Below are 122,598 nucleotides of genomic sequence, written 5' to 3' on the forward strand. Positions count from 1 at the left end.
GGGGCCCTTTCATGGCAGGTTCCAGGCTCAACACTGAGCTGGGGAGAGAAGAGTTGATATGGGGCTATCTGCTCTCCTGTGACTTTACCTGATGGCCCTGAGTTGAGGTTGCCCACTTGGAAAAGGGGAGGCAAGAGTTCCTTGTTATGGGAGGTATTCAGGCAGTAGCCTGGATGCATAGAGGAGATTCTAGTAGGAAGTGGATTGGCTCAGATGACCTCTGAGGGCTCTTCTAGTCCTGACATACATTGCATGGGGTTAGGAAGGGAGGCGGATGGTGGTGGAGGATTGGCTGGGCAGAATTTGGGGAGAGATGAGCATGGGTGGGTGAGTGAGTCTGCCTCTGTTTCTGGTTCCTTAGGAAATACCCCATGCTTCAGTTAGGCCCCAGTATCCACATCATACCCAGATGAGTGGGCACTGTTCTGCCCCATCTCTTTCCCGTTACACTCTGGTCTAGCTGGTGTCTGGTGCCCAATGACCTTGAGGAGCCTGGCTGCAGGCTCTGGCCTGTCACTCAGACCTCGGTGGTCCTCATTCCAATCCCCAGGAGGGACATGGGAGGAATGTGGCTAAATTCTGTGGTTTCCAGAGTTGGCTGGTGGTGCCCTCTAGAGGTTCAGAATATCAGCTTCAGGATACTAAGTGCAGAAGAGGGTGGGGTGGGGCGCGGGCATCGGCTGAGGATTAGAGATGTAGGAGAAAGGATACCAAGGATGTTGCTAACAGTGAGGGACCGAGTGTGATTTGAGCTGACTCACCCATCAGGTGATGTTAGACCTGGAACCCCTAAGTAAGGCTAGGGAAAGCTGGGGTTAGGGTGGGAGAGAATCAGTGGGGGTCTTTGGAATTAAGGAGTGATCCCAGAGGGTGCCTAGGGCCTAAGGATGGGGAACACAGGCCCTGACAGTGGGAAAATAAGAGAGTGTTCCTGCTTGGTCGATGATGAGTTGACCACATTTACTGAAGTCCTCACCTGCTTCAGGGTTCCTTGTTAGCATGGAAGACTGGGGCTAAGGGCCGCTTTCACAGAAGAGATGCTATTAGGCCACTGGTTGATGCTGTAGCCTAGAAAATCCACTTCTGCCTGCATTTCCCCCAAAGAGCCAGCAGGAGACAGCCCTGGAAAGCTGCAGTTCTGCCTGGCTGCTCTCCCTGTCACGGCTTTCTCCCCCCATCCTCTCCTCTAGCCCACTAGACCCTGCCTGTGTTCTGTCTCTTGCCTCCTGTAGAATTCATCTCTGGCCCTCAATAAATGCTTCCTGCATCCTTCCGCCTCCTGTGTCATTTTCAGCTGCGTCTAAAGCTCCTCCCTTCTCCCCATGGAACAGTCCGAGGGGTTCCGCGGGGCTTGAGAAGGTTTGACACAGTTGGGATGGGAGCTTGGGGCATAGCAACCATGGAGGGGCACAGAACATGGAACCATGTTCCATGGGGAACAACGGAGCAACTCCAGGCATAGATGAGGCCCCAGGATTGAAGCCCCGACACTGCCTTCTACTAGCTGGGTGGCCCTGAGCGAGCCCACTGCGTATCCAGCCTCAGCTTCCCAATCTGTGCAGAGTGAGTTGGGCTAGGGAATGTTTCAAGGCGGTTTGCCCTGGTCCTCACCACAAGCCACTGTCGCCGGAGCAGGCAGGGCCAAGCTGGGACAGGGCCCAGTGCTGTGGGGCGGTTTCCTCGTGGCAGGTGGGGGCTCCATGCAGGAGGAGAAGCCCGTACAAGGGGTCCTATCTGAGTCCAGGTAACCCTAGTGAGCTCGGGACCCAGACTATCAGGTGAGGACACCCCCTCATCTGATGGCCTTGTCCTTTGTCCAGAGAAGGGGATTGTGGCCCTACTCCCAGGTGAGGCCAAGCCTGCCCTGGAAACATCCCTCACCTTCCTCTCTAAAAGCTCAGGCCCAGCAGAGGCTGGGCACAGGAACCTAAGGGGCAGAACGTGGAGCTCCTGGGGTCCTCGGAGCGCAGGCTTCTTCCTAAGGGCATGTCGGAAACACGCCCTGGGACAGTCTGTCCCGACATACGGGTGCAGGTTCTGTCCGCCCTGGACCCAGCACCTTCCTGCCAGCCCCACCCTTCCCTGCAAGTGAGCCAGACTTGATCTTCAGCCAGAACCCCCCCCCCCCCAGCACACATCCCCCCGCCTGCTGGTGATTCCATCCCTGACACCTCACATCACGTTCATCCCAAACTGAGCTCAGTAGCCGCCCCCACCCCAATCTGTTCCTCCTTTACCTTCCTCAGTCACTCAAGCCAGAGCGGCCTTTCCTGCACCCCCACATCTAATCTCTGAGCAGCACCTCGTGATTCCCCAGCCACCCCTCAGGTCCTTCTCCTCCTCTCCATGGCCTCTGCCCCTGGTCCGTACAGCCTCCCCATCTCTCACCCGACCACAGCCAAATCTTCCTGCCTCCCGTCTGGCCCCCTCCAACTCATTTTTCACCTGGCAGCCCAGAGATATATTTGGAAAATGCCAATCTGACCACTCCGTTCCACCCCTTTAAACTCTTCAACAGCCCTTTATAAAGCACACTTCCCTCTCGAAAAGCCTGCTGTGATCTGGCCCACCTGTCCGGCCTCCTCTCTCAGCCCCACCCTGCCCATCTCCGCTCTGTGGGCAAGTTCTGGCTCTGCTCGCAGAGCCCCTACCATCGCTACACACAGCGCGGCCTCTGCCCGCAACGCCTGTGCCCCTCTGCCCGGTGAGCTCCCACTAGCCTTCCAGGCCCAGATGAAATGTCTCCTCTGAGAACCACCTTCCCCCTCCCCCCATCCGCAGACAGAGCTGGTGGCACCCTCCCCTGGGTACTCCCAGAGCATTTCCCATCATGCACCGCAAAGGCTTATTTACGGGTCTGACTTAGGCCTGGCTGAACTCCTTGAGGACAGAGCCCTGCCTTATTTATCTTCTGTCCGTAGAGACTCAGTGTGAGAAGGTGGAGGGCGGGGGCAGGGGCGGAAGCAGAAGGAAGAAAGAGAGGCAGGAAAAAAAGAGGAAAGAAGAAATGAACAAGTCAAGCAAGGATATCAGGGAAAAATTCATTGATTCATGCATCCGTCCATCCATTCATTCATTCAACAAATACCTATTGAATTCCTATCAGGCCCCGTTCTAGGCACTAAGGATACAATTAGCAAGCTCAAGTGACTGGCAACTGACCCTCAGCGTTTCCAGGTGACTCTGCTGTGTGTGTGTGTGTGTGTGTGTGTGTGTGTGTGTGTGTGTGTGTGTCCATGTGTGTGCGGGCCCTTCTGTCTGCAAGGGCCTGCTGCCGGGGCACCTGTCTTCCCCGGGGCCTGGTGCTTTTAGCATCTGTCCCAGGATCCTGTTGCAGCCCGAAATAAGGCTGTGAGCCACGACAAGGCAGGAACGATTCTTGATTCCCGTCAGCTGAGGCCGGAGCTGGCTGCAAGGGCGCCCCCCGCTCAGACTCGACCGAGGACCGCTAGCACCTACGTGACTACTCCGCTCTCAGCTTCCCGACAGCAGTGTTAATCTTGGGGGTCTGACATTCCCTCCTGCCCACTGTGGTCCCTCCACTCAGGTACCAGGATGCTAGGGGAGCTTGAGGAGCTATGGGGTGTGGGCAGAGGAGATGAGCCAGCTGCCAAAGCCCTAGTCCCCAAGCAGAGGAAGGGCCCTGCCAAGGGTCGGGGGAGCCTGGGGCCTCAAGGAAGCCTGTGCCTGATTTGGGACGGGAGGGAGCTGAGCTCTAGGTCACTCTAGGTTAACTGCGGAGGGGTGGCTGGGATTCAAGGTGGAAAGAAGCAATGGCTCTGCGTAGGACTTCAAGGTCTTTAGGCTGCAGAGGGAAGCAGGGCCCCTGATGGTAAGACGAGGGCCCGTCCCAATGTCTGTGCATGTCTGTAAGGTCAGTGTTTCTCAAGAAACAGACCCGTGCACTGTGGACTCCTGAGCGGTCGCGGTTGGAACATTCTCTGTCAACTCAGGGTCCTCACCCCAAATGCAAGCAGACATGCTCAGATCTGGTACGGTTTGCGGGGTGGGGGACTGTGGAGCTAGCCCGACCTCCTTATGTTCCAGAGGCACGAGAGGAACTTAGGCACCAAGCTGGAGAGCTACTTGTTCACATTACGGGGGAAGAGGGACATGGATTAGACTCCTGTTTGCCCAACTCAGTGCCCACTGACCAGGGGCCATGTGTGGATGTGGGGTATAAACGTTTTTTCTAAAGGAAAGTGTGTAGAAAAATCTGGAAGCAAAGCACAGGGGTAGTCTGTCAGGAGGCTCAAAGGCTCTGCCTTCTCTCCTGAGGGCAAGTTGGGGAATCCGGACTTGGAACCTACAGGGTTCTCTAGGGCTCTGGACCTCATTTCATTTGTAAATCTCCTCCAAGATCGCTGGAAAGGGCCATGAGGTGCAAATAGAGAAGTAGGTAGAGAAGGGGTGAGGGAGAGCACCCTGTAAGTCGGCTGAGGGATGGGGCTTAGGGAAGGGGGTGATGGGTCTCTCAGCTTCCTTGGACCAGCCTGTGCCCTCAAGCCTCAGAGCCAAGTACTGGGGACAGAAGGACAGGACCAGCCTTGTAGATCCCAGTGTGGCCCCAGCCTAACAGCGCATCCGTACCCCCCTCTCCGTGACTTAAACCTCTTTCAGCCTCTGATTAGAGCTCATCTACGCCAGTGGATGAGTCATCTGAGACCCCCACCTCCCCAACCCCTCGTGGCCCAGGGATTGCCCCCCGAAGAAAGAGTGCCTCCCTGGCTACATGGGAAGCAGATTTGTGTGGCCTCTAACACCTCCCTTGCCTTCCGGACCTCATTCTCCTCCTCTGCAACCAGAGACCCCAGAGCCCTGTCCAGCTCAGACTGCCCTTCCCTGAGACTAGGGGGCGCCAAGGCAGTTCAGTGCTGAGGCTGGGTGGATGAGGGACTGGGAGGGTGTCTGGCAAGGGATGGAGGGGGGCTGGCCCATTTGCAGGCATCTCTCTTCCACAGGATGATCCCTAAGGAGCAGAAGGGGCCAGCGATGGCTGCCGTGGGGGACCTCAGTGGACCAGGTAAGGTGGACTCAGCCCTTGTGCGTTCCTCAGACTCCATCCTTTCCTGGTACCCAAGTGTAGATAGGGCCTGTTGGCCTGAGGCCTGGGCAAACAGGTGTGAGGTCCAGGCCAGCCCCGAGGGAGCATTGTGGAATCTGCCACTTGGGTTGGGAAGCTTCCCGAAGTATTGGGGGGGGCCTTGCCCTGATGCCCACATGCCCAGAGGCTGAGACTGAATGCCTTACACTGCGCCCTGGGCCTGACTAAGTCCTTACCTCAGCCCCAGATTGAGCACTGACGGCTCTCATCCCAGTTCCTGCCCTAACTGTGGCCCCAAGCTCCCCCAGCACTTGCCCTTGCTTCCTGTCACCGTGGGCCTCCCGGAGACCCCGTGGCAGGAGACAATTGTCGGGGGAGGGTGGGGACAGGCTGGCCAGAGCAGGCTCCCCTGTGTGACTCAGACCATTTCACTTAAAAGTTGGCTCGCCCAATGAAGAAATCAGCTAAAATGCATGTTTATCACCAATAAAATACCCCTCCGGAACTCTCGGCATAATTGTGGAGTCTGTTAATTTGGCCCTACTTCAGAGCATTGCAAGTATTTTATTTTTTTTTAATTTAAAAGATTTATTTATTTATTTATTTATTTATTTGAGAGGGTGATAGAGAGAGTGTGCACACAGAGGCAGAGGGAGAAGCAGACTCCCCAGTGAGTGTGGAGCCTGACGTGGGGCTCGATCCCAGGACCCCAAGAACATGACTTGAGCTGAAGGCAGATGCTTAACTGACTGAGCCACCCAGGCTTGAAATGGGGATTTCAAGTATTTTAAGACAAATTCGACTAGGTCAGGGCTCTCGTCCCACAGTGTGAATGATAGTGAGCGGTGCCGTTGGCTGGGAAATGCAGATTCCCAGCAGACACCCCCAGGATCCCGATTCGGTGGACCAGGGGACGAGGCCAGACATGCGCCTTTGAGACAAGTGCCCGGGCTTCCAGAGCACGTGGACAGAGACCCGCGTTCCGACAAACCGCACTGTAAGGACACCGCTGCGGTTTTGCCCCATGCAACTTCTAAGTGTTTCGTCCTCTTGTATGACTGTGTGCCGGAGCGGTCCTAACCTATTTTGTGCGTCCTTGCCTCCTTTGGTGGCGTCAAGTTTCTTTCTTTCTTTTTTTTTTTTTAATTTCGTGATTTCGGGTGCTCACATCCGCCACCTCGTGAGGTATTGGGGCTCTAACTAGAAGAAGCAGGCAATGCGCTCTCTCTCCCTTGGCTAAGTCATTAATTAACTACAGTCGTCCAGATGTGGGCACATATCATTTATGCCAGACCGGAAACACATGAACGGTTGGCCGTTGCTAGGGTATTAAGATAATTCTGAAACTAAAGAAAAATAGAAAGAAAAAGCCTCTCATGGTCTTACGTGAAAAGACAGCCACTGTGAGGTAATAATAACACCAACGCCGTTATTATGTACTTACTGTGTGTCAGAGCCTGTGCTAAGAGCGTCAGTGCTTCAGGTTACAAAACCCTCGCAGCTCTGTCAGTTAGATATTGTCGCCCCGTTTTGCTGTCGAGAAAGCCGAGGTTCAGAGGAGCTAGGTGGCCACGTATCTAATAGCTGGTGGAGCTGAGACTGGACTCCAGATCTCTCTGTCTCCAGATCTGTTTCTTTACGACGGTTGCACAAATAATACATCCCGTTTTAAGATATTCAGACAAAACAGACATGAATGACTTTGAAAGTGAAAGTTCCTCATATTGGGACCATCTGGAGATAACCACTGTTAACATATTTGTGTAAACCCATCTTCTGTTCATATATAAACATATTTATACAAACGCATATACATGTGGGCTAAGTACTCTACGCTGTGTTCTTCAGCTTCCTTTTTTTTTTTTTTTCACTTAGCAGCCTACCACAGACTTCTTTCCATCCCGGTACGATCTATCTCGCTGCCCCCTCTTGCTCCCCCAGCATGTAATGCATTAAGTATATTGATACATGCACACTTTACTGGTGGTCACGCCGGTTCACCTCAGGCGGGACCCTTAGGAGCAGAGCTCGGATTCTCAGACAAGTGACTTATTGAGGTCACGCCCCCAAGAACAGGGAAAGGACGGAAGCAGGATAGGGCAGGGGGAATTGCTAGGCAAGGATGTGGGCTCAGCTGTCAGCCCAGGTTCAGTCTGATCCCGTGGGGACTTCAGCAAGGGGGCCGTGAGCACTTCCGCTCTGCGGGGCAGCGCTCTGCAGAAGGGGGCAGTGGTGACCTGAGCCACTGACGAAGGGCATCTGGGCAGCACCCCCCAACAATGATGCGTGGGTTTCACAATCTGAAACCTCGGTGTGATCAACAGCCTTCTATCTCTATCTTCAGGCATGTTTATTCAACTTTTCTCCCGAAGAATGAATGCCTAGAAATAGAACTGTTTCATCCAATAGATTTTACCTATAACTTTTTTTTTTTTTTAAATATTGAGCTCAATTCATCTTGTCGTATTTGACAATATGATGCCAGGGGACTTTTGATTATGTATTGAGATATAAATAGTCTTTCATGCTCTTAGTATGCAATACCTTTTTCTTGTTAAAAAAAAATAGTGCAATTTCCAGCCCTTCTCTTCCTACATCCTATACATAGTCACAACTGATATTCGGCATGTCTCCAGGCAGATTTTTCAATGTATGCATAAACATATAGTACTTACTTTTTTTTAAATAAATGAGTGGGATCTTAGAATACAATTCTTCTGAAACCTACTTCCCCCCTCTTAACCTGCAATGGAATCTCTTTCTGTTCCTAACATGTAGGAGGTCCTCTCTCTATATTTGCTGAAAGAATTAAAAAACCCATCAGCCTCCTTTTTTAAAAGCCTGTTTTGGATTCCATTGAATGGAATAAATCACGGCACCTGCAAGGCCCCCCACCCCATGCTGCCTGGCAGCCCCGTCCATCTCCCTGTCCCCTATGACTCACTTAGACCCTAGTGGCAACCTCTGTCCCCAAACTCCCAATGCCTCCTCCCCCATCCTCCTTCTCAGCTGATGACCTTGCTTCCTATTGCACTGAGAAGAGTGAAGGAACCAAAAGAACAGCTCTGCAAGCTCCCTCCTCCACATCGGGCCCTGTGCTCACATTCTCGGTTTTCCTTCCCCCTGTGAAGGATGACCTCTCCCGGTCACCCCCCACACCCCCGCCCAAGGACATTCTTCCAGTCGGTCTGCCCTGTCTCTATTGCATTGTCAAAATGTCCCATCAGCTAGAAAACATGCTTTTATTTCTCCCTCTTAAAAACAAACCTTCATCTCTTCATTCTACCACTGCCTCGGTCCTCAGAGCACAACCCCTCAAAGCTGTTGTTTGTATTTTCTCGCCTCCTCTCTCTTGCTAACATTTTATTAAGCTCATTTCCAAACACACAAAAATAGAGAGTGCAAATCCCCATGGCCCTGCTTTCGTTCCCAGAGTCCAGAGCAAACCCCGAAGAGCCTGTCATTTCATTCCCTCCATACTCCAGGATGCACCAAAAATAATAAAGAGGACATTTCCTTACACGTCACAAAGATGTTAGCACCCTGAACAAAATGAGCGACTTTGATTTAATACCAGCTAATAACCAGTCCCACAGTTACCTTTCTCCGATTTTCTAGTTCAGGCTAATGAGGCTCCAAGGACCGCTGTTTATTTGGTGGCCACGTCTCTCCAACCTCCTTGAATCTGCAAGCCCCACTCCTGCCCCACCCTTTTTTTTTTTTTCCAGGTCATTCACTCCTATAAAGAACCCAGGCCAGCTGCCCTATAAAAGATCTCACATTCTAGATTTGGTTCACTGCTTCCTCGAGGTGTGGATAGAATGTTCCTCTGTCCATTTTCTCTTTAACACTTTCCAATCAGGTTTTCACACCCAAACACTCCACAGAAACTACTTTCGTGAAGACGGCCAGCAACAACGCCCCGACCCGAAGGAGGGTGGTCAGTGTTCGGCTCCGTGAGCACTCCGTCTTCCCGAAACGCTCTTCTCACTCGGTTTCCAGGGCACCACCCTCCGGCTTTCCTCCTGCCTCACTGGGCGCCCCTTCCCAGGCTCCGTGGCTGCTTCCTCACCTCCTGGGTCTGGATGCCGGCGGCCCGGGCTCAGGCTTCGGATCTCTTTCCCCTCACACCCCCGGTGATCTCATCCAGCCTCCCGGCGCTAAACCCCATTTATAGAGCTGGAACACGAACCTCCGGGTAGCCGATGTTGGAGGTGGACGGCTCTGGCCATGCTGTCCACACATATTCTTTTCCTACCGGTGTCCTCACCCCTCTGTCACCCCTTTCCCCCCAAAGCCTCCCCTTGCTGTGGGTATTTTGCCGGCAAGGGAAACACAAAGGATAGGGATGGGTCCCCAAACTATTAAGGACAGCCGTCAGCCCTGGAAACCCTCTACATGGCTATCGCGATGAGTCCTAACTCTGAGAAACGAGGTAAAGGTAATCGTCTTCATCAAACAACAAACAGTAAATACCATATGTAAGTTCACGATGCCCCAGTTTTTAGCTCACGTGAGTTTCTCCTGTGAGTGCTAGGCTCCCATATCTGGCCCCCTCCTCCTTGGATTCTCCGCTCGGACCTCTGCAAGCCTCTTCAAACCTTATAAGCCCAATTCTGTAGGCAATTAGGGGAATCTGAATGTGGATTAAACATTATATAAAACAAACCAAAAAAATGTGTCCACTTGCACAAGTGGAGATCTTTAACTGATAAAAGCAAGTTACAAAGCACGTGTAACTATGACTTCGTTTTGGCTGAAAACTCATACATGCGTATATAGGCTTTTTCTTATAGGATTTATTTTATTTTAGGGAGAGAGAGAGAGCACGTGAGCAGGGGGAACTGGGGTGGGCAGGGACTCGTTCAGCACACATCTAGCTGTGCGTGGATCCCAGGTGGGGCTTGACCCCAGGACCCTGAGATCATGGCCTGAGCTGAAATCAAAAGTCAGACACTTAACTGAGCCACCCCGGCGCCCCTCATACATGAATATATAGTCTTTGAAAAAGATATGAATGGATATACACTAAGGTGTTAAAAGTGGCAACCTCTGGGTGATAGAAATGGTATTTTTCTCTTTTCCCCTTAAATCTGTATTTTCTAACTTCCTTCAGTGTATATGTATGTATATATATATATATATATATATATATGCTATTTATATAATAATAAAAGTTTATTTTAAAATTGAAAGAACACATGTCTAACACTGAGCTCCTGCTCTTTCCCCATCTCATCCTCCCTCTGCCCTCCCCATCTCAGTGAGTGGCTGCTCCCAGGACGAGGACGGAGTGGCTCGGGCCAGAAACCTCCCCTCCTCCCCTGGCAGAGCTCACACCCGTGGCTTACTGTTAGAAGATTAATCTAGAATCTGACCATTTCTCACGACTCCCACCACTATGGGCAAAGAACTGCAGAGGAAATTCATGGAATAAATACAAATGGCCAAAGACATCTGAAATGGAGCTCAGTTTCACTGAGTGTCAAACACATGCAAATTAAACTCTGAGGTCTCATTTCTGGCCCCCAGGGAGGCAAAGATGCCACAGGATGGTGACACCCAGCGTCAGCAAACGCAGGGAGAAAGCGGCATCCTCATGCACCCTGGAGAGTGCTCGGAGGAGGTCGCCCTTAGAGGCCGGCAGCCCCAAGTGTCCTGGGGGTTTGGTGGTAAGAGCTCACTCTGGCCTCTCCGGGCAGAACCCTTGCTGGACCTGGGCAAGAAGCTGAGCGTGCCCCAGGACTTGATGATGGAGGAGCTGTCGCTGCGCAACAACAGAGGGTCCCTCCTCTTCCAGAAGAGGCAGCGCCGCGTGCAGAGGTTCACCTTTGAGTTTGCAGCCAGCCCGCGGGTGGTGAGTTAGCCCCTGTTGTGCTTACAGGGGAACTGAGGCCCGGAGAGGGCCAGGGGCTAGCCTAAAGTTGAACAGCGAGCCAGATGAGGACGTCTGGCCCCTGGGGAATCCCTCCAGCTCCAGCTGGAAAGGCTGTGATGTTCCCATCAGATGGAGGCCCTGACTTGCCCTGTGATCCTAGAGAAGTGGTATCTCTCGAGGCATGTCTCCCCAGAGACAAAACTTACAGTGGAATGGGCCGGGCGAGCTGTGGGGGAAGGGGTTCTGGCTCCTACAGAAAGTGCTCTGGGCTGAATTTGCAGTGAGCAGGATTTAGGTTAGACTTGAGCTTTACCTAAGACAGAAAACACAGAACTCTTTCTCTTCTTGCCCCTAGAAGAAGGAAAAGGCCAGAAAAACGGTCTGCTGGTAGAGACAGGAATGGCTTATCCTCAGGCTTCAAAATATCAGCAGGTGGTTGCAGTGACTTGGAATGAACTTGGGGCCACTCCACTCGTACTCCAATTTCTGGACTAAACGGGGTGGCTGAGAGGGGACGATGTGGCAGAGTGGAGAAGAGTAAAGACAACGAAACACCTACCCTTGCTAGCCAAGCACTTCACATGTGTCATCTCGTTTAACGCTCATAGAGCCTTATAAGCTAGACGTTATCAACACTACTCCCATTTTATAGATAAGGAAACTGAGACTTAGGACGGTTATCTGCCCAAGGTCAGTATTAGAATAGCACCTAACATACAGAGAGCATTTCTCTGTCCCAGGCACTGCGATTAGCACCCTGTGCTATTAATTCAACCCCTCAACGTCCCTGGGATGTGGGCACTAAGATTATGCACCCCCCTTTTTGGTGGAGGGAAAACCCTGGCCCCTGGCTGTACTGAGCCTCCCTGCGGTCTGTTTGTCCCCACAGATCGTGGATGGAAGCACCAAGGGGAAGGTGACAGGATCGAAGGTGACAGGAACAGCAGAGCTGGGGACGGTAAGCGTTCTGGGAGCCCCTGCAAGAGGGGAAGCTGGGGGGAGGGGGCAGGCCGCTCTGTGCGGTAGTCCATGGCCTCTGAGCACCCGCCCCTGTGCCCAGGTTGCCAACGGCCTCGAGGTGCAGAACTGCCGCTCTGAGCTCCACACCTTCCCAGCCTCATCCGGGGGCCCCGAGGACGCCCAGTCTGCAGCCTTCCCCGCAGAGCGCGCCCGCAGCCCCAGCGCCCTGGCACCTGGTGAGTGCCTCCCAGGTCCTGGGACCGGGGCTGGGGGACCAGAGCCCCGGAGTGCTCCACCATGGGGCAGGAACCAGCACCCAGAGAGCAGCTAGTCTACCTCCCCCACCCCCCTGCACCCCACCACAGACCTAACACAAGCCCAGAGAGGTGCAGCGATGCCCCCAAGATCACACACTGAGCCAGAGCGTACGCCCCAACTCTCAATTCCCCTGTCCCAGCCCTCTTTGCTTCCAGGGGTGGGGAAGGATCGGTCCCTTTGCTGCAGCAACTCTGGCATTATATTCACCCCTCCCCCATCCCAGCTCCAGGCTTCCCTCCCCCAACCCTATCTGTGGGGTGGGCAGGAGTGGGGGCTGAGGGAGAAAAGAACCCAGCCGCCCCCCCACCCGCCGCCTGCCTGCTCCCCCATGAGCCTTGCTCCATCTGCAGGCTATGCCGAGCCACTGAAAGGCGTCCCACCAGAGAAGTTCAACCACACAGCCATCCCCAAGGGCTACCGCTGCCCTTGGCAGGAGTTCATCAGCTACCGGGACTACCAGAGCCATGGCAGAAGTCACACCCCCAGCCTTTTCCAGTATCGAAATTTCAACAAGTAAGGTGGTGGGGGGGCAGCTTGGGGAGACATTGCTAGGGTGTGCAGGTGCCTGTCCCAACACAGCAGTGGCTGCATTTCCTGAGCCCGTTCACGTGCCAAGCTCTATCGAACACTTACACGTCGACTGAGCTCTTGTTAGGACTGAATAGAACTCTTGCCCCGGCACATAGTAGGTGCTCAGGAAGTGTATGGGGAATGAATGGGTGACTGTGCCACACATCTTGTTGGTTTCTCCGCACAACGGGGCGGGGAGGCGCCGCAGCTTTTCCTATTCTGCCGGGGAAGGCACCCGCCCAGGAACATCGACCACCTGCCCACAGTCTCGAAGCAAGGAAGCGGCGGGTGTGGGATCCACATCTGTGCCTGTCCGACTCCAGAGCCCGGTTTCTTGCTTCCTCCCTGTTGTGTGCCGTCTCTTTGACGTGTGTTCCTCCCTGGGTGGGGCCCCGATCTCACTAGTCCTAGATCGGCTCAGCCTTTTTCTCACTTTCCTCAAAGGTCTGGAAGAGGCCTAGAGATGGCTTTGAGGAGCACTGAAGTAGGGATTTGCAGTGAAACACTGGACGCCAGGCGTGAGAGCTGCAGAGGAGCGACCTGTACCATTTAGAGCATGGGGCCTCAATGTGGCCTCACATGCAGACTCCTTGCCAGACCTTGGGCAGGTGATTGACCTCTCTGAGCCTCTATTTCCCCATCTGTAAGATGAGACTATTACAGTATCTACTTTGTAAGATTGTTGTGAGGTTGGCATGAGAAGCAGTAGGCAAAGTTTCTAGCAAGTAATAAGCTCTCAAAAAGCAGTAGCCGTTAGTATTAGTCTTGGTAGTAGGATTAGTTACAGGCTGAAATAATGGTTGCCAAAGCTAATAGGGAGAACTGGAGACGGATACATTTAGTGTTCTTCCCCAGGGGTCCAAAGACAAATCAGAGGAGTCAAGACAGGAGCCTGGCACAGGAGGAAGGTCTTGGACGGGGGGGTGCATTTCACTGCAGTGGGCTTCCTCAGTCTGATGCTGTTTCTGAAAAATGCTCCTCTGGCTTGGGCTGCGTTAAGTGAGAACAAGGAGGGTCCGCAGGCAGAGGCCATGGTCCAGCTCTTCTGGTACTTGCTCTGACCCCATGCGAGACTGTCTGACAACTGGGGGTGATCAGCCCTGAGAAGAGACTGCTCAGAAGGGAGGGAACTCCCTCAAACAGCTGAGAGTCAGGGAGGGCCCTGACGGGAAGAACCGTGCCCGACAGGAACCCTGGGAGCCACGGGCCATTGGCAGGCATTCTGGGGTCTCTGCCAGGAGAGACTGTGTTCTCTCTCCTCCTGGGGCCCTCAGCCCCTACCTGCCCAGCTGTTTGAAACCCTCAGCAGACATTCCGTCCTGGGGGCCGGCTTCCAGGCTGGCCCCATCCATCTCACCCTGCAGCTAGGACAGGAGGAAGCACATTCCCATCTGCAGAAGGAGGGCCTCAGGGGGCCCTGAGCCCAGGCCCTCCTTTAAGACAGAAGAGCCAACTGAGGCCGAGACGGGGGTGAGCAGCAGTGTTAGCGGCCAAGCTGCGCTAAGGACCCAGGGCTCTGGGCTTGCAGTCAAGGGCTGGACCGTGAGGCCTGTGCCGCTTGGAAACTGCCCAGCCAACTCCCGCTGGGCCTGGCTGTTGCTGCCACAGCCGGGGTGGTCCAGGCAGACCCGCTCTCCTGGCTGGAGCCCAGGCCCTGGCCCGAGGCCTGCCTTTCTACCCCAGGGGCAAGCACTCCCCCATTCCCACCGCTCCCAGGCTTCGAGGAAAACACTACATGAGCAACGCTTTTTAAGGTTTCTTAAGATGAAAAAATAGTTTTAAAATAACATACTTACATTCTCTTACACACACACACACACACACACACACAACTACAAATAAAGAGAGGGCCCTCTGTTCAGCCTCCTCCAATCCCAGTTCCCTTCCCAAATTCCCAAAAGTAACACTGTGGTCCGGCTGGTGTGTATGTTTTCAGATCATTTTCTCCCAGCATGCTCCAGTCCTATAGTGGATGGCATTGTGTTACGTGTATGTGTGCGTTTTAATACTTTGTATCTCATTCTGTAACTTGCTTGCCTTTTTGACCTTTTGAAAGGTCCTACTTAATACACACAGACCTTTCCATTCCCTTTAAGCTGCTGGATGGTACCCCACCATGCGAATACACCACATCTGTCTTGTCTGTGTCTCTGCCAGTGGACATCCGGGCGGTTTCTGGTTTGTCACCACTCACTGCTCATACCCGTGTCTTCGTGCGTGCGTGCGTGCACGTGCTTCCCTAAGCCCTGTGCTTACAGGTGCAATCGCTGGTTCCCACAGTTTGCCCATTTTTAGATTAAGAAGATCCCGCAACTTGTCCAACGTAGCAGTTGTCCAATTTACCCTCCGACCAGCAGTCTTGGAGTGAAACTGCCCCACCATCTCACCGATTCTGTCCCACTGTCAAATTATTTCCTCTCACCAATCTTATGGGTGAGAAGTGGCGTGTCTCTGTTATCATTTGCATTTCCTGATTCTCGGTGCTCTTTCTAACCCTCTCTTTCCTCTCCGGTCTGGGGTATATTGTTCTGAGGGGAGATGAGGAGAGGAAGGAAAAACCTTGTTTCAGCTCTACTGCTTTCTGGCGCTTACTCAAGGGGAACCTAGAGTTTTGCCTCGGAACAGCCAATTCTAGCTTTGAAAATGTCATTCCTATCTCCAAGCACCAAGCTATCCCCACTAGAGGCAGACCGGGGAATGGGCAGAGCTGGAGAAACCTGTTAAAGATAATATAAAGCCTTGCCATATAGGTGGGGAAACAGGCCCAGAGGGAGGCAGGGAGGGGGCCCCACATGGTGACCCGCCTGTCAGTGCTCTGCCATCCCATGCTCTCCCACACAGCCCACCTCTCCTGCTGCTCTTCTCTCCCCAGGACCCCGGTGCCCTTTGGAGGACCCCTGGTGGGGGAGACCGTTCCCAGGGCAGGCACCCCCTTTGTCCCGGAGCTCATCAGTGGCTTGGAACTCCTTCGCCTCAGACCCAGCTTCAACAGAGTGGCGCAGGGCTGGGTCCGCAACCTCCCCGAGTCCGAGGAGCTGTAGCCTCAGCCTGAATATTCAATTCCCCTGTCTTGGTGTTCGGGTAACATCTTGGGAGTCAAGACTTCTAGACAGCACTTCACAGTTCATGAAGGGTCTTCACACACAAAACCTTATTGCAAATGGCCTCAAAGGCCACAAAGTTCAGTAGTCCCCAAATGGGGTGTGTTTCAAAATTTCTGGGGGATGATGTTTTGCATACAGATTTCTGGCCTGCCCCTGACTTGCAGCACTCAAACCCCCTGACTTGGGGAATTTCTATTAGTAGCCAACACTCCCAGGTGATTCCAGTGAAACTTGTTCATGGTTTGAGTCTTTAGGCATCCACGCCACCAGTGAATTCACACCCATGCCTCCACTCTTCCCTGCTCGTGGACTCTAGCTTACACTCCCAACAGGGAGCTTGCTAGCAGCCCATTTACCTGTGGATAACTCTGATAATTAGAAACTTTTTCCTTTCATTGAGATGCAGCTTTAAACATTTGCTAAGTGCGGACTGTGCGCTGGCCGCCCTGCCAGCCCCAGGGACAGCATGCGGCGAGTGGCCCAGGCCCTGGCCTAGGGGAAGACAGGACAGTAGGCAAGACAGATCTGTAAAGCAGTAGATGGCGTTCATTTTCCCCGCAGCACACTGACAGCAGAGGAAGAAAGTGCCGTGAGCAGGATGTGTCCCCTGGGGATGGGGTGGGACTCCGGGAAGCTTCTCAGAGACTTTGAGCAGGACCCCAGAGGAGGAGTGAGAGCCACCGAGGGCAGTGGGAGTGACGGAGGGCGTTCCTGCTGAGTGGACCAGCATGTGCAAAGTGTGGAGTTATGCACAGGAGGAGGTGTTCTAGAGAAAGGGGGGAGGGCTGTGTTAGAGACGTCAGTGAGGGCCAGCACTGTGGGGCTTTACTAAGGAGATGAGGGCAGATTTTAAGCTGGGGAGTGATGGGTCTTGCTATGTGGGGCACAGGTCGGTGAGGACTAAGGCCAGAAGCCAGGAAGCCTTCAGGGAACAAGGCCTAGACTAGGGAAATGGCCATGGGATGGAAAGAAGGGGCACCCTCTGTGCACCTTACAGGTCAGGTGCAATGTGGGGCCCCTGTAAAGTCTCCTTCTTTCTTTTCTTCTTCCACTCACTGTCCTGTGCAAGCCTCAGGGTTAATCTTGTCCTAGACTCCACAGCGCTAGTTCAGGGCTGTATCCAGCTCACTAGGAAAAGGAGAGAAAGGAATGCCTCCTTAGCTCAACTGACAATGAGGACAATGACAATGATGGTGGTGGCGGCTGCTTTTTATTGGGTGCTTCAGTGCTTGGGCTGGTGGCAGATTCTCTACAATCCTATTTCTTATTTTCAGTTCAACCCCAAGGGAAAGGTATTGTCCCATTTTACAGATGTGGATATCCAGGCTCGAAAGATGTGGCTTGTCCAGGGACAGAGCCAAAATGGGAATGTCCAATTCCAGTGGCTGTCCCTTTTCACCTCACTGGGTGCCCAGGCCAATGCCCACTCGCTCTGGAACCATCTAAGCATGGTGTTCTGCCTTAGGGCTTAGAGGTGAAAAGTGTAGGTTGGGAAGTCAGACTGGATGGGATGGGCTCAAACTGCTACTGCTAGCCGTGTGAACTTGAGCAAGTCATTTCTCACCGGTAGCCTCCATCTCTCCACCTGTGAGATGAGGACAAGGCCAGAAGGCCCTGGGTAGGGCTGTTGTGAGCACAGTGATGGACACATACCTAAGAAGACTTCGGTCGTTATTAGACTTCATGCAGCTACTGCTCTTGACTGGAAAAGATGTTCTTGCTCTTGAGAAGCTGGCTGCAAGATGTCATCAGGGTCGGTAAAACTTAAGCTGGAAGGAAAGCCTCTGATTACTGTAGGGCTCCCTGTGGACGTGGACATGGAATTACCTCCCTCTGCCTCCTCCCTGACTCCCTCTCTTGGGGAGATGAGAAGGGGAGAAATCCAGCCAGTTCTCAGGGTGCCTGGGATAGCGGTTACATTTTCCTTTTGTTCTGGACTTTCACTGCACCCCACACCATCTCGAGGGCCAGCAGCGTATTAGACTTGCCTGCCATTGGTGTGTTGTCTTGAATTGAGGGGCTGCTGTTGAAAGCCACGTCTGCATGAGCTGAAAAGCAACCATGAAAGTGTCTGACACATAGAGGAGAGGATCTGGACTACCTCGGATTGGCTCTACTGTGTTCTGGACGGCGATGGCCGCCACGAGCTACAGGAGAGGAGAGCCTGCTGCACCCGAAAGCAAATCCACATTTTTTCTTCTGATAATGTGACTTTCACTGATGTTGTTAAAAAAAAAAAAAAGGAATGCTTATTACCTAAAAAACAAGTAAAATGTGGAAAGATTGGCCCACATAGCTCCTCCCAGGCTCGTAGACTTCCCAGCCCCCTGCACTCTGCCTCATCCCCACGTATGGGAGGTAACCGTGCGTGACCTTCTAGAACTCTAGAATTGTTTGAATAAATATTTGTGTGTATAAATGCATAGGTACAAAAATATGTCTTTGTTTAATGGGCTCCTACTGTATGTGCCATTCTGTATTTTGCATATGTATTCAACAATAAGTGAAATACGGATCCTGAAAATGCAGGCCAGTAACCTTTCACGTAACTTGTGGGCCTAGCGAGCCCTTCATATAAAATCCAATTCTTTGCCTGTTCATAGAAAATTCTATGCTTTTGGCCGTTCTGTTCCTTACCTAAATGAAATCATACAGTGATATGGAAACGAAAAGGACCGAGAGCAGCCAGGACGTTGGGAGAGCAGACATGAGCTATGGCAGCGATGAGCGGAGATGAGCTGGGTTCCACGTAGCGGCGTGGACGCAGCGGACACAATCGGCAGGCAAAGGAAGGCGGACACAAACGTGTGTGTGTGCTGTTGCAGGGAAGGGTTCGTGCAGAAGTCGGGACGGGGTTAGCTGTGGGAGGAAGGAAAGGCTGGTGATTGTGAAGGGATACAATGCTTCTGGGGAAAGCGGGACAATTTCCGTTGCTGGGCTCGGGTGACTGTTACACAGGTGTTCACGCTAGAATATTACCTTCGGTTGTATATCTGTATTTTACACACTTGTTCTGTACATGTGTTATATTTCACCAAACAATCCCTCCTTTTAAAAAGTGGATGGACAAATCAGTAAGGTGAAGAGACAGTATGAGAGAGAAATTAAAAAGACATGGAGAATACAATGAGAGTGTCTGACAGTACTGATAGGAATTCCAGAAGATGCTTTAAAATGACTGGGTTTTCTCCAGATTTGATAAAAGACATAAATTCACACCATCCTCACCCCGTCATGGGAAGGGATATTAATCCACACTCAAGAACCACTGTATTGAGGGGCGCCCGGGTGGCTCAGCCAGTTGAGCCGTTTAGCGTCTGCCCTCAGCTCAGGTCATGATCCCCGGGTCCTGGGACCCAGCCCCACATCGGGCTCCCTGCTCAGGGGGGAGTCTGCCTCTCCCTCTCACCCCTCGCCCTGCCCTTCTTCCCTCCCCCACTCGAGCTAGCACTCACGTTCTCTTTTTCTCTCTCAAATAAAACCTTAAAAAAAAAAAAAAAAGAATCACTGTATTGAAATTGTGGAACTCCAAAGTCACAGAGAAATTTCAAGAAAGTTGAAATCACCTACAAATTACCCAGATGAAAAAGCTAGATTACTTATAAAAGAATGACATTTAAAATGACAGCAATAATAGAAAAATATCTTCAGGGGCAACTGGGTGGCTCAGCCATAGACGTCTGCCTTCGGCTCAGGTCATGATCCCAGGGTCCTGGGATCGAGCCCCGCATCGGGCTCTCTGCTCAGCAGGAAGCCTGCTTCTCCCTCTCACACTCCCCTTGCTTGTGTTCCCTCTCTCGCCATCTCTCTCTGTTAAATAAATAAATAAAATCTTAAAAAAAAAAAAAAGAAAAATATCTTCAAGAAGTGAGAGCAAAATAAACTCATTTTCAGACAAATACGTAGTATGAGAATTTCCCACTAACTTTAGGAAGGATCCAGAAAAAAAGTATAGCCTCTAAGAAGCAATGGTGAGCACAGAGATCAGTTCAATAGCCGGCGGGAAGGGTTAAAAAGAAGCAATTAAAGGGACATGAATTAAAGTTATAAATACGTTTAAATATATCAGTTGTCATAATAAATGTAAATGTATACAACTCACCAACTTAAAGACACAGCTCTATGCTTTTCACAAATAGCACTTCTAAAAATATGACATGGAGGCAAACTAAAGCAATGGAAAAGGATAAAGCAGTTAGACGTTGTCCCAAAGAAATGAGATCTAGTCATAGGAACATCAGACAGGGAGACCTCCTGGCAAAAAGCATTATTGTGATAAAGAGGACCCTTACAGAATGATAAGTCCATAGGCATAGTGGAAGATTCAACACGGTTCTTTCAATTATTGATCAGTCATCAGACCGGGTGAGGATATAGGAAATTTGTGCAATAAAATGAAAATGTGGAATCCGGCACCACCAAATTAGAGAATACTCATTATTTTCAACTGCTATGAAACACTTCACAAAATGAACACACAAAATTTAAAACTTCTGTGCATCAAAGAATCCTTTTTTTTATTATGTTCAGTTGGCCAGCATATAGTACATCATTAGTTTCTGATGTAGTGCTCAACGATTCATTAGTTGCGAATAACACCCAGGCTCATCACCACACGTGCCCTCCTTTATACCCATCACCTGGTTACCCCATCCCCCCTTTATACCCATCACCCGGTTACCCCATCACCCGGTTACCCCAAACCCTCAGTTTGGTTCCCAGAGACCACAGTCTCTCATGGTTTGTCTCCCTGTCTGATTTCTTCTTCAGTTTTCCCTCCTTCCCTTAAGGTCCTCCACACTATTCCTTATGTTCCACATATGAGTGAAACCATGTAATTGTCTTTCTCTTCTTGACTTACTTCACTTAGCATAATCCCCTCCAGCTCCATCCATGTCGATGCAGATGCTGGGTATTCGTCCTTTCTGATGGCTGAGTAATATTCCATTGTATATATGGACCACATCTTCTTTATCCGTTTGTGTGTTGAAGGGCATCTCGGCTTCTTCCACAGTTTGGCTATAGTGGACATTGCTGCTATGAACACTGGGGTGCATGTGGCCCTTCTTTTCACTACATCTGTATCTTTGGGGTAAATACCCAGTAGTGCAATTGCTGGGTCATAGGGTAGCTCTATTTTTAACGTCTTGAGGAAACTCCACACTGTTTTCCAGAGTGGCTGTACCAGCTTGCATTCCCATCAACAGTGTAAGATCAAGACAGTGAAAAGACAATCTACAGAATAAAAGATTATAACTCAGAGAATAAAGTAAATATCCATGAGTTCATAGTGATGTAAACAAATTATTGAATAAACAAATAAATGGGGGAGAAAAGACAAACCTTCTTTCTTCCTCACAAAAGACTTCCGAATAATGTATGTAGAAACTTCCTCTTCAGGAGATGAAATGTAATTCCCATCCTATTGATTATAGACTGGACTTACTGACTTGCTTCCAAAAAATAGAACATAGAAAGGGAAAAACAGTAAATTTATGGAGAGACCTGGAAGACATCACCTTAACCAAGTGATCAAGGTTAATATCATCAATGATATTCAAATGCCTGACATAACATGATAAGAAGGGCACTTCCCCTGGAGATATGTTCCCCAAATCCATAATCCCAGGCTAATCATGAGAAAACATCAGACAAATTCAAGTCGAGAGACAGTCAACAAAATAGCTTACCAGTACTCTTTGGTAATGTGATAGACTGTGTTGGATTCTGGAACAGAAAAGGGCTATTAGTGGGGAAAAAATGGTGAAATTCAAATAAAGACTTTAATTAATAGTATTATATGAATGTTGATTTCCTAGTTTTGACAAAAATACCATGGCTATGTTAGACTTTAATATCAGGGGAAGCTGGGTGAACAGTAACAACTCTCTGGGCATCTTTGCAACTTTTCTGTAAATCTCAAGTTATTCCAAAATAAAGTTTAAAACTAAAGAAAAAAAAAATCCCCACAAAGAAAACTCCAGGCCCAGATGGCTTCACCAGTGAATTGTATCAAATATTTAAGAAACAAATAATAGCAATGTTACACAAACTCTTTCAGAATATAGAGGAAGATGTAACATTTCCAAAGATATTTGATAAGAGCAGAAGAAGTCGGACAAAGGCATTACAGAAAATTCACAATCAATACTTCTCATGAACATAAACACAAAAAACCAAGTGATAGATATATATATAATATATAAATAATTCATAAATATAAAGATATATGATATATAAATACATATATAAAAGACACTGTGTTGGGTCATAGGGCTTCAAATGGCGAAGGCAGTGAAAAGGCACAAATTTCTTGCTGTAGGATAAACCAGTTCTAGGGACGTAACGCACAGCATGGTGATTATAGCTAACAATACCGTACTGCATATTTGAAAGTTGTTAAGAGATAGATCTGAAAAGTTCTCATCACAAGAAAAAAATGTAACTCTGTGAGCTGACGGATGTGAACTAGACTTTTTTTGGTAATTATTTTGCTCTACACACAAGTATCAAATCACGTTGTACAACTTAAGCTAATCCAATGTTATGTGCCAATTACATCTCAGTAAGAGTGGGAAAAAAATAAATTTTTTTAAAAGAAATAAATTATGACTAAGTTAGGCTTATCCCAGAAATGCAAGGTTGCTTTGACGTTTAAAAATCAGTGTATCAGAGAAAGACAAATACCATATAATCTCACTCATATGTGGAATTTAAGAAACAAAACAGATGAACATAGTGGAAGAGGGGAAAAAAAGAGAGAGGGAAGCAAACCGTAAGAGACTCTTAACTATAGACTCTTTTTTTTTTAAATAATTTTTTATTAGGTTATGTTAGTCACCATACAGTACATCCTTAGTTTTTGATGTAGCGTTCCATGATTCATTGTTTGCTTATAACACCCAGTGCTCCATGCAATACGTGCCCTCCTTAATACCCATCAGCGGCCTATCCCAATCCCCCACCCTCCTCCCCTCTGAAGCCCTCAGTTTGTTTCCCAGAGTCCATAGTCTCTCGTGGTTCATTCCCCCTTCTGTTTACCCCCCTTCATTCTTCCCTTCCAACTGAATTTTCTAGCTTTATTTTTTTTTATTTTAATGTTTTTTAATCATATTATGTTAGTCACCGTATAGTACATCCCCGGTTTTTGATGTAAGGCTCGATGCTTCATTACTTGCGTATAACACCCAGTGCACCATGCAATACGTGCCCTCCTTACTACCCATCACCAGTCTATCCCATTCCCCCACCCCCTCCCCTCTGAAGCCCTCAGTTTGTTTCTCATAGTCCATAGTCTCTCATGCTTCATTCCCCCTTCTGATTACCCCCCTTTCTTTATCCCTTTCTTCCCCTACCGATCATTCTAGTTCTTATATTCCATAGATGAGAGAAATCACATGATAATTGTCTTTCTCTGCTTGACTTATTTCACTTAGCATTATCTCCTCAATGCCGTCCATGTTGCAGCAAATGTTGAGAACTCGTTCTTTCTGATAGCTGAGTAATATTCCATTGTATATATGGACCACAACTTCTTAATCCAGTCATCTGTTGAAGGGCATCTCAGTTCCTTCCATGATTTGGCTATTGTGGACATTGCTGCTATGAACATTGGGGTGCATATGGCCCTTCTCTTCACTACGTCTGTATCTTTGGGGTAAATACCCAGTAGTGCAATGGCTGGATCATAGGGTAGCTCAATTTTTAACTTTTTAAGGGACCACCACACTGTTTTCCAGAGTGGCTGTACCAACTTGCATTCCCACCAACAATGTAGGAGGGATCCCCTTTCTCCACATCCTCTCCAGCAATTGTTGTTTCTTGCCTTTTAACTATAGACTCTTAACAAACTGAGGGTTGCTGGTGGGAGGTGGGTGGGGGAGGAGCTAGATGGGGGATGGGTAGTAAGGAGGGCACTTGTGATGAGTGCCGGGTGCTGTATGTAAGTGATAAAGCTCTGAATTCTACTCCAGAAACCAATACTGCACTATGTGTTAACTAACTAGAATTTAAATAAAAACTTAAAAAAAAAAAAACGACCAATGTAATTTGCCATGTTAACATAGTGAAAGAGAAAACCATATGAGGCACAAAAAGTGACAAAGTTCAACACCAGTTTATGGTGAAAATTCTCAGAGAATTCAGAAGGTAGTTTCTTCAGTCTGATAAAAGGCAGCTACAAAAAAAAAAATCTATAGCTAATATCATACTTCATGGTGAAATATGAAGGCATCTCCCCAAGACTGGGAACGAGACAAAGAGTCTCTCACCAGTTCTATTTAATGTATTATTCAAGGTCCCAGCCAGTTCAGGGAGGCAAGACAAAGAAATAAAGGGCATAAAGATTAGGAATAAATAGGGGCACCTGGGTGGCTCAGTCCTTAAGCGTCTGCTTCGGCTCAGGACGTGATCCCGGAGTCCTAGAATCGAGCCTCACATCAGGCTCCTCCACTGGGAGCCTGCTTCTTCCTCTCCCACTCCCCCTGCTTGTGTTCCCTCTCTTGCTGGCTGTCTCTCTCTGTCAAATAAATAAACAAAATCTTAAAAAAAAAAAAAAGATTGGGAATAAATAAGTAAACTAGTCTCTATCTGCAGGTGGTATTATCATTAGAATCTATAAAGCAAGGACTGGAAATACTGAGTGAAGTTAGCAAGGTCACAGGATATGGGGTGGAATACACGAAAGTCAATTATATTTTTATATATCAGCTGCAACAATTAGAAGGTAAATTTTTTAAAAGTTCCGTTTACAATAGGAACAAATCACAGAATTCTCAGTAATAATTAACAAATGTCATGCAAGACCTGTATTCTGAAAGTATAAAATACTTCTGAGAGAAATTACAGAAGACTTGGTGCAATGGAGACATATACCATGTTCATCAATTGGGCGACTCAATAGTGTCAGGGTGTCAGATCTTCTCCAACTGATCTACAGATTCAACACAATTCCAATCCTAGCCTTATGTTTTTGTAGAAATTGACAAACTGATTTTAAAATGTATATGGAAATGTGAAAGACCTAACAAAGGAAAATCTTTTCATCAAACAAGAAATGAAGTCATTGGGATGGGCTTGAATCCAATCTGACTGGTGTCTTGATATAAAAGGGGAAATTTGGAAACCGAGACATATACACAGGGAGAACACCATGTGGAAATGAAGGCAGACATGGGGGTGATATTTCTATAAGTCAAGGAATGCCAAAGCTTTCTGGCAAACACCAGAAGCTAGGAGAGGGACCTGGAACACAGTCTCACAGCCTCAGAAAGAATCAACCCTGCCAATACCTTGATCTTGGATATCTAACCTCTAGAAAGAGGAGACACTAAATTTCTGTTGGTTAAGCCACCCAGTTTATGATACTCTGTTACAGCAACCTTGGCAAACTGATACAAATTTTGGTACGCTGGACAATAAACAGACTTCATTAAATGAGAAATCTCTGCTCATCAAGAAAATTTTGCTCATCATCTGCGCATTAGGAAAGTTAATAGGCAGATTCGAAGGATGTATTTGCAAACATATGCCTGACAGAGGACTAGTATCTAGAATATATATGTATATATTTTAACTCCTATAACTAGTTAATAAAAAGAGAGCCAATAACTACTTGAAAAGGTGCTCAACTTATTTGCCAAAATGGAAATGCAAACGGGAACCACAATGAAATACTACGACACGCCCAGCAGAAAGACTTCTACATCACATTTTGGTGATGCTGTAGAGCAACTGGAACTCTTGGTGGTCGGAAGGTAAAATGGTACCACCACCTCGGGAAAAGGTCTCCCAGTTTCTTTTAAAACTAAACAGGCATCAGCCCTGTGATCCAGGAATTCCACTCTATTCAAGAGAAATAAAAACATATATTCACCAAAAAAAAGGTGTACAAGGATATCCATAGCAGCTTCAATTCATGATAGCAAAAAGTTGATAGGTAAGTGATGGTATAATCATATCATGGAATGCTACTCAACAATCAAAAGGAATTATACACAACATCATGGATGAGCCTTCAAAGCATCGTGTTGTTGGAAAGAAGCCGAGTACAAAGAGTTCACAATGCATGATTCCATGTATATAAAGTTCTAAAAATGAGCAAAACTAATCTATGGTGAAAAAATCAGAACAGCAGTTGCCTCTGGAGATTGGTGAGGGGTGGGTATTGACTGGGGAGAACAGGGGACATTTTTCTGGAATGATGGTAACGTTCTACATCTTGCCCGGGATTGGGGTCACATAGATGGATACGATGTTAAAATTCTTGAATAGCATCCTCAAGATCTGTGCATTTCAATCTATGTAAATTTTACCTGGAAAATTTATAAATATTGAACTCTGGTTAATTATATAAACGCTTAAGTGCTTCAAGGTGAAGTATACTGATGTCTTCAATTTACTCTGAAATGCGTAAAAAATAGACTGATGGATGCGTAAAGGAATACAGATATGTGATGAAGCAAACATGGCCAAATGTTAACTGTGGATCCAGTGAGTGGATATAGGACTGCTCACGGTAAAAATTCATTCAACCTTCCTGTATGTTAGAAAATTTTTATAATAAAATGTTAACGGAGAATACGAAGACTGGAGGATCTCTGGGGAGGATAACTTTTTCTAATCTTAGAAAGCCATTCTGTCCTACACTAGTGTTTCTCAGAGGGTGGTCTTTGCCTCGCCAATGTACTTAGACCCACCGAAGGAACTCCCCTGCTGAAGTTTAGGAACTAATGTTCTGTATCCCTGTCCTGCAGGATTTCACTCCACGCCCAGAACTTCCAATGCTACTTCATCACCAATTCCCAAATCTTGATCTTTCTTAAGCTCCAATTCCCTTTGGGCTGGGAATTGCCACCAGTCTCATAGGTAACTTAAACTTACCAAACCCCACATTGGACTCATTTCCCTACCCCTACTTCCCAATCTCACTCTCTTCCCCTACCCGTCACTCTGTCAGGAAAAGGCACCCTTCTGTCCATTTGAGCAGAACCATAAGCAAACCAGAGACCTGAGGGGTCATTCTCGACTCCTCTTTCACTTCCATTTACTTCAGGTTGACATTACGGTGGCTCACTGACCTGGCTTCTAAAACATCTGTCACACCACTCTTTGCCCCACGAGCTGCCTCAGTTCAGCTGTCATGATGCTGTACCTTCCTGAGCCTTTTCCTTGAGGGCAGGACCTCAAAATACTGCGGGCAGCGAGAAGGGCTAGGAGGTGAGGCATTATGACAAGCAGACAGAGGTTAAGTAACGTGCCCAAGGGCAGACAGCTGGGAGGTGCTGAAGTGAGAATCTGAATGCAGTTACCTGGCTGGAGTCTATTTAAACCATTACCCAGTATAAACAAAAATGGGGTTTTTCTTTTTTTGTGAGAGTCAACTCTCACAACTAGGTCTCTGTTACTAGAGAACACTAGCTGCTGTAACAGATAAATCCCCAGGTCTCAATAGCTTGCTATCACAAAAATTCCTCCCCTCACAATGCTCTCTGTTCAAAGCAGGGATGGAGAACCCAGGCTCCTTCCATTGTGATTCTGCCGTCTTCATCATTCTCTGGTGTGTTTAGCCAAGCGGTGAAAGAGCTCATAGGATTAAGTGAGATGTTTTACAGACCTGGTCTGGGAATGGCAAAGGTTACTTTTCATCAAGTATGCCCCCAGCTGTGTGCCCTAGAGGAAAAGGAAATGGAGTTAAGTACCTAAGAGTTTTTGTCAAAATCTAATTGCTCTTAATTCTGATTTACTCAAGAAAGATTGAGCATCGTTTCTGTACTTCAATTTATGCTGGCATATTATGCTTTTCAAAAACTATATACCCATAGCTGGACAGTGCACAAAATTTAGTATCTCCTCCTTCTCAAAAAGGCAAGACTATATAATTGGAGTCATAGATTTACATATGTATATATATGTACAGATATAAATAAACTTGGCAATTATTAACACTGTATGTAATCCACATCTTATTCACAAATTGGCTAAAACCCTTTTACATGTTCAAAAGTAGACCAAAAACAAACACAAACTGAACCCCACCCAAAATGGTGTCAAAATACTTGGAAGTACCCTCGTTGATTCACATTTGGTATTACTAGAAATTAAATTTTCTAAATCCTTCTGGATTTTTAAAACTTAAAAAAAATCTTAATAAACAAAAAACCAAAACAAAACAAAACAAAATCGAAGAAGAAGCCCTCTAGAGGGGAAAAAAATTCTCCAGAGCAGCTAAAAATGGGTATTTTACGGGTTATGTCCATCCCTTAAGTATACATTTTAGGTAAGTGACACAGAATCGGCTTCCGGAAAACTGGAATTTCAGGTAACTTTTGCTTGTTTCCCCTTAAAATGACTGGTATAATACGGCAGTGACTTTTTAAAGCTACCACGCATCAGCCACCACATGGCAGGTTCTGCATGGAATGCCCTCTGTGCGTAATCTTATTTCAACCTCATACCCGTAAGCACTTACTGAAAAGGCTTGGGCCTTTTTCCCATCATAGAATGGATATACAGATAAAAATCAAAACAGTCTAAAGCCAAAAATTTACTGGTTTCTAACCTCTACTGACCTCAAGGTGAGCTACCAGAGGATAAAGAAAACAAAAATCTAGAAATAAGCCTATGACAACGTTTGGAAAATTGACCCGTTTTAATTTCTTAAAAACAAAAAACACAACACAACATCCGATTATTTTTACCATCTACAATTCAGTTATATCCAAACATTCTAAGACCAAACAGAGGCCCCCCGGCCAGAAGCGGGGGCTGCAGATGAGACGCTGAAGACACACGAAGGTGAATGCTAGAGGTGACAGCCCCAGCGGGTCACAGGCCTTCCAACACGCGCTGGGGCCTTTCGGCTCACAGTTTGTTCACGTGTTTTACAGGAAGCTCTTTGAAGTAATTTCATCCCAGACACCAGATTTCTTCAATGATACACAGCTCCATGACATTCGTGTTTCCATCCAATTGACAAGAATACAGAGCAATTTTTGTATTTGTCTTGTTTTGGTAGCGCAGAGAAGTAAAACTATCCGCCAGATTCCTTTAGTAATAAATGAGGAAAGGAGAGGTAAGAAAAGATCTGGGCTGTGCTGGGTGCTGGTTTCTACTTGTCTCTTCAATGTTGACTTCTGAAGTTAAATCACACTCATGCCACTACAATGATTAGTACTAGTAATCTTTTTGCAGATGATAAAAAGGAAAAATACCCAATGGACATAAAAATGGTCAAAAAGATTTTTCTGCAGGTCAATTTTTCCCCCCCAAAAAAGATACAAAATGAACATATAATTGGGATGGTAACTCCGTTAGACATTCCAATTCACCCAGTTGCTCGTTCGCCATGAAAGTCAGGAGAACAGGCACTAAGTGTGATTAGTAATGTTATAGTAGTAACCAGATGTGTTAATGGCAGCTTATTTGAGGTCCATCAATCCTTGGAATATGTGTAGGGAAGCATGGCTGTCGTTCTCCGACTGCCCACATCTGAACACATTCAGCTACCATGGAAACTACAAAGGAAGGAAAAATATATTTATTCCAAGATTCATGTACTGGGATTTTTAAGCGCCCTTTCTTCTGTAAAGCCCCGGAGTGGCGATAATGTGCTAGGGACTGCTGTGTTTCCCAGCATGAGCGCCCATCCTCTGAGGGTCCTGAGAAGGATAGTGGATTGGTCCTGGAGCCCTCATGAAAGGAGGGGGTGGTCCCATTGGGTGGAACATATGTGGCCCAAAACCTGCAGATGGGAGAGGACAAATTTGTTAGGCTTGCAGTTTCCTTAACAACCTTTCAAACCTCTGAATCTTCCTAAGGTCAAAACCACCTACACAGAAATCAAATTGACAAGGGGCTTCAGAAAATGTCAGTTCACAGACTTGCTGAGGACGTCTACCTGTAGTACTTCCTTGGGTTTAGAAACCTGTTCCCTCACACCAAGTTAAAAGAAAACTCCAGGTTAAAAAGAAAACGGGACCCAAGGTATCTGCTGGTATGTCATCTGAATCTTTGATGTCTATTGAACACGCCACCCGTCGGACAGGATTCAGTCAGGATTTGGGCGGGGAGGAAGAAATCAGGCGGAGGCAAACCCTGTCACCACCATCAATACTTTAGCGTAGAATGGAGGGTGTTCAGAAACCAGGACTTCATTAAAGAGGATGGGGACTCTGCCACAGGAGAACCGGCCACTTGTGATTCACCTATACGCTTCGCGTGGTCACTGACAGCTTCCAGAGCAGCGTGATACAAAGTGCTGGTCCTGTGAACTGTTTATTACAGCCCCCCCACCCCCAAAGATAAAGCCATATGTAACTTGAGCCAAAATTTAACTTAATTACAAGACCAAGCACACTGTTTAGTTCATCTGACACACTTTTTGTAACAAGACTTTCTTAATGAATTTACATCCTGGCACAGCTCTGTATCTTATAGACAGGTAATGAATGCTTTGTACAATGACACACACATCTACTTTACGCAATGACACTCTAGGACATGTTAGGATTTAGTTTGGAACAGGGGACAAATTGATGATAGATCACTACAATCCAGTAATTCCCATTCTGATTATACTCAGATCTTTAGAACACTGGCAACTTTCCTCTCCTTGGCAGGCCAGGAAAAAAAATCAAAGATCAGGGACCCTAACAAATCCGGTTTACTTGCAGACCTCTATAGAGGAAACTCAAAGGATTTAGACATGACAATGAGGTGTGAAGACGGACTCTCACACGGATTTTTCTGAGCTAAGTGAGACCTATTTTCTGAGAACGACGGACGTTACCTGGGGGTGGGGGCGGGGCAATACCAGGGGGTGGTGGCAGTGCGATGTTCACTACAGCGGGAGGACCACTCGGGGGGAGGTTGAAGTAGTTGGCAGAGGCTTCTTCTTCTGCTGCAGGAGGAGGAGGAAGAGCTGGAGAACAGAAAAGAGCCAACAGTCAGAGGGAAGACAACCGCGCAACACTGTTTCCCCTCTTGTAAGTCCTGGGCTCCTGCTGGGAGAAAAGGGCTGCTGCAGGAGCAAGACCCAGCCAGCTGGTCTCTCCTCACAGGGAGGAACGTCAGGACAGTGTGAGCATCTGAAGTCAGCAAGCTACTGGGTGGGCAGGAAGTCTGCATTCACCTCCTGGCAGTCCTGGAACGGGCTCCAGCTTGATCCCAGAGTCTGTGGTTCCGTCCTTCTCTTTTTCTTTTCCTCTGGCTGCTTGGGACCTGGGGGACACACACAATGTCAGCACTTGGTCCCACCCTCTCTCACACCTCTGCTTCTCACATTTCTTAGTCAAGCAGAGATCCTTCGCTCCTTGCCTCCTCTTCAGCAAACACTCCTTCCCCATAAAGGCCACGGGGCAGAGTGGATACAAGCAAATGTTTTAAAGCCAGAAAGACCTGGATCCAAAACCTGCTGGGAATGTTGTACGGACGAGAAGAGGCTACCTCTGCGTGTCTGGCGTAGTGCTGACGTAGCACACCGGAAGCACCCCGTCCCGGGCACTGCTGCTCTTAGTGATCTCCTTCCTGCTTCTAAGCCAGAAACCTGTCCTCCCTTTGAACCTTCAGGGTATTTCACCTGCGTCTCTCTTACACAATCATCACTTTCAAACTTGAATTAGCTTTTCTTCTCCCTTGGACAACCGGCCTCTGGAGGGCGGACAGTCTAGGTCTGATGCATCTATGAACTCTCAAATCCACTTTTCATACCCTGGCATCACTTGGGTCTATAATAGCTGGTCATAAAAAACACGAACCTTCAAAGGAGTAGATTACTACCATCGAAACCTTGAATGAATTTCCAGAGCAGGAGCTTCCCAATGTCCACAAGATTGAAGTGTTAGAAAATGAAAAATTCTTTTCAACAGTCCTACTGATTTAAATCTATTCACCAAAAACATATTAGTCCCCAGATGATGGAACACTTCCTTGAAAATCTCAATAAAGATGTTTGACAAGAGTCGAATTCTCACCTTCCCCATTTCACGTTGAGTCTCCGGCCATTGACGATCAGCTTATTGAAGGACTTCTCCGCAGCCACCTCTGCAGCCTGCCGCGTGGCAAACTGGATGAACGCACACTGCTGTCTTTGCACAACGGTGATCGTCCGGATTTCCCCAAACTGGTAGAAGTGATTTCTGAAGGGATACAAGCAGAGAAACAGGAGAGTTAATGAGAGGCTCCCAGGAGGTTGTGATGGATCACTCACTCTTCCGCTGACTCACGAGGCAGGTGGCCCCATGGTTATCTGTCTAACCACCTGCAGGCAGTCCCCCCCATACCCTGCCCTACTGTGGGTGCTACTTACTGAGAGAAAGAAAAATAAAGAGTAAATAAAGGTTTACAAACGTCTCAGAGGTTTTTCCCACGGAGGAAAAAGGGCTTCAGCAGGTTCCTTAAGGACCTAAGCCCTACATAAGGGTCTGGCAAACTAGAGCCTCCACGGCCCATGAACCAAGATCATCTAAAAAAAATTTTTTAAGATGGTAAAACAACAACGACAACGATGATGATGATGATGATGATGACGATGATGACTAAACAAAAGGGAGAAGAGGAGGAGCAGGGAAACGTCTGCCAACTATGGGGACAGTCCAGCTCCCTTAGAGCAGGTTTAATGGAGAAGGCTACGGAGGGCACGTTATACACTTATGGGAGATTCTTCTTCATTTATCTCTTTGCAAGAGGTAATTTCCATCACTATCTATCCAGATGTCTCATCTAGCCAAGCAAAATACAAGCCAAGGATAATACAAATACATCAAACACAAATCTCTTTAAAAAGCCAACAGTTTAAACCGTAAGAGTTTTATAATTGCTAGCTTCTCCCTCCTTGACGTAATTAATCATAGCTGGCTATGTGCCATATTTTAAAAATTCTTATTGGCTACTAGGTCAAACAGAATCTCACGTAGGGGCTCCTGGGTGGCTCAGTCAGTTAAGCATCCGACTCTTGATTTAGGCTCAGGTCATGATCTCAAGGTTGTGAGACTGAGCCCCGTATCAGTGACATGCTGAGTGTGGAGCCTGCTTAAGATTCTCTCTCTCCCACTCTGCCCCTCAACGCCCTGCTCCCCCCTCACGTGCCCTCAAAAAAGAAAGAAAGAAAAAATCTCACGTAATCATTACTATATGCAAGGATCAAGTAGGCACTGTTGATGAACATTACTACTCTGGCATCAGAAAGGATAATTTTATAAAAATTCCAGTCAGCATGATGCTAACTATAGAGTGGCTAAAGAAAAATGTACTTTGTACAGAATTATCATGCTTGCCTGTGTTTTTGCCAAAAAAGTATTCCAGGGCAGTTAAAAGCAGAAAGAGCTCATAAAATTTTATCTACAAACCTTAGATCAGTCTCAGTAATGGTATCGCCCAGGCCACCAACATACAGCGTGGTGATAGTCTTATCCTCTGGTGGGTCCAGACGAGGCATTGTTGAAGCCCGCTTTAGAAGTTTATCTGCCACAGGGTCATTGATACCATAATATCGGTCTTTGATGTTCTGATCGGCAAGGGGGTCATCTGGATCTGTTGGCTTCTCATGTCTATGGTTCAGGAAAGAACAGTGCATAAAGGTGAAACAAAGGAAAAAAATTTACAGGTATCACCCAACAGTAACTACAGACACATACCCAGAAATGCCTTTTGAACTAGAAACCACAGCCATACCAAAACGTAATTATCATGACAGAGCTAATACCAAAGGATTGACTGTATCACACAAAGACCTGCCAGCCTCCTAAAAGCCATTTAAATGGCCATCTAAGGTAACAGAGTTTCTTTATCAAGAAATGTTTTTGGCACAATCTGCTCCAAAACAAAAAGTAACCAAAATATGGTTACCCTTCTCTAGGTCAATGGTTCTTAATGTATCTGAGGTCTTGCATTCCACTGAGAATCTCATTAAAGCTATGGACCAGCCCCAGAAAAAAGCATACATAATTTTTTTTCTGTGGGTGTGGGGTTAACCAACCCCAAGTCAAGAACTCCTAGTCCAGATGCTTGGCGGTCTTGACTGAAACATACTCACACATCCTTCAGAGACCTGGCCTTCATTGGACTTCAATGATACACTGAGATTCAAGCTAGTTATACCATGACAGTGATGACTTGCTTCTCAGGTGGAAACCTTTAGAGTCAACATCTGTATTATACGGCATAACAACTTGGTTTCCCAAGGCCTGGTTATGAGTAGAAGTCCCATTATAAATAAAAACAATTTCAACAAGCTCTTCTAAATGTAACAGCCCTAAGACATGACATCTATCATACTAGTTGTATAAACTTGTTGATTTTAAATCAGAAATAATTTAAACTAGCACCTCCCATTTCTTAAATAACTAATTATCTGAAAGTCAATAATGCAAGTGTAATTCAGCTCTTGCCTGTATGGACACTCCTCTCCTCTCTTGCATTCTCCTTTTACCCAGAAGGAGCAGATGTGGGGTCGGTTCCTCTTGTAGTACGGTGTGGTCCGGGCCAGCTTCAGCAACATGTCACTGGTGGATGTGGCTTTCCCCAACATGCCAACTGGCCGCGTCCCATCAGAGTTAGAAATCTATAGAGGGATGGCAAGTTCCAAAGATAAACTGTAGAGACTGTGTCAAACCACTAGGATTCTGCCAAATATAAAATTACATCAAGAAAGTGGCAGCGTACTTCTCTCTCCATATTCTGTGTGTAATACTCTTTGTTGACATCTGACTTTGGCATGTCATCTTTAAAAGACAATCCTGCATCACGAACCTGGATGGGCAGGCCTAGTACAAAGGAAAAGAGGAAAAAACCTCAAGACATATCTAAAAACAAATCCATACTGAACCTACACACAAATACAACATCATCATTGCCTTCTCCAGCTTCCTAGGTATCGGAAGCTTTATTTTTATTCAAAAATCTTTACTACCATCAGGCCAAAACTACCACAGAGCATTCTATGAAACTGTCCACATCCCTGAGCTGTCATGAAATTTGAAATCAATGTTTTAGAACATATTTTAGATGAACAACATTTGGTTACAGTCAGACTTGACCTGTAATTAATAAATAAAAGCTTAAATAATAAATAATAGCTTTTACTAGAACAGCGTTTATTTAAAATAAATGTAAAAAATGCCTTTTTAAAAAAGATTTATTTATTTATTTGACACAGAGAGAGAGAGAGGGAAAAGTAGAGCACAGTGGACACTCCAAAGTGGGGTCAGAACCAGAGATGGGGTGAGAAATGGGAAACAAAAAGATTGCTTTGTCGTCTAGGTCACCTGCATGCTTTCAGATCTGTTCGACAGGGCAGACGTACCGTACTCCAGGTCCAAGAGGCAGGTCTGACAGACATTCTTCAATTTACTGCAGGTTTGGCACACTTCAGTTTTCTTAAAACGCATGCGGACCCCGGGGCACCAGCGAAACACTGTGAATGGCCTGGCACAGATCTGGAAAACAAAATAAGAGCCACAGAGTATTAATGGTGCTGATCTGGACACTAAGGCCAGGAGATTTAATAACAACGGGAGATTGAAAGAAAAGATCCTTTGAATCTAGGGTTTAAAAGAGATCTTAGCAATCATGCAGTCTAAATACCATCTGATGTTTCAATTCCCTTTATAACACCCTTCCCTTAGGAGTTAAAAAATTCACATAGTACAGAAATGAAATACTCAAAAGTCGAAGTCCTCCCCACACTAGAAGTAACCACCACTAATAACATCACCATTAATCTTTTTGGGGGGCAATGGGGAGGGCCATATACTCCTTTAAGAATCTTATGACAGCTATGACCTTCCTCCTCTCCTAAAATCCTCATGTTTATTGTCAGATAACACTCAGTATGTCATCTCAGGGGGTTCAAAGCCCATCCATCCACAGACACCAGGTTAAGAACCTCTACATTAAAGGGCTGACTTTCTTACCTCTCACACTAAACAGTTAACAGTCAAAGAGTATATAAATGATATATGAAAGTCTGTGTAGCATTGACTTTTATTGGAGAACCTCAAAGCCCAGCAAATTGAAAAGGAACATAAAATTAAATCATTATTCTTTAAGAGATATACTTACTTTACATTCCTTCCCATACTTTTCTTTGGTCTGAAACAGAAAAAATAGAAAAGAGCAACTTACAAAAAGACAAAAACTAGATGTCTGCCTCTTCCCTAAAGACAACCCAAGAAATGTGTCTGGTGAGCCCCAGCATCCTAATGAAGTAATGGTGGTGGTTGGGGGGGGGGGGACCACCTACTGGAGGTGGGGAAGAGGAGATATATTCTAACCAGCTACTATGAATTATAATCTCTTAAGAATCTTATGGATCTAACTCCAAGTAAATATGTATCTTTCCACTGCCACAATTCTTAGGCTCACTTCTGGCTCCCAAGTTCTCTCCTAAGAATTAAAATTCCTAACAGTTTCCACAGTCCCCAAATCACGGAGGACATAGCTCTGGCCAGCCCATTTTACAAAGGTTAGTCAGGGGTAACTACTGTATACAGAGTATCTGCACAGTCAATCAAGATCTCTGAGATCGATCACAACACAGCCCTATTCTAATTAAATGTTAATTACTGATTATTTTACCCTCATTTATAAGGATGCGGTTACCTTACACTAAAGAGACTACAAGATGCAGTGGCCGAAAGGCATTTGATTAGGACAGCTACTATCTAATCCTGGTTCTCCTCCTACCTTTCTAAGGTTCCTGGAGTCAGCATATCTGAATTTAAATCCAAGCTCCACTCCTTACTTGCCATATTGAAAAGACATAACTGTCTCTGCCTCTGGTTAACAGACCTAACTGCGAGGTAAATAAATGCTCAAGAAATATTAGCTGTTATATTACGACTCCTACATCTCAGGACTGTCCCTGAGTTCCAAAGACAGAATAAGCATGACAGTCCTCTGCAAATCGTCCTATGCTTTGGGTTAGTAAAGGAGCATCAATACTTCGGCTTGGCTAAGAGAAGCATTTCACGGACAGCGTGCAAATACCACAACACTGACAGAACCCGAATAACTCCCGTTTCACACGCGATCACTCACCATTCGGATATATGGGTTTTCTCCAAGACACGTCTGGCACAGAATGGGGAAGTCCTGGTGAAAATGGGAAATCTGGTTGAGAGCCAGTGTCCGAAGACCCTGCCATCTCAGCCACACTCGTGGGGACGGGGGGAGGGGAGGCGAGGAGCGAGGGTGGGGGACAGGGTAGGGCAGGAACCCGAGGTCCAGCACGGGCCCGGTCGCGGGAGGGGGCGCTGTCTGCACTTCCGGCAAGTGGAGGGAGAAAAGACCAGCTCGAAGTGAGTGGAGAAGGCAGGGGTGGGAAGCGGGCTGGTCCGGGACCCTGGCTAAGCCCCCCTCCCTCCAAGCCCGGAGGAGGAGGGCCGCCCTCCAGTCTCCCGCTCTGGCCGAGCTAGGCCGCAGCGCTGGCTCCTGCCCGGAATTCCCTCGGCCGCTCCACAGCCACGGCCCTGCCTGTCCGAAGGAGGCCCGGCTCCGCCGCCTCTCTCTGTCCTCCTCCGGCAGGCGCACTCACCGCATCCTCCCAGTTCTGCCTGTTGTAGGTGTTGGAACCCAGAGAGGTCGCCATCTTGAGAGCGTCTGGAGGCAGCGGTGGCTTCCGAGTTGGGAAAGAAGACCGCCACTATCCCGTCAGGCCCCGAGGCTGGCTCCCGGCCCGTTGACGTCTTATTTATGCGTCTTGGGCGCCCTTGGGGGCGGCCCTTGTGCGTCATGACGTCACCTGGAATTTCTTCGCTTAACAATTGGGAGTGCTAGTGGGTTGTAACCTGGTGCTCTCCGAGAGTTAGTCCCTGCTTGGGAAGAAGAGCCACAAGTACAGTTGATGTATTTTAAAAAGAAGCGAAAAAATAAAGAAACAAGTAAGGAATGAGGGACTGGGATTAAAACGGCGTAAACTCCCATGGAGCGCTTATTATGCCTAACGCTGGGCGAACGTCTTGTACCAGTATCTTAATTCTCCCAATTTCTCTGTAAAGTTGCCAGCTTTAGCAAGCAGAAACACAGAACGTCTAGTTAAAGTTGAAGTTCAGATAAACAACCATATTTTAGTATAAAAATGTCCAAACATATTTATACTAAAAAATGACTCGTTTATCTGAAAGTCAAATGTAGCTGGATGTCCTGTATTTTATCTGGCAGCCACTACCCTCTAGGCAAGTATGATTGTCTTTTTTTTTTTTTTTTTAAATAGAAAAGGAAACAAATTTAGAGAAATTAAGTAACTTGCTTCTTCTGGTTGTGTAACTAATAAATGGTGAAGCCACAAATCCATGTTGTTAACATGTATCAGTAATTTGTTCCTTTCTATTGCTGAGAATTCTAATGTATGGATGTACCAGGGGGATTTCAAAAATCCATATGCCAGGTGATAGACATTTGAGTTGTTCCAGATTTCAGTGAATATAAATAAAGCCATTATAAACATTCACATACATGTTGTATGGACATACGTTTTCATTTGTAAATACAAAGGAGTGGGATTACTTGATCAAATGGTAAGTATATATTTTCCTGTATGAGAAAGTTCTTGGATTTATCTGAGCTTCTTGAATCTATGGTTTGTTATCTTGAAAAAAAGATTTTATTTATTTTATTTTTTCCTAGTGGGGGGAGGGGTGGAGGGAGAGAGAATCTTAAGCAAGCTTCGTGCCCAGCACAGAGCCGGAAGCAGGGCTTGATCTCACAACCCTGAGATCAAGACCTGAGCTGAAGTCAAGAGTCAGAAGCTTAACCAACTGAGCCACTCAGGCACCCCCCTTTTTTTATTTTTAAGTAAACTTTATGCCCAGACTGGGGCTCGAACCTGGGACCCCAGGATCAAGAGTCGCATACTCTACTGACTGAGCCAGCGCGGGGCCCCTATGTTTTTTTTTTTTTTTTAATCTTTTGTTATGTTTTGCAAATCCTTTTTTTTTAAGTTTTTAAAATTGTTTAAGTAATCGTTACACCCTACATGGGGCTCAAAATCACAACCCTGAGATCTAGAGTCACATGCTCTTCCGACTGAGCCAGCCAGGCACCCCTGTTTTGCAAACTCTCAGACATCATTTCTTTAAATATTCTTCTGCCTAGTTTCTTCTCCATCTGGGACTCCAGTTATACATGTTGGATATTGTTCCATAGATCTTGAATACTGTGTGGTTTCACTCTTTTTGCGGGGGGGGGGGGGGTCCGGTTTGGATAATTTCTATTGACCTATCTCTAAGTTTCCTGATTATTTCCTCAGCTATGATGAGTCTACTGATGAGACCATAGAGGATATATATATTACGCATGTTTTCGACTAGATTTTTCAATATATTAATTAGAGTTTAAGTCCCCGGCTGATAGTTCCAACATCTGGGTCATATCTGTATATGGTCTTATTGTTTTGTCTATGAAAAATTAGTTGTTTTTTCTTCTTTGTGTAACTCAAATTTTTTATTGAATGCCAGTCATTGCTTATGTAACAGTAGACTGAGGTAGACAGTATTAATACTTGGAAATGGGCAGATCAGGTCTGTCAGGCTATTTGTGTGGGATTTGGTTCAATCCAGTCAGGAACTGAGCTGGGTTTGGGTTTTGTTGTTGCTATGGTTGCTTTCAGTGCATTACAGATTTCACATCCTCTAGCATTATTTTGTGCTTTAGGATGGGGCTGAAGAACTTTTCTCAAGCATTCATATTTCATCCTTAGCTTTCAGCTGTTCTGCACACCTGAACCATAGTGGTAAGTCTCTATGGCCTTGCCTATCCCCCAGCAGCTGTTATTTGTTATTAGCTCCTTGCTAGGCTGGTAGTTGGGGATGGGTTGGGGCTTCTTTGTTTGGGTTCAGCCTCAGTCTTTAGTAGGTCCTTTGTGGCCAGGCCTTGGAAATGGATTTTTCTCAACATTCTTGCCCCTCCTGTCTGTGGCAGCCAAACCATGACTTGTGTTTGTAGCTGGCCTTGTGGGGGAGAGTTTCCTGTCCTTCTCGCAGTGGTAGAATTCTAATGGTGTTGGTTGGTATGGAATCCTGGGGCTTAGGACTGAATCTTGTCCCCCAACTCCAAGAGTAGAGGTTTTTTCTTACCAGATCCCAGCAGCAATGGGTCTTTACCTGTGCCCTGGGGAGACACGATTTTCTGTTCCTCCCTGAGTGGCTTAGGCCTTTTTTGCTCCTTATGAGGGAAGAGCCTGGGCAGGAGGATGCAAGCTCTCCTGCCTTTCCCACAGTAGCAGCAGATCTCTCCTGCATGCCTCCAAACGAAGGAAGCTCTGTAGAGCCCCAGCATCCTCCCCTCCCGGCAGGTCTTTCTCATCAATACCTGGTGGGGATTTTGGAAAGAGCTTGTGAGTGCATGCAAGCTCCATTAGTGTCTTAGGCTCCCAGGGATCTTACACTGCCATGTTAGCCCAAGTTTGACCTTTTTAACAGTTCTTTAAGGTTTTCGTTCATTTCCTCTTACTGCTCACATCATGATCAACACTTCTTCCTCTCATGCTGTGCTACAGGTGAGCCAGTCTACAAGTCTGATCTCTCCTTGGAAGGGTCTGTCCCTCTGTGAAATTCAGGCTATTTGGCTGCTCTCCCACATCAGCTCTCTGATAGATCCAATAAAATCTATGATTTTATCATCTATCCACCTTTTCTCAGTGGGGAGTGACACTCTTTCCAGATACCTGTATCATAGGCAGAAGTGCACTTCTGAGTGACCTCATTTTAAATACAGTTTAAGAGGAACACTTTTATCACTTCTGTAAATGAAAATTAGTATCACATGTTTAGATGTAGCCTTAAAAACAAGTACAGTGAAAATGAAACAGTATTTTTTTAGTAAGCAGCTACTGTTGGCTGCCAAAGGCTCTGAACTAGATGCCTAGGTTTTAAAAAAAGAGGATGTGTTAGATGTTACAAACATGAGCATTGATACTTTTTCCCTAACAGAAAGGGCTAAAAAGGATGAGGAAACTATTTTCACTGGCTGATTCCATATTATTTACTTTCATTTAATACTTAAAGCATTATCTTGTGTAGATGCCTCACACTGTGAAATATATTTCACTATATATGTCCCTGATCGCCAGAAAATGAGGATAAACAAAGTTAAGTATTGCCACTGAGCAAGCTACTCAGCTCTGAGTTTTGTTTCTTTGTCCAGGCTGCTCTTTCAATGGAATAAAGGGGAGACAGATGATATAGGGGCCTGAATTTGAATCTGAAAGAGTCTGCAATCCAGTAACTGGGCTACACAAATACAAAACCCCATAAAGGAAGAGGTAAATGCCCCGGAGAGATACAGTGCTGTGGATCAAAGTCATGTCTAGATGGAAGTAAGGGAGAGATGGGAAGGGAGAGCAGGGAAGTAATTCTGGAGAAGGTACAGAAATAAGGAAGAATATTCTAGGTAGAGAAAACACCAGAACAAGAAAGCTCAAAGCAAATGAGGTATTTGGCTTATGATAAAAAAGAGGCTTATGTGGATTAAAAAAAAAAAAAAAGGCACCTGGGTGGCTCAGTGGGTTAAGCATCTGCCTAAGGCTCAGGTCATGATCCCAGAGTCCCAGGATCAAGCCCCACATCGGGCTCGAGAGTCTGCTTCTCCCTCTGCCCCTCACCTGGCTTGTGCTCGCTCTCTCAAATAAATAAAATCTTAAAAAAAATAATAAAGCTAAAAGATCAATAGCTACATACCTAAGGGAAAGGGTGACATTAATTTATTTAACAAATATTGGGTGCTTACTATTTGTCACGTATTCTAGCCTCTGCAGATACAGCAACTTAAAAAAAAAAAAAAGACAAAATCCCTGCACTGTAGAGCTTATGTTCTAGTGTGATGTGTCAGAAAATAAAGTATATATTATGCTGGTGTTTAGTGCTATGGAAAAAAAAAAAAGGAACGCAGCCAAGGAGGATAGGGAATATGCTTAGGGGAGGGCAGTTTTTAAACCACAAAATAGGGTGGTCAGGGAAAGCCTCCTAAGAAGGAAGTATTTGAGCAAAGGCCTGACTGTGATGAGGTTGTGAGTTACACAGGTATCTGGGAGGAGTATTCTAAGCAGATGGAAGAGCTGGTGCAAAGGCCCTGAGACAACGCCTGCCAGGGTAACTCAAGAATAGCAGAGACTTGTGTGGCTCGGGTGGGTGGAGCATGAAGTAATGGATGAATTCTGGGAGGCAGCAGTGGGGGGTGGGTTTCATATCATGTAGGACCTCATTAGCCATTGTAAGGAGTTTGTATTTGTCTTGCTCTCGAGCAAGCTAAAAAGCCTGAGTTCGAAGTGGAAAAATGCCTTATTCATTCTGGCTGCTGTGTTGAACATTGACTAAAGGGTGGGGTTAGGGCCAGGGTAATGGTGGAGAGGGTGTGAAGTGGTCACAGTTTGAAGATGGAGCTGATAGGATTTGCTGACTTATTGCACATGGCATGTAAAGAGTCAAGGTTGATGCCAAGGTTTTTGTTGTGAGCAACTGAAAGGATACAGTTGCCATTTAGCTAAGGGTGAATGCAGGAGAGGCAGATGTGGTGAGAGAAAGTCTATTGTGGTTTTGAGCTTTCAGACTAGTCTAGAGTTGGTATGTAAATTTATTTGAGAGAGACAAGAGAGTGCACTCAGGGGAAGGGGCAGAGGGAGAGAGAGAGAGAGAGACTTAAACAGGTTCTGCACTGGACGTGATCTCATGTGGGGCTTGATCTCATGCCCCTGAGATCGTGACCTGAGCCGAAATCAAGAGTCCATCCCGTAACTGACTGAGCTACCAAGTGCCCCGGTATGTAAATTGAATAGATGGTCTGAAAACGGTGAGATCACTAAGAGTGAGCAGAGAGAAAAGTGTAAGAAATGAGACTCTGCACACTCCTTATGGAAGAAAAGTTGCCACTGATGTAGAAGCAAAACCAGGAGCTTTGTGTTCTGGAAACCAAGAAAGGTTTTCAAGAAGGCAGAGATCAGCTGCCAGATGCTACTGAAAGATTAAGCAGACAAGGACTGAGAATCAGCCACGTATTTAACAGTGTGGATTGCTGAACTTGAGAGCAATTTCAGTGTGATGTGCTGAGTGGCCGCCTAAGCGGAACGGGTTCAGGTGAGAAGAGGAGAGCTACTCAAGGGTTTTGAAGGAGTTTTGCTGTAAAGGCAGTAGAGAAATGGGGGTGGCAGCTGAAGAGGGGCGTAAGGTCATTTTCTAAGCTGAGACAAATCCTAGCAAGCTGATGGAAAGACGGAGAGCAGAGGGAGAACTGCTGAAATGATATCCTTGAACAGGTGAGAGGATGCGAACAGCTGTGCTAGGTGGTGGGGCCAGCGCCAGACAGGAGCGTCAACAGTTCATCTATAGTACCAGGGGGGAAGGAAGAGTTCCAGGAGAACAGGGGAAGGGGGAGAAGAGGCTACCTGTCAGGGGTGCGCCATTTCAGATATCTGAAAAGAGATCTTTGGGAGCAATGACCCGGGGTAAAAGCTGATAGAGACCTAACAACATAACATTTATATAATGGTTCTGTGAATATGTTTATATGGAGCCCAAGCCATCATCTACCTCTATGTTATAGTGAACTAACTTGACAGGAGGTTTCTGCTTAGTTCCATTTAAAGAAATGGAAGAGGGAGCATGCCCCACCGACTCTCTACTAACTCTCTTCACTCCAAGCCAGTCTTCTGACTCTGAGCCACGCTATTCCATTCAGCCCTCATGAAAGCAAATGAAAGACACACTCAAGCTTTGTCTGCTTTATTTCACTACGTTAAGCTATAAGGCAAAACAGGAACCTGTAATTCATAAAGATCAAGGAGTGCCTCTCATTCCCAAAAGGGACCAAAAAGGATGTTTCTTCACAAATATGCATGACATTTATTTAGCTCATGACACCTATAAGCCCTCTGAACAAAAGAAACCTCAGTGGGCTAATTAAATCACACATGGAAATTAACTGAGCTTTATGTTTCCGAAACTGTAGTTTCTAGTGCTAACGACGTCCCACTCGCCTGCAGTGGTGCACACGGCCTATGCACTAACAATCCTGCGCCGGATCTAATGTAAAAAAGCAACGAATAAAATTCTGAATTCACCAGCTGCAGGTGTTGACTCGTTTCTACTGATACACAGAATACTGGCTTGCACTGAAAACCATTTTGAGGAAACATTAAAACAATGTCTCTGTTATTCTTCAAGTTAATTTGGCTTCTGAAGAAAAAAAGATTCTATGATCAAAAGTATTTTTGTGTTTCTGTGTCACATGGGGCTGATGAGACCCATTACTTCAAAACTATTACTCTGGGGAACAAATACTAGCTACATGCCATAAACGCACAATATACAAGAGTGTGTAGTCTGCAAATGTGTAAACACAGGAAGCCATTTTCTCCTTCGGCATCCGGGTCCTCCACTGGCAATGTGGAGCAATGGCTTCGAGTAGGCTCTAGTAGGTAGTGAAATAAAAACCAACACTCTGTGGGATCACAAAAAATTAAACTATTTCTCTAGTCTGCAAATTTGTCATTACACAAGTCCCTGTCCCACCCTCCTAAGAGGCTAAAAACCTTACTTATTATTGTCATCATATTAGAGATATGTGTATTTTTTTCTTATACTGCAGCATATATATTACTCTGTGGAATATTGTTTCATAAAGTCAGCTTGACCTTTCCAGTACAATTTAGTGTCTTTCAAAGGCTTCCTAAATATTTTTATCTTCCAGAGGGAGTAATAAGTTACTATGTCCTGTCTGTATTCTAGATTACTATGTATCTTTTTTTTTTTTTTTTAAACTAAAGGCTTGAACTTAAAAACAAAACCAGGATAAACAGGAAATTTCTCTTTTCCCCAAAAATGTTGGCCACTTGCTAACAATACATTTACAGAAAATGTGGTGCAGATGGTGGTCTACTTGGTCAAGTCTCATTTTAGAAAACGTCACAGAAATTAAGGTTAGCAAGCCAATTCCAGGATAACAAAAGAAAACAGCATGTGTGCTGTCAGCAAGTATTCTGGGCCACTAGCTGAACTATTTTATGGTTTACAGTCAAAACGCCCTTATTTGACACACCATATGATAAAAGTCTTCAACTCAGGAAGGGGAAAGGTTCTTTATCTCAATATCCAGTCTGCGATTCAAGAGATTGTAACTGCTATTTTTTTCCCCTTCAAATCAATGGAAAGAACATTAGTTGGGATCATGCTAAAAATCTGACCTTTAAAATGTTTTCTGCATTCCAGAAGTGAACTTGTCTACCAAGTTTTCTTTGGCCTCTTTCCAGGTGCCAAGTATTTAGAACAACTTATTGAGTTAAAAAGGCAGAGCAGAGGGGAGGGGGAGGGAGTAAGATATAGAAGGGCTACCTCCGGATGACAACGTTAACCTTACCAGGACATTGTGGCAACATTTAAAATGAATGGAATTCGCCACCCCCTTGACATGACATGTGATTGCTTGCTTCTCCAATTCTTAAAAGTTCCATATTCTAATGAAAAAAAATTTTAAGAGCACCCGATAAATATGCATCCTGTATTTACTTAGAAGAGGGCAAATGAGAGCGCCTTAAGAATCTCACGGGTTTTCCCAAACACCACACAACTAAAGACAATGTGACAATTCTTATTTTTCTGTCCAGTGGAAACCTCAGCAAGATGGGAGCCATGATGGCAAGTGAAGGGATATGTTTAGACTGCCAGATTATAGCTACATGGAATGCAGATAGCAGCTGAGACCAATGCTGGATCGTTAACAGCAGGTCTGCCTTGCGGTTATCATCTTATCTGTGAGATTGTGATCCTTTTTGAGATCAGACTGGGAGACAGTATGGTCAGTTTCTCAGGTGGTAAATCTAATGCCCCTCCAAAGAACAGCCATCCCCTTTCTTGGGAGGGAACTATGCTGTTGTTATTCGACGTGCAGGGTTCAGTGAGGAAGACAGATTTACTGGTATTAACAGAAGTGACAGCGAGAGGAACAGCAGTTAGCCTGTGTTCCTACTGCCCTGCCAGTGCCCCCACCCTCCCGGGAACAGGATTCAGTAGTGCATGGGTACATCATTACGAACAAGGCTTAATGAAGCAGCGGCTTCCACATTTTAACGTGGGCTCATGGTGTCCTTTGCCCCACCAGTGGCACCTTTAAGGAAGAAGCGGGCCCAAGCTGAGTTCCACATGCTGGGTAAGCCAGATGACTTCTGTGCCCTGGTCACTTTCTTCGATGGGACGGATGGGGGCCGCCAGGTTTTTAAAATCATGCTTCATCTTAAAGCACACGGTCACTTCGCCCTCCTCACGTTGTGGGGTCACTTTGATGAAAATACCCACTTTGTTGGCCTTTCTGAAGGCTATAATGCTATGGAAAAAATAAGTACAGTATTAGGCAGGTCACAAGTCAGCCAAGCCACTAAAACTTACATTTTCTCTGATGACAAGTTATGACCACCATCTCGTTTATTAGCAATAAGGAGTTCCTTCAGCAAAATGTCAATCTTTTTAATATTACAAAAGTAAAATACAGTCCTAAAAAATTCAAATGGGAAAAAGTAAGTCTTCCCTTATTTTCCCCTTCAACACACAGGGAAAAACTACAAACACTTGGTTCTTAACCTACCAGATATTTTTCTATGAGTTTACACTGCTTTTTTAACCGACACAAAAGGGACACACTATTTATTCTGTTAACTTGGTTTTTTTCCACGCAGTTTATCACAAACACCTTTCCATGCTGGTATGTATAGATCTTCTCCATTCTACTTAATGGCTACACAGTACTCTATTATAGATTTACTGTAATTGGTATATACTGAAGTTATTGCCAATTTTCCTGTCATAAACAACGGTGCTGTGACTATCCCTTTACATTTATCTTTGTGTGCATGTGATAATGTTTCTCTAGGATACAGACTGATAGTAACTCAGGGCTTTAAAGGAATTTCTGGAACACCATAAAATTAGTGTTTTTGTAAATAAGCTCTGTAAATTAGAAATTTTTAGAATAGAAAATTAATCTCTTTAAAGAGTTGAGATTTCCATTTTGATTTTCTCTGACATGCACCTGAAGTTTGTGCTTTAATAACTTAGCTTCAAACAAAAAGTCAAAGGGCAATGAAACAGAATTTGATCTACTATTCAAATAATACTCTAAGAAAAGTTACTGGATTTAAACATTTACATAGTATTATATAGTATTAATTTCCAAATATCTGAAAGTCCTAAAAGTGCAATGTGAAGTATAATTAATTCAATTTTTTATTAATTCTATCAGGTAATCTAATTAGAATTTGATATCTCAGATCTTTCCAGCAGGTGACCTTGGTTTAACAAATTTCTATACTGAATTAATGTCATTTAAGGATCCACATAAAGCAAGGATTACAGAGAATGCATTCTGTATTGTATTAACCCAATGCATTTTGTACTGTAGTAAATAACTAAACCCTTGATTTGTAGGATTCATTAAAAAAAAAAAAAAAAAAACTCAGTTAAAAATAGTAAAAAGGGGGGCGCCTGGGTGGCACAGCAGTTAAGCGTCTGCCTTCGGCTCAGGGTGTGATCCCGGCGTTATGGGATCGAGCCCCACATCAGGCTCCTCTGCTATGAGCCTGCTTCTTCCTCTCCCACTCCCCCTGCTTGTGTTCCCTCTCTCCCTGGCTGTCTCTATCTCTGTCGAATAAATAAATAAAAATCTTTAAAAAAAAATAGTAAAAAGGAAGAAGTCAGTGTCTTTCTAGCCTAATTTCCCAGGCAACCACCGATCTCTGGGAAGCTTTAAAAAAAAAGCAGATTTCTCCCCCTAGACCTGCCAAAGAGACTCTCTGGGGTGGGGCCTGGGACTCTATAGAGCAAAACAAAACGCAACACCTGCCCTGGTGCTTTCTGAAGTTGAGTCTGGCAATCACTGCACTAACTCATCTTTGCCCTTTATTTTTTCCACCATCCCACGTTATTTCTTCTTCCTAATGTCTTGCTGAGGGAGCTTTGGATCATTCTGTTGAGAAAACCTTACGTGCTCCTTGTGCCAGTAAACGAAGCTATTCTTTTCAGCTCCAAGCCCACCCTCTATATCTTGCTTTGTGACACAGGATTCTGCTGTCCATGTCTCTGCTTTGTAGGCTGGCTCCCTGTCAGGCTCATGTCAAATGAAGGAGCTCTAAAGGAGACTAGGAACCTGGAGGGGGAAGGGGCTTGCTCCTGCCCAAGAACTGCCTGTGTGTGTGGTTCCTGCGAGCCTCTCTCCAGCAGTGCTTCTTCACCCAGGAAGGGGCAGTACCCACTGCAGTTTTAGACTGGATCCTGACTGATGTATCCTCACCCAGGGAAAAGTTTGGTTTTTCACTTCTCAGTTATTAGGTAAGAGAAAGTCAAATCTATTACTCAAAGGGGAGGCGGGGAGACGTAAGTGGACAATAAAACTACAGGGAGAGAATACTGTATCCTGTTCACAACTATGAAAAATCATGCACTTGAAAATTTTTATTAACAGGGGAAAATATTTACTATTTAAATGGAAACAAAGATTAGAAACTGCTTACAAAATGACTCAATGATGGAAGAAATATATGGAAGGACAAACACCAAAATGTTAATGGTGCTTATCTCTGGCAGTGGGATTTTATTTTCTTCTCCATAGTTTAAAAAATATTCTGCAAGTTTCTGCAGTAATTATTTTTACAAACAGGAAGAAAAAATCATCTTAAAAAAATCAAGATAAGAAAATTGGGATCTGTAAGTGGGCCTCCTATATTAGCCAACTGTGGTATGTTGGGGGGGGGGTGGTCACTAAGAGATCACTCACTCAGGATCGTCCTGAAAGTCCTGGGGTTCTGCCAACTCGTCATACTCCGCTGCAGCATCCTTGCCAGCTAAAATGAGCTCCTTGGGAGGCACCACCACCTGGAAAGTAAAACAGAGAGGGTCGCCTCGGAATGGGTCAATGTGCTACAGGACACTCACTCAACAGAATACAATGCAGTAGTACACCGACCCAAACATACAGAAATAGCTTCAAGTTTCAAGAAACAGTATTATTTCACTTATACAGAGTTTAGAAACATGCTGTTTAGGAACACAGACATTTCTAGGAAAAGCCTCAACTTTGTTATGTCAGAGGTCAGCAGATAACAATGTCAACCACGTTTGTAATTATGGATACAAATGAGGCTGCGGAGGTATAAAGAGAAAGAAAGGGAGCAAGTCTACAGGCTGGGTGTGTACATCAGGAACAGATTTCTGTCTCATGGGAACAGGCTATTAGTGTTACTAAAAAGAGCAAGGACAGATTAGTGTCCACTCTCTTTGAAAGTGACGCTAATAAAGTGAAATCATTAAAAAGCAGAAGGAAAAAAAGAAAAAGGGGGTAAAGAAATTCTCTGCTAATAAGTATTCTTTGAGTAACAACTAATTAAAGATATAGGCATCATTTTTATCAATTTTTGTTCTGAGTATCCTGCTGAATTACGAGTCAGTAATAGATTGCCCACTGAGTAAAGTTCTTGATCTAAGATTTCAAATACTAGATGAATCGCCAAGTAGCAAAATTAAGAAAAGGCCATATTTTCTTCATTCAACTAATATTTACTGCAAGTCAAAATCACCTGTTTTAATAGTTAGTGCTATGTGTACTGTATCTAAGTGGAGGGCATCTAGAGGAGGCAAGCCAGCGTTTAAAAGGACATCTTATTTCCTAGGAGTCTTGAAGCCTAAGTATGTCTTAGAGAGGTGTGGGTATGTACATCAGGGAATGGCACTCTAGGTAGAAAGAATGGCATCTGGAATTCTCCAGCACAGAAGTTCATAACCATTGCATCTGCTTGGATTATACGCATTAATATGTATGATTTGGAGAATGCTAGATTTGGGGATCTGAGGAAGGTCATCCTGGAAGAACAGACAGACAGGGGACCATTGAGAACCTTTTCTGCTATGCTGAGGAATTTGGATTTCCTCCCTAAGTCAGAGGGATGCCAAATGACCAGTAAGCCATAACCAAAGTTAGATTCAGAAAAGATCACTCTGGTGGCAAGACAGATGATAGGGCTGGAATGGAAGCAGGGGTGGATTCCAAACAGGTCAGCAAGGACGTCACTGACACAGTCCAGGTAAGAAAAGATGAGACCTTCAAACAGGGCAGTGGCAGTGTGATTGTTCATAAAGTAAAACAAAATAAAACAAAACTCAGGAGGTGAAATCAAAAGAACGTGATGACTGCCTGGATGTGGAAATGGAAGACAGCATGGAGTCCCTTAAGCCAGGTCAAAAGGCCCCTCCAGGAAAAGTCAGGGTCCCTCAGGATGAGGCAAAATGCTCCTACCTTAGCAGTGCTGTTGATATTATCCGGGTCCCCCTCGTCGCACTCCAGCAGCGTCACGTGGGTGAGGTTCTCCACTGGATTCGTAAGCGTCAGGAGGACCTGGCTCTCCTGGGGAACAGGACAAGCCTCTCTCAGACATGTTCACTACTGCCACCTAGGTCCACTTTCTTAGTGCACCGAGCATTTCACAAAACCATCACCTCCTGCCCTGCCCCCCATTACTCCTGAGCAGTAACACGCACCAACACCTCTACATCACCACATTCCCTAAGTGCTCGTGGACTCCTGTTCTATTTCTGATGTATTAGGCTACACATGCTCTGGAGTTACTTAATTTACATGAGGAAATGGGGCAGATACCAAAGAAAGGGCCAGGTACTAGATTCAGAAATTCTGAGGACAGTACATTATCTAAGTGATTAAAGTTTACAACTCTTGCTCCATCCAGTCCTCCATTTAAGGACTGCTGAGCAATAACTTAGTCTGCCTAGTCTGAAAGTCCTCATAAATAAAGTATGAGAGCCACAGGGTTGCCAGTCATAGAAAAAATCATTCATTAGGACCCTAAAAGACTTGTAAGATTTCTTCATAATTTGCCCTTGTTTGGTACTTTCTTGAGATTAGTGAAATCTTTCAGATAAGCATGGACTCCATACATGTCTTCATAAGCAGCGTGAAAGGAAAGAACTAAAGTAGCTGTTCCAGAATATTCTACAACTCATGGTGGGGGTGAGGGAGCACAGATAAGGAACTCAAAGAAGAGAGGGGCTGTGATAAAGAAGAAATCGGTTGGTTCCTGGTATCTGATACACGCACAGACATGGGATGTGGAGAGTCTCCTGGCTGGAGAAGAGCTAAAGATGTCTGTGGGGTAAAACATCTTCTTTCTTTCCCCACCCATGATTCCGTCTTTACATAATGTGCAGGCTGCTCCTTCTACATGTATGTCAAAGATGCTGTTGCCAAGAATCCCAGCTTAAGGAATAAAAAATCCCAATCCCTTTCTGATGTCAAACTTTCCTTTCTATCCCTTGCTCCCGAATCTCATGTTAAATACACACAGCCACCCACATACACATACACACACATCTCTGATCAATCCTCTGTCTTCCTGTTAAGCAAAGTACTAACCTTCATGTAGCGAAGGTTGGGAATTGACATGATTCTCACTTCTGGGATATAATTGCTATGTGTGAATAAAAAATATATTAATGTTCACTGAAGTCTTTTAAAATTATTGTTACTTTGTTTTTAAGCGATTTCAGCAAAAATTTCTTCAATTAAAACATGTCACAGAAAAAGAATTTTTATGAATCATACCATCACAGTAAGAACTTAAGACATGAAACCAACTAGTAATGAGTTCTTTCTGAAATCGTATGTACACTTCTTTTTAGAGCCTATATATCTGTGTGCATTATGATATCTTCCTTATACATTTGCTAGATACATTTTTTGAGATTTTATTAATCCATTTTTGTAAATCTAAAAGGCAACTGCTTACAGGACCCATGACTGACTTAGTAACACACTGCAGAGGTAGAAACACACTACCACATACTTTTATAAAGCACTACGTGCCAGGCAATGTTTTGAAAACTTTAAATTTAACTTATGCAATATTCACCGTGACTGCATGAGACAGGTGTTATCATCATCACCCCTATTACAGAGATGAAGAAACTCGGCTTGGGAGAAGTAACTTGCTGGTGAGTGGCCAGGATTCAAATTCAGGCAGTGTACCTCCAGGGTTCTTCCCCTTAACCACTATGTTTTGCTGCCTCTTTAAGTAAGACAAGAGAATACTACACTCACATGTGCTTAGTTTGAACTCAGAATCATCCAGGGTCAAATCCCAGCTTAGTGTTTACATACCTATTCTTTCCTCCAAAGTGAATAGACCAGCATTTCTCAACATTTTTGACTGGTGGAAGGACTTATTTTTAATTGCTGCACAATATTCTACAACCCGAGTGTACCTCAATCAACTATTTGTTAATGGTTAATCAGCTTGACACTGAAACGGTTTCTAGCTTTTTGCCATTAAAATGTTACAATACACATCCTTACATATGTATCTTTAGATACGGTGGTTTTGTTTCAACAGAATAGATTCCTAAGACAGTACTCCTGGTTTGGTCTATATAATTTTGTCTTGATATTCCAGACCCCTCTCCAAAAAGATTCTAGCAATCCACAAGCCTAGCAGCAATGTATGCAAATAGGTTTCCCTGCATTCTCATGAGCACTAAATGCTCTTTATTATTTTAAACTCTTCCTATCAAGTCTCAGCATCTTTCCATGTATTCACTGACCATTTGAAATTCCTCTTCTCTAAGCTGCCAGTTCAAATCCTTTGTCCCACTCCCATTTTTATCCTTCCAATCGGTGGGAATTCTGTCTTCCAGGGACATTAAATTTTTATCTGTCATGGAGTAGCAAATATTCTTTCCTGCTCTATTGTCCGTCTCAGGATTCTGTTGTCAATTTTTTTTTTTTTTTTTTTTTTTTACATCTCATGTTTGTTTGTTTGTTTTTTTTTTGCTAAGGGCCAGCTATCTATTTTCTTTAGTGGTTTCTGCGTTTCCTGCCTTACTTAGTTCCCTTTAAGCATTTCTTGCCCTGAAGTCAAGACAACATTTTAATTTTTCAAAATATTTTTGTTTGGTAAGTGGTTTTCATACACAAAATTCCCTTCTATTAACAAGTCCCAGGGCATTAACACTAATAATCACTTTTATCCCACTCATTGACTGTTATCAGAACATAAGATGAACATTGTTGTAGGGATACTCTTTGATTTGCTATACTTGGTTATTTTTTACTTTAATAATTTGGATCATTACCAAAATTAGGTATTTTATAATTTGTAATCAATGACCAGTGACTCTCTGTCCAAAAATCAACTAACAATCACCGCCCAGACCACACCATCACTGTGTCCCTGACGTAAACACCCTTGATTCTCGGTCTATAATTTGTCTTAAACTTCATGGTATGCAACTCGAAACCTAAACAGAAGAAACAGCAAGATTATTCTGATGCAGGATTTCTTTTCTTTTTTTTCTAAGCCCAGAGTAAATACATTTCGTGTTGAAAAAAGTCAAAGAACAGTAACTAAAACACCAATCCCAAAATACTCACACAGCAACCAGTTGGATTTTGAATTTGATAGATGTTGGATTAAATTCTGGCTTGCTCAAATTATGTTCACATTTCTAAAAAGAAAAAATTGTAACATGTATCAGAGGAAAACACGAACATACCCTGCTGGATCCACACAGTGCTAAATTCAAAAGGACAGCATTTACTCCAGTTTTGTTTTATTCTGCTGCAAGACCACATTTTTTTTTTTTAAGATTATTTATTTGACAGAGATAGAGACAGCCAGCAAGAGAGGGAACACAAGCAGGGGGAGTGGAAGAGGAAGAAGCAGGCTCCTAGCGGAGGAGCCAGATGTGGGGCTCGATCCCATAACGCCGGGCTCACGCCCTGAGCCGAAGGCAGATGCTTAACGACTGCGCCACCCAGGCGCCCCAAGACCACACATGTTGTGAAATAGTATGTATGCTACTGATGGCCAAAATTTGCAAAAGATGATGTTTTGGACTTCTCTGGACATAAGCAAGCACACTATCAAATAGTATTGTACTTCTGCGGTGCTTAGTAACCACTGAAATAGTAACTAACACATACTGAGTACATACCAGGGGTGTCAAACGATGTGCTCCTTAGTTAAAGTGGATTTAAACATCACATCGACTTTATAAGGCAAGTGTAGGTACCAAAACTATTATTGTCCCCATTTTACACATGATGAAAATGGGGCACAAAAAGGGCAAGTAACCTGTACAACTCCACAGAGCCAATAAGAATTAAAGCTGGTCAGGGTGCCTGGGTGGCTCAGTCAGTTAAGTGTCCAACTCTTGGTTTTGGCACAGAGGTCATGATCTTGGGATTGTGAGACCGAGCTCTGAGTCAGGCTCCACACTCAGCTGGGCCTCTGTTTGAGAGTCTCTCCCTCTGCCTCCAACTCATGCTCTCGTGCCCTCTCTAAAATAAATAATTATTAAAAAAAAAAAAAAAGAATTGAAGCTGGGATTTAAATCCAAGTAGTGTGGGGGCGCCTGGGTGGTGCAGTCATTAAGCGTCTGCCTTCGGCTCAGGGCGTGATCCCAGCATTCTGGGATCGAGCCCCACATCAGGCTCCTCTGCTAGGAGCCTGCTTCTTCCTCTCCCACTCCCCCTGCTTGTGTTCCCTCTCTTGCTGGCTGTCTCTGTCAAATAAATAAATAAAAATCTTAAAAAAAAAAAAAATAAATCCAAGCAGTGTGATTTCAGATCCCATGCTTTAAAAACAGTAACAATTTTTACTTTCTTGAACGGGTACTACATACACCTGGTTAAAAAAATTTCTTAACAGTACAACACAGGTACAGTGTAAAGGTACCCATTCCTTGTCTCCTTCTCCTCCTCCCCAGAGCCCAATCAGTATCTCATGTGTTTTCTCACAAACAGCTTGCACACATCCAAGTACATACACACATCGTCTTTTTTACAGTAACATAAAAGGGAGCATTTTATATACTCTTCTGCCCTTTGATTTTTTACTTACGATCTTGGAACTCCATACCAGCACACACAGAGCCACCTCTGTGCCCTACCATCATCATTTCTGTAACTTATTCAACCATACCCAAATTGATGGATGTCTAGGATGTTTCCAAGATTTTGCTACGGTAAATAACACAGCAATGAGTATTCTTGTACATCAGTCATTTCCCACATGTGTTAACTTTTGCTAATCTGGTAACTATCAAATGGTATCTCACTGTGGTTTTAACAGACATTTCTCTGATTACTGTAGAGTATCTTTCATATTTACTGGCTATTGGGATCTCCTCTGACATGACTTGTAGGTTACTATTTACTGGGTATTCATATACTGGAATATCTTTACCTTACTGATCTGCTAAAGTTCGTTACGTGTTCTGGACACTAATCCTTTAATTATATATCTTACAAATTACTTTTCCCAGGCTATGGCCTATCTTTTCATTACTATGGGATTTCTTTGGAGTGCAGGTATAAGTTTTAATGTGTCAACAGTAAATTATTGTCCTTATAGTTTGTGCTGATTTGTCTTATTTATGGAATACTCCCCTACCCAGAAGTCAAAGATTTTCTTCTGTTTCCTTCTATAAGTTTTGCTCCTCATATTTGCTCATTGAAGTTTCTAATGTTCCAGGGCACCTGGGTGGTTCAGTTGGCTAAGTATGTGCCTTCGGCTCAGGTCATGATCTCAGGGTCCTGGGACTGAACCTCGCACTCGCTGCTCAGTGGGGGGTCTGCTTCTCCCTCTCCCACTCCCTCTCCCCCTCCCTCCGCTTATGCACTCTTCTCTCTAATAAATAAAAATTATCTTAAAAAAAAAATAAAGTTTCTAATGTTCCTGAAATTGACTTTTGTGTATGGTGTGAAACACAGACCCAATTTTATTTTTATGTAATTATGTGACCTAGCAAAATTTAACAGGCTATTCTTTACCCAAAGATCTGCAATGCTGTATTTAGTAAACACCAAGTTCCCTCACACCCATGAGTCTGTTTCTGCTTTCTCTATTCTGTTCCAAGTCTATTAATCTACATATATGCATACTGAAAAAATGTTTTATGTTTATACACACACATTTTAATTTTCCTTCCCCCCTTCCCTTACACAAAAAGCTGTGTACTTGCCACACACCATGCTTTTTGCATTTAAAAATATACCCCGTATTAGTACATTCTATTTTAGTGACAGCACTCACTGCATGGATGTACCACAATATGCATATTTTGGTTTGTATTTGTGGAGGTTTATCCACCCTGAAGATAGATGGATCTATAGGCACCTGCTTATTTACTTTTGGTTTATATGGTGTATTACACAGTCAACATGAATTTTGTATAGAGTTTTATTAATTTACATATTAAAATTTATTATAATTAATCTCCTTAAAGGAACTGACTTTCGGTTTTATTGCTCTTTTCTATTTTACAGTGGTTCTTAATTCATTAGTATCCTCTTCCTTCAAGTTACTTTGTACTTCCTTTGCTGTTCTTTTTCTAACTTCTTGAAATGGCTGCTGAAATCACTGATCTTTTATTTCTTTTCTAATATATAGATTTACTTCTAAGCATGGCCTTAGTTGCGTCCTACAAATTTTGCTCTACAGGAATGACTAATTCCTAACTTAACTGCATTATGATCAAATAATATACCTAATAATGTCATCTTTTGAACAATGCTGAGACTGACTTTATGACCAGTATACAGTTAATTTTTATACATGCTCTGTGTGTACTTGGAAAGATGTATATTCTGCAGATATTGGGTACACGTTTGTTCTCTCAGTTACCAAGAGAAGCACGTTAAATTTCCCCAAATCATTTGTCTATTAATGTAATTTTCTCAAATGTTTATGTATTTTGAGTCTACATTATTTACAGCATACAATTTTAGAACTGTTACATTTTCTTTGTGAATTATTTCCTTTATGAATTATCCCTCCATTTAAAAATTTAGTATTTACACAATCCATCTTTCCCATCTATCTTCACTTCCAACCTTTCTGAATTCTGTTTATGTTTCTTGTGATTAGCATGTAATGAGTAGCTGCATTTTGTTGGGTTTTCTTATTTAGTCTTTTAACAGAAGCACTTAGTTCACTGGCGCAGTGAGATATCTGGCTATAAATCTATCTCATTACATGCTTTCTCTTTGAACCACTGGTTTTGTCCTTTTTCCTCTTTTCTTTTTGTACATAGCCGTTATCAAGTCGAGAAAGTTCTGTATTCCTGTTTTTGAGTCCTATTTTTTTTTTTTTTATCATGAATAGGTATTGGATTTTGTCAAATGCCTTTTCTGCACCTATCAATAGGATCATGTGATTTTTTTTTTTTTTTAATTCTGTTGATGTGATGGATTACACTAATTTTCAAATGTTGAACCAGCCTTGCCTCCCAGGTATAAATCCCACTTGGTCATGGTGTATAATTCTTTTAATACTTTTTTGGATTTGATTTGTTAGTATTTTGTTGAGAATTTCTGCATCTATGTTCATGAGAGATACTGCTTTGTAGTTTTCTTGTAATGTTTGCCTGCTTGGTACCAGGGTAATGCTGGCCTCATAAAATGAATTAGGAAGTATTCCTTTGCTTCTATCTTCTAAAAGACATTATAAGAATTGGTATAATTATGTGGTAGAATTCACCCATGAACACAAGTGAGCATGGGACTTTCTGTTTTGGAAGATTATTAATTATTGATTCAATTTCTTATTTAATACATATAGGTCTACTCAGATCATACTTTTCTTCTTGTGTGAATTTTGGCAGATTGGGTCTTTCAAAAAATAGTCCACTTTATCTAGGTTATCAAATTTGTGGGCATACAGTTGTTCACAGTGTATCTTTATTATCCTTTAATTTTTATAGATCTCTTTTTCATTTCTGACTAGTAAAACATGCCCTCTTTTTTCCTAGGAGGCCTGAAGAGAAGCTTATCGATTTTATTGGTCTTTTCAACAAAACTTTTGGTTTTGTTGATTTTCTCAATTTGAGTTCCTATTTTCAATTTCATTGATCTCTGCTTGAAATTTCTTTTTTTTAAGATTTATTTATTTTAGAGCGAGTGAGCAAGCAGAAATGTGTTGTTTAATCTCCACATACTTGGAGACTTTCTGGTTTTCTAGAACACTTTCTAGGTTTCTCTTACTTTCTAGTTTAATCCTACAGCGGTCTGAGAGTAGAAATTGTATGATTTCTGTTCTTTTAAATTTAAGGGTCTTTTTTGTTTGTTTTTTATGGTCCAGAAATGTAGACTGCCTTGGTGAATGTTCCAGGTAAGCTTGAGAAAAATGTGTATTCTGCTGTTGGTAGATCAAGCAGTCTACAAATGCCAATTTTATCTAGAGATCAATGGTGTTGAGTTTAGCTATGTCCTTATTGATTTTCTACCTGCTGGATCTGTCCATTTCTAAGAAGGGGGTGATGAAGTCTCCAACTATGAGAGTGGATTCATCTATTTCTCCTCGCAGCTCTATCAGTTTTTGCCTCACGTAGGTTGGCATTATTGTTAGGCATACACACGTTAAGAATTGCTACGCCTTCCTGGAAAATTAACCCCTTCATCATTATCTGATGCCCTTCTTTATCCCTGTTAACTTTACTATGAAATCTGCTCTATCTGAAACTAACATAGCTACTCTTGCTCTCCAGTGCGTACTGTCAGCATGGTATATCTGTTTCCATCTGTTTACTTTTAACCTATATGTGTCTTTATACTTAAAGTGAGTTTTTCCTTCCTTTTTATTTATTTTTAAATTTTTGTTGAGTATAGTTGACACATAACGTTACATTAGTTTCAGGTGTACAACATAGTGATTCAACATTCCTATATGCTATGCTATGCTCACAAGTGTAGCTGCCATCTGTCACCGTACAACGCTATTACAATATCATTTAACTATATTCCTATGCTAAGCCTTTTATTCCTATCATTTATTCATTCCATAACTAGAAGCCTGTATCTTTATTTTAGAAAGCTTTTTCATTAGAGAAATTTTCTAACATATGCAAAATACAAAGTAGTATTAGAAATTCGTAGGTACATGTGACCTAGCTTTAATAATTAGCAGCTTGTTAGCAACAATGGCCAATCTTGTTTCATCTATACTCTCACCCATTCACCATGCCTATTTTGAAACAAACATCAGACATCATGTCATTTCATCCATAACTATTTTGGTATATATCTATAAAAGATAAAGATATTTTTAAAAATATTATTATTATCCCTAAAAACATGAAAAGTTCTTTTAATAGCATCAAAAATCCAGCTAGTGTTTAAATTTCTCCAATGGTTTCATAAATGTTTCTTCCTTTCCTCCCTCCCTCCCTGGGCCCTTTCTTCTTAGGTTTTGTTGGAATTGGGATTTAAATGAAGTCTACACACCGTGTTTGGTTGATATGCCTCTCAGGTCTCTTCTAACCTAGCGCTGTGTTGTTAACAGTAGCCACTAGTCACATGTGGTTATTTAATTAGCAAAAATGAAAAATTTAGAACCTCAGTGCAGTGTCACATTTCAAGTGCTGAACAGTAACATGTGGCTAATGGCTACCATGTTGGGCTGTGCATACACAGAACACTCCCCTCACCAGAGAAAGTTCTGAATAGCACTGATCTAAAAGGATTTTTTTTTGTTTTGTTTTCTTTTACAATTTATTTATTGAAGAAACTCAGTTGTTTGTTTTATAAATTCATAAAGGCTGCATTTTGCTCATGTTTCTTCTCTCTTGCTTTCTTTCAAATTATTTTTTTACTACTCCTCTTTGTTTCCTCTCTACCAGCCTAGAAGTTATATATTCTTTCACTATTCTTTTAGGGGTTAGTGCTATGAACTTATTAACCTTCAAGTACTTCAGTTTCCACATGAATAGAACAGGGGTAACAACAGTACCTACATCTCATAGTTGTGAGGATTTTTATCTTGAAAGCATTAAAATGGTGCCTGGACACCAAGTAGATTCTCTAAAAGCATTTTTCATATTTATTACATTCCAGAAGTTTCGATATTGGCCAGATACCAATGTTTAATTTATTTCTGCTTTTCTCTTGTACAAATGGTAACTCTACAGAAAGGAATGATTACCCGACAGCGCAGGGACCGTTTGATCAGAAGATGTTTGTGACGTGGATAGAGCTGTGAAGCACAGACTGGCTGGAAGTCGGGCTGCAAGAGGCGCTGCTGAAGGGTGGTCACTAGGATGAAAGGCAGAAACCAGGCTTAGTTTATAATGACTCGCTCAAAATCAGACTTATATGAGATAATCGCATGAAACCACACTTCCTTTGTGAATAGTTCTTCAAAAAACTACAACAGAGAAATCTGACATTTTAAAGTTCTTCAAATGATTATACGTATTTCATTTGTTACTTCATTTATTTCGCTACCGACAACATGATGCCATTAAAAATCTCAAAACTCAGGGCATATTAGTAATAAAAGCAGAATTAGATGTAAAATAGAAACGAAGCAAAATAATGTAAAATATTACCCTCTGTTAAATTTACTGGTCTTGTATAGTAATCTTCAGGCAGAGGCTCCACTTCGTCCACAGCCTGAGCTGGCTCAATCTTTATCTCTTTCTGGTCCTCCCCCTCTTTAAGGCTAAAAGAGAAAAAGCATGCATTTCTCAAAGGTCCACCTGGTCATCTTCAAAGTCCATGATATCGGTAACTGAAGTATTCTGCTATTGTAGCACATTCTTTCTCTGTTCAGATCTTTTGTAAGCATGACAATCTTCTTCCCCAGTAGCAACTGTTTTATGTCACATTCTTTCAATATTCATTTTGATACCTGCTTTTCTCCTCAAAGCCACTTAATGTCCAAACTTACGACAGTCCGGCAAGGGTACTGATGGTTGCACCAGCTCGTGGTCGCTGAAGCCTGGTTCCAAGACCATATTTGTCCTAAACGGAGTTCAGAAATTCCAATTACAAATCCCATGTTTATACATTTTATTTATCAAAAAAAAGCTTTTTGGGTAGGACAGCATGAGAAGCTCAGGGAAATAAGCAAAAAAAAAAAAAAAAAAAGCTAATTTGAAAGCTCCTTTTAAAGAAAGTAATTTGTAACCCCATATCATCTTATTTTTAAAATAATAATAAAAGCACCAAACATGGAGACTGAAACTACATTAGTAGAGTAAAACTGAACTAAATGTGATTTTTTTAAAAAACTATTAATCTAAAAATATCTAAGCGATGACTTAGACCAGAACAATGTGGAGTGTCTAAGACACATGATGAATGTCTTCTTGGAACACCAGTGATCATCTGCTAACTTCTTCAGGGTTAGCAAGAATCATAAAAGAGAACTTACCACTACATGAATAGTGTGTTGCTGTAGGCCCCCAAATAGCAGCAGGTTGCAACAGAGACAAAAAAATGCAGCGTAAGACAGAAGCAAACTCATACAGCAGGCAGGTTATAAGGGAAGCTGGAAGAACAATGCCTTTCATTCGAATTCCTCTCCTACATACGCTAGTGCATATGCTGATCATACCACTGGGCTGTTCTGCACATTTCATTTAGACTTCACTGAAGTCTCTAGCAAGTGTAGGTGCTTTGCATGTTTTAATGTTTTATTAACTTCTAAACTAAATATTTTTATATGGACCTCACCAATCCTTAGGGTTTCAGTGGCTTAACTAATTCTCATGCAGAAGCAGTATGACAAGTTACATTTCCTCAACGGTCAATCTAACCCACAGGACTGTTGTGAGGATTAAATATGTGAAAAGTCCTTATTAGAACAGTGCCTGACACATCACTGTCCTTCAATGACTGTTATTTATTCGATGTCAACCTGCTCGGCCCTAAGCAAGCATACAGAAAAGAAACTGTTCTATGAGAGCAAATAAAACTTGGGGAACAATAACAAAAGCTCCCAAATCCTAATCTTTTGCTTCTGGATTGGTAGCACACAAACTACTAGAGAATGACTTCCGTAAAGAATTCCTGTCAATGACACTGGCGTATATTACTATTTATCAGCCACGCAAAATGCACTGTGTAAGAGTCCGTGTTCTTCACACTGGAGAACTATAGGAAGGTGCCAGAAATAATCATCTGAGCTGGGAACCCAATACTATAGGATGTCAAAGGTGGCCTATCTGGGTTATATGAATAAAATCTAACACTTGCCCATCTTCTTCTGACTTGCTGTTTAAGAGTTCTGTGGTACCTACAAAATGAAACACTAGCCCTGGGGAATAATCAGAAGAGAGAGGGCAGTGATGCAAAAAGGAACATGAATGCCCTTAAAACTCAAAGAACTCAAATAGAGTGAATGATATGGCAAAAGCCTAACTGCTGGACTTAAATACCTATGATTTGAGAAACCTTTCTCTGCTACCCATCATTCAGGAATCTAAGGTCAGCGGCCACTTTCTGAAATGGTCACTGTTCTCAAGGCACACAGGTCTTGATCAATGAGCTACACACTCCTTTTTGTACCAAGTTCTCACCGAAAAAGCCAAAGGCATATAGTTTCTACGCCGTGCCAGTTTCTTGCGATCTCGCTCAACCTTCTCTTTCTGAGCAAGCTGCTGGTAATATTCAATCAGTTTGTTCATCTGTAAGAAATCAAAGACGCAATAATTGTTTTCATGAAAAAGCTAACAGGAAATATGCAAAATTAATTAACGACAAAACTGGACACATAATGAACAGAGTAAAGACAAATTACTACGGTGGGCAAATCTGCCCTTTCCTTCAAAGAGAATTTCTCTTCATTACTTTTCTCTGAATTATCTGCAGAATTAAAATGGAACCTTTAAGTTTAACAATAGGAAGAAATGGGCAATGAAAAGGCATGGAAATTTCATGCCCTCTTTTCACTCCCCTTTTACTTCATTACTTATTTCCCCTAACAACTGCTCCCATTTTTTCTGCATGCCTCACGCCTATCTATTTCTAGCAATGTGACATCTCATACTCTGTCTTTTCTCCCTCTCATAAATTTTCATTTTTAAAATACGTTTTAATCCTAAAAGCATATATGTTAATTGTGAAAACTTCAAACAATATTAAACAGAAAGAATAAAAAGCAACACTTCTCTTTTATCTCTTGTGCCCAAGTCCACTCTTTTCCTCACTAAAGGTATCTGCAATTATCAGCTTAGATATCTTTCTTACACACAGACATGGGTATGAAATTATCTTTTGCACATATTAAAACAAAAACCCTGTGTATAGATATATAGCTTTTATATGTCTGAAAATAACTATTTTTCATATAGGGGAAAAATATATTATTTTGTAACTTTTATTTCACTAAAAACAAACACACTGTTCTCTTTTTCTGATTCACAGACAGCCTGACTACAGAATTAAAGTTACAGCTAGGTTTCTCTATTAACCTAAGCCAGATTAGAAAATACAGCCATTGTGATTTAATGTCTTAGAGAAGCACTTTCTGTAACAGACACCAAAATACACATCACAGATTCCTAAGCATGTCATATCCACTGATAAAATGGAAGATCTTCAGTCTTTTTCTCTTAGTTCATCCTCTGATGACGCTTTACTTACCCGTTGTGTGTGAGGATTTTCAGGTTCCTGCCAACCACCACTAGCTGCAAAACAAAGAAACATTAAACAAATTTTCATAATTTAATATTTTTATTTTCATAAAACACATCATCTGCAGGCCACAAAATGAAATTTAAAAACATAAAATCACAGAACTTCTAAGAAATAGTCCTATGAGTTACGTAGACCAGAACACTCAGAAAGAAATTTTCATTAAAAATAATGATGTTGACAAAGATAACCACCCCCATCACAACTACCACACACATGGCTTCTGTGCCAGTCATTTGAAATGTATTACATTTCATTTTATACAATAACCCTCTGACATGGGGATTCTTATTATTAGTCTCATTTTACAAGTGAGGAACTTGAGGCTCAGGGAGGTTAAATAACTTGCCCGAAGTCACAGAGATAGTAAGTGGTGAAGCTGGAATTCAAGCTCAAGCAGTCCGACTCTTAAGACCCTGCTCTGATCTATAACACTGCAATTTCTATGTTCTATGATCTTGATTCAGAGAAGAATTTCTTACAGCACAAATCACAATGGAAAAGATTATTCCAGAAAGCTAAAAGTAAAACCATAATGAATACAGCTCACTCCCGAATAACATGGGTTTGAACTGTGTGGGTCTGCTTATATGTGGACTTTTTTTCAATAAATACAATACAGCACTGTAACCATATTTTTAAATTTCTTTTCTAGCTTACTATATTATGAAACTACATATATACAATACATATAATATACAAAATACATGTTCATCAACTGTTTATGTTATCAGTAAGGCTTCCAGTCAACAGTACATTGACTACTGATTAGTACTTAAGTTTTGGGAGTCAAAAGTTACATGCAGATTCTCGACTGCACAAAAGGGGTTCAACACATCTAACCTCTGCATTGTTCAAGGGTCAACTGTATATCTCAATAAAGCTAACCAAAAAAAGGGGAAAGAGTAAACTATAATGAGATACCATTTTACAACCATCAGTTTGGAAAAATTTGAAAGAAGTCCCACAGTACTACAGCCGCCAAGGATCTGGAGCAAGGGGTAGTCTACTCTTAATTACTAGTGGGAGCAAAAACTGGGTAAGCCATTTTGGAGAGCTGAAGATGCAGACAACTTAAAACAAGCAATTTTACTTTCAATTATGCAGAGAAACCTTTACTCTTAGACTTAGGAAATACAAACAAGAATATTTCTAAAAGCACTGTTGTCAAAAGCAAAAAAATGAAGGGGTAAATAAATGTCCATCAAGAAGAGACAGTAAGTAAACTGTGCTAAGTCATGGATAAATCAACTATGTATCACGAACATAATGTCGATGAGGAAAGTTGTAGCAGGATACATATATGGTACGTCTCCATTTGTTTCATATTGAAAAAACATTTGTTAGTGGCCAAAGACATGTGGAGAAGTATAAAGACATGCATGGACACAGACAAACACTGAATTCAGGACTGGGATGATTACTTCTCTAAGAGGCTGAGAAAAGGGGATCTAGTGGGGATATGCTACACAAGGGACTTAAACTGTTCTGGTTATGTTTAATTTCTGACGCTGGGTGATAAATACATGAATGTGTATTATCTGTGTAAGTAAAAATAACCTTTTTTCAAAACGAAAAGGATGCTTGCTGAAGGTGACACCACACCTTCTTGCAAGAAATGGCAACAATATCCTTTAGTATGATATTCATATTTTAAAAGTTGCCTTACTTAAGACAATCATGAAAAATAATTATGTGAAAGAAATGTTTTAGTTGTACTATTTTGAAAAATCTAGATGTTTTACCTAATTGCTTTAGAACTGGTAATGTATTCTGAAGAGCAATTTGGGAGACATAATGATCTCATTTCTCTGCACATTACAGACACAATGGCTTACTTATAAATAAACAAATAGTTCTAAAGTGGTTTCAGAGCTTCTCAGACACCAATGACATCATGAAAGAAAAAATTATCTGTACTCTTTAAGAGCTCCTAGTATTCAATTATTATTGTCAAGATACCCTAGAGGAGATAGATTTCTAGAAGTAAATACAGGTCTTAAGCTCTGAAATATAAAATTCTCCAACCTTAATGGCTCATAATCTTAAAAAGCATAAAACACTCTCTTAAGAGTAACAGTGAGAAATCTATTTGGACTTCGGGGCTTTGTTTCTTTACCTTGACAACAAGAGACAAAAATACAAACACAGAAAAATACACTTCAAAAAAAAAATACACTTCAATTCACTGAGGCATACATACTCTGCCACTTTGAGGTTGTTTTTCATATTCAACTTACAACAATCATACGCAAACTCAAACAATTTACTTGCTACACTGATATTAAAACACAAATATTTACTGACAATCTAAAGATGCTATAGAATCTTTCTAATAAATATCACTTTTCAGGGAATATCTGTCCACCAATGAGCAACAAACAAGAGCTCAAGCATTGTAAACCAAAGAGCAAACGCAACAGAATCAAGGATTAAATTTTTAAGAACAGAGTTTAATCTAAAGAAATCTGACCCATATTTACTTCCAAATTGTATAAAAATCTATAAGAAGTTTTTACTTAAAGACTATCTTCATTTTAGTTATGTCAACTGACATAATGGGTTCATTACGGGCTTCATCATAGACTAGCAAGTAAGCTGAAATTTTAAAGATTTTATTTACTTATTTGAGAGAGAGAGCTAGCACGAGCAGGGGGGAGGTGCAGAGGGAGAGGGAAAAGAAGACTCCCCACTGAGCAGGAAGCCTGATGTGGGGCTTGATCCCAGAACCCTGGGATCAGGACCTCAGCCACAGGCAGATGCCCAACCAACTGAGCTACTCAGGCAGTCCCCAAATTGGGAATTCTTACCAAGTCTAAAAAGTTTCAGAAAATTGAATGAAATTTCAGAAAGAAATAAGACAATGGGGAGTTAGCAATGCCACTGTTTTTATAAAAAATAAATAGCAATGCAATATTTTGAACAGACCATACAGATTTTCTACTCTCTGATGTTAACCATGGAGTACAGGAAATGTAAAAATAAAGAAGTTTCCTTTAATAAAGGTAAGTGCAATCTCCACTCTGAAATACTCAAATGATGGAAAGGTAATTAGTGCTTTAGGTGGTCTTTAGGTCAAAACACACAGTTTTTCTATTTTACTGGTAAACGTTTTGTGAAAATACATGTATCTTTGAGCATGTGTTTAATGCTCCAGGATACTTGGATATGGAAATGCTGGGCAGAAGAATAAAAGCAATTTATTTTCAATAAACGATGAAGGGGTTTTTAAGAGTACACTATCATGATGAACCCTGAGTAATGCACAGAATTGTTGAATCACTATATTGCACACTTGAAACTAATGTTAACACTGTATGTTAACTCTACTGGAATTAAAATAAATAAATAAAATGCCATTTATTTTGTTAAAATAAAACCAAATATAAATAGGGACACTTTGGGGCACCTGGGTGGCTCAATCAAGTTAAACGTCCAACTCTTGATCTCAGCTTGAGTCCTGATCTTAGGGTCTTGAGTTCAAGCCCCATATCTGGGGGGGAAAAATGGCGGGGGGAGCACTTGGGTGGTACAGTCAGCTAAGTGTCTGACTCTTGGTTTCAGCTCAGGTCGTGATCTCAGTCGTGAGATCGAGCCCCAAGTTGGACTCCACACTCAGCAAGGAGTTGGCTTGAGATTCTCTTTCCCTTTGCCCCTCCCACTCATGTTCTCTCTCTGTCTCTCTCAAATAAATAAAATCTTTAAAAAAAAAAATAGGGGTGCCTGGCTGGCTCAGTGGGAGGAGCTTGTGACTCGATCTCGGGCTGTGAGTTCAAGCCCCATGTTGGCTGCAGAGCTCCCTTAAATAAATATACTTTAAAAATAAATAAATAAATATAAATAAAACAATAAATTTTATCAAATTGCTCTCCAAGGTAGCAGTATATGAAAGAACTCTTTTGCCATATTCTTGCCAACACTTGGTATTACCAGATCTAAAAAATTTGCCAAATCAATGAAGTTTTCATTTGCATTAATAGTACAAGGCAATTTATGGACACTCGAAGTGTTGAAATAAAAAGAAAGGGCTAAAAAAATATCAGGGGAGGGAAACAAAAGCTTGAGTTATAACTTTACTAAAGGTTAAGGTCTTTCCATGGAATCTGCAAGGTTTGGAGGAGTTTGGAGTCAAGACAAAGATCATTTTAACTCGACCGTGGGCCCTTCCGTGTACACATTTTGGTTATTCATCATTTTAATTTCCACTTCTGAGAGCTGCTCTTCTTATCCTTTGCCTTTGGGGCTTCTTTCTTGATTTATCAGGGTTCTTCATTTTTGATTATTTATCTGTAGTCTGTTATATATGATCCAAATATTTTTCTTAGTTTGTCAGTTTTATCTTTTAAATCTGTTCATGGTGTCTTTCATCATCAGGAGTGTTTATGTTTTATGAAAAGCATTAATATTTTGATTCTAAAAAAGTGTCGGGTTTAACAACGCTATTTTACCAACTCTAAGAAAACTAAATAGTTTACCCAGTCTTAGATGAAACATTATAGTCCATAAATGTGAGAATTTGGAAACACGGAAGATTTAGCTCTGAATTTAGCTCCTCCCTTCCAACAGGTAACAGAAATAATCATCTGTGGGCAATTATAACACGGCCAATTTCACAAAATCTCACACTGAAGTCCACCTGACTCACCCACAGATTTGTCTGCCATGCCTACATCTCTAGATGTCCAGCGACAAAATCCACAGGCTAGGTAATAGGCCTTCTTCATGGTGGTCTTGGCAGGGTCATCTGGAAGCTGTGTGGAGATGCTTGTTGCCCGAGTGGAGAGAGTGTGCATACAGCCAGGACAATCAAAGCAGTTGGCACACCTATAACACAACACAACTGTTCATTCGACAAATATTTATCAAGCTCCTGCTATATGCCGCACATTGTTCTAGGTGTCAGGAATTCGAGAGGGAACTATAAGGGAAGGCTGTCTCTCAACTAAAAAGACATAAAAAAGTATTAAAATCTTGTTTTAAAATTTAAAAGATATTATATGTCCACTTATTTTTTTTAAAAATGCAATCATCATCAAAGTTCCTGAAGAATTAGAGCCTGACCCAATCCTACTCCAGAGGAAATCACTGTTAAACAGTCTGGATTTAACTATTTCAGTCTCTTTTTAGGTTTGTACAGACCACGAAGATTTCGGAGGAAGAGAGAGGTCACCGCTTATGCCTTTAGAGCAGTGGCACAATGAAAACTCAAGAGGCGACAATACAATAGGCTGTGATACTGGGTTTGGAAAACAACTGCTTGTTTGCCGTGCCAGAGAGCTGACACAGAAACCAAACAATGCCATCAAACTGCATCGGTCTAGGAGCAGTGCCTTGCCAGGGCTTTCTGTTCTCTCCTTAGGCACTACTCTTCCTAGTGCTCAGCCAACATTTCCCCTTCAGGGGTCCCTGTGCCTTGTTGCTTGTAACTTTTTCACCATCTTAGATTATCAAGATTCCACTTCTAGTCCTGGACTTACTCTGAAGCTCTGTTCTACAACTCTAATTATCTGCGATATTTTGCCATCTGGAAAACATCCTCATATAAGGATAATACGGTATCTACCTACTGTTCACTGTTCACTGATATTTTGAGGATTAAATGATAAAATTAATGTGTGGAGAGCATACAAAACAAAACCGTGTCTGGCTTTATCAGGAGCTATTTCTTGGGTTCAGCAAAGAAAAGTCATAGTGGTTCACATCCATAGAGGTATAAGGGTATGACTGGTGGCAAAGGACTTTCACACTAAGCTAAAAACCAAATGGCACCCAGTGGCAATGAGCACACCTACTACCCAGATCGTGGTTTTTAATACCATTTTCCAATAAAAGGAACCAGGGCTCCTTGGAGAAATGGCTAATTCAAGGACTGAGGCAGAGTCCTGGGGTGAGCCTGGAATATTCTGTAGGACCAAAAACTTAAAAAATGCTCAAATGAATGAACAACCCACCCCCACCTCCCAGTTCATGCAATGACAGGGGTACATCAAAGGGATACAGGAGTCTACTGAAAGGGCTCCCAATTGTCAAAGCTGGAACAATCTGAGCAAAAAAAATAAAGTGGTACTGGATTATATCCTAAGGTATAAAATCAATATTTGTGCTTTAAATAAATGATTAAATAAACAAAAAGGGGAGGAGATAAATATCTGCCATTCAAAAGAATTCCAAATAATTTAAGCAGAGAACTCTCACAGAGGGGGAACATAACTCCCAGCTATTTAAGTGTCGGCTCTAAGAGTGTTTTCCTTGCAGAGAGTACAGTATAAAAAGGGAGAAAAAAAGAGTACTCTACATCGGAGAAACCTGACAAACACTACCTCAAGCCAGATCATCGAGGCTAACATCAACAGTGATAAGTTCTATTGACAGTATGTACCCTTGGTGGGATGTAATGAAAGACGCACTTTACCTCTGTGGTTTTCCTCCCCATAACGCATTTCCCCAGCTGACAAGAAAAGCATCAGATAAATTCCATTGGAGGGACATTCTACAAAATATCTTACCAGTACTCCTCAACACTTTTCAGGTCCTCAAAACCAAGGAAAGTTTAAGAAAATGTCACAGCAAGAGAAGCCTGAAGAGACATGACTATTAAATATAACATGGGTCTCCTAAATAGAATCCAAGAACAGAAAAAGGAGTTAGGGGAAAACTGAGGAAATCTGAATAAAATGAAGTACTTATTTAATAATAAAGTATCAATGTTGTTCATTAATTGAGGTAAATATACTACGCTCACGCAAGATGTTAACAATAGGGGAGACTGTATGAAGTACACAGAACTCTCTGTACCGTCTTCACAGTAATTCTTAAGTCTAAAACTGTTCTAAAATAGAAGATTTAAAAAAATCAAAGGACATTTCATCTTTGGCAAAGGTGATGCTAAAAAATGAAAACCAGCTAGTTAAAAATGAGTTAATTTCATTTGTTTTCTTACCAGCTATTAAAAAAATAGTTGAGGAAAACAGAAAAAAACAGATCCCAGTCTTACCTGTTCTTTTTTAGTTTGGCTTCAGCTGATGGCATATTTTCTAAGCAACTAGGACAATAATGGGAGTCCACCTAGAAAGAAACAAGAAATCAAAAATCAGAGGAAAAGGCACTCAGTCTAGCTTGTATATACATCTATGCCAAATAGTGAATTCTAAAATATATTGCAGCAAAAAGTGAGAAACCACTGATATACCAAAGGACCTAGACTGTTTTCAGCTTAGGTTTTATTCTTCAACCATGTTTTTTCTTATCTTCTGTATTTCCTAAAACCCTTCCGTTTTTTCCTTTCTGATCTTTCCTGTTCCCTTTCATCAGGATTTTATGTAATTGATGTGTTAAAAGTTGTCTGTGGAAAAGTAGAACTCTATGATAATCTAATGACAGACTAATAAATAAAATAACCCAATTTGTGAAGCTGTGATCAAATATCCTTCCACTCTTTTACACTGTTTAGCTTTAATGGACTGTAATAACTTGACCACACTTAAATTGTTAAGGGAGACTTAAAAAGTTTTCTCATTACTAAAGTATTACATGTTCACAAAAGCATAAATTAACATTTACAAAATCAGCTTTAGCCAACTGATTAGAGATTTTTTTTTTTAAGGATTTTATTTATTTATTCGACAGAGATAGAGACAGCCAGCGAGAGAGGGAACACAAGCAGGGGGAGTGCGAGAGGAAGAAGCAGGCTCATAGCGGAAGAGCCTGATGTGGGGCTCGGTCCCATAACGCCGGGATCACGCCCTGAGCCAAAGGCAGACGCTTAACCGCTGTGCCACCCAAGTGCCCCTGATTAGAGATTTTTAAATGGCAAATTAAACTACTAAGCTAGCAAGATAGTCTTATTGTATTTAACTCAAAAACACAGAAGAAAATTAAATTCACTGTATTTTTTAAGTTCTGAATAATTATTTTCTTTAACGTAGGCATATCCTATTTGACAATTCTAGAACTCTAATCACCTACAGATATAAAGACAGATGTATATGAATATAAATACTATGACAGAGAGGCGCCTGGGTGGTGCAGTCGTTAAGCGTCTGCCTTTGGCTCAGGGCATGATCCTAGCATTCTGGGTTCGAGCCCCACATCAGGCTTCTCCACTAGGAGCCTGCTTCTTCTTCTCCCACTCCCCCTGCTTGTGTTCCCTCTCTCGCTGGCTGTCTCTCTCTGTCAAATAAATAAATAAAATCTTAAAAAAAATACTATGATAGAAACTGGCTTCTTTTTTCATCATCTGCTATACACAGGACCACCTTTGAAAAAGTCACTGCTCAAATTATCTCCAGGAACATAAAACACAGTATCGCTAACTAACATTTGCACTTACTCATCATAAAAGGCAAAATATAATTTGTTCCTTCTTGTGGCTCTTTTCAAATTATGCCTGTCCCTTCATGTGCAGCTCCAATCCCATGTTCACCATTAGAACTTTCTGGACTCCTCCAGCCCTCACTAGCCTCATCCTTCCCCAAACCCTAAATGGCCTCCACTTCACAGGTGGAGGTACACACGAGTCCGTAAAAGATGCAGTAAGACAGAATGTCCTAGCTCAAGATATCATCAGGAATCATGGAGCCTGAGCTCTCTAATGACCAAGTGGGAATCTAATCCAATAAATTCTGGAGGTATAGGTGGAGCTGGAACAGGAAAGCATCTAAAAGAGAAAGGACCTGCTAAAGAGATAGACACAAGAGAAAATGCGAATGGAGAAAAAATACAAGAAATATCATGTATATAATATGGCATTGATTTTTCTCTTGTATTACTTAATTGCTTTCTGGGACTACTCTTACTATTATGAAAAATACACCCAATAAAATTATTATTAATGTGTAAAATGGCTTATAGTGTAAGACACGTTTTCATATGCATTTTTAACAGCCCAGGGATCTTCAATGAAGTTCCCTGAATCATGTTTCAAATCCTGATTTGAAAGGCTGCTGAGTTTCAAATCCTGGTCCTCCTTGCCACTCCCAAATTTTTGGCTGTGTGACCTAGGGCAAACACTGTGTCTGTTGCTTTAACTATAGTTCTTTTTTTTAAAAAGGTATCCATTCTATTGGCCTGTAGGATCATTAAAGGAATTTACATAAACCACAGAGCATATAGAAAGCACTGAATAAGCGTAACTGTTACCAGCAGCTTTCCCTTAACTAGACTGTGAGTCGCTCAACAACAGGATTTATGTTTTACTCGTCTTTTAATCCCCAAAGCTTACTGAACGACCAAGATGTGTCAAGTGCCGTAGAAGCTTGGGGATTTTGTTATTTGGTACATTTCTTTCTTCTTCTTCTTCTTCTTCTTCTTCTTTTTTTTTTTTAATGGGGTGGGGTGTTTTACGTTATGAGCAATCCCACTTCCAACGCCCACTTGTGCCTGAGAAGGACAGCACCATAGCCTCTGGAGAAGCGCCACAAGCTTCTTACGACAGGCCTTATTCTAAGCGCTTTTCATCCAACTCGCCCGAACCCAATCTCTTCCCAGCTACACGCCTTGGCCTGAGCCAGAAAGCACAGCAAGGCCCAGTTTCTGGCCAAAAACTTCCAGGATGGGAGGGGCATGAATGAGAATGCCTGTGGGCTCCACCCTACAATCAGTCACGGAAAGACGGCATATCGCCCCTCAAGTGGCCTGAATAATCACCCCCATATTTTCCTCCCCAGCCCACCCAACTGCCACCCCACCCCCCCAGGAGACGGCCAGGGTCCCTAAAGTCAGGTTTGTCCTATCCGAGGGCGCTATAGAACCAAAGGTCCGCTCAGCCCCACCCAAGGCCGCTCCTTCTTTCCAAATGACAAATTATAAGCAAATTAAATCGCCAGCAAATCTGAGTGACGGAAGACATGGCCAATCAGCAAGCTAGGAAAATGACTACCCGCCAGTCGCGGTGACTAGGACGAACCCTTCCCCCCTCCTCCCCCAACACACACACACTCTTCACGGGACGACTGCATTACCTCGTGAGACACACATTCCAGCGACCGCAGCTCGCTACAATAGCGGCAGAAATAAAGCTGTGACAGTGGCGCCCGAACCTTCTTTTCTCCCTGGACTAGGTAGAGAACCCGCTCCGATTGCAGCAAGGACGCCATCTTGGAGGGGGAGGAGTCAACGACTCTCTCGCCGCGTCACGTGACCCAAGAGCCTGCGTTTGCCTCGCCGCTTTTCCTACGTCTTTCGTCGGAGGCTGCGTAAGATTTCCGACCCAGTGGGGCCTGGCGTCGGGCCCAAGTCGCAGTGCGCGTGCGCAGCTGGAGATCCCCTGTTTCTCCCCCAGCGTTTGAGTGAGCGTGTGCTGGCTGGACGAAGTCCGACCTTTCTGTCATTAAGCACGCAATCACAGATCAAATCCAGGCAGGCCAGTGCTCTCCTTTTCCTTGTTTCTTCCAGAAAGAAAGATTGCTCTTTTGTTTTATTTACAACTGCCTCTCCTGCCCTCACCTTCCAGGCCGACTTCCAGAAGGTAGATGGAGGGTCTCATGGACAGAGTGCCTTGGGAACTGGAAAGTGAATAGTCACACCAGCACTTTCTTTTGACTGTCTTGCCACTGACCTGTAGGAAATCTTCACAGACATTATCTCGTTTGCACTTTGACTGTTGAGTTCCTCCACGCAGAAGCCATGTCTCATTCATTTCCAGGTTTCCAGTGCTTAGAATTAGGACTAAGTCTGTACTATGGGCATTCAGTAACTTCTGGTTAATGGAGGAATTAAATCATTGAGTGAACAGTGTTGCTAGGTGTCATTTACATTTTTTCTAGTGCATAACCTAAGGGTTAGATATATAAAATTACCACCTATAACCGGCCTAGCAGAGACTGGAGCCCAGGTTACCTGCCACCAGCTCTGTTCTCCTCTCATTGTACTAAGGTATTATTTACCTGTCTGACATTGGAGTTGGTGATTGAAAATGGAACTGAATATTAATACTAGCTAGCATCTTTTGAATACTTACTGAATGCAAGGCGCTGTGACAAAACTTTGCATACATTGTCTCATTTAATTTTCATAAAAACTCCAAAAGGCAGGTACTATCATTTTTATTTTGCACTGAGGGAAACAGGCTCAGCGAATGACAATGACTTGTCTAAGATTTCATAAATAGCAGCAGAACCCTGTTCTGTCTGACTCCAGAGCTTGCATGCATTACTCCTATGCGTACTGCCTCTAGCATATTTCCCCCCCCAGCTTTATTGAGGTATAATTGACAACTTAAAATTATATATACTTAAGGTGTACACCTTGATGATTTGATATACGTTGTGAAATAATGAACTCAAACACACTAATTAACATATCCATCACCTCACAGTTACCATTTTCTTTTTTTCTCTTTCTTTCTTCCTTTTCTTTTTTCTGATGACACTTAAGATCTACCCTCTTAGCAAATTTCAAGGATATAATGTATAATATTGTTAACTATGGTCACATTGTTACACGTTCAATCTCCAGAAGTTATTCGTCTTGCATAACTGAAATTTTGTACCCCTTGACCAACATTTCTTCATTTCCTTCTCCCACCAGACCTTGGAAACAACCATTCTCTCTGCTTCTATGAGTTTGATTATTTTAGACTCCATATATAAGTGAAATAATGCAGTATTATCTTTCTGGGTCTGGCTTATTTCACTTAGGATACTGTTCTCCAGGTTCATCCTGTTGCTACAAATGGCAGGAGATATATATTTATATATTTATGTTTATATTATATTTATATTTCAGTTATTGTGTATATATTTGTATATTACATTTTCTTTATTAATCTGTTGACATTTACATTGTTTCCATATCTTGGCTATTGTGAATAATGCTGAAATGATCGTGGGAGTGCAGCAATCTCTTTAGGATTCTGATTTCATTTCTTTTGGCTATAGACCCAGAAGTGGGACTACTGGATCATAAGATAGTTCTATTTTTAATTTTTTGAGGAACCTCCATATTGCTTTCCATAATGACTGTACCAGTTTACATTCTCACAACAGTGTACAACAGTTCTCTTTTCTCCACATCCTCAGTAACACTTGTTATCTTTTATCTGATAATGGCCATTCTACCAAGTGTGAGGCGGTAGCTCATTGTGGTTTTGATCTGCATTTCCCTGATGATGAGTGATGTTGAGCATCTTTTCATATATCTAGTAGTCATTTGTATGTTTTCTCTAGAGATTTTCTCTAGAGATCTATTCCGGTCCTTTGCCCATTTTAAAATTGGGGTATTTATTTATTTATTTTGCTATATATTTAGGATATTAACTCCTTATCAAATATATGATTTGCAAATATTTTCTTCCATTCTGTAGGTTGCCTTTTCATTCTGTTGATTGTGTTTTTTGCTATGCAAAAGGTTTTTATTTTTTTTAAAGATTTTATTTTATTTCTTTGACAGAGAGTGAGAGAGCACAAGCAGGGGGACTGGCAGAGGGAGAGGGAGAAGCAGGCTCCACAAGCCGGATGCAGGGCTCCATCCCAGGATCCTGGGTTCACAACCTGAGCCGAAAGCAGACACTCAATCCACTGAGCCACCCAGGTGCCCCTGCTATGCAAAAGGTTTTTAGTTTGATGGAATCCCACTTGTCTATGTTTGCTCTTGTTGCCCAGAGCCTGCAGGTAGAGAGAGGCTACAGACTTGAGCTGACTTCACATGAAACATACCTTTTGGAGCACTGCTTTTGAACAATTCAATTCAATGGACAATTATCTGGTCCCTATGTGGCAGGTACTGGGGAGGGAACCAGAGATTAATGAGATAGTTCCTGCCCTCAGAGGGCTCAGAGTCTAGGCCCTAGAGCAGTGTTTCTCAAGTGTGGCCCTGGATCACCTACACTGAGAATTACCATTATAAATGTAGATTCCAGGCCCTTATCAAGAACCAAATCAGGGGACGACTGGGTGGCTCAGTTGGTTAAGCCTCTGCCTTCAGCTCAGGTCATGATCCCAGGGTCCTAGGATGGAGTCCCGCATCAGGCTCCTTGCTGGGCGGGGAGCCTGCTTCTCTCCCTGCCTGCTGCTCCCTCTGCCTGCCACTCTCCCTGCTTGCGTTCTCTCTCTCTCTTTCTCTCTCTGACAAATAAATAAATAAATAAAATCTTTAAAAAGAAAAAAAGACCCAAGTTAGAATTTTTGGGGGTGGGGTCCAGAAATCTAAATCTCTGTTAAGCTTCCAGGTAAATCTCATGGCCACAAAATTGGAGAACCACTGTTTTTTTGTAATCACTTGTTTAATTTCCTGTCTTTGGCCCCAGGACTGAGCATGGCAGGCCTGGTCTCTGCTGCTTTCTGAGCATTGGTAGCACTGCCTTGCAGGTATCAAATGTTCCCTGCCCCCTGTGCTGTAGAATATGAAAAGTCTCCAATGGTAGAAAACTAAAGCATCCTGCCTATCTCTTGCCTGGCCTCTCTCCCCACCTCCGGGGGCTGGATTCTATTCTCCGTGATTCTGGTTCCACAGAGCCCTACCTGTCAGTCTCTGAAAATTAGACCTCACTTTGGAGATCTATGTTCCAGGGCCAACTCCATTCCCTGGGCCCAGGTCCTCCCCAAACCTTTGTTTCCTTTGAACTATATGATTGCTACATGAATACCTTCTTGGGATCCCTCTGGAAATTCACCTGGCAAACCTGGAGGTGTGAAAGAGTGAACATTCTATGGGACAATCATTGACCAAGGTAGGGTGGGAACCTGTGAATAAATGCCCCCCTCTTCTTTGCCCTAGACATTCTCAGTGTATCTTTAGAGGGTACCAGCAGGATCAAGCCCTAGTTGCATACAGTGGTGACCAGCTTGATAATGTGCCCTTGTACTAACCTTTCTTTCAACTGGTTGACTTTTCCCAGCTCCCTGCCTGCAAGCTCTGTTGTCCAAGGGGAGTTGAGGTTAAGATAGGGACCCACAAGTGAAGCTGCCGGATAACTGGTAACCACATTTAATATTTATTGGCTTTGAGCCCTTGTGAAAAGACCAGACCAGTTTATACTCTCACCATAAGTATCTGAGACTCCCATTTCCCCACCGTTTTGCCAACATAGAATATTATCAAATATGGGTGAATAATTTTACACTTTCTAGCTATGTGATTTTTTTTTAAGATTTTATTTATTTATTTGACAGAGAGGGAGAGGACAAGCAGGGTGAGTGGCAGGCAGAGGGAGAAGCAGGCTCCCCGCTGAGCAGGGACCCCCCCCCCCAAATGTGGGGCTTGATCCCAGGACCCTGAGATCATGACCTGAGCTGAAGGCAGATGCTCAACCGACTAAGCCACCCCGGAGTCCCTAGCTGTGTGATTTAGAAAAAACCAGTTTCACTTCCGAGTCTTGTTTCATAACCCATAGAATGGGAAGAATGATTCCTGTTTTGGTGAAAATAGAAAATCACCATGGCTGAGAAAACACTCTGTAAGCTATGTAGTACCAGGCGAATGTAAGAAACGGTCCCTAATTATTCCAAATATGAAAAACCTGAAAGGGTTTTCCTTCCTCTAAAGAATCCTTCAGAGTAAATTCACAATAACAACTAAAAAACCTGGAGTTAGTCACAATTTGGTCGAATGGGATCTTGCAGAGAGGGCCTGAAAGTGAGCCCCCACATCAAAGATTCAGGGTCCCCTGCAGGGTAAGAATCCTGGAGGGCTAGTCTGACCAGTGCTGGCCCTCTGCCGGGGCCACCCTTCTCGTTTGGGTTTCCTGCTAGAAAACTGCATTAACCACAGGTTTCCCTGTGTTGAGTCTGCACACTCATCTAGAAGCCATAGAAAGTGAACAAAGGGGAAAGGAAAAAAGCCCCCCCCCCCCCCGTTTCTTCCAACCTGTGTTGCCCCTGCCCCCGCCGAGGGGTGCTGCCCGGGAAATGTGATGGTGGTGCTGGCTCCGGCTTATTTCCCCAGTGGAAACATGGCAGAGGGCTGCAGCTATGCCTTCGTTCTGGGAGCGTGGCCACAGACTCGACTTGGAATTGTTTTTCCAGAGCTTCTTACCTTGCCTCGTATCCCTGCCTCTCCTATTGTAGCTAAACCCTTACTCTCACCTAGATGCCCCGGCCCAAAACCTGGGGACTTCCTGGGTGGCTCTTGCCTTTCGATCCTCCCTCCAGCATAGCTCAGCCACCTGCCTCTCTTCATTCTCACAGCCGCTGCCTTCGTTCGGATTCACCAGTTTTCTCTTGGGTGTGTCGCAGCCTCCTGACTGTTCCTTGGTTTGCTCTCCACCCTGAGCCAGAGCGATGTTTCTGAAAGCTGTATTTTGATCTCGATCCTTTTTTGTTATTCAGCTCTCTCCAGTGGCTCTCCCGACACCTACAGGAGACGCCCGCAAACTCTTGGGATAGCATATAAGGTCCCCCAGGCCCTGGGGCCTGCCCACCTCTTCAGCCTCATTTTCCAAGCCCCTCCTACTTACACTCAAGGCCTATCTGACCCTTGCTGAGCCACCAACAAGAATGTGCAGTGTCCTTGTGTGCCGTCATGCTTCTGCACGTGCAGTCCCCGCCACCAGGTATAACCTTCATTTGCTTGCTGGCTCAAGGTTCATTTCCTCAGTGAAACCTTGTCTGAACTTACAAAGAGAGACTTGGACATGCTCGCCTTTGTCCCACAGCTGTGTCCTGTTAGAGCAACTGACATACTGCCTAGTCTTTGTTTTCTTAGCAAATCTGTCTTCCCTTCTAGACCATGGCCTGGCAAAGGGCCTGGCCCAGAAGAGAGACTCAATAAATTCTGTTTGATGACATGCATCTGGGACTATTTATGACATGCACAAATTGCTAAATCTGCTCACATTGCCTGATAGAAACGTATTGTTCACCGGTCACCTGACACACGTGTACAGCAAGGCTATGCGGCAGGTGCTATCACTATGAACTCAGTCTTGCGGGTGAGGAAACAGGCTCAGAGAAGTTAAGACTCTTGCCCAAGGTCACGCCAATAGGAAGTGGATGAACCCAGGTCACCTAACTTCCTACTCTACCATCTTACAGATGACGCTATAGCCTATGCTTTGGCAAACTTGTTCTGTAAAGGGCCGGATCGCAAATATTTTGGGCTTTGCAGGCCAAGAGGTAAAATCGAGGATATTATGTAACTATATAACAAGAGAGAAAACTTCTGTTCCATCTCTCTGGATTGCCCATTGCAGGATGGTCAGCATGTGCTGCCCCAAATTGGAGACCTTCTCCCAGCAAAGAAGGAGAAAGGCCAGTGTCAAGGGGGGTGGGTGAAGGGGTACAGGAGAGAGAGATACTGCCATCATGCTCAATTTCACTTTCTTCCCCAGTGACCTGTATCTAGGCACCCTTCTTTCCTCCCAGGAGAGCCTGGCCATCTCAACAGGGGCAGACTGAGATTCCTCTGCTCAGTGACTGGCAGTCACCAGTAGCAGAATCCCCTGTGCAGGTGGATATCAGCATGGGCCCCGGGCAGCAGCAAGGCACAGGCACTGGCCTGGGAGGCAGGTCCTGGGAGCAGTGAGGGAAAGAGGGGCACAGGACAATGCCTGGCTTGGTTGCCAAAGCTTACAGTGCCAGCCTGCCTCAGTGGTACCTGCAGGCGTCACAGAGATAGGCAATAGCCATGGGTTGGAGTTTGCTGTCTCTTGCCTATGATAGCATTTTGGTGTGATAGACTGGATGACTTAGAATTGTCACATACCGGAAAGATCCTACTTTAATCCCTGCATCTTCTGGATGGTGAAAACAAATACAGAGGAAGAAATATGCCACAGGTTGTCTGATTCCTGGTACAGTATCCCATTTTCTTTTTTCTTTCTTTTTTTTTTTTAAGATTTTATTTATTTGAGATAGAGCAAGAGTGAGCAAGAGAGTGAGAGAGAGCAGCAGGGGTGGGAAGGGAAGGGGAAGAGGGAGAACGAGAAGCAGGCTTCCCACTCAGCAGAGAGCCTGAGGCAGGGCTCGATCCCAGGACCATGGGATCATGACCTGAGCCAAAGGCAGACACTTAACCAGCTGAGCCACCCAGGTGCCCCAGTATTACGTTTTCTCATTTCATAAATGAACTTCCCTGCTTCGTGCCACGTCTGTTAATTCATATCCACAGCTGAGTAAGAAACCAGTTGCTTCTCTAACAACACTTAAAAAACAAGAAGGGGTGCCTGGGTGGCTCTGTTGGTTAAGTGTCTGCCTTCAGTTCAGGATCCGGGGATTGAGCCCTCCTCAGGCTCCCCAGGGAGTCTGTTTTCCCCTCTCCCTCTGCCCCTCCCCCCTGCTTGTGCATGCTTGTGCTTTCTCTCTCTCTCTCAAATAAATAAAATCTTCAAAAAAAAAAAAAAAAGAAGGAAGAAAGCAAATGTAAGAGTAAGTGGGATGCTAACTGATAGTCTGTTCAATTTTGCCTTGGAAGTTTGCTGGGATGGTATCCTTCCCATTTAAGGCATGTGAGTTTCACATCTCTAGAGCGCTCTCCCCTTGGCTTCCACAGGCCTTTCCCAAGCACACCTCAAGCCAAAGCAAAGCCTGTCCCCCACACTCTCCCTTCTCTGGGCTTAGCAGACCAAAGGAAAGCTGATGTCAGTTCTGTGGCCCCACGGAACACTTCCTCTGTGCTCTCCAGAGGATGCGGAGACATGAGCTGGGTGTCTTCTTTCAGCTAGAGGATGCACAGGGCGACCTCGGGCTGACCACTGCAGCTGTTACCCAACTGCTGCTAGTGCTTGAGGCAGACCTCTGGCCTCTGAAGTGTTGGCTCGTAAGGGACAGACAGCTCACGGCCATGCACTCCACTCATTTCCTCCTCCCGCTTGCTTGCCAGCTCGCCCCTCGGAACTCACAATTAGCTCTAGAGACTGTAGCTCTCATGAAATAAGGGTAAACGCCTGGAACGGTAAAGCCAGAAGTGACCTTAAATTAAATTATTTAGTCCACTCTGCTTACTGTAAAGATGAGCTAAAGCCAGCCCAGAAAAGGGAAGGGACTTGGGAAGACCCCAGAGGAAGTTAGAGGTGAAACTAGGGTTCAAACACAGGTCTTCATTCCAAGTTTATTGCCTTCATTATACTTGGCTGGACCTCCATCTCTACACAGTTCACCGCCTACCTCCAAACTTGGCTTCTAGAAGACCACCAGTGTATTGATTGTTGATTTGACTAAAATAATGTCAAAGATTGAATTTCTGCCCAACTCAGTGCCAGACACACAGCAGGCACTCCATAAGCATTTGTTGAATAGATGAATACTACCTTCAGCTGTCTGCAGCTTGCAAGCAGATGGAAGTCAGTGAATTAAAAAATATATATTTTCCTGGGGCGCCTGGGTGGCTCAGTCGTTAAGCATCTGCCTTTGGCTCAGGGCGTGATCCCGGCATTCTGGGATCGAGCCCCACATCAGGCTCCTCCGCTATGAGCCTGCTTCTTCCTCTCCCACTCCCCCTGCTTGTGTTCCCTCTCTCGCTGGCTGTCTCTATCTCTGTCAAATAAATAAATAAAATCTTTAAAAATATATATATATATTTTTTTCCTTTTTATCTTTAAGCAATTCCTTCTTTTAAAAGGTAAAGAAAGAAGGGGGGGCACCTCGGTGGCTCAGTTGGTTAAGTGTCTACCTTCAACTCAGGTCATGATCCCAGGGTCTGGGATTGAGCCCCAGGTCAGGCTCTCTGCTCAGTGGAGAGCCTGCTTCTCCTTCTCCTTCTGCCTGCTGCTCCCCCTGCTTATGCTTTCTCTCTCTGTGTCAAATAAATAAATAAAATCTTAAAAAAGAAAGAAAGGAAGGAAAGAAAGAAAGAATGAAAGAAAGAGAAAAAACAAATGGGGGAAGGGAGGCAGAATGCAATTTTAAATAGAGTGGTAAGGGTAGGCCTGGTGAGAAGTTACATTTGAACAAATATTTGGAGGAGGTAGGAAGCAGGCTGGTGGCTATCTGCGGGAAGAGCCTTCCAAGCAGAGGACAGCCGCTCTAGGGCCTGAGGAACAGCAAGGAAGCAGAGGGGCTGTTAAAGAGTGAGCAAGGGGATGAAGTTGAGGAAATGAAATCTCAGAGGTAAGGGGAGGGTGCAGATCATGTACGATCTTGAAGGACATTTTAAGGACATTGTATTTTTGCCTTTTGTCTTTTTGCTCTGAAGGCAGCAGGGAGTCATTGCAGGATTTCAAGCAGAGCAGTGACATGATCTAACTTACATTTTACAAGGGTCACTCTGGATGCTATTTTGAGGATGGGCTATAGAAAGACGAAGATAGAATAAGGGGTCAGTTTGGAGATGACTGCAGTAATCCAGGCGGGATGTGACCATGCCGTGGACCAGAAATTCTGACTCGATTTTGAAGGTAGAGCCTACAGGGTTTCCCGATGCCCAGCCCGGGCATGTCATGCACACAGACTGCCATATGAAGGGTGGCTTCGAGTCATGCCTCACAGACGCCCATGTCAGGTCAGGGAAAAATCCATTTCATGGTTTGGCTGAATTCAGCCACTGGGAGTTTCTTTCTTTATCAGGACGATCTGTTTCTTCTTTCTGAGGTCAAAATAAAAACATCATGGAAAGGATCAGATGCTTTTATGTTTAAAAAAGGGGGATGAAACCAACTTGTCCGGTCTCTAGTTTACTTTGTTCCAAATCACAAAGCATGATGATTACCACACAGGAAAGCCTATTTCACAAGAGGCCCAGAGAAAGAGCCCGGCCGTTGCTAAACACATTCATCAGACGCTCAGAGCTCCAGCGGGGGTTGAGAAGGCGACGCTGGTGTGGGAGAGCCCAGCCCCTTTGGAATGGTGTCAAGGGCTCCGCCAAACAAGCCTTATACTTTGCTGTGAAGGTAAAACAAGTGAATGAACGCTCAAGTGGGTAGAGCAAAGAGCATATTACGTTGCTAGTACGTATTTGTTACTAGGCCACCAAAATTAGTCTAATTCCTTCATTGACACATGGGGAAACAGGTTCAGACAGAGGAAGTGGTTGGTCTGCAGTGAAACGGGGTCTCTAGCTTATCGAATGAGCACTGAGCGATTTCTTTTATTGCTTCGGTGATTGGGATTTCCAGTCTTGCCCACACTCCCATCTGTGCCTCGTGTTCGCCTCGTACAATTCATTGCTGGGGAGCCCTTTTAGATGCAGAGCTGTCGGTGTTTCATCTGAGACTCTTTCTGCCCTCACAGGGAAGCTTTTCTGTTTCTGTTTGTTTTTAGAGTCCACCTGTAGGACGTTCCAGGACATACCTGTAAGTGAAGAGATCGTAAGGTAATTGTCTTCCTCTATCTGACTTATTTCACTTCACAAACACCCATGAAGTCCATCCATGTTGTCACGAATGACAAGGTTTCATTTGTCTCATGGATGAATAGTATCCATACCACAATTTCTTTATCTGTTCATCCATTGATGGACACTTAGGTTTCCATATCTTGGCTATCGTATACAAACCTGCAATGAACATGGCAGTGCACGCCTATTTTTGAGTTAGTGTTTCTGTTTAAAAGTGGGAATGGAGGGGCGCCTGGGTGGCTCAGTCGTTAAGCGTCTGCCTTCGGCTCAGGGCGTGATCCCGGCGTTATGGGATCGAGCTCCACATTAGGCTCCTCCGCTATGAGCCTGCTTCTTCCTCTCCCACCCCCCCTGCTTGTGTTCCCTCTCTCGCTGGCTGTCTCTATCTCTGTCGAATAAATAAATAAAAAAAAATCTTTAAAAAAAAAAGTGGGAATGGAGCAGAGCGTAATCACAAGGAATACTGCAGCACCCCAGGGCTACTAAAGCAGGGTGCTGTTTGTGGCCTGAGGTCTGAAGGGGTAAGGAGAGGGAGTACTTACTGCAACCTGGAGTCAGAGAGAGCGATGTGAAGAGGGCCCCCTGACAGGAGCTGGGACCTTTGGGTCCGGGACAGAGCCAGGCATTGGCATGCCCAGGGCGGAAGGTAGAATGCAAAATGCCTCAGCTCCTACAGCCACTCCCCCCTTAGCTGGACCCAACAGGAAGTCAGACATCAAGGAAACCTACCTTAGTTCGGCTTCCCTCCAAAGCAGACTATGAGATGAAGGTTTAAGTGAAATCATCTGTAGAGGGGTTCAGGGAACACTAGTAGAGGAGTGAGGAACTGATACAGGAAGAGGAGGCAGCCAGTAAGACTGCGTTGTTAAGGGGCGCCTGGGTGGCTTAGTCAGCCTTCGGCTCAGGTCATGATCCCAGGGTCCTGGGATCGAGCCCTGCTTCATGCTCCCTGCTCAGCAAGGAGCCTGCTTCTCCCTCTGCCTGCTGCTCCTCCTGCTTGTGCTCTCTCTTTCTCTGTCAAATAAATAAAAATAAAATCTTAAACAAACAAAAAGAAGACTGGGTTGTTAAACCAGCAGTCCGGGGTGGGGATGACTGGAGCTTAGTCCCACAGAGAAACTCTGGGGAACAATGTGAACACGCGCCTCAAAACACCTCCATCAGAGGTTGAAGGAGTCAGGTGTTTATGCCTCTACCAGCATCTTTGGCCGAGGGCTGCTCCTGGGGATGCGTGTGAATTCCTAGGTACTTTGGGATTGCCAGGCTGGCAGGCTGGGCTTGGTGGGAAGAGCCCTCAGCCACATGGGAGCAGGTGCTGGCAGCTGAGAGCCTGGGGAGAACTGAGCTGGGGGAGCTCAGGGCATTGACAGTGTCCCACTGATGTGGGCTACATGGATGTGGGCCACAGCCCATACAGATGCACGGTCCATGCATGTCGCAGGATGGAGGCGTGTGTGGAGGGTGATTCCAGAGGGACAAATAAAACTTAGATGCATATTTAAAGTAAATAAGTAGGGGCGCCTGGCTGGCTCAGTCGGAAGACCATTGACACTTAATCTCGGGGTCATGAGTTCGAGCCCCACGTTGGGTGTAGAGATGACAAGCGAATAAATAAATAAAAGCTTAGAAAGGATTCAGGGTTAAAGACAAAAAAATAAACTAACTGAGTAATATTTACCAATACTCTCTAAAATTTAATAGCACTGTTTAGGTTTCAAAAGATTTTTTCCTCTTGATGCTCCCAATTCCTGTCCTCCAGCCTCTATCATAGTCATGCATCTACCGGTCTGACTGCGCTGGTCCATCGTGCATCGTGCCTCAGCTGGGGCAGGAATTATTCCTTCCATGGAGCAGAGAACAGAGGCACGACAGGGCAGCTCTCGGGGAGTAGGAGGCAGTTAGCTGGGAGACATTAGGAACGGTCCTGCCGCTTCCTGGCTGAGTAATCTTAGGCAAGTCAGCATGCCCCCTTTGGGGCTCTGTTTCCCCATGTGTAAAATGGAGGTTAATAATGTTTGCACCACAGAATTTCTGCAAGGACTCAGTGCATGTAAAATCCTTGCTACATGGCAAATGCTAAAGAAGTGTTCTTTAATCTTTTGGGGGAAAAAAATAAAGACAAAGGCTTTTATTTTATATATTTTTTTCTTCTTTTTTGAAAAAGATTATTTATTTATTTATTTATTTATTTATTTATTTATTTATTTGAGAGAGAGGGAGGGAGAGGGAGAAGCGAGCTCCCCTCCTGAGCCAGAGCGTACTCGGGGCTCCATCCCAGCACTCCAGGATTACGACCTGAGCCAAAGGCAGACACTTAACCCACTGAGCCACCCAGGTGCCCCGATTTTTTTTTCCTTAAGACCACATTTACTTCAAAAATTATACTGGTTGGGAGTGCCTGGGTGGCTCAGTCAGGTAAGCAGCCAACTCTTGGTTTCGGCTCAGGTCCTGATCTCAGGGTGGGAGAGGGAGCCCTACGTGGGGCTCAGCGCAGAGTCGGCTTGGGATTCTCACTCCCTCTCCCTCCACCCCTCCCACTCGTACTCTCTCTCTAAAATAAATAAATAAATCTTTAAAAGATTTTAAAAATTATACTGTCTGGACTATGATATCTGCCGGTAATAGGCATTCTCTTCCCTCTCAGCTACATGATGATGATAATTGAACACTTTGGAATTAAGCCAGGAGAGTGAGCGCAGATAATTACAACCCCGCTCATGAGACCACGTGACCATCGCTCCACCTGAAAACTGTTATGTGAAAGCCTTCCGTCTCCATTTCTTCCTTCCTGTCCGCTCAGCAACTTGTTTTCGTCTCAAATGCCACAGGTTTGGAAAATCCCATCATTTTACCTTCTTGCCTCATGACTAGTTCAATGAGGTCTTTCGACTACGATTAAAAAAAGGTTGTAATAAAAATAAAAATCCCTGCATCTAGTTTTTAGGTTAAAGGCACATTTCTTTTGAAAGTTAGCAAGCCAGTGGGGGCTTCCCCAAAGAGTAAGAGGGCATTTTGCCCAAGGATCTGTACAGTGGAAATGCTCTTGGGAATTGTTCCAAGGAGAGAGGGGAAGGGAGAGAACAGTCATCTCAGGAGTCCTGCTGCCCAGTGCCTGACTTTGGGGGAAGAACTGAGCTGTTGAGGAACCTGTAAACAGGGAGGTGATGTCTGAGCTGCACATTTCCATAAGCGGAACAAGGTGGATTATTCTGCAAGGATATGCTTGTAACTCAAAACTGTAGCGATCTTAAGATTCTAAGTCTTAGCTTTGAAAGGATATTGGAAGTGCAAGTGACTTCAAAGAATATCTAATTCAACTCCCTTCTTTTCACTTTTGGGGCCAAAAGACCTCGAGAAGGATGGGGACACACTGAAGGTCACATGGCAAACTAGCGCTAGAGCCAGCACAAGGAGCCACGGTTTAGAACTGTTTGGTGCCCGTTTAGTGCCCTTTCCATCGTGCCCATGATGCACTCACTTCCCCCTGTCTCACCAGCCCCCCACCATTCCAGTGGCGTCCTCTGCAATATCTTCCTGCTTGCATGCCTCCACTGTTAAGGAGCTCAACACACACACACACACACACACACACACACACACACACACACACCCATCCGACTGGTTCTGTTTCTTTGGAGAGCCATGACTAATACAGTAAGTTTTCAAGCATCCAACTGCCTTTAGGCACAACCTCAGAACCAGAAAGAGAAGTCTTTGTTGACCTCTCCTCTTCCTCTCCGCATCCTGTCCTGTATTCACCCCCCAGAGAGCATTATTCTGCACCAGGTGCTGGTGATACAATGGCAACTATCGCAACCAATACTGCAACCTGGGAACTGAGGGCCTTGATTAAATCAGACCCCACCCCAAATCGTTAGTGCAGTGACATAGCGTTTTGGCTCTGTAGTCAGACAGTCCTGGGCTCATATTCTGGCTTTGACAATGACCGGCTGGTGACCTTGGGAAGCTGCTCAGCCTTCCTGAGCCTCAGTTTAGTTTCCCCAAATGTGAAAGAGGGGTTTGCTTAAATGATCTTTAATTGTGGACGTGCAGCGTCTTAATTTATTGAAAATGCAGGAAGAGAAGAATTGTCAATAGTATCAATCAACTAACAAGATGGCAAAGAATGCTGCAGCAAGACTGAGGAATGAGATGCAGAATTAGTTAATGCTCTGGAGGGCAATAAAACATCTACTTCAGGACCCGGAAAAAACCATGCCTGACTCTGTGCTCCATACATACCATGTAGACAAATGGGTAATGCCTACCAGTCACATGCTCCCTTGCATTCATGATTTCACTTGATCCTACTTCATCCTAACTAAAACCCCTTGAGCAAGGCATTGCTATCCACATTTTGTAGAAGGGGAAACTGAGGCTCGTAGACATTAAATACTGGGCCCAAGCTCACACAGTTAGTCACTGCCAGAATCAGGATTCAAACTCACTTTTTAAAATCTCTAAACTACATGAGCACACACCTCCTTTTGCTTGGGGATTTGGGGCATTTGGGAAGGACGGCACGAGTTTAAGGAGTCTGGGATCTGTTTCCAGCACAGTGTTCTCTCCAAATAGTTTCTCAAGGAATAATTTTGAAAATGTTTAAAATATATTTTCTATACATACCTATAGTGAGCGTGCCTCCAAGGTTTACTTAGGTGTTTAGTGAAGGAACTGGCAGGATGAGAAAGAATGCTGGAATAAGACTGAGGAGTTCGATCAAAATTGGTTAATGTCCTTGAGGGTAACAAAAACACAACTTTTGGGGCCGTCTTTGCTAACAGATAGAATCATTTGCATCTCTATGGGACAAACCAAACAAATAGATTTGTACCTTATCAAACTTCCTACAAGTTAGCATCTAACTTTCCTGAGTTGTAAGATGTCCAGACCATGAATTAACAGTAAACAGTAAATGACACAAGGGTACGCGTCCCTAGAGAGGCGGGCGATCTTTAGGCAGGCTTGTGAAGCCATGCTCTTGTTTGATGTTAACAAGACACCTAGTCATCCTTTTGGTTTGTTTCCAAGTTCTGGATCATTTTTCTTATCACTCCACCTTTATGATCGCAAACTTCAAAAATTATCTATGATCATAAAAATGGCTGATTTCACTATATTCATGGGTTATTTGACCTGTCTTGTTTGCACAGAAGACTCATTGCTGTGTGGTCAGCAAATGTGGAACATGTGGTGCTGAAGAAATACCACAGCCGAGAGAATTAACTTCTGTTTGGAGACCTCACAAAGAACTAGGATTGAGTTTTCAACACCCACTATCCTTCCTAAGATACATTCTCACCTTGACTGAGATATAAATCCCACAGCATACAATTCATTCAAGTATACGATCCATTGGCTTTTAGTATGTTCACGGGGTTGTGCAACGATCATCGCAATCAATTTCAGAAGATTTTCATCACCCCAGAGAGAAATCCCACACTCTTTAGGTACGACCCTCCGTCCCTCCTCACCACCCCAGCCCTAGGATATCACTAAGCTGCTTTCCACCTCTACTGACTTGTCTGTTTCTGATATTTCATATAAAGGGAATATATAGTACATGGTCCTTTGTGCCTTGCTTCCTCTACGTAGCATACTGTTTTTTCTTTTCTTTTCTTTTCTTTTCTTTTCTTTTCTTTTCTCTTCTTCTTCTTCTTCTTCTTCTTCTTCTTCTTCTTCTTCTTCTTCTTTAGAGAGGGAGAGAAAGAGAGAGAGAAGAGAGAGGGGGCAGGGGCAGAGGGAGCGAGAATGAGAGAGAATCTCAAGCAGGCTCCACTCCCGGCACGGAGCCTGATGTGGGGCTCGATCTCATGACCCTGAGATCATGACCTGAGCCAAGTCAAGAGTCAGATCCTTAACTGACTGAGCCACCCAGGTGCCCCTAGCACACTGTTTTCAAGGATCATGAACTGTGCATCAGTACTTCAGTTTTTTTAATTGCTGAGTAATATTCCACTGCTTGGTCATAAAGTTTTAGTCCTGTTTTCTTCTAAGAGTTTTACAATTTTAACTCTTTCATTTATATCTTTGATCCATTTTGAGTTTATTTTTGTATAAGGTGTAATGTATTCTTTATTCTGTGGCACCTGGATACCCAATCGTCCCAGCATCATTTGTTGAAGAGACTGTTCTTTCCCCACTTAATTGTTTTGGCAGCTTCTCGAAAATCCATTGGCCATAAATGTGAGGGTTTACTTCTGGATTCTCAATTATTTTCCCATTGATCTATGTACCTACATTATTCCAGCACGACACTGTTGAATATTGTAGCTCTGTAAGTTTTGAAATTGGGAAGTAGAATCCTTCAACTTTGTTCTTTTTAAGATTGTTTGGACTACTTATGACCCTTTGCATTTTCATATGAATTTCATTTATAAGCTTGTCCATTTCTTTCTTTTTTTTAAAAAGATTTTATTTATTTATTTGACAGAGATAGAGACAGCCAGCGAGAGAGGGAACACAAGCAGGGGGAGTGGGAGAGGAAGAAGCAGGCTTGCAGCAGTGGAGCCTGATGTGGGGCTCGATCCCAGGACGCCGGGATCACGCACTGAGCCGAAGGCAGACGCTTAACGACTGAGCCACCCAGGCGCCCCTAAGCTTGTACATTTCTGCAAAAAAAAAAAGGCAATTGGGATTTTGATCGAAATTATATTGAATCTGTGTCTATTGAGATGGGGTCATGTCATTTTTTCTCTTTATTCTCTTGATATGGTATATTAATAGTTGATTTTTGTATGTTAAACCAAGTTTGAGTTTCTGGGGTTAATCCCACATGCTCATGGTATACAATCTTTTTTATTTATTTCTGAATTAAGTCTGTTGGTAGTTTGTTGAAGATTTTTGTGACTGTAAGAGACACTGGTCTGTAGTTTTCTTGTGCTGTCTTTGTCTTGTTTTGGTATCGAGGTAATACTGGCCTCATAGAATGAGTTGGGAAGTATTCATTTCTCTTATGTGCATTGGAAGGGTTTGTGAAGAAGTGGTACTAATTCTTCTTTAATATTTGGTAGAATTCACCAGTGAAACCATCTGTTCCTGGGCTTTCCCTTTTAGAGTTGTTTTGTTTTGCTTTGTTGTTGTTGTTATTGTTTTGTTTTTCGATATATATATATTTGGGTTACCAATTCAATCTCTACTTGTTATGGGCCGACTCAGGTTTTCTATTCTCCTCAATTTAGTTTGGGTTTATGTTTTTCTTTTTTCTTTTTTTTTTTTAAGATTTTATTTATTTATTTGAGAGAGAGAGAGAGAGCACAAGAAGGGGGAGCAGCAGCCCGAGGGGGAGAAGCAGGGTCCCCACTGAGCAGGGAGCCCAAACTGGGACTCGATCCCGGGACCCCGAGATCATGACCCGAGCCAAAGACAGACGCTTAACTGAGCCCCACAGTTTATGTTTTCCTAGGAATTTGTCCATTCCATCTAAGTTATCTAATTTGTCGACAAAGAGTTGCTCGTGGTATTTCCTTGTAATTATTTTTGTTTCTGGAAGGTCAGTAGTAATGACCCCTCTTCTATTCCTGACCCTAGTCATTTGATTTTTTGTTTTTCTTCTTTAGTTTAAGCTAAACGTTTGTCAATCTTGTTGATCTTTTCAAAGAAGCAACTTTTGGTTATTGATTTTCTTAATTATTGTTCTATCCTCTATGTCATTAATATCCATTCTAATTCTTACCATTTCCTTCCTTTTCTTGCTTTTGGTTTAGTTTGCCCTTCTTTTTCCAGTGTCCTTTTTTTTTTAAGATTATTTATTTATTTATTTGACAGAGACAGCCGGCGAGAGAGGGAACACAAGCAGGGGGAGTGGGAGAGGAAGAAGCAGGCTCATAGCAGAGGAGCCTGATGTGGGGCTCGATCCCGGGACTCCAGGATCACGCCCTGAGCCGAAGGCAGACGCTTAACCGCTGTGCCACCCAGGCGCCCCTTTTTCCAGTGTCTTAACTGGTAGTTTAGGTTGTTCATGGGAGATCTTTCTTCTTGTTTAATGTAGGTGTTTATACCTACACATTTTCCTCTATCGGCTACTTTAGTTACATTTCTTAGGCTTTTGAATGTTACATCTTCATTTTCATGCATCTTAAAGGGTTTTCTAATTTCTTCTGTGATTTCTTCTTTGATACACTGGTCATTTAGTACTATGCTGTTTAATTTCCACATATTTGTTAATATCCCAAATTTCTTATTGTTACTCATTTCCAATCACACACTGTCCTGATTAGAGAACATGCTTCATAAGATTGCAGTCCATTTAAATTTATTGAGACTTATGTTATGGCCTGAAATCTGGTCTAATATTCTGTGTGCATGTAAGAAGAATGGGTATTCACCTGTCGTTGGGTTGATCTGCCTTTTGGATCATGTGAATAATGCTGTTCAATTCTTCTATTTCCTTGTTAATCTTCTGTCCAGTTGTCTATCCAATATTGATAGTGAGGTATGAGAGTCCCTGAAAATTATTATCACATTGTCTCTTTCTCCCCTTAATTCTTTTTTTTTTTTTAATATTTTATTATTTATTTAACACAGATAGAGACAGCCAGCGAGAGAGGGAACACAGCAGGGGAGTGGGAGAGGAAGAAGCAGGCTCCCAGCGGAGGAGCCTGATGTGGGGCTCGATCCCGTAACGCTGGGATCACGCCCTGAGCCGAAGGCAGACGCCCAACCGCTGTGCCACCCAGGCGCCCCTCTCCCCTTAATTCTATCGACGTTTACGGTGTGTGTGTGTGTTGCTAGGTGCATATATGTTTATAATTTCCTCACAGATTGACGCACTTATCATTATAAAATGTGCCTCCTCGTTTCTAGTAACATTTTGTTTAAAAACCTGTTTGTTTCCTGTAAGCAATACAGCCACTCCAGCCTTCTTACGGTTGCTGTTTGCTTTGAGTCATATATCTTTTCTGTCCTTTTACTTTCAATCTGATCGGGTCTTTGAGCCGGAAGTGTGCCTCTTGTACATAGCATATAGTTGGATACTGTTTTTAGTTTATTTAGCCTGAAAATCTCTGCCTTTTGATTGGACTGCGTCCGTCACTCATTCACACTTAATATTATCGTCAGTGGATTGAATTTACATCTGCCATTTCATTCACTGTTTTTATAGCTCATACGCATTTTTTGTTTTTATTCCTTCTTTGCTGCTTTCTTTTGTATCAAGTGGGCGTTTTCTAGTGTTAATATTTTAATTATTCAATGATTGACGTCTTTGCTCATCTATTCCAACATCAGAAAACCAAAGCTAAAAAATTAATTTCTATCAGGCTCTGCTTGCAGTCCCTAAAAGTAGGAGACTTCATCTTTTCTCAAGGTCCCCAACATTTGCTAAGGTTGGTGACTGGCCAGCAAATGAACTTTCTCACTATCTTAGCAGCATAATGTCGGGACCCTGTGAGACATGGAAGAGGCTCAGCAGCCCAGTTTCCTGGGAGGTCACTGTACACACAGGAAGTATAACTCTTCTTCCTTACTGGTTACATGATCATAGCCAATTCAATAAAATTGTTTCTCAAATATAAAACCCCTTAGATGGCTTTGTTTCATAATAGATTTGTCCAATTACATCCTGGTAGAGAGGAGGGCAGTTTCTTTCAATCTTTACAAATAAATTCCATGGCTAGGGACTCAGTCAAGTTCTCACTCTTGAATGCTGAGGGATCAGTGGGAACAAGATATCATTTAAAAATATTTCCTTTTAGTTTGCATAAGCATAACCAGACAAATTGAGCCTTACAGATAGATCGAGAAGAAAGCAGAAAAGAAAAAAAAAAGGGAAAAAGGACTTCCTTATAAGCACGTCAAATCCAAAGCATTAAAAACAATCCAATAATATTCTAAAACAAATAACCACTATTCTATTCTTCTCATGAACTTATTTGGCTCATGTGATTGATTCTTGACTCACAAACTTTGGCTCAACAGTGTATTCCATAAAGTTGTTTGTTTCTGGACTAAAAAGATTCTGAGCAATCCTGATTCAGTCCTATGGTTCAAACTATAGATAGCTACGTGTGGTCACAGTTTCAACTTATGCTGAGAAGCCTGGCCCTGTAAATCTATTCCAGTAACGAGTACCTGGTACAATCTTTCTCACCAAGTTGCTGGGACTGTCCTTTGTTGAAGATGCCTTAGCCGTAGCAGGGGACTTCAGGTAAACATGTAAAGAAAGCAAAAACCACTTGTTGTCCATTAGACTGAAGCCTCTGTTAACTTACTAGACGAGACAACCATATCAGAATAGAGGAGAGTAAAATCCTATTGGGTTATGGTTTTTGTCCATGTTTCCTCAACAGTGTACTGTGGACAAGGGTACACAGACAAATCCACTTTTATTTTTTTACTTTTTATTTTTTTTAGAGAGGGAAGGGTCAGAGAGGAGAGGGAGAATCCTAAGCAGGCTCCATGCCCAGCGCAGAGCCTGACAAGGGGCTCAGTCTCACAACCCTGAGATCACGACCTGAGCCGAAATAAAGAGTTGGACGTTCAACCCACTGAGCCACCCGGGCACCCCCAGACAAATCTACTTTTAAAAATAAACATGGGGAAGTTAGAATGTACTTTTTTGATTGGACAGCTTATCCCATTTTGTGGGCTTAGTGTATAAGGTATATCCTAGAACAGTAGTGAGCCAATTAAGACATAGGGAGCATTTCAAACATACCTAACTAATTCTACCTGCTGTCCCTCCTGATTGTGAATGACACATCATGGGTTACAAGGTGAGAGATCCAGCCTTTGGTATTTTACCTATCTAGGAAGCACCAAAGATGCTTTGATATGTAAAAACACATTACATTTTTATAAACTATCGAACTGATCTTGGGAAGGTAATGTTAAAAAGAATTTTCAAAGGGGAATCATCCCTAGCTTAAGACAGAAGCATAGATGCCTGGGAATGATGAATGGTTGTAGCTTGGCTGCCTGTTAATCAGAGTGACAATACACTAGTTAAATAAACATAACCATAGGTATAATTATAAGGAACTTTAGCTATTTAAGAAATGAGGAACTTCTGTTGTTTTGTTTTTAAGTGATTGAGGGCATGACAAAGCACAAAACACAGAAAAGTTATGCTGCTCAGATATATAATATCTGCTATTTCTGTACAGATTGTACAGAAATTAAAAATAACTTTCACTATCTCTTATTTTTTTAAGATTTTTTTTTTTATTTACTTATTTGAAAGAGAGAGAGAGATTGAGCGCGAGCAGGGGGAGGGGTCGAGGGAGAAGACGACTCCGTGGTGAGCAGGGAGCCAGACAGACGTGTATGGGGCTTGATCCCAGGACGTCGGTATTATGACCTGAGCTGAAGGCAGGTGCTTAACCAACTGGGCCACCCAGGCGCCCCTCACTATCTCTTGTTAAGAAGAAACTGAGGCTATGAGTGCAGTCTGATTGCGACTTGTCACCCCATTGATCACCAGGGTTGATCTGGCTGATCTGGCTGGCTACGTGGGTGTCCCCTTCCTCCCACACCACTCCTGTGCGGCCCTCCTGAAGCTGAGCGGAGTGGAAGAGGATGACTTTCTCCCATAGAGAAGGACCATTCTTGGGTCAAGGATATATGAGAAGCTTCAGTACCCTGCTAGAACCTCCAAACAAGCTCTTAAGGTCCATTTCTGGGGCACATAGGGTAGTCAAACTTCCAAAAATCCAGACACATCCGAACAAGTGCTACATGTAGCAGTCTGCCTTTCTAAGGGGGAAAAAACAGAAGTACAAACTGAATATTCCACACTAGTTTGCCATTTTAATATAGAGATAAACAAAACCAAATTCTACTCTCACGTTAATGCCAGAAAGACCTTTTTAAAAAGTCTTATGAGTAAGCCCATTACAACAGTGGCGATTTTGTCAAAATTTTAACATATTTCACTGCTTCCTTCAAGACTCATTATTTGCAGGTATTATAAAGCAACGGAACAAAGTTTTCTTGTCATCAAACTTCTACAACTTACCCATTCAAAATTTGTCTCTTGCTAATCTTTCACATTCTGGTACAGTTTTTTACTTCAAGATGAAATTGCTCTTTTTCCCTTGATAACAAAACTGCACTCATAATCTTATGCTATATTTGTATTTCTTTACTACTTCCATTCTTAAGATAGTCTCAACGGGCCATATAAGTTACAATGTTTTTTAGATTTGTATATTTATCTGAAGAGAATTGGTATTGTTACAGACAAAATTTTTCTTCTTGAAAAATGATATGTTCATACATTTGTTCATATCTTATTTTGTGTATTTTAAAAATATTTTTTTAGTCTTCATCATACTGAATAAAATAGGATCCTGCCCATTTCTCTTTTTTCCTGCTTTATGGAGATATAATTGACATTTAACATTGTATGAGTCTAAGGTGTACGACATGTTAATATGATACATTTATAAATAGCAAAACGATTACTGCCGCGGTATTAGCTACCACTTCCTTCCCATCGCATAGTCACCTCTTCTTTTTTTGTGGGGAGAACATTGAGATCTACTCTCTTAGCACATAAATTACATCCTTTAAGCAATGTAACTACCTTCTATTTCCTCAAGTAGATAATAGTAGGCAAGTACCCGAGTAAGGTTTGAAAGATACAACCATTTAGCAGACCAGCAAAGCAAGCATTGTAAACGCTCTTACAGCCACACACATCCCATTTGCATTTCTTAAAGTGGCAAAATTGAATGTATACATTAATATACCCCAAAGGCTTATCCACTCTCAACCATATAAAAGTAGGAGGCAAAGGAGTGTGTGTGTGTGTGTGTGTGCGCGTGTGTGTGCGTGTGCGCATGCATACCACGCTTGGTGAGGAATGTTTTTGTGTTCTATCTTCCTTACAAATTATCCAGGCAATAATTTAAGATCAGTCTAAATTCTTAGAGTGTAATGAAAGACCTTGGAAATTACATTTAAGTTGATATATTATAGAGTAATATAATCATTGATAATACAAACAATTCAGGAAATTCAGATTAACTACAATCTCCATGATCAAACATAAAATGTGCTCCATCACCATTACGTCATCTCATTTTATATTCTTCACGGTTTCACAAATTGATATCACTTCGCTTTTTTTTTAAATTTATTTATCTGATAGAGAGAGACAGTGAGAGAGGGAACACAAGCAAGGAGAGTGGGAGAGGGAGAAGCAGGCTTCCGGCCAAGCAGGGAGCCCGATGTGGGGCTCCATCCCAGGACCCCGGGATCATGACTTGAGCCGAAGGCAGACGCTTAAGGGCTGAGCCACCCAGGCGCCCCATCACTTTGCTTTTTTATTTGTTTGCTTATTTATGGTGAACAGTTCCCCCACTATATGTCAAACAATAAAGAAAGAGAATTAGTCTTCCTTGGTACCTAGAACATGTATGAGACTTTCAATGAATAGTTTTGAATAAAGAAATACATGAATGAAATCTTTACACACAATAATTGTATCAGATGGAAGGAATAGGTCTCATTTTACTATTTTACAAGGGAGGAACTGAGGCATTTATGGTCATTTAGCTACTTAGAGAGACTCGGAATTTTGGTTTCCTGACTTCCAATCCAACACACCACATTATTCCCCAAAACTAAATAAATGTACTTGTGCAAGTGCAAAATATACAAAAAAGAGAATTCTTGCATAGGTGAGATTCAATGAGAGGGTTTCTGAGATGAATTGTATCCTGGTGGGGGCCCCCTTTAGGCAGGATTTTGGTAGAATGCTGTTAGGCTACAACTCCTTTTATTCAAATTCCCTCCGTATTACTTTTTTTTTTCTTTTTAATTCCTGATGGTTTTCCCTTCGGAATACCTGTAATTGAGGACCAGGGAAGTGAAATGTAAGTTGTTCCCTGGGTTTTGCTGCTACAAAGCCTGGCACTGAAATCGGCTATTTTTTCCTCTCCTCCTACCCCAACCCAACATCCATTATTCTTCTCTTCCAAAGCCCTCTCAGCAAAATCAACCCAAGTGAGACAGAGTTAATGTAGTATGTTTCCCACAGGTTGTTATTCAATTTTCTCTTCGACTGGCTTTTTGGGTGCCAGGGCAAATCATTATTAAAGAGATACTGATAGGCTGTGAACTGGGAAAGGCAGAGTGAGTCTTGGTAGTGCCGGCTCCAGCCCTGGGGTTCTGCATTCTCCCAGATGGAAGCCAGCATTCACACCCCGCGCAGGGAGTTACCAGGTGTCCATCCAGACACCTACTCCTACTCCTTCCACTAACCAGGGAACATTTTCTATTAAATTGACTTTGTTCTCCTTTAGCTCCCCCTGCCCCATGGAGAGTTTTGTATTAAACTATTCAGAATTGTGTGGTCCTTGTTTGTTTGTAAGATTCCACACGTCTCTTTTTTGGTTAGAACATGTTGTTGGGTGACATTTCCCAGAATTTTTGTCAAATCATTTCTCATGTCAATCCCCTTCATCCTCATTGTTTCCCCTCTAAAAAACTGGCATCTGGTAGTGATGATTTCGATGTCATTTCTGCTGACCTCATCCCCGACTCACAGAAGACAGTAGGGGTAAGTTCAGCCCCCACACCATATCCGATTTAGGCCTGGGAAGGCAGTATAGTTCTTACTAAATCTATTGGCAAAGGAAGAAACTGACACACAGTTGGGCTCCAAGACTCCTCAAGGTCACACTGATGGTCAAGGCCTGAGCTCCTGTGTTTTAGAGCAAGACTGAAGAGCGCTCGACTGCGAATTAAACAGTGTGGATACCAAGAAGGGACGCGAGTCCCTGTCCCCGGTGCATCGCAGAGGCGGCAGGAGATCGCACAGCTGCACTGTCCTGCGTGGAAGCTGGGCCGGGCACAGGCAGGGCGCGGAGTCCTCTCAGAAGCAGCTCTCCCGGGCCCAGGAGTACCTTGGATCGGGCCATTCCACTGTTGTCACAAAAATGAACAGGATGCTCAGAGGCGTGCCACAGCAGACAACCAACCAGCTTCCCACTGGCGTCTAAGTCCGTCCTCGCGGCAAGGCTGGGACACAGGTGTTATTAGCCTCACTTGGCGAAGCCGCTTGTCAAGGATCCTGCACTCAGTACACTGCAAAGCAGGAGCTGAGAGTCTCGGCCCCGCCGCCCAAGCCCATCGGCCAGACTTCGGCCGGAGAGGAGTTTGGAGGATCGCTTGCGGTCGACCCGACCCTCCCGGTCCACGGTAAGGAGCACGGCGCCCCGACGGCCGAAGCGATCGCCCGGGCCCGCACGCGAGCGCGTGGCGGGGGCTGGAGGGGAAGCCAGGGCCCCCGGGCTTCTCCTGGGGCTGGGGCGGCCGCGGGGTCGGTGGGGGCGGGGCGCGGCGGCGGCGGCGGCCGGGGGCCCGGGCTTTCCGGGGGCGGTCCCTGGCGGCCGCGCATTCCAGCGCCGCCGAGCGCAGCCCCGGGGCCGAGCCGCGCGTCCCGGCCGCTCCAGCGCGCTCCCGCCGCCGCCGCGGGCTCCGAGGGCCCGGCACGTGCGGCGTCCAGACCCCGGGGCTGGGCTCCCCCCGCCGTGGCGCCCGCGCTCCCCGCCAACCCCGCGAGCCCGCAGAAGCGCTCGCGCCGTCCCTTGCCCCGAGCCTCCCGCAGACTCGGCGCTATCCGGCTGCGGCGGGGATCACGGGCTTTCCGGAGAAGCAGCTCTGCGGATCCCGGGGTGAGTGGGGCCATCGGGTGTCGCGCGTGGGGCTCCGTTCTCCTGTGGTCCCTACCGCAGCGTCCTCCCAACTGTCCTCCTCTCCTTCCCCGTCTTCTGCCTCCTTCCTCCCCCGTCATCCCTCCTGCGTTCGCTTTTTCTGCTTCTCTCAGCCCCGAAGTTGCAGCCACCTTCTCGGCCGATCTGGGGCCTCCTGGGAGCCGCAGCTCCGGTGGGTGAGCCCAGCCCCGCGGCCGGCGGCTTCTCTCAAAGCCCCGCGTGGGAAGAGGCGCCAGGAGTTTGGAGTGGGGTGGGTTCCCTTGGGCCGACACCAGCAGTTTCCCCATCCTGTCTCCCGGCCCTGTTTCTCCATCTGTGAAAGAGAGAAGATATTCTTTGCGTACAGAAATCGAATGAGAGAGCGGGTGTGCAGAGTTACCAGGGAGAGAAGCCTTCCTTCCAAGCTTCCTCCTCCTCCTCCCCCTGCCTCCTTACTTAGGACTTGGCTGTTCCAGTCGTGGGTTCTCTTGCACCCCTGCTCTCTCCACCCCTCCACAAATTCCTTGAGGGGAGAGACTGTCTCTCCAAGCCTCATCTCCGAGGCCTCCTCAGCACTTGGCCCAGGGCCCTGGCAAGTAGGTGTTCAGTACTGTTCAGGGCCTGGAAGAAGGAGAGGTCAACCGTTCACATCTGCACAACTGTGGGGGTTGCTATTTTGAGCGGTCAGGCTGGCCTCCTCTTCCTGCAGGTCCACCCTTTCTTCCTGGCCGGCCCTGGTCCTGTGGGGGGTAGGGGGTGGGGGGTGAAGGCTCAGGAGTCTCTCATTTCTCTGTAGATTCCTCAAAGCTCTTGGCAATAGTAGTGAAAGCTGCTCAGAGGTTGAAGTCTCAAGGAGCCCTTGAACAGCTGCTAAGACCCGCAGCACCACTGCAGTGGGGAGCTAGGAAGCCTGGCAAATGCCTGAATGGGTTTGAGGCTGGAGATGGGGTGGGAAGGACAGTTCTCCGGAAGTCAGGAGACACTCGGAGGTACCTCGATGAGGCATTCTCCCCCTCTTGACCTCGCTCTCCACATCTGTAAAATGAAGTGGTGATGGAACAGGTGGGCGCCTACCGTGGAGCGTGATGCGCCCTTTGGGTTACGTAGGCAGCCGTCAGTCCTGTGAGCGCGTGCAAGACAGCCCCGCTGAGCCTCAGGACATCATGTGCTCTGCAGCAATGACCGAAAAAGCTGAGGAGAAGCACTTCTCCACTGCAGCGGGACCTCCTGTTTCCAGCTGTCCTGGGGTCATGAGTCATGCCATGGAGGTTACAAGTCATGCTCATCAAGTGTTCCAAACAGTGACCTCTCAGGGCGTCAGAACTGTGGGCTGCACCGCATGGAAGGTCTGGGGATTCCTTGTCTCTGGCGTAGCCTAAAAATCACCGAGCTGGGGTGAGGAGTTGGAGCCATAAACCAAATGAGACACTTTGGGGGCCTCATGTGGTTGGGTCACATACGGGGCCCAGGGGGTAAGAGGCAGTCTCAGTTTCAGGTGCTTTCCTAGCTGTATTCTGATCTTTCTTTAAAAAAAAAAAATGCGCTTCTGTTTCCTCTCTGTGGCTAAACTACAAATAAATATGGAAATGTCTCCAAGGAAAGAGAATCTTTATCTTGATTGTTCTTACACTGCCACTGTTGGCAGTGGAATCAAAGATAGACACGTGTACTCACACTCACAGTTTATAGGAGTAAATGCTGGTATTACCACACCCTGCAGACACCTGCCCTAATGGGCCAGACAAGCCAAATGATGTAATAATGATCATACTTGAGGGGCGCCTGGGTGGCTCAGCTGGCCCGGTGTCCGACACTTGATCTCAGTTCAGGTCTTGATCTCAGGGTCGTGAGTTCAAGCCCCATGTTGAGCCTACTTAAAAAAAAAAATCGTACTTGACGTTTATGAGTGCTGACTATGACCCAGGTATTATTCTAAGCATTTTACATGTGTTAATTCATTTAGTCTTTACCACAATCCTATGAGGTAGGGACCACCAATCTGTCCATTTTACAGTTGAGGAGACTGAGGTCCCAAGAAAATAGGGAACTCACCTGTGATCACAGGACGCTGCAGTTTGCCCCCAGGCAGTTTGGTTTCAGGGCCTATGTCCTGAACCTCACCAGAATTATGGGGATCTGGGTTCAGGTCTTGCTTCTTCACTTACTTGCAGGGTGACCTAGGGGATGGTAAGTAAGAATTTGACAGCCACTGGACTAGTAAATCACTAGGGACCCTAGTATCCTTCCAACTCACTAGGGAAACAGAATGGTGTACATCCCGGAGAAAAGCTCAGAGGTAGCCAGGAAGGGGAACAGGCCAGAACTCTCCCTGGCTGGCACGGCGGACACCAGCAAGCCGGGTTCCACAGCTGCACTGTGTGCTCTGTGTTGCTTACTGGTGCGTACCTCTAGTCTCCTTATTTTATTGATTGGAGTCCGACTGGCCGATTGGACATGCGAATTGCTGGTGACCGACTACCTAGGATCAGAGAGAATGAAACGGAGGAGAGAGAAGGAAAGACAGAGAAAACTAAACTCCCCAAATCAGTTTCAAGGACCGGTGACCTATCGGTGGCCTACCTGTCACCAGTCCTAATCCCCTGCCCCAGGCAGGCATTGATAATCGGGACTTTGCACCTCGCAATCTGTGCAAGGCTAGGGAGTCCTTCACTCAGTGCTCTGGACAGCGTCTACCAGTTGATCAGGAAGAAGCTTTTTTTCTTGCGCTCCCAGATTTTCCACTTCGTTCGTCTGTTGGGGGATGATGGTCCAGGAAGTAACAACTGGCAAAACGGGAGGCTTTTTTTTTTTTTTTTTTTTTTTTTTGAGTGTCCGGGGTGGGATTTTAGGAAACACCTTGGGGCTTTGAACATTCATCTTCTCCACCCCTTGCTCCTTTCTATTTTTTTCTTTAGTGGCGTTCAACCCAAGACCATCCCGGACCTGGGGCAGGGCTCTAGGGGAGGTAGGATGTCAGGGGAGCAGAGTGAGACTTGGAGAGCCAGCCGGACCCTTGGAGATCACCTTGACCACCCTTTCCCATTGCCTGACAGAAGGAGGCCTGGTTTGAAGGAGGGACTTACTCAGGATCACACAGTGCGGTCATTTTCTAATGCTGTAACAAATTGTACCACCAATTTAGTGGCTTCAAAAAATCAATTTTTTTGTATTACAGTTCTACAGGTCATAAGTCAGGTGTGGGTCTTTCTAGAAGAAAATCAAGGCATCAGTAGGCTGAGTTTCTGTCTGGAGTCTTTAGGGGAGGATGGGTTCCCTGCTAATTTGAGTTGTTGGCAGCATGCAGTTCCTGTGGCTGTAGGACCAAGGTCCCCGGTTCCTCGCTGGCTGTCACCTGGGGGCCATTCCCTGCTTCTACAGGGCCGCTGCACTCCTTGGCTCATAGCCAGCTTCCTCTGTCTTCAACGTAAGCAACGGTGAGTCAGGTCCTTCTCCTGCCATATTTCTCTGACCCTCCTGCCTTCCTCTTCGCATTTAGGGACTCGTGTCATTAGCCTGGGCCCCCTTGGTGGTCCAAGATAATCTGATCTCAGAGTCTTTAAATCACATCTGCAGAGTTCCTTCGCCTCTGTTTTCATGACTCTGCCCTCTGAGTCATGCTTCCTTTTCCATAATCACGGTTCCAGAGACCAGGACATGGACATCTTTGAGGGGCCACTGTTCTGCCTGCTGTGTGCATTTTAGGAGATTGACTTGTTCCCGATCACATAGCTGGGTAGGGGATTCACACCCCTCCGGTGCCCTCGCAGCTCTATCACTAACTGCGCCCCCCTACCAGCCCACCACCATGGAGAGTCTCCTTTGTTGGCCCAGCACACAGCAGGCGCTTAGTCACTGGCAAATAACCGTGATGGATGGTAGAGGCTTAAGCAGGATGCTGTGGATTTGGCCTGGGCTTCGCTGCTGGCTCTCTGTTGGTCTCTAAGACTCTGTGATTGGCTGGGTCTGGTGGGTACGTGCAGTCTTGAATAGCTCTGGCTCTTTTCTGATCTCTTTGAAATATCCTGGTGTTTTTCCATTTTTCCAGCCTCAGAAGAGCAGATAGAAACTCAGGCAGGGAACACGTCTTTGGACTGTTAAGAATTTTGATGGAGACGGAAGGCAATTGGGGTAAAATGAGAACAGAGCGCTCCTCAGGGACCTCGAGTGATTGGAGAAAAGTCCTCTGATTTGATTCATTTCACATTTTTGATAGTTGTGTGTCCTGCCCATCCCTTCCTCTGGCCCCTGTCTTTGGAATAGAAGTCCCTAGTGAGATGGCTTGGCTTGGTAAATGCATGAGGCTATTACAGAAGGGGAAAAGAACTGTCTCCGAGGGTGAATGTGAGGTGGGGATGCCCCCACCCCCCAAAGTAGGCCTGGGAAATCCCCTCCCTTTTTATCAGCTCTCTGTTCTGAGAACAGAGAAGGAACAGTTCCTACTGTGGATAGCAACTCCCCCACCCCTGCACTCACCTCAATGCTCAGCTCTGGAGTACAGGGAGTCCTAGGGAACGTTATTCTGAAAGGTCAGTCCTCCTCTCTCCTCTGCTTGGTATGTACAGCCTAGCCTGGGAAAGGAGGAGGCCCTCATAATCCTTCCTGAATGTACAGAGAGCCCAGAGAATGATCAAGTCAGAGAATGCATTTTGTTTTAGAGATGGGATTCTGACTTTTAAGATCGTGGGGGTGAGGGTCCTTTCTGGACAGCTAAGTTCCAACTAAGCTCAAATCTATAAAGTTCTCCCGTCTGTCCATATTCATTCCCTCGCCCATCTTGTGTTTATTGGGCACTTACTGTTTGCCAGGGCCCGTGAGCAGTGCCGGGGGTACGGCAGGGAATAGGAGGCAAGCCTTCTGCTCTCCCTTTGCTTGCATTTGAGTGGGAAAGATGGCCAATAAAAACACACATACAAGGAAACAAACAAGCTAATTTCAGATTGTGAAAAGTGTCTGAAGACGTCTTTAAAGCAAGGTCTGAGATGAAGAACGGCGGCTGGATGAGCGAAGTGATTTAACAAGGTGAATCTGGAAAGGCTTTTCCAAAGAGGTGACATTCAAGTTGAGATCCTGGACCCTGAGACACTGGTTGTTGAAAAGGACGATCTGTGGGGAAGAGCATTCTAAGAAGAGGGAACAGCAAGCACCAAAGTCTTGGAGTGGGATCAGGTCATTAGCTACCCCAGGCGAGTAAGTGGCCAGTGGGGCCTTTTCTCGGGACTCGACTTGCTTTCTCTGTCTGGCCTAGATGCTCCATTCTTCTCAGATGATTGCACCAGCTCCTGCTGAGGGTAGAGCCTTAGGAAGGGGTCCTATAAGCGGAGTGATGCTGGTAAGCCCCCGAGTCTGCTCCCTGGGTGGGAACGGTCAGTCTCCTTCTTCCCATTTGGCAGGTTGCCCGAAGACATGGCCCCAGCGTCAGTGACTCAGAGCTGGGGCTCGCTGCCTCCTCTCTGGGGTGCCCACGGTATCTGCTCAGAGCTCTGGCAGTGCCGGCCTGAGGCCACACCTGCAGGAAGCCACCTGCCTCGTCTGCTTTTTCTCCCACTTTGGGATAATTAAGCTTGCCAGCCAACAGGAAGTCATTTCTTTTATTGCCTTCTTCCTCAGGGAGCTCCTTGGTGGTCAAACCGGTTGGATAACCACGGGCAATCCCTCAGAAGTTAGCTGCTCGCTGCAGCTCAGACGTGCAGGGTGTGCTTTGCCTGGGGGACCTCAAAGCCGGGACAGGCTCTCCAAGGCTGTCTGCGTAGGAAACTATCCCTGTGGTTTCCTCGATCGGCCTCGGAGCAGTCATGGTACCAGACTAATGGTGGGGCCTCTGAACGCTCTGGATTTAGGAGCTATGCTCGGCTGACCACGGATGAAGCCCTCACCGTGTACCCGGCATGGTCCGAAGTCAGCGCTTCGCGTGCATTCGCTCATTCAAGTCCCACGCGTCCCAGTGAAGGAGCCACTACCGTTGGCTATCCTGTTCCCATTTTACAAATGAAACAGAAGCTTAGAAAGGTTGAGCCTCTCCCCAAAGCCACAAGGATGACATATGCTCCTGCACAGCCTGTGTCTTACCACCTCGGGGCTTTGTTGATGTATCCGTTCTATTCATCCTGCCTTTCTCTTTATTTTTTTTCCTTCAAAGCCTGTATCAAAGTCCCCCTTCTTTTTGAAGGATTCTGTTTTACTTAAACAAAAACGAAGGAAGAGGAATATTTTTTGAGCATCTATTATGTTTCAGGACTATATACATATTGTCTCGCTTTATTCTCACAAAAGTAGGGTGCGATGCAGCGCTCTTAGTGTCCCTTTCCTAAAGATGAGAAGACTGAGGTTTAGAGATTTTAAGTAACTTGCCCCAAGTCTCACCTCTGATGAGGATGGAAAGCAGGATTCAGATCAAGATTGTCTTACCTGCAGTCTTTCTCTTTCTCTTTCCACTTCCTTCCTTTTCTCCGAGAGCATGTGGTTTGCACCTTCAACGTGTGGGAGTGCTTGGCCTTGTACCGCAACTAGCAATTGTACGTGATGTCTTCTTCCGGCAGAAGAGGGCGAGCTTCCTAGGGGCACCCAGCTCCACGTCTCCCCCTCTCCTCGATGCCCAGTGTGAGGCACCGCGCCGTCCGGGTTTACTGAATTGCTACCCCCGTCTCATGCCCGGACTGGAGGAATCCGTCAGGTTCATCAGCCACGTCGTCGGTTGATTCAAAAAAAATTCATTAATTTGGACTAAGCCTCTGTCATCTTTGTGGATAAAGTGAAGACGTGTGCCAAGTCAGGGATGCTAACAGATTCTCACTGAGGGTGGGGGAGGGCTATTTGCTGAGGCGGGGGAGTCCCTACAGCCGGGAATTATTGGTCATGGCACGAACATTTATGGAGTGCCTGTCGTGGGTCAGAATACGGCCAAGTAGTCTGTGTGACCCTCTCATGGAATTCTACTCACCCTACAAGGCAGATACTATTATTTGCCCATTTTTGGTTTTGTGTTTTCAGCCGAGTCAATGGAAGCCTGAGGAAGTTTAATAACTTACCTGAGATAGGTCAGCTGGAAAACGGAGCCGTATTGAAGCCCAAGCCAACCGGCCTCTGAGCCCGGGCTCCTAACACCGTCGTGTGGGTGTGGAGGAGAGAATTCCCTGCTGTTGCCAAGCATTCCCTCCGTTCCGATGCACTCGCAGTGCCCTACCAGCGTCCAGGAGTTCGGGGAGCTGTTGACTTAAGAAATGTGTAGTCAGTACCCCTACCACTGAGTAGAGGGGGGCGTTCTGCGAGGAGGATGAGCTGTGCTGGGTGAAGTCCGGGCCGCGGCAGAGCTGGAACCCAGCACGTTGTCCGGTCCTCCATCCCAGATGCGGGGCGCTTTTCCCCACCTTGGTGGGATCTCCCATGACTGGCAAGATGCCAGCATCTCTTCCTCTTCCCTGATGGTCTCGCGGTGAGGAATACTAAGTTACAGGCTTAGTCATTACCTCATCACTAGATTCGTTTGCGTTTGGACCTTGAATCAAAGGGATGGAATTGCATTCACCAGTGGTTCTGCCAGCACTTATTTTTGGTTAAGGGGTGTGTGGGGGGGAGCTGGAAAACCGTCTTATATGTCCCACCTACTGTGACGTGGCCTCGGGCTCTGGGCCTCAAGGCCTCCATGGCTTTTACACAGTAAAGAGGTAGAATCAAGAAGCCTGGCTGGCTGTCATTCTTCTATCAGTTTGTTCCCTACCGCTGCTTCCTCCAGCCGGACTCCTTACTTTCTCGCAGCTCCCATCTCAAACAGGAGAGCGATGGCGTTTGAAAAGAGCATGCAGATCAGGAGGCCTGAGCGCTCCCCTTGGTTCTGCTCGTCACTTGCCATGTGACCTTGGGCAAGTCATTTCCTTCACCCGTAAAATGGAAGGCAGGCTGTGTAGTTTCAGCTAGATAGTGTGTAAATTCTGTGTAGATTTCTAGAATGCCATCACTTTGGAGAGAGTTCTTCTCCACAGAACGAACCCAGTACAAAATAGTATTGCTGTATTAGTTTTCTGTTGTGGCCGTAACAACTTAGCACAGATTTGGTGGCTTAAAAACACACTCACTGATCTCATAGTTTCCCTGGGTTCAAACACAGCCTTGCTGGGTCCTTACAAAACTTCCGTCAAGGTATCAGCCAAGTTGCATTTGCATGTGGAGGATCAATTGGGAAAGACTCTGCCGGCAAGCTCACTCAGGTTGTTGGCAGATTTGTTTCTTGGAACTCAAGGCCAGCAGAACAGTCTCTTCGACCTCAGGGAAACGTCAGCCCTCTTTTAAAGGACTTTCCCCTGATGAGGTCAGGCCCACCCAGGACGATCTTTTTGTTTACTTTAAACTCGGGGCATCTGGAACCTTAACTACATCTGCAGAATCCCTTCACGCTTGTTATGTGACCTAACCTAATCCCAAGGGTAGCACCAGGGAACAGAGATTATGGGGGTCATTTTAGAGTTCTGCTTACCACAATGGCTTTATAGAAATAGCCTCTTTACAGTTCTGACGGGAACATACTAGAGCCAACTCTCTGTTTTGTGAGTTAGGTCAATGACTTAACATATGAAATCGGTTCTAAAAACTACTTGTTCTTGCACTAAAACTATTCTGCTTTGACCTTGTTTTTTAAATGCTGTATATTGTGTTTCCTTTTATTCCCATGTAATTATCCTCAAAGCTATTTTCTTCTAATACCATTAAATGAATTTCTATTACTACATAATTGGGAATTTTATATATATGTAAAATATAGTATAGTATATATTCCCATTATATAATATATTTTATATTAAATTTAATATTATATATTAAACATATTAATACACAAAAATTATTCCCAGAGGAAAAAATTTAAATGTTAACTTTTTATATTTAATTAGTTTTGGTGCTTCCTATTTGAAATCATGTATTATAGAAAACTATTAATTTAAGAATTCTTCTCTGTCCTTAGCTGATTTTAAAAAACTTTTTGTTCTATTGGTATTCAAGAGAGTTGTGTTGAACTCCCACACTGTACCTGTGGCTTCATTTATTTCTCCTTATAATTCTGAAATTAGGTACAGAAAAATTACAAATCATTTAATCTTTTGGTATCTCTAGTTACACTTTTTGCCTAAGGGTCTACTTTCTCTGACAGTAAGATAGCCCTACTAGCTTACACGATTGGATGGTATTTGTGTCCTTTCACTTTAAACCTTCCTGAATCTCCATGTGTCTTTTGTAAAAAATGTATATTTATATACATTTTAAATTTATGTGTGTATATATATATGCCAATCACTTTTGTTTGTTTAAGTTTAAATCTAGTATCTTTCTATGTGCTTTCTTTTTTTTTAAATATTTTTTTATTATATTATGTTAGTCACCATACAGTACATCCCCGGTTTCCGATGTAAAGTTCGATGACTCATTAGTTGCGTATAACACCCAGTGCACCATGCAATACGTGCCCTCCTTACTACCCATGTGCTTTCTATTTGCCCCACCTGTTCTATTTTTCCCTCCTTCACTTTTCTCTGAAAGTTATGTACTCTTACTACTTTTAAATGGCCTTCCTACAGATTACAATATACACCCTTGACTTAAAAAAGTCTAATATTATTTGGTTCTTCTGACCTTCCCAGACAATGCAAGAAAACCAGAATACTTTAATTCTATTTCTTCTACTATTTATTTGCTATTGTTATTGTACATTTTGTACAAAAAAATGTACATATTGTACATTTTTAAATCTGTTTTTGTCTGAAAATGTCTTATTTCATCTTTTTTTTAAAGATTTTATTTTATTATTTATTCGACGGAGATAGAGACAGCCAGCGAGAGAGGGAACACAAGCCGGGGGAGTGGGAGAGGAAGAAGCAGGCTCACAGCGGAGGAACCTGATGTGGGGCTCGATCCCAGATCGCCGGGATCACGCCCTGAGCCGAAGGCAGACGCTTAACCGCTGTACCACCCAGGCGCCCCAAATGTCTTATTTCATCTTAATTCTTGGCAGTTATTTTTTGTGGTGCTTTAAAGATATTCTACTGTTTTCCAGATTCCATTTTTTCTGTTGAGAAGTTAGATATCAGTCTAATTGGTTTTCATTTGAAGATAATGTCTTTTTTTCTCTTTATCTATGGCTTTTAGCAGATTTATTATAATGTGCTCTTCTTTCCCTCTGCTTCATTCTAAGTGTTTTTTTTTTTCTTTTCGATCTATCCTCTGGTTTGCTAATTCTTCTTTCTTCTATGTCTCATCAGCTGTTAAGCCTATTTGTTGAATTTTTATTTCTATCATTGTATTTTTCGGTTCTAGAATTTCTGTTCAGTTCTTAAAAAAAAAATCTCTCGTGTTCTTTCTTATAGTTTCCAGTTCTCTGTCAAAATTCTCAATCTCCTTGAACAGAGTAAGCAAGGTTATTTAAAGGGTGTGTCTGAGGGACAGCTCCAATATCTGGAGCCCCTGTAGATCTTTTTCTGTTGTCTGTTGTTTCTGATGGTTCTGTTCTTGTCATCTTGCCTTTCAGTCCTATTTATTTTTGGTTTTGCGTTAGACATTATATTTCAGTAAAACAAAAATTGAAGCCTGTGGTGATGTGAGCTCCTCTAGAGGGGTGTAGGTTTGCCTCTGCCAGACCCCTGGAGGTACTAGCAATGTGAAACAACCTTAATTCAATTTCAGGGGCTGTGATGACTGAAACCTGGGTTGCAGTCTCTGGGGTTGGAATACTCTAGATCACTCTTAGCACAGAGTGCTCTTTGAAGTCCAGCCTCAGAATGCAGGGGTTTTATTTTCCCCGTCTTGGCAGTCTGGAGATCCTGGAGTCTGTCAGAACCCTTGCTTAGTCTCCATCCTCCACTCGGCGAAATGCTCCTTCAAATGCCAGGCTCACCTCCCTAGATTTCTATCTGCTCCCAGATCTTAGCCCGGTAATTCCTCATTATTTTGGTACTTCTTAGTGCCTTCAGGCAGTTTTTTGGTCCAGTTTTTCTAGTTGTTCTCAGTAGGAGGTTTGGTCAAAATGATCTAGTTTGCCATCACCAGAAGTTGAAGTCCTGATTTTTGTAGACAGCATACCTTTTCTGAATTCTCTAAATCCCGAATGCCTTTGGCCAAAAGCAATGAGTCTGACCTAGACTTAGGAAAGAGCTGTGGATCTGGCATATTCCATGCTCTTACTCCTGAGTCTGTGTGGAGGCTTTGGAGATGAATATAGGGTCAGGAGATCCGAGTTTTAACGTCAGTTAGCTTTACGATCACTAGCCAGTTAACCTCTCTTGGCTTTCATTTCCACATCTGTAAAATAATATATCCAGCACAGGGTTATTGGGAAGGTTAAGTAAGTTAATGTGTGGGGTGAGGCCTCACACAGTACTTAGTACTTGGTACTTGTTAAGTGCTGGCTTGTGTGATCCTGTATTTGAGGAAATAAGAGGAGGAGTTACTTAACTCCTCTGTGCTTCTTGGAGCTGAGTTATATCTTCTGAGCAAATAACAGTAATTCCTAAGTAAGTATCTTGTATATAATAAGTACTTGATGAATGAATGAATGAATGAATGAATGGACAAACATCCCGGACAGAGTTACTTGTCCTGATGGTGCTCAACCAAAACTAACATTACTTTGTCAGAGGGTGAGAACCGCTACCCTAGTCTCATGAGTCTCGTGATTGAGAGGAGGATAGATAGCACAGATCCGTCCCCTTGAGTTCAGTTATTCAGTATAGACTTGCAGGAAATTTTAATTTATGAAATTTATATATTTTTTTGTTGGCACTAGGAAATTTGCCATATGATAGAATTGGCTTGAACGATGATTCTTTTTTTTTTTTTTTCCCGTAGAAGATTTTCAGTTGCTTATGAAAACTGGCCTCTCACTGGGCTGCTGGGGTAGGGCCCAGATGGCATCAGTGGCTGGTGATACCAGTGGCTTCTTTGCTTGTCAGCTCAGAGTGATGTTAACACAGCTTCTTAGACAAACTTATATTGAACATATGTCAACGTTTATTTATTCATTTAATGAGGTCATTAGGAGATAAAGTATGCCAGTTTAAATTGACAGGAGTTTAGGCCTGACTGCTGTTTCACCTCCCATGGTCATAAAAACATCACATTTTTATCTCTGATAAGGTTAAACTTGTGATATGAACGGTTGGGGCCACAGTCTGATATGACCCATTAATCAGAAATAACAAGTAGTGTATCTGCAAAGCAAATGATAAGCAGCTGATCAATGGTTATTAATTAGATGTGCAAAGCAGCAGGGTTTTATGCACTCACAGGGAGCCATGCACCCGGATGCCAGATAGAGGTCAAACAGAAGTCAGCTAGCAGAAGCCGAGAGTCCTGCGTTTTCTCAAGGAGAACTTTCCAGCGTGCCATTAAAGATGCTGAACACGCGGTTTATGTAGTTCTTATTTTGGGGACAAGACTTTTCTTTCATGGTGGGGAGAGGTGTCCCATGGGAAGGAACAGCCCTTCGGAGGACGCGTTTGAAGACAGAAGGCTGAGACAAGGAGCGAGAGCTCCCTGTGCGCTCGGATGCCTGGCCACGTTCACGGCCAGCCTTAGAGCCCTGGAACAGTAGTCTCGCTGAGAGGGCCCTTGGAGAACATCACAACCTGTGGTTTCCAGACTGTTTTCAGAAGCCCAGGGAGTCAAGGGGAAGCTGAACAGCTGTGCTGTACCAAGCCAACAGGCTGTGTTAAGCAGGGACACCAAAATAACACCTGGGAAAATTAGTTTTATGTGTTATGCTTTAATATTGCTTTTAGTTTGGGTTGTATGTGGGAAGGGAGTGAGCACCCTAAACTCTAGTGCTTGGGGCCTCTAAGGATATTTATCTAGCCTTGCTGGCTGGCGCCCCAACACCCCTCCTTTGCCTCCTGCCTGGCATTCTAGAGCAGCTCTGCTTTTATCTGTTCTTGTGATCAGGATTTCAAATAATGCCACGTGCGAAAGAGTACAATCTAGAGTGCAGGTGACACAGAAAGTTTCATTTATTCATCTACTTGTTCTGTTTTGTGTTGCTTAGGCAGTGACTTGATTGGATTTCTGTCTTTCAGTGTTTATTCTGGAAGAAGGTGGGGTTGAAGGCAGGGAAAGACCTCCGGACCTCCGTTTTGCCATCTGTGAAATAAGGCTGGCTGTAGCTTCTGTGATTAGTGATTGTGAAGGAGCCCTGAAGCCCGAGTTCCTGTAAATGACAGGTTTTCCATATGAAAGTCAGCCAGGGAAATTATTCCTGGCATTCGGAGGCACGGAAACTGTTTGATGTTAATGGGTTTACCAGAAAGGGCTTTCGTGGGGTTCTTTTGGCCCGGGGCAAGCTAGCTGTTGATGTAATCAGGAGACCACAAAGAATGATTTCTGCCGCCTCTGTCCTTCCTTAGCAGTACACGTCTCCTGTGACTCATGCTTCTGTGTCTTGGACTTGGGAGTAAGTGATCCCATTTCTAAAGCTGAGGCAGGGCCAGCCTCTGCCTCTCCCTCTTCGGCAGGCCCCAGCCTGATAATCCCGGTCTCCTGGGGAGCCTTGCCAGAGGCTTCTCCTTCATCCTGGACCTTGCCCAGGTCTGACCAGACTGGCTCCAGAGCACCTGGGAATCGGTTGCCAAATCACAGTGCTGGAGAGAGTCCTAGCAGCCTTAGAGATCGCAAGTCCAGGGGTTCCCAGAGCTGGCTGCATGTTAGGAAAAACAGGCCCTTCCTGTCCCCTCTTGAGTCTAATTCAGGAAGTCCACAATGGGACCCAGAAATTAGTGTTGTTTTTTTTTTTTTTTAATACTGTCCTAAGATGGTTCTCACTTGGCACAGTATAGGGCATTTGGTGGCCACTGATCTAGGCTCATACTTGAATTTTCTTGGACTATTTTCCCCTCAATCCAGTTGACTTAAGAAAATTCAGTGTAAGACGTGCTCATGTTTAGAAAATTCAAACAGCATGAAAACATGAAGAATGAAAAGCAAAAGCTTCTCCCACTCCTAGTCCGGCCCCCAGGTAATCACTATTTAACACTTTCTTTGGATTCTGCTCATAAATGATTTTACATTTATGCATTGTCCCCTATCTACTTAATTCTACAAAATCTGAGCCAGAGGAATAATCCTATACACATTATTCTGTACTGTACTTCCTCCCCTCCCCCGCTTAAAATATTCGGATCTCACTGTAGATCATCGTTCTTTTTAGTAATAACCATTAAATACGTTAATATTTGTAACACACTTGGAACAAAACTTGGTGAGTAGGAAGCACTGTATGTTTGTTAAATGAATGAATGGGGTCAGCTGCATGGTATACCCATGTATGGATATACGATATTTTACTATTATGGAAACGTTGCATTGGTTGCTGTAACAAACGAGGCAGAAATGAACATCTTTTGTGTCTATATCTTGGGGGCTTTGCCCTGGATATGGCCGTCAGCACCTTACTTAATGGGGCAACAGTGGGCATGGAGCCAAAGGCATTAGAAAGGAAAAGTTACTGGTTAGGACAAAGCAGGGCACCGGACTGGAATTGGAAATTGTGTCTGGGACCTGGGATCACAGAAATACAGATCTCAGATCTAGAAGGAACCACAGGAGAGTGTTGGTTGTGACCTGGTGCCCTCCAGGCAGGGAATCGGTTACGTCTGTGGTTCCCAGGTTGTACGCAGCCCTGGGAGCCACAGTGAACTCATTGGAAACGTGTGTGGGGGTGCTGAGAGATCTGTAACATTTTTGACATCCGTCAGACACCGTGGAAACTACTAGCTCCACAAAGTTTACAGTTTAACAGTAACCTTACTACGTTCCCTTTGGTGATGCTCTATTTCGTGAAGCTGAGTTTTGGGTGGCTGCCGGCAGGTGGTGCGTACAAATGACGGTGGGTGGGAAGTGGGAAGTGGGCGTGGTCGAATCTGACCCCAGAGTCTGCAACGTTGTGCAGTGCTGAACCACGGCCCGTTAGTAAGTAACTGGTAAAGAATGAAATGAAAATATTTTCTTCTTTCAATTTGTGTGTACGTGGGTTTTTTTTGTTTGTTTGTTTTTTGTTTTTGTTTTTGTTTTCCAGACAGTTACTAATCTGTTAGGACATAAATGCTTACTGATTGTTTGAAGCTAATTACATAATAACTGGAACTGCTAGGTGTTTGTTTGGGCCCGCAGAGCTGTGAAAAAATTACTAAGACACTAAGGGTGCTGTGAGTTGAAAAAGTCTGGGAACAACTGATTTATATCTTATCCATCAGGACTCTTTTAGCTGTGAAGTGAGAGAAGCCAGACTGACTCTGGCTTAAAGGCAGGGAATTATTCCCTTCTGTGTCTGGGGTGTCCGGGGTTGCAGCTGGCGTCAGACTGCGTGGGGTTCAGGTCCTGAAGCCTCCCTTTCTCCTTCCGTCTCTAAGATGGGCTATCTACACGTGGGTGAGGCAGCCCTCCGCCTGTCCTTTCCAGACTCACATCCTTTTGGTGTAGCAGTCGCTAGCAGAAAGAATCATCTTTCCCAATAGCTTGTGCATAAAAGCCCTGGGAGGACTTTGGCTGCCCTGGCCTGGGTTGCTTGCCCAGCCCTGACTATGATTAGTGATGGCCAAGCCTAGAGCACACGTCCACCCCTAAACCACACGGAATAGGTAGGTTCTCCACAGAAAAGAGCAGGTTTTGTTGCTAGGACAATGGGAGAAGGGGCACAGGGCCAAAAACAATTAATTTTCCATTTTAACAGATGAGGGGCCAGACTGGTAGTGTGAGAGTTTAATAGTGAAACACGGAGGCTCTGGAGTCCCGCCCGTCTGGCTTCACTTCCTTGGGCCAATTAACTACATCTGTAAAGGCTTTACAGTCCTCATCTGTAAAACGGAAATAACTGAAGATAAAGTCCAAGAAATACAAAAGGCTGACAGTAATAGTCCCCACGTCACGGGGGTGGTGATCGAAGGGAGGGCTAAGTGAGTTAATACACAGAAAGTGCCTAGCACAGGGCCTGGCACAGAGGAAGCCCTCAGTAAGTGAGCCCATTATTCTTATTATTGGTCAGGTAACCTCAAGAGCACACAGGTGGTAAGTGACCCAAGCTGACTCCCGGAGAGGGTGCGAGATAGTGACTTCCTCTTTCCTGTCTGTCGCAGAGTGAAGCAGCATGGACGCCGTCAGCCAGGTCCCAATGGAAGCCGCGCTCCCCAAGCACATCCTGGATATCTGGGTCATTGTCCTTATCATCCTGGCCACCATTGTCATCATGACCTCCCTGTTGCTGTGCCCGGCCACTGCGGTCATTATCTATCGCATGCGGACTCATCCTGTCCTCAATGGGGCCGTCTGAGATCAGTCTTCTAAGAGGGCCAGGGGAGTGATGTGGACGGTGTCCCCTCCTCCAGCCTCGTCCTTCTTGGAAAAGCAGCAGGAGGGGCTTTGGAGTGTGGACTCTGGAGCTTGCCATGTGAGAGGAGACCGGGGTTCTTGTTTGGACTTTGCCGCCGGCCAGCTGCGTGAGATCAGGCAAGGGACCTCAGTCTGTGGGTTCCAGGTTCCTTCTCTTTTAAATGGGGATCGTGATCCCTGCCCTTCCTACCTCATAGGGTTGCAAGAACCAATGACTTGGCAGAGGTTAAAGCTGTTCGTGATTGTGAGCAGGAAGGCCACCACAGATACACAGGTGTTATTGCTAAATGCTGAGAAGTTTCGAAGAACCAAAGCACCCACCTGATTGCTGACGATGGCCTTCACGGTGGTGAGGAAGATGCTGGGGGCAGAGCAGCCTTCGCCGGTGCTCCCCAGGTCAGACCAAGCAAAGGCACCATGTCCTCATTCCACGGCCGGCAGCACTTTGGCTCAGTCATTTTCTTTGTGGTGCCACTCCCTCAAGTTATGTAATTTGGAGGGAACAGAGCGGGGCAGGGGGAGGGAGATGGGAGGAACTTCCCAGGACCTTCTCTGTGCCAGGATGTCTACCGCTATAACAATCTAGGGGAGGCCCTGCCATTTCTTGGCCATGCCAAGGGACCTGGGGTGATGGGCTTCTTTCTGCACTGGGGTCTCCTTGCTTTGACACTCAAGCAATGTTGGAAAACACAGGGTGGCCGAGTGGCCTGGGCAGCTTTCAGGATCTCCAGCCCCGACCCACTTGTGTGCCCCACACCCGAGGAGCTCTGTCCCCCCACCCCAGCACCCGCTGTAACCAGCTCCATGGTGTAAGGTGAATGATCTTCATTCCCCCCCACCAGCACTGCAGCCAGTCTAAGCTACAGATTTGAAGAGGTGTTCCCAGGACTCTTGGAACTAACTCAAAACAATAATGGTTATTTTAGATGTTATGATCTATATTTATAGAGAGAGATTTCTGGACCACTCAAGCTCCTTGACCAAAATCAGGAACATCTTGGGATATATTAAATTATGTAAGAAGATAGCACAGATATCACGATATTGTGTGGAAGTGATGCTTTTACTTTGGTCTGAATTCGTTGATGTATACGACCAATTTCCAATAAAGTGCTAGAATGAGCACGTCTGATGTCTTTCTTTAGAGAGCACTTTTACTAAGCTCAGGAATTCGGGTAAAAGGATCCCACTGAATTTATGGGCCTTAGGGACAGTTTGAATGTAAGAACTGAAAGGGAAAGAGAAGAATCCAGTCGACTTCTGGGGTTCCAGCTTCGGCAAGTGGGTAGTTGTGCAGTTTACATAGACATAGGATGCAGAGGGAAGAACGATAAATTTCGTATCAGACCTGTTGAGTTCGAGGCGCTTGTGATACTCAGGTGGACGCTTTCAGGATGCAACTGGAATCCTGAAATCCTTTCTTTGGGAAAGATTTTATGGCTGGAGGGGATTATCTGCATCCGGTAGGTTTGCCACACAAGTGGACAGGACCACCCAGGAAGAGTACTCAGACTGCAGCAATGAGGTGCCAAATGCAGAACTTGGCAGACCACATAGGAGTGGAAGGGGGATGGGCTGGGGGAGACAAAGCGAGGAGATGGAAAAGGTCATGTGCTAAGAGGTGATGTGAGGGGGATGCGATCATATTGTGCGAGTTAAGGAATGAGTTGGAGGAGAGGAAGTAGAGACAGAATGGACAAGTCTTTCCAGGAATAGGACTGTAGACTAGAGGTAAGGGAGGAGGGCTTGGGAAGAATGATCAAGGGGGATAGACATATGGGATAAGATTCTGATCGGTTTGCTCAGCATCTATCCCAACTTGGGCCTTTCTTTTCTTTTCCCCTAATATGCCTTCCTGGGTGACAGAGGCTCGAAAGTGAAAACTGACAATGAACAGGAACACTACATTTCCCTACCGAAACTATAGCCAGAGATTCAGACGTGATTCAGGTTTTGCTAATTAGATGTACATCTGTGAGGCTTCCGTGTGGGACCTGGTTAGGCTGGGACAGGACCTCAGGGTGCGAAGCCTCCACGGTCCCATGGTCGGTCCATAGCTATGGGCATAAGACAGAGCCAAGAATTCTGCGTTTTTAACACAGTGCCCTGTCGTTTGAGAAGCATAGTACTGAAGTATCAGGGAACTTTGTTTCACTGGGACAGCTGTCCTGAACTTAAACCTCCTAATTGCTTGCTGGAGGGAAAACTTGGAACATTTGTAGTGGATAAGCATAGGATCAGTCTTGTGCACTTCAAGCCTACGAGAAGCAGCACACTGGGAGCTGCTGGATGTGGGGCGTAGGCTGCGTGTGCACCCCCTAGCCCTTCCCAGTCTGATTCCGGGTGTGTAAAGGGGAAGGTATCCAGATTAAGTGAGAAAATCATTCTATGATTTTAGGATGGAGTGTAAATAAAAGACTTTTAGGCAGTCCACCAGATGGCGATACAGCTCTTCTTTTTCAAGCAGAGTAGTTGGCTCACAGAAGTTTCCAGCCAATCCTATCCCGTTCCTAGTAGCTCAACATTTTGTTTTTCGGTTCTGGTTTCAGTGACTCTGAAGGTGACTTAGGATCATCCACTCCAACCTCTCCTAAGATAAAGGAATCCCCTCTCGAATGAGAGGGTTGCCACGTGTGGCCTGCTCAGTATTTCCCAGGCTTGTTCGAGATCACCTACGACAGGTTCACCCAGCGGCAATTTATTTATAAATGTGGCTCCCAGGGACCTGCTTCACACTTACTGAGAATCCCGGGAAAAGGTCTTGCGTATCTGTTTTGCAAAAACAAGCTCCCTGGGTGATCAGTGAGCAGGTTAAACGTGGAGAACCACATGCTGGTGGAAAGGAATCCATTTCTTGTCGAAACCACTCCGTGATAGCTGTTGTATTGAAATTCTTCCTTCAGTGAGAGAGAAGTCAGGCCGTGGGATGCTGGCTCTGCCTCTTGGGGCCACCCTGAAAAGATCAACTTCCTTTTCCTTGGGATAACTTCTGAGCATTTTTTAAAAAGATTCATTTATTTATTTTAGAAGGAATGGGGCTGGGAGGGGCAGAGAGAGAGGGAGAGAAAGAATGTCAAGCAGACTCCTGCTGAGCGCAGAACCCATTGTGGGGCTCAATCTCACAACTCTGAGACAGTGACCTGAGCTGAAATCAAGAGTCCATCGCGTAACCAACTGAGCCACTGGGGTGCCCACTTCTGAGCATTCTGAGTGAAGATTGCTGTCGTGACTTACCTCAGCCCGCCATTTTGCCTGGGTGGGGAATTCACACTTTGCATTACCTGGTGGCTCTCACCCTCCGTCCCTCCTCTGCTAGGAGAGTCAGGGCCTGAAGAATCCTGGCTTCAGTATGCACTGGTTTTCTGACTGTGGGCAAGTTAACAAACTCTTTGAGTTTTAATTTCCTCATCTGTGAAGTAGGCATAGAAGTAACTCTAGCTACCTCACAGTTTTGTTCTGAGGATTAAATGTGGTCAGAGCTGCAAGGTGAGGGGGTAAAATACGGCAACTGCTCAGTACATGGGATCTGTTACTGATGAGTCCCATTTTCTTCATCTGTACAATGGTGATGACAGTTACTTCTGAGTGTGGAGAGGATTCAATGAGATAAATGAGATCAAAAAGTAAACAATTTGGCCAGTGCCTGACTCATGGGAGTCTCTCAATAATGGTAACTATAAGATGGCCAATAATGCAAAAATACCAAAGGCCTAATGGGGCTGGATCCTTAGATGGCCAGTTAAAGTAGTGAGATTGGCCGAAAACTTCCCTGCTGACATCCTGTAGGACTGCCACTAAATTCATGGAGGGCCTCAAACAAGTGTAAAAGTCGTATCTCTTCTATATTAATCTCCCTTTAGAAATTTTTTTTTAAATTTTTATTTATTTATTTGAGAGACAGAGAGAGCACAGAGGGAGAGGGAGAAGCAGACTCCCCGCTGAGCAGAGAACCTGATGCAGGGCTTGATCCCAGGACCCCGAGATCATGACCTGAGCCGAAGGCAGACGCTTGGCTGAGCCACCCAGGTGCCCCTAGAAATTATTTCATAACGTAGTCACCATTATTTAAGAAAACACAAAGTTTTCCACTTTATATTTTAATCCTTCACAGAAGTTGCTTTCTACACTTTTAAGTAAAAAAAATTTAAAAACCTTTCAGTAAGATAAAACTTTAATCAGGCCTTACATGATTCTTGCTAAAGAGAGAATGAAAAGAGGATTGTGATGTGAAATGATGATAATAATAAAATTTCGAAATCCTTAATTCCCAAAGTCAAAGCAACTTCTAAATTGTCCAGATCACACAAAGAATTTAATTGAGGTGTACGAGAGGCTCTTCAATTCCATAGAGATTTACATGCTAGAAAAAAGTTTTTGGGGATGCCTGAGTGGCTCAGTCAGTTAAGCATCTGCCTTTGGCTCAGGTCATGATCCCGGGGTCCTGGGATGGAGCCCCATGTCGGGCTCCCTGCTCAGTGGAGAGCCTGCTTCTCCTTCTCCCTCTGTCCCCCCCCACCGCTCATGAGCTCTCTCTCTCTCTCTCTCTCTCTCGCTCACTATCTCAAATAAATAAAATCTTTTTTTGAAAAAAGTTTGTGTTGGCAGGTTCTAGTAACATTGTTAAAATCCAAAAAGTTTTCATGTGCATTTAAATTTGGACAGCTAATTACACAGTGAATTGTTTATATGGACAAACTTCCGGTCAAGCAGACTGAATTCCATGTGGCGCCACCACCATGTTCTGTTGAAAACAGCTGTCTCATCGTCTCACTGCCCTCATTTGTAAAAGAGGAGATCATGTTTTTCTCTGTGGTGCCACTGAGATTAAGCAAGACACTGTATCTAAAATATTTACACAGACCCAGGCTTGCAGTAAGTACTCAGTGCTTCCATGTCACCTAAACGTGGAGGAGGACCGTTAGCTCTGTCTTTTATATACAGATACGGGTGGGGCAAGTCTGCTGGATTGATTTCACCCAAACAACCGAGGAAACATTCCCAGGGCACCTGCAGGAGAGGGACAAGAGTGAAAGACACCAGCAGGGTGTTCGCGAATTCAGTTCCGACACTCTCCACCCAGACAGAGAGCGTCAGACCCCACAGGTAAAGGGTTCAGTCCCACAGAACTGCTCTCCACTTCACAAGCCAGTTGCAAGCCCAGGTTGTTAACCTGTGCTTCTGACCTATGGCTACAAATTGGAGGCTCCAACAACCGCTCTCCTACTCAGGGGACCAATGTCAAGTCCAGGTTGTTAGCTGTACTTCTGACTGGCCATAAATTAGAGGTTCTCACAACCTCCTCCTTGGGTTCCATTAATTTGCTAGAGCAGCTCATGGAACTCAGAAAAACCCGTTTACTCTCTAAGTTACTGATTTATTACAAGGGATACTGAAGGATACGAATGAATCAATAGCCAGACGGAGACATACATAGGCTGAGGGCCTGAAGAAAGGAGCTTCTATCCTTGTGGAGGTTGGGGCCTGGCACTGTGGCACATGGAAATTCTCTGAACCCCCCTCCTTTTAGGTTTTTATGAAGGCTTCATTACGTAGGCATAGTTGATTAAATCATTGGCCATTGGTGATCGATTCAACCTCCAGCCTTTCTCCCCTCCCTGGAAATTGGGGGTGGGGACTGAAGGTTCCACTCCTGTATTTATGGTTGGTTTCCCTGTCCAGCCACGGGGCAACCAGCCCTATGCTTACATGCCTCCCACAAGTCACCTCACTAATGTAAATCGAGTTGTGGTAGAAAGGAGCTTGCGATGAATAACAAGACCCCCATTTCACCTTTATGGCTCTGAAGCAATTTCAGGAACTGAAGCCAAGAGACCAAATATGACAAAAGATGCTCCTATTGCTCTTATCACTCAGGAAATTCCCAGGAGCTGTAAGCTGGGAACTGCGGACAATAAACAAATATATATGAGACATGTAGTTTGGTTGTCTGAATGGCCAAATATATATATTTCTTATAAGTCACAATATCACAATAGCTAAACAGTCTAAGGAGAAATTAGGAAATAACATAAACTAATTCAAATAACTATTATCCTCATATTCTATTTATATATTTTTCTTAAAATTATTTTACTTTAATGATCAAGTTTTCCCTCTCACATTTGTGTCTCAGTGACATTAACAAAAAACCCCCAAATTATAATATGACTGTACAATAAAAGTTTAGCAGTGGTTGGAACTCAGGTGTTAATGAAATGAAACACAGACAAACGCAGAGAGAAAAAAACACATAGTTTTCACCAAAAAATGGTTTTCATATCAACAACAAATTTCATAACCACGATATGAAGACTATATTCATTATGAACTTCTGAGTTGCTATCAGTGACATTAGAATTTCCCTTACTGGAGTTCTATATCCTTCTATTTGCCTTTACTCAAGATTTGTACTTCAGGAAATATTTAAAATTTTGTTGTTATTTTGTTAGGAAAAAAATATGAATGTTCCTGTCCCACTGTACATAGCAAATGTTTGTGTTGTGTGTGATAAATAATTGATATTTACTCTAAAAATGAAGATATTTTGTGTTCTAGAAATTGAACAGCAATTGGCCAAAGAATGATTTGTGGACTGTCTGGACATCAGGCTGGTAGATCACTCTTATTTTTCTTTTTTCCTATTTAGTACTAAATTATTTTAAATTTATGGGAAGCTAAGGTAAATGAACCATAACTTCTCATTTTGTCACGAGGAACCTGACACTTACAAGTGACTATTATTCTCAATGTACTGATTTGAATGGTGACCCCGAAAAGATAAGTCCACTTCCTAATTCCTGGAACCTGTGAATGTGCATTTATTTGAGGAAAAGGTCTTCATTGATGTCATTAAGTTAGGGACTTTGAGATGAGAAAAGATCATCTTGGATTATCTGGGGGGCGGGGGGCATAACACTGAGTTCCAAGGACCCTGGGATCATGACCTGAGGCAAAGGCAGACGCTTAACTGACTGAGCGCCCCCTGAATTGAATTTTTAAAATGGAATAGTAATTAACTAGATGGAGACAAGAGGGAGGGGCATTCTAGGCAAAAGCAGCAGCAAGTCTGAAGGC

The 122,598-nt window shown here is 44.2% G+C and overlaps 5 protein-coding genes and 1 long non-coding RNA gene across 10 annotated transcripts; 3 read left to right on the forward strand and 3 right to left on the reverse strand.

Moving 5' to 3' along the window:
• Window positions 1-2,847: 2,847 nt before the first annotated feature.
• On the forward strand, window positions 2,848-18,309 carry MYOZ3 (myozenin 3). 4 transcript variants are annotated; one of them, XM_044388520.3, is made up of 8 exons: window positions 2,865-3,177; window positions 3,394-3,547; window positions 4,962-5,023; window positions 10,747-10,901; window positions 11,812-11,880; window positions 11,983-12,118; window positions 12,551-12,713; window positions 15,643-18,309. In XM_044388520.3, exons 3-8 carry the CDS (start codon window positions 4,963-4,965, stop codon window positions 15,809-15,811), a joined length of 753 nt encoding a protein of 250 aa, XP_044244455.1. In that variant the 5' UTR covers window positions 2,865-3,177; window positions 3,394-3,547; window position 4,962; the 3' UTR covers window positions 15,812-18,309. The 4 variants fall into 4 exon arrangements, with proteins under 4 accessions (XP_044244454.1, XP_044244456.1, XP_044244455.1 ...); XM_044388519.3 differs by having other exon boundaries at window positions 2,848-3,547; XM_044388521.3 differs by lacking the exon at window positions 3,394-3,547 and having other exon boundaries at window positions 2,848-3,177.
• Window positions 18,310-28,504: 10,195 nt separating this feature from the next.
• RBM22 (RNA binding motif protein 22) lies at window positions 28,505-37,568 on the reverse strand. The gene is made up of 11 exons (XM_026510781.4): window positions 37,407-37,568; window positions 36,911-36,964; window positions 35,933-35,962; window positions 35,175-35,307; window positions 34,535-34,635; window positions 34,261-34,433; window positions 33,220-33,420; window positions 31,846-32,010; window positions 31,005-31,093; window positions 30,663-30,794; window positions 28,505-29,615 (listed from the first exon to the last, which is right to left on the reverse strand). The coding sequence occupies exons 1-11, from the start codon at window positions 37,458-37,460 to the stop codon at window positions 29,485-29,487; spliced, it is 1,263 nt and encodes a 420-aa protein (XP_026366566.1). The 5' UTR covers window positions 37,461-37,568; the 3' UTR covers window positions 28,505-29,484.
• Window positions 37,569-43,568: 6,000 nt separating this feature from the next.
• DCTN4 (dynactin subunit 4) lies at window positions 43,569-73,509 on the reverse strand. Its single transcript, XM_026510782.4, has 13 exons — window positions 73,288-73,509; window positions 70,323-70,393; window positions 67,974-68,152; window positions 63,278-63,321; window positions 62,212-62,319; window positions 60,579-60,652; window positions 60,238-60,350; window positions 59,832-59,941; window positions 53,282-53,355; window positions 51,269-51,323; window positions 50,138-50,245; window positions 48,623-48,720; window positions 43,569-46,180 (listed from the first exon to the last, which is right to left on the reverse strand). The coding sequence occupies exons 1-13, from the start codon at window positions 73,420-73,422 to the stop codon at window positions 45,967-45,969; spliced, it is 1,383 nt and encodes a 460-aa protein (XP_026366567.1). The 5' UTR covers window positions 73,423-73,509; the 3' UTR covers window positions 43,569-45,966.
• Window positions 73,510-82,980: 9,471 nt separating this feature from the next.
• On the forward strand, window positions 82,981-86,355 carry LOC130543740 (uncharacterized). Its single transcript, XR_008959297.1, has 3 exons — window positions 82,981-83,087; window positions 83,458-83,509; window positions 86,178-86,355. It is a non-coding gene; the product is annotated as an uncharacterized LOC130543740 (long non-coding RNA).
• Window positions 86,356-98,474: 12,119 nt separating this feature from the next.
• Window positions 98,475-116,644, forward strand: SMIM3 (small integral membrane protein 3). Of its 2 annotated transcripts, none has more exons than XM_057312265.1 (2): window positions 98,475-98,680; window positions 115,272-116,644. In XM_057312265.1, the coding sequence occupies exon 2, from the start codon at window positions 115,283-115,285 to the stop codon at window positions 115,463-115,465; it is 183 nt and encodes a 60-aa protein (XP_057168248.1). In that variant the 5' UTR covers window positions 98,475-98,680; window positions 115,272-115,282; the 3' UTR covers window positions 115,466-116,644. The 2 variants fall into 2 exon arrangements, with proteins under 2 accessions (XP_057168248.1, XP_026366572.1); XM_026510787.4 differs by lacking the exon at window positions 98,475-98,680 and adding an exon at window positions 98,899-99,156.
• On the reverse strand, window positions 98,559-99,889 carry LOC130543731 (collagen alpha-1(II) chain-like). Its single transcript, XM_057312391.1, has 2 exons — window positions 99,631-99,889; window positions 98,559-99,508 (listed from the first exon to the last, which is right to left on the reverse strand). The coding sequence occupies exons 1-2, from the start codon at window positions 99,728-99,730 to the stop codon at window positions 98,559-98,561; spliced, it is 1,050 nt and encodes a 349-aa protein (XP_057168374.1). The 5' UTR covers window positions 99,731-99,889.
• Window positions 116,645-122,598: the final 5,954 nt, after the last annotated feature.

Source organism: Ursus arctos, unplaced genomic scaffold (assembly GCF_023065955.2).
Source record: "Ursus arctos isolate Adak ecotype North America unplaced genomic scaffold, UrsArc2.0 scaffold_15, whole genome shotgun sequence".
Classification (NCBI taxonomy): domain Eukaryota; kingdom Metazoa; phylum Chordata; class Mammalia; order Carnivora; family Ursidae; genus Ursus; species Ursus arctos.

Coding starts and splice junctions, on each gene's coding strand:
- MYOZ3 (XM_044388519.3), top strand. CDS start 4,963: ATGATCCCTAAGGAGCAGAAGGGGCCAGCGATGGCTGCCGTGGGGGAC. Junction 10,902..11,811: donor TTGCAGCCAGCCCGCGGGTG/GTGAGTTAGCCC, acceptor TTGTCCCCACAG/ATCGTGGATGGAAGCACCAA. Junction 11,881..11,982: donor GAACAGCAGAGCTGGGGACG/GTAAGCGTTCTG, acceptor CCCTGTGCCCAG/GTTGCCAACGGCCTCGAGGT.
- RBM22 (XM_026510781.4), bottom strand. CDS start 37,460: ATGGCGACCTCTCTGGGTTCCAACACCTACAACAGGCAGAACTGGGAG. Junction 35,308..35,932: donor AGTATGGGAAGGAATGTAAA/GTAAGTATATCT, acceptor TTTGTTTTCCAG/ATCTGTGCCAGGCCATTCAC. Junction 34,434..34,534: donor CACAGAATATGGAGAGAGAA/GTACGCTGCCAC, acceptor ATCCCTCTATAG/ATTTCTAACTCTGATGGGAC.
- DCTN4 (XM_026510782.4), bottom strand. CDS start 73,422: ATGGCGTCCTTGCTGCAATCGGAGCGGGTTCTCTACCTAGTCCAGGGA. Junction 60,351..60,578: donor AGTACCCTTGCCGGACTGTC/GTAAGTTTGGAC, acceptor TTTCTCTTTTAG/CCTTAAAGAGGGGGAGGACC. Junction 48,721..50,137: donor ATATCAACAGCACTGCTAAG/GTAGGAGCATTT, acceptor TTTACTTTCCAG/GTGGTGGTGCCTCCCAAGGA.
- LOC130543731 (XM_057312391.1), bottom strand. CDS start 99,730: ATGAGGCTTGGAGAGACAGTCTCTCCCCTCAAGGAATTTGTGGAGGGG. Junction 99,509..99,630: donor CTGGAACAGCCAAGTCCTAA/GTAAGGAGGCAG, acceptor TCTCTTTCACAG/ATGGAGAAACAGGGCCGGGA.
- SMIM3 (XM_057312265.1), top strand. CDS start 115,283: ATGGACGCCGTCAGCCAGGTCCCAATGGAAGCCGCGCTCCCCAAGCAC.